General features: G+C 45.4%; 2 protein-coding genes and 1 long non-coding RNA gene across 11 annotated transcripts in view; 2 read left to right on the plus strand and 1 right to left on the minus strand.

Moving 5' to 3' along the window:
* LOC310690064 overlaps window positions 1–4695 on the plus strand; it is an 8011-nt gene extending 3316 nt beyond the window's left edge. For both annotated transcript variants that reach the window (XR_014517858.1, XR_014517859.1), the window contains one exon: window positions 4602–4695. This is a non-coding gene — a long non-coding RNA (uncharacterized lncRNA). The remainder of the gene's footprint in view (window positions 1–4601) is intronic.
* NOD1 (nucleotide binding oligomerization domain containing 1) overlaps window positions 1–25341 on the plus strand; it is a 54547-nt gene extending 29206 nt beyond the window's left edge. For all 6 annotated transcript variants that reach the window (XM_083467929.1, XM_083467928.1, XM_083467930.1 and 3 more), the window contains 6 exons: window positions 4722–4805; window positions 5637–5720; window positions 10631–10714; window positions 20493–20576; window positions 22460–22543; window positions 25098–25341. In XM_083467929.1, coding sequence (XP_083324055.1) covers window positions 4722–4805; window positions 5637–5720; window positions 10631–10714; window positions 20493–20576; window positions 22460–22543; window positions 25098–25170 — 493 coding nt within the window. In that variant the 3' untranslated portion in view covers window positions 25171–25341. The remainder of the gene's footprint in view (window positions 1–4721; window positions 4806–5636; window positions 5721–10630; window positions 10715–20492; window positions 20577–22459; window positions 22544–25097) is intronic.
* Window positions 25342–51278: 25937 nt separating this feature from the next.
* ZNRF2 (zinc and ring finger 2) lies at window positions 51279–104733 on the minus strand. Of its 3 annotated transcripts, none has more exons than XM_083468573.1 (5): window positions 103834–104711; window positions 73308–73403; window positions 56224–56329; window positions 55536–55618; window positions 51279–52691 (listed from the first exon to the last, which is right to left on the minus strand). In XM_083468573.1, the coding sequence occupies exons 1-4, from the start codon at window positions 104285–104287 to the stop codon at window positions 55561–55563; spliced, it is 714 nt and encodes a 237-aa protein (XP_083324699.1). In that variant the 5' UTR covers window positions 104288–104711; the 3' UTR covers window positions 51279–52691; window positions 55536–55560. The 3 variants fall into 3 exon arrangements, with proteins under 3 accessions (XP_083324699.1, XP_083324698.1, XP_083324700.1); XM_083468572.1 differs by having other exon boundaries at window positions 55540–55618; window positions 103834–104708; XM_083468574.1 differs by lacking the exons at window positions 51279–52691; window positions 55536–55618 and adding an exon at window positions 61029–61101 and having other exon boundaries at window positions 103834–104733.
* Window positions 104734–144179: the final 39446 nt, after the last annotated feature.

Here is a 144179-nt window from a genome sequence, read left to right on the forward strand (position 1 = left end):
AACCAGTGGTGAGGCTCACCGCATCTCTCCAGCTGCCCAATGGAATCACCACTGACGTGCCCATCACAGTTGACTCGGGCAGCAACGCGGACTTTATAGGGCAGGACTTTGTCGACAAGCACGCTATACAGTTGCTGCCGGCCACACTGCCCCTGCAGGTTGTCACGGTGGATGGCAGGGAGTTGCTAGGGGGGCAAGTGGTGAAGCAGACGCCGCCCATGGCGATGCGACTTGGAAATCACAAAGAAATCATCAGCTTCAATGTCACTCAACTATCGGATACGCCCATTGTATTGGGAATGAGTTGGCTAGACAAGCACAGCCCAACGCTGGCTTGGTACCAGAGGCAGCTGATCTTCGGCTCTTCCTTTTGTGCTGAACACTGCATCGTGCCCCGGCAGGAAGGAGAGGAAGAGGAGTCACAGCTGCTGCTAGGCACGCTGCAAGCGATTCCCCACAAGTACGCAGAATTTTTGGAAGTTTTCTGCGAGAAGGAGGCGGACAGGCTACCCCCTCACAGACCATATGACTGCAAGATTGACCTGCTGCCGGGGGTGGCGCTGCCTAAGGGGAAACTGTATTCCATGTCAGAGGACGAGCTGCAGGAACTCAAACAGTTCATAGATCATAATTTGGAGCGCGGTTTCATCCGAGAGTCCAAGGCAGCGGGGGGCAGTCCAGTATTCTTTGTTAAAAAGCGAGACACGCCCCAAAAAAGACTGGTCGTGGACTATCGCATTTTAAACAATGGGACCAAGCCGTCGGACTTCCCCATGCCCCGAATCGACGACCTCCTGGCGAAGGTGCGGAAGGGGAAAGTGTTCACCAAGTTAGACCTGCGAGGGGCGTACAACCTCATTCGTATGCGGGAGGGAGATGAGTGGAAGACGGCCATGTTCACGCCACTGGGTACCTACGAATACAGAGTTATGCCCTTTGGATTGCAAAATGGCTCCCACGTTTTTCAAGCTTTCATGCATCACGTGTTGGCGGGACTTCTCTACAAGACGTGCGTCTGTTTCTTAGATGACATCCTGATCTTTTCGGAATCGCAGCAGGAGCATGACAGACACGTCAAGGAAGTGCTGACCAGACTAAAGCAACATAGGCTCTACGCCAAGCTGGAGAAGTGCCAATTTGACGTGACGGAGGTGGATTTTCTGGGCTACAAGTTGTCTGACAAGGGGCTCGCCATGGACAGCGCCAAGGTTCGCGCGGTATTGGATTGGAAGAGTCCACGCAACCGGAAGGAGGTCCAGAGGTTTGTCGGCTTGGCGAACTTCTATCGCAAGTTTATCAAGGGCTTCGCTATGCAGACAGCGGCCATCACAGACACGCTTAGCTCCAAGAAAAAGAAGTTCGTTTGGACAGAGGAGGCGGAGCAGTCCTTTCAGGCACTCAAGCGTCTCTTCGCGTCGGAAGAGCAGCTGCTTCACGTCAACCCCAGCAGGCCGATGAGGGTGGAGACAGACGCCTCGGACAGAGCCGTGGGGGCGGTCCTGCTGCAAAAGGACCAGCAGGGGGTGTGGCGACCGGCAGCGTTTTACTCCAGGAAGCTCAGCAAGTCCGAGCAGAACTACACCATCTGGGACAGGGAGTTGCTGGCCATTCATGCAGCGTTCAAAGCGTGGAGGCACTTCCTGATCGGCGCCAAGCACACGGTGCAGGTTTGCACGGACCACAAGAATCTGGAGCACTGGCGCACGGCACAGTTCCTAAACCAGAGGCAGATACGTTGGGCTGAGTTTTTTGCGAACTTCGACTTCCGCATAGAGTATGTCCCGGGGGACACTAACATCATGGCGGACGCCCTCTCCCGTAAGCCACAGTATCTGGAGGACGCAACGCCAGCGGCCGCCATGCACATCTTCGCACCAACAGTATGGGCGTGCGCCGCGGCCACCGTGGACCTGGAGGCGGTGCGACGAGCGTTGCAGGATGACTCCTTCGCGCAAGCAAAGATGGCAGAGGTGCAAAGGGGCACGGCTGCGGCCGACGGTTTCCAGCTACGAGATGGATTGCTCATCCGTAAAGGGGCCATCTACGTGCCGGGAGACGACCTTCGCGCCAAGGTGCTGCAGCAGCTGCACGACGCGCCCACGGCCGGGCACTTTGGCAAGGAGAAGACGGTGGAATTAGTAGCCAGGGATTTCTGGTGGCCTGGAATGAGAGGGGAGGTCGCAGACTACGTGGCGAGGTGTGACACCTGCCAGAGGGCCAAACCAGTGCACAAACCGCCGGCCGGACTGTTGGAACCGCTGCAAACTCCGGTCGAACCTTGGGAAAGGGTGGCCCTGGACTTTGTCACGGATCTGCCCAGCTCGAGGGGCAAGACGGCAGTGCTGGTGGTGGTAGACCTGTTTTCCAAGATGGCGCATTTCATTCCGTGTGCTAAGGTGGCCACGGCGGAGCAAACCGCCAAACTGTTCATAGACCACGTGTTCAAGGTTCACGGTCTGCCACGGTCTATTCTGTCCGACCGGGGGTGGCAGTTCATCTCGAATTTCTGGCAGAAGCTGATGGGCTTCCTGAACGTCAAGATCAACCTGGCGTCGGCGAGACACCCGCAGACCAACGGGCAAGCGGAGCGGGTCAATGCCATCATGCAGCAGTACCTGAGATGTTATGCAAATCAACAGCCTGCGACGTGGGTGGATTACCTGCCGCTTGCCGAGTTCGCCTACAACAACACGAAGCACGTGTCCACGGGGGTCACGCCGTTCTTCGCCAACAACGGGAGGCACCCCAGAACCTTCCCGGGACTGGAAAGAATGGGAGAGGGGGAGCCGCAGACAGCAGATGCGTTCGCGTCGGAGCTGCAGGAAGTCCACGATCAGCTGAGGCGCCACCTGGAGCTGGCCAAGCACGCATACAAGGTACAAGCGGACAAGCACAGAAGGGTTGGCGAAGAGCTCCACGTGGGAGACTGGGTTTGGTTAGCAGCCCACGCAGTGCCGGCCAGGTCGTTGGCCAAGAAGAAACTAGGGCATAAACAACTGGGGCCCTACCAAGTCGAAGAGCAGGTCAACCCGGTAGCGTTCAGACTGGCACTTCCGGAGGGTTCCAGAATGCATCCGGTATTCCACAGATCGGTGCTCACTCCCTACAAGGCACCGCACAGGTTCCAGGAACCCGGAACGGCGCCGAGTCCGGTCAGAGACAGAACAGGGCACGCGGGAGTGGCACAGAAGGAGCGCATCAACGAAGTCACGGAGATTTTGGACTCCAGATGGGGGGAAGAGGGGGTAGAATACTTTCTCGCCAAGGAGGGCACCCCGGCCAGTGCGAACAGCTGGGTGCCGGGCTACGCCTTGGACGAACCTCTCCTCAAAGACGAGTTTCATGCCCTCTTCCCCCATAGACCTATGCCAGCAGACTTTTTCGACGACTGGCTTTTCACGCCCACGCTTTCGGCCAGCACTTTCCGGGGGTTCGACTCGGACGAGGACCCGACAGAAGACGTCCGTTCCCCGGAGGGGTCACCCTCGGGATCTGCATCAGAACCCTCGTATTGGTGGGACGATAGACCAGAGGAGCAGTTCCGCAGACGGTGGCTGGAAGGCCCAGGACGAGCAACACCGCCAGGAGGAAGTGAAGGAGAGACGGACATGGACGTTTTCGGGGACGACCCTGGTTTCGAGCACGGCGGCACAGAGATGGAAGCGGAGGTGACCGTTGTCGACGAGAGCAGGGAGGAAGACCCGCGAGACTTCAGATGGAGGCCCGCCACGGGAAGCGACCGATATCCGACGTTCGTCCCTTTGCAACAGCAGCCCCCAGCTCCAGCACCGGAAGGAGGGGAGGGGGGAATGGGGGGCTTCGAGGGGGGGATGGATGTCAGGGGTTTAGGAGCAGAGGCACGGGCAAGGGAGGAAACAGAGAGCGAAGGGGAGGAGGCAGAAGAAAAGATGAGTGATGACGACGACCCGAGATCTCCTAGTCTTTCCAGTGAATCAGAGGATTCACAGAAAGGAGCACCAGTGGCCAGGGCAAGGGGGGAGTCTAGGGGGGCACCCCAGGAAGATAGAGCCAGAGGGGACTCAGGGGGGAGCAGCTGGAAATCGGGACCAGCGTCACCGCCAGGAAGCAGGGAAGAGGAAGGGAGCCAGGGGGGGAGCGCTGGCAGCTCACCACAGGAGGGAGGGCATGAGTCAGGAGTAGCCACACCTCCATCGGGGAGCGAAGAAACGGTTAAGAGGAAAGTGGAAGGTTGGGCGCGCGCGCCAAGTTCAAATGCAGAGGAAGGCGGCGCAGTAAGCAGCCCCGAAAGGGAACCAGGTCCTAAAGCCCGGCGCAAGGAGGCAGGAGGGTCCGGGTCAGCGTCAGAAGAATCCCGGAAGGAAGAAGCCCCGGGGGGTAGAGGGACCCAGAGGAGGACAGTCAGGCGGAAAAGGTGGAGCAAGGCTAGGATATTAAGTTGGTGCACACGGGGCGGAGACTCAGACGGAGCTTCGCCGATCTAGCTACTAGACGTAGAGTTGCGCGCAGCAGCGTGAGAATGGAAACTGTAATTCAATAAAGACTTTTACTTAATGATCGCTGGCTAGCGTGATCCTCTGTGAGCTAGGATCTTCAAGCAGCTCTGACACACGTGAATCTAGTTTTCTTTCGAGAAGTGCAGAAAGAAACCACTAGCTAAAATGGCACTGAAGGAATTCCATTGCATCGTTGACTTGATTTCTGGCAAAACAAAAACCTACCCACATGGTATTTCTTTGCAGAATAGGAGCAAACAGAATAACCACAGAGGGAGGGAAATGTCTCGCTGATGCCATCCGGAAGAGTAAAACGATGTATGAAATTGGGTAAGTTGGATCACTTTTGTTCATGGTTTTTAATAATTGGGGTTCCTCCCCACACACAAAAGATCCTGGACACTGGGTGACAGTTTGACTATTCAGAGGGCATTCTTTTTTCTTTTTGTCCATTGCTAATGCAAGTTTTGATTTATTTATTTATTTATTTATTATTGAATTTATATACCACCCTATACCTGGGGATCTCAGGGCAGTTCACAGAATAAAATCAAGAGATAAAACCAAAAAATACATAATAAAAATAAAAACAACAACCCAATAGTTTCCCCCCCACACACACACACAAAAACCACATTTTAAAAGGGCAACTGAGCTAACCTGTCCTGAGACCTACTAGTGGACGATAGTAATAGTAATAATCAGTGCTTTTTTTCTGGGGGGACGCAGGGGTATACATACCCCTAAAGGTTTTGTGAATCTTTGTCCATTTACTGTACAGTGGTACCTCAGGTTAAGTACTTAATTCGTTCCGGAGGTCCATTCTTAACCTGAAACTGTTCTTAACCTGAAGCACCACTTTAGCTAATGGGGCCTCCTGCTGCCGCCGTGCCTCTGGACCCCGATTTCTGTTCTTATCCTGAAGCAAAGTTCTTAACCTGAAGCACTATTTCTGGGTTAGCGGAGTGTGCAACCTGAAGTGTATGTAACCTGGAGCGTATGAAACCTGAGGTACCACTGTATCTATTTTTCCCAGTTTGAACTATGAAATGGTGATTGGTTTCTTGAGTCAAAATGAGAGTAGCCCTAAAAAAAAAAATAAGAAAAAAGCACTGGTGGTAGTAATAATAATAATATGTCCCATCTCTTTCTTTTTGACAGGATGTGGGGTAACCAGGTTGGAGACGAAGGCGCCAAAGCCTTTGCAGAAGCACTGCAGAATCACCCCTCTATAACAAACGTCAGGTAAGACCATATCTGAGCAGGGAATGACGGCTTAGACCCTTCAGACGACCCATATCATGAAGGATTATCCTCATGTCAGAAGAGTAAGCACCCCACATTTCAGAACAGTGGGGCACCTTAGCATTGTTAAATGGGGCTGGTGAGGCTGGAGTCAACCATCCAGCATCCTGGGATAGGTGCCGGGGCCTCAGCCCCACAACTGATACCCGCCTCAGGTGATTGGACCCGGCCGTCCTTTTAATTTCCCACAATGCCTCACAGGGATGCTTGGAGAGAGGCACTGTGGGAAATTCAAAGGGTGGCCAGACTCTAGGCCATGGGTAGGCAAACTAAGGCCCGGGGGCCAGATCCGGCCCAGTCACCTTCTAAATCCGGCACGCAGACAGTCCAGCGTGTTTTTACATGCGTAGAATGTGCCCTTTTATTTAAAATGCATCTCTGGGTTATTTGTGGGGCATCGGAATGCGTTCATTTTTTCCCCTTCAAAATATAGTCCAGCCCCCCACAAGGTCTGAGGAACAGTGGACCGGCCCCCTGCTGAAAAAGTTTGCTGACCCCCATTCTAAGCCTAGGTAAATGGAGTCGGTTGTTGTCAGGCTCTGTCTTGGGCAGCAACTGAGTCATCCTCCGAGTCTGTTGTTGTTGAGCAATACCAATAGGTTGTTGGCAGAGAACCGGGGAGCCTAATTTAGAGCAAAGACCTTTTAAAAAATCAAAGATGATTGATGTCTTAAATGGTGGCGTTACAGTACCAAAACAGCATTGTCAGTCCATATTTGGCTGTAAAAAGCATTAAAAAATAAAATTGGCGTTGGCAGATGCTCAGAATTCGGAGAGACGCTTTTAAAACACAATTTTCCTTAAGGGAGAAAGCAAAAGCTTGTCAATCACTTTTCTTTCATCTAACAAACAAACCTCGACGATTTTCTGCTACGGAGAATGGCCGTTTTCCTTCTCCCACAAGATGGCAGACTTCATCAAGTGAAAATCTCAAAAGTCTGTTTAGTTGGGTGAGAAGAGAGGGCCGCTTCTTGCCGCGCAGTTTTTTTTGAGAGTGCTCCACCTGCACACAAACGTGTGAATACAAAACAACAACAACACACATTTATGCAAAAATAAAATATCATACAAGGAAGCCATAATTATTTCTAGTTCTTTCTGGATGTACAAACCACAGTAGACCCATGTCTGCCCATGCTGAATGTGTGAAACAGCTGAGAACCACAGAAAACGTTGAGTCTTTTGTGTTTGGAAATCTCTGTTGAACTCACCAGTGATCCTTGCTGGCTAGTTTTGGTCAAAAGTCCCTGTCTGCCTTGCCTTCTTTGCAATGGTGTTGGAAGGTTCTGATCTCTTTGAGAAGGCAGCTGCAGGGAATGAATGAATGATGATGATGGTGATAATAATGATAATAATAATAATAATAAATAAATACACAGCGAAAGCTTAAAATCCAAGGCATTGCACAGTTGAAGTGTCCAATGTTGAATTAGAAGCCAATTGGAAAAAAAATGTTTTCAAAAGTTTAAATCAAAGGCTTTGCACAGTCAAAACATCCAGCGTTGAATTAGAAGCCAGGTGGAATAAAAATGTTTTCAAAAGCTTAAAATCCAAGGCTTTGTGCATCTGAAATGTCCAACGCTGAATTAAAAGCCAGATGGGGAAAAAACATTTTCACTGTCTGCCTGAGAAAACTCAGGGATAATGGTGCTCATCTAAGCTCTTTTGGGAGGGAATCCATAACTAGGGGGCTGTCACCGAAAAGGCCCTTTCCAGTTGTCCACACTCCGCAGTAACACTTTACCTGATTGGCTCCTTGCTTGTCTGTACAGGCAGCAGCCATTGGAGGCTCAGTGAGGGCAGCCGACCTAGCCAGCACCCCAGTTCTGAGCTTGCTTTGTGAAACCTCCCCAGAAACTTCATTTGGTTGCACCTAAGGGACCTGATGGGAAGCACTGTCTTCTTCCAAGCCAGGCTTGAGCAGAGCAAGTGTAAGAGTGGCCTTGCGGGATTGGGCTCAGGGAATCCACCTGCATCGGACCCAGGGCCTTACATGAGTGGCCTCGGGTTCAAGAGTCGTAAAACAGCAGCACCCCTCTCCATGCCACCGCGCAAACTCCATTTTGAAACAGAGAAGCGTGAAAAGACATTTCTTGATATGGCGTTGCTCCCCAAAGACCAAAAATGCTTTCAGGTCTCACTAGGAGACGGTAACAGCACGGATTCTGCAAGCCTCAATTCCTTCCTCGCTTCCATTTAAGACACACATTTGAGGAGGAAACTCACAGGTGAATCTGTTCTCTTGTATATGTGGATTCTCCTGCTTCCAAGCTCGAGTTTTTGGTTGCCACTGCAAGCCCAACCTGCCTCCCACCCTTCCATTTTGCTGTCTCCATGGGGCATCATTTATCCCCCTGATGAGGTACAGTCGTACCTTGGTTTTCGGACAGAATGCGCTCTGGGAGCCTGTACGACTCCCGAAACGGTTCAAAAACCAAGGCGCGGCTTCCGATTGGCTGCAGGAGCTTTCTGGACTCAGCCAGAAGCTGCGCCGGATGTTCAGCTTCTGAAAACCGTTTGAAAACCGGAACACTCACTTCTGGTTTTCAATCGTTTGGGAGCCGAAACATAGTTCCAAGGCGTTCGGCAACCAAAGTACGTCTGTACTAGCTGTTCACATTGCGGGCTCTCAGCGAGAGAGACGAAGTTCCTTGTTTTGGGGCACTTCGAACACCCAAGACACCTTGAGCTACAGAAGAAGAAGAAGAATCGTGGACTACTGCAATGCGCTCTACGTGGGGCTACCTTTGAAGGTCACCTGGAAACTACAGCTAATCCAGAACGTGACAGCTAGACTGGTGACTGGGGGCGGCTGCCGAGACCACATAACACCGCTCTTGAAAGATCTACATTGGCTCCCAGTACGTTTCCGAGCACAATTCAAAGTGTTGGTGCTGACCTTTAAAGCCCTAAACGGCCTCGGCCCAGTATACCTGAAGGAGCGTCTCCACCCCCATCATTCAGCCCAGACACTGAGGTCCAGCGCTTAGGGCCTTCTGGCGGTTCCCTCATTGTGAGAAGCAAAGCTACAGGGAACCAGGCAGAGGGCCTTCTCGGTAGTGGCGCCCGCCCTGCGGAACGCCCTCCCATTAGATGTCAAAGCGATAAACAACTACCTGACATTCAGAAGACATCTTAAATCAGCCCTGTTCAGGGAAGTTTTTAATGTGTGACATTTTAGTGTGTTTTTGGTCTCTGTGGAAGCCGCCCAGTGTGGCTGGGGAAACCCAGCCAGATGGGTGGGGTACAAATAATAAATTATTATTATTATTATCATCATCAAAGTGGAAGTTTTGGGCCTGTTTTGAAGGATCTTAACAGTGTTGATACCTCTGGGAATAACGTCAACGGATCTACATTTGAAGAGGAGGGGCAGGAGAAGAGTGAGCCAGGGAGGCAGGCATGCAAAGAGCTCCCCAAGGCTTGCTTGAGCCCAAAATGATTTTCCCTCCCTCTCTGCACTTTGAACAGCAGCAGCCCTTCGTGCCATGGCAGAAATGGCTGTTGAAACACCCACTCACCATATACAGGTGGAAGGAAAAAAATTGTGAGAAATCTAAGAGTGGGGCGGGGGTGGGGGAACCGCTCTGAGACGTGTGGAAATAGCTGCTCTGCTTTTTGGATCCTGACCAAAACGAACAGCTTTTCTAATCGGCTTCATTATCTACGAGTTGTCACTCAAAAACGGTTCAAATTTTACTCGGAAGAATTTCCGGACCCAATTATCGCGGGGTGGGGCTTTCCTTGCCTGCAAACATTTCCTTCGTTGGCAGAGCAAGGCTGTCGGGCGGCACGAAAACGTTCTCTAGTTATGTGACCGTTAATGCTTAATTTCAGGAAGGAAGTCTTTGGGGCAGATATCTAGGCATTGCAAATGTGGTGTGTGTGTGTGTGTTTTTGTGTGTGTGTGTGTGTGTGTGTGTTCGTTCCCTTCTTCTTCTTCACCTTCTCTGCATTTTCCTTATTGCTAATCTCCAAGTGGTTTCTCGTTGATTTCAAAATGCATACCCTCCAACATTTCTCCAATGAAAATAGGGATGTCCTATTCAAATTAATAAATAATAATTATTATTATTATTTTACCTTTTATACCCCGCCCATCTGACTGGGTTGCCCCAGCAACTCTGGGCAGCTTCCAACATACACAAAAACATAATGAACATTAAAAGCATTTTTAAAAAAACCTTCCCTATACAGTGGCACCTCGGATTACATACGCTTCAGGTTACATACGCTTCAGGTTACAGACTCCGCTAACCCAGAAATAGTACCTCAGGTTAAGAACTTTACCTCAGGATGAGAACAGAAATTGCGCGGAGGCGGTTGGAGGCCCCATTAGCTAAAGTAGTGCTTCAGGTTAAGAACAGTTTCAGGTTAAGAACGGACCTCCGGAACGAATTAAGTACTTAACCTGAGGTACCACTGTACAGGGCTGCCTTCAGATGGCTCGGGGGGGGCGGATAACTCCATACCCTTCAACATTTCTCCAATGAAAATAGAGACGTCCTAAGGAAAAGCGGGACATTCCAGGACCAAATCAGAAACTGGGGCGACTGTCCCTGGAAAATAAGGGCACCTGGTGGGTCTGACATAGGCTGTGGTTGGGGGGAGTGCTCAGAGGGTCCTTGCCCCCAATGTCGTCCCCTTATGACACTGTATGAAACAGAAGGAAGAAGGGTCCTATGCGCTCTATCTGTGGCACGTCCATGTGTATCATTGTTTGTATACTGTCCGGTCCCATAAAGCCTCGTCCCGATACGAGGTTGTCAAAAGGAAACATTTGCCCCTGTTTTGTGTGCGCACGCATGTTCATCTTTTAAATATTTCCCCTCCTGTCTTTTGCTTTGCAGTCTTGCGTTTAACGGCATCACCACCGAAGGGGGGAAAAGCATCGCAGAAGCCATGAAGCACAACAGCACTGTGAATATATTTTGGTAAGGATCCGCTTGTTGGCAGATTCTGGGGAGGGGGGCAGCTTCGCGGGGCTCGCCTCTCCTTACAAGGAGAGGGACATGGATTTTACATGGCGGGTGCACCTCTCACAGTCCATACCAGATTGCAGAGTAGGCCTAGGTTGGAGTGGCAGATTTCTATACGAGCTACATGAGGGAACTGGAAGGCTCACTTCGAGCACAGAAGAGGCCAAGGGACGCAGTGAGGAGAACAAATAAACCACAGCAGGAAACTCTTCAGATTTTGTTTAGGGCATTTTTACCCTATCGCATGAGACCAGTAGCGGCCCCTCCCCTCCAGGCTGACAATCGAAAAGACGACACAAAAGGAAAGAGGTTTGAGGAGGGAAGAGGAAAACAAGCAAACCCTTAGAAAGTTACATCCAGGCTGAAGCACAAGGTGGCGCTCTAGCCATGGTCAGGGGCAACTCCTCTTTATCACTGGCCACGCCGACAGGGGGCTGTTGGGTGTCGGAGTCGAACGACACCCAGAGGACCACATGTTCTCCACCCCCGAGTTATGACGTAGCTCTTACGATGACCAGCTGGGACGGAAACAGCTGTTTCCCCTATCTCCCTCTGCTGCAGCCGGATAGGTTGAGTTTTGCATTCGGAGATCACCTCCCTTTTCCTTGTAGCGTGAGCCATGGGTCCTGTTGGAAGGGATGTGTTTTTTCACAGCAAGACATCCAAGCTAATGTGCCCAGCCAGGAAGTGGCGGTGATCCAATAGCTTCGTATTTGTGAAATAGAAAAGCCAGTATCTCCTCCCAATGCCATGTTGCTGAGCTCTGAAGGGTCTGAGAATCTGACCAAATACCGTATTTTTCGCCCTATAGGACGCACTTTTCCCCCTCCAAAAATGAAGGGGAAATCTGGGTGCGTCCTATGGGGCGAATGCAGGCTTTTGCTGAAGCTTGGAGAGCGAGAGGGGTCGGTGCGCACCGACCCCTCTTGCTCTCCAGGTTTCAGGAACACATCCGCAGCCTAGGCAGCCCTGCGGGAGGTCCCGCACGGATGTCTAGGCTGCGGATAGCAGCCTGCCGCCCAGCGCGAGGGGCGCCCTGAAGCAGAGCGCCCCTCGCGCCGGGCAGACATCCGCAGCGTGGGGAGCCTTGCAGGAGTTCCCCGCAAAGCTCCCCACGCTGCGGATAGCAGCCTGCCGCCCGGCGGGCGGGGTGCCCTGAAGCAGAGCGCCCCTCACGCCGGGCAGACATGGGCCAGCCCCACAAGCTCGGGGGACAGCAGGGAGCGCAGCGCCGCCATCCCGCTGTTCCTCGACCTGGTTCAGTTTCCCCGACCTGCTTTTGGGGGGGGAAATAAAGGGGGGGAAAATTCCTTTATTTCCCCCCAAAAAAACTAGATGCGTCCTATGGGACGGAGCGTCCTATGGGACGAAAAATACGGTATGATTGATTGTTTGATTGATTGATTGACTGACTGATTGATTGATTGAATTTATATACCGCCCTATACCCGGAGGTCTCGGGGCGACTCACAGAATAAAATCAAGATATAAAACCACAAAATACAGTGGAACCTTGGTTGTCGAACATAATCCGTTCCAGAAGACCATTCAACTTCCAAAATGTTCAACAACTGAGGTGCAATTGCTGGTCGGCAAAATCCATTGAAAAAATGGAGAAACGCGCCTCAGAAGCTGTTTGACTTCTGAAGCGCGTTCAGAAACGGAAGCATTCACTTCCAGGTTATGGTGTTCGAAAGCCAAAACGTTTGACGTCTGAAGCGTTTGACAACCGAGGTTCCACTGTACATAATGAAAATGAAAACAACAACCCAATAACCCCCCCCCCCCCACAAAACCTCCACATTTTAAAAGGGCATAGGATGTCAATCAGATCAACCAAAGGCCTGGTTAAAAAGGAACGTTTTTGCCTGGCGCCTAAAGGTGTATAATGAAGGCGCCAGGCGAACTTCCCTGGGGAGAGCATTCCACAGACGGGGGGCCACTGCAGAGAAGGCCCTGTTCTCGTGTTGCCACCCTCCGGACCTCTCGAGGAGGAGGCACACGAAGGAGGGCCTCAGAAGGTGATCTCAGGGTCCGGGTAGGTTCATATGGAAAGAGGCAGTCCTTGAGGTACTGTGGTCCTGAGCCGTGGTGTGTGTGGTTTGTAACCCACCATGGTTTTCCTAGCATTTCAGTGTGTTCCGAGTAGTTTTGGGAGAGTAATTCACCACCCAAGCTCCACATTCACATGGTTTCAATTCTTGGTTCCATGTCCTCCTTAAGAGCACTTCCTCAGCGGCAGCCATTGGTTTCTGAACGTCTTTGCCATCGCTTCTGCCTTCTGCTGATAAGGCCCTGCGGGCTTGTTCTAGCAGCCCAAGGATGTCTGAGCTAGCAAAAACCAGCGTCAGAGCTGAGACCACATCCAACCCCAGGGAGCAGCAGCGAGTTTTTAAAAAGTAAACACTTTTAAGTATCCCCGGTATTAAAAGCAGCTGATTAAGTTGACCAAATCTGATGATTAAATGAATCCAAAATGAACTCAGGAGCGTACGGTGAGAGATTTACCGTATTTTTCGCTCTATAAGATGCACTTTTTCCCCTCCAAAAATTAAGGGGGAATGCGTGTGCGTCTTATGGAACGAATGCAGGCTCCATGGCTTCAGCGATAGCAACGCGAAGCCTCCGAAGCGCAGTGGGAGCGCTCCTGCTGCGCTCCGGAGGCTTCGCATTGCTTTCACTGAAGCCAGAAGAGCGAGAGGAATCGGTGTGCACCGATCCCTCTTGCTCTCCTGGCTTTGGTTCGCTGGAGAGGTGCTGCGCAGAGAGGGAGAGAATTTTTTTTACTTGTTCTCCCCCTCTAAAACTAGGTGCGTCCTATGGTCGGGTGCGTCCTATAGAGCGAAAAATACGGTGAATGTGGAAAGGGATGGAAGGCTAGAGAGAAACAGTGCTGGAGGGGTGTATAGCTAGATTTTTAAACCCTAAATTACAGATCCCTGGAGGAAAGAGGGATCTTCAGTGGAGAGCAAGAGACATTTCCTCCTCCCAAACAGAGTTATCCAGGTAGATGAGTCTTTATCCCATTGTGTTAACATACAGGGAAGACCAATGGAGCTTTTGTAGCACTTCTTTTTTATTTGTTATTCCACTCTTCATTTAAAAGAAATCCCAGCACAGATGACAGCAAACATCAGCAAGCAGCGAACGATCTAGCATTAGCCAGGTGCGTTCGCACGGCCTTTTGTGGCACACCTGTAAGACACCCTGTAATTATCGTAAGGAATATCTTGCGACTCATTTGTGCCCCAGACATTCTCCCTCCTGCGCCTTTGAACCGGTTTTGAAGCAGGGACATTAAACACTCCACCTGACGCACTGGAAAGCCTAGCCCTCTTTTGTTCCACCATCGTTCTCACAATGCCTGGCTGATCACAACCACTGCGTTTCTGGGGACAATAAATTATTGTGCTTTTGGAACAGCCAGTCCCGGCGTTGACGGTAAAAGGGAGGCAACTTTGGATCGTGTCCCAAGTGGTGCCCGGGATCTGATGCAAGACAGCAGCAGCAGCAGAAGAAGAAGAAGAAGAAGAAGAAGAAGAAGAAGAAGAAGAGTTTGGATTTGATATCCCGCCTTTCACTCCCCTTCAGGAGTCTCAAAGCGGCTCACACTCTCCTCTCCCTTCCTCCCCCACAACAAACACTCTGTGAGGTGAGTGGGGCTGAGAGACTTCAGAGAAGTGTGACTGGCCCAAGGTCACCCAGCAGCTGCATGTGGAGGAGCAGGGAAGCAAACCTGGTTCACCAGATTACGAATCCACCGCTCTTAACCACTACACCACACTGGCAGGCCGCGACTCTGTCGATGGCTTGAACCGTGAAGAGCGTGGGTTGAAGGAACAGCACCAGAGCGTCCTTTGTCCTAGGCTGCAATGCCCTGAAGAGAGAGCCTGGGGAACCAATGGGCAGCTATGATCCTAGCTCCACAAACAAAGAAGAGAGGCAGACTCTTGGAAGTGCAGCTGCTCAGAGATAGCATCCTTTGGGGAACATGGATTGGAAGGGCAAGAAACAGGACCTGCTAGAACGTACCCTCCGAGCAGACTTGACTAGATGACTCTTGGGGTCCCTTCGGACTCTACAATTCTACTTGTGTTGATAATTCATCAAGGGATCAATATAATGGGTGAACCGAGCAATACATATAGGACATAATATAGATTTTAATCTCGGGGGGGGGGGGACCTTGGAAGAGCTCTGTAAACTCTGAAGTTTACAGCTTCAAGGAATGAGAACTACCTGAAAATGATTTACAGGTGGTATTTAACTCCAAGATGGGACGCGGGTGGCGCTGTGGGTTAAACCACAGAGCCTAGGACTTGCCGATCAGAAGGTCGGCGGTTCGAATCCCCGCGACGGGGTGAGCTCCCGTTGCTCAGTCCCTGCTCCTGCCTACCTAGCAGTTCGAAAGCACGTCAAAGTTCAAGTAGATAAATAGGTACCGCTCCGGCGGGAAGGTAAACGGCGTTTCCATGCTCTGCTCTGGTTGGCCAGAAGCGGCTTAGTCATGCTGGCCACATGACCCGGAAGCTGTACGCTGGCTCCCTCGGCCAATAAAGCGAGATGAGCGCCGCAATCCCAAAGTCGGCCACAAGTGGACCTAATGGTCAGGGGTCCCTTTACCTTTACCTAGACTTGCTAAGATGTATAAGACTGAATTGGATAAGTGCTGGAGATGCAGTGAGACTGAGGGTACGTGGTGGACTTGTAAAAGGGTAAAAGAGTATTGGGAAATAATTTATAATGAATTGAAAAAAAATGTTTAAAAGTACTTTTCCAAAAAAAAACCCAGAATCCTTTTCGTTGGGGATAATTCAGATGGAAATTCCCAGGTGTCAAAAAAGGTTATTTATGTATGCCACTACAGCGGTCCGTGTTTTGTTAGCCCAAAAATGGAAAACAAGCAAAATCCCAACTAAAGAAGAATGGCAACTTAAACTGATGGAATATGTGCAGCTTGTGGACCTAACATATAGAATAAGAGAACAAGAAGAACATACGTTCAAAGAAGATTGGAAAACGTTTATTGAATATATGGGGGGGGGAATTGTATATATTTGAAAAAGTGGGCAGCATTCAGATAAATTCAACAGTGTCAATAAGTTTTGATGGATGTAATAATGGAATACTCAATGGTTTAGTTTATCTAAAATATGCAGGGATTTATGTTATGCAAAATGAACCATGGAAAGAGAGGAAGGGAAGTCACTGATATTTTACAGTGGCTTATGAATGAATATTCTAAAATGTAAAATAGAAAATTTGATTAAAATTATTGGAAAAGAAACAGGACCTGCAACAAAGTGTTGCAGTTTATTCCCACATCCCAAGGGGAGTGCTTCTGTTGTGCCAGCCAGCCCTCTTGCAGGCTGTGTCATTCCATCTCCCCTCAGGTTTTTTCCATTTCTAGCTAAAGTTCAACATTCTGTCGCTTCTGGGCATGCGTGACCCTCAGAGTTGCACTTTGTTGTTGTCATTCCCTTGGGTTGGTTGGTTCATTTTTAGGGCTCTCCCAAAATATTGGGACCTAGAAGAACTGCTCCCAGAAGTGCAAGCTGGATTTAGAAGAGGCAGAGGAACCAGAGACCAAATTGCAAACATGCCCTGGATTATGGAGAAAGCTAGAGAGTTCCAGAAAGACATCTACTTCTGCTTCATTGAATAGTTATGGTTTTCCCAGTAGTGATTTATGGAAGTGAGAGCTGGACCATAAAGAAGGCTGATCACCAAAGAATTGATGCTTTTGAATTATGGTGCTGGAGGAGACTCTTGAGAGTCCCATGGATTGCAAAAAGATCAAACCTCTCCATTCTGAAGGAAATCAGCCCTGAGTGCTCACTGGAAGGACAGATCGTGAAGCTGAGGCTCCAATACTTTGGCCACCTCATGAGAAGAGAAGACTCCCTGGAAAAGACCCTGATGTTGAGAAAGATGGAGGGCACAAGGAGAAGGGGACGACAGAGGACGAGGTGGTTGGACAGTGTTCTCGAAGCTACCAGCATGAGTTTGACCAAACTGCGGGAGGCAGTGGAAGACAGAAGTGCCTGGCGTGCTCTGGTCCATGGGGTCACGAGGAGTCGGACACGACTAAACAACTAATAAACAACAACAAAGAAGAACTGCCTTGTGCTGAATCAAAACTATTGGTCCATCCAGTTCAGTATTACCTACACTGACTGACAGCATCTCTGCAGGGTTTCAGGCAGGGACTTCTCCCAGCCCAACTGGAGATGCTGGGATTTGAACCCAGGACCTTTTGCATGCAAATCAAGTGCTTCATCCACCCCTATACCACATAATACATCACAACCGCTCTTGTTTCTCAGCGGCTCCTCTGTCTTCATTTCTGTCAGCACTCACTGCCTGTTGTTAGAGAGCTCGTTTCTTCATTTCCCAGGGAGATTCGATTGGTGCCTTCATTATACGCCTTTAGGCGCCAGGCAAAAAACGTTTCTCTTTAACCAGGCCTTTAGGGCTGATTGACATACAATGCCCTTTAAAAATGTGTCAGGGAGGAGATTTTGGGGTTATTCTTGTTTTTATTTTTATTATGTACCATATTTTTTGCTCTATAAGACTCACTTTTTCCCTCCTAAAAAGTAAGGGGAAATGTGTGTGCATCTTATGGAGCGAATGCAGGCTGCGCAGCTATCCCAGAAGCCAGAACAGCAAGAGGGATTGCTGCTTTCGCTGTGCAGCAATTCCTCTTGCTGTTCTGGCTTCTGGGATTCAGAATATATTTTTGTTGTTGTTTTCCTCCTCCAAAAACTAGGTGCGTCTTGTGGAGCGAAAAATACACTATTTTGCATTTTTAATATTGTTATTTTTATCCGTGAACTACCCTGAGACATGTGGATAAATTATTTTTATTTAAATAATTTTTATTTGGCTTTACAAGTATAAGAGTATAACAATACAAAGTACATACCGTATTTTTCACCCTATAGGACGCACTTTTCCCCCTCCAAAAATGAAGGGGAAATGTGTGTGCGTCCTATGGGGCGAATGTAGGCTTTCGCTCTCCAGGCTTTCACCGACCCCTCTCACTCTCCAGGCTTCAGGAAGCTATCCGCAAGCCTTGCAAGCCCGGTGGGAGGTCCCGCGGGCTCGCAAGGCTTGCGGGCAGCAGCCTGCAGCCCACAAGCTCGGGGGACAGCAGGGAGGCGCAGCGCTGCCACCCCACTATTCCCCAACCTGGTCTGGAGGCTGGCGGGGGGAGAAGCAAGCTTGCTTCTCCCCGCCAGCCCCATAAGCTCGGGGGATAGCGGGGAGGCGGAGCGCCGCCACCCCGCTATTCCCCGACCTGGTCTGGAGGCTGGCGGGGGGTTTGCTTCTCCCCATCGCCAGCCCCATAAGCTGGGGGACAGCGGGGCAAGCCGCTGCCCCACGGAGGCTAGAGAGGCTGTCCCTGAAGGCAGAAGAGGGAGACGGAGCACTCGTCTCCCTCTTCTAGCTTGGGGATGGCTGTGAAAACCTGGGGGGGGGGAATAATTTTTTTCCCCTTGATTTCCCCCCCCCAAAAAAAAAACTAGGTGCGTCCTATAGGTGCGTCTTATAGGGCGAAAAATGCGGTATCTATATTTAGAGATTCCTCTGAATCTCTGGACTTCCCACCTTCCTCCTCCCTGGGTCCTATTGTCAATGTTTTCAACTGCATATTATTCAGTAATCCATATTTTATGTCACTCCATTGTCTCCTTAGTACTTGTTACATTACAAGTTCTCTTGCAATCTTGCTAATGTTTTCATCTGCTTACAGTGGTCTCCCAGATAAGTTATAAATGTTTCCCATTCTTTAGTAAAAGTTTTGGTCTTCTTGGTTCCTGAGCTTTCCAGTCAGTTTTGCCATTTCAGCTTAGTTCAACAGCTTAGTTTGCCATTCTTCTCTGATAGAGACTTTGTCTTCTTTCCATCTTTGGGCTAGTAGCGTACGTGCGACTGTCATCGCATACATGAAAAGTCTTTTGCTCCTTTGGAATATCGGTACCTACAATTCTTAATAGAAAAGCTTCTAGGCTGGTTTGTGTGTTTTTTAAAAAAAGTTATTTTAAACATTTTTTCCAATCCATTATACTGTATAAGGGCAGCATAAAATTTTAATTAATTGATTGATTAACTAACTAATAATTTGCAGCTAGCAACAAGCCTCCTGAGCTTGTTAAAATGCTTTGTGGACAACCTATTTGTAGCTTCTGTATATTCTCCACTTTCCCCATTCTAACCCCAAAAGAAGGGGAGAGCCGTACATAGCAGCTTACAAAAGAAAATAAAAGACTAACTTAAAAAAGGCAATTATTCTCCATTAATCCAGCCTGGGGCTGCTTGGTCAAGCGTTGAGCTATAAATGCCTTTAATCTCTATGGGGAGAAGGTGGAAGACCAGTTTTGGTGTGGTCCTAATGGCTAAACCTATTTTCCTGTCCTCGCTAGGAGTTTTCCAAGCTGCCCTCCTCTCCACCAGCCATTCCCATGAATGCTTTCCATGGCAGCATTTTTATTTTTATTTCAAAAAAGCAAAACCAGAAACCCTTCCTTGATCACATGGAAATGCCTTAGGCATGTGGGGGTGAGTGGGTCTCCATCTCACTTGCATTAAAAAAAAACAACCCTTCCTTTTTCAAACGAATGCTGAAATCTTAGCAAAGTGTAAGTTTGCTTGAACGCAATGACGCCCACAATGGCTGTACTGTCAATCACTTGGCAGACCTTTTAGACATGTGCATCTAGCCGAAGAGTTTCCATTTCATTCCTGGCTAGCCAGGATCTTTAATAAAATTGCACCTAAGCTGGCAGAGAAGAAATTCATTTTTTCCCCCAAACCATAGGACGGCCATACACTCTCAGGACTGAAAAAAGGAGGTTCTTTTTACCATATGTAGTGGTCTTGTAGTAAGGTTAAAGCTTACTGGGAAATGATATATACCGAAATGAAAAGGATGTTTAAAATAACCTTTGTAAAAAAAATACCCCAGAAGCTTTTCTTTTGGGAATTATAGGGACAGAACTACCTAAACTACAGTGGTACCTCAGGTTAAGTACTTAATTCGTTCCGGAGGTCCGTTCTTAACCTGAAACTGTTCTTAACCTGAAGCACCACTTTAGCTAATGGGGCCTCCAGCTGCCGCTGCGCTGCCGGAGCATGATTTCTGTTCTCATCCTGAAGCAAAATTCTTAACCTGAGGCACTATTTCTGGGTTAGCGGAGTCTGTAACCTGAAGCGTATGCAACCTGAAGCGTATGTATCCCAAAGTACCACTGTATATAGAAACGTAGTCCTGTATGCGACTACAGTGGCCAGAATGTTACTTGCCCCAAAATGGAAAGAAGCAGAAGTACTATCAAAGGAGGACTTGATACAAAAACTTATGGAATATGCAGAAATGGCAAAACCCTACCAGAAGAATAAGAAATCAAGATAAAAAACTTTTTATAAAAGAATGGCAATGGTTTATGGAAAATTTACAGATAAATTTCAAAGAGATAAAGACACTGGCAGGATAATTCTAATAACTTGCAGTTTCATAAGAGTATATATTTAAAGAAGATGAATAAATGAGCACATTAAGTTAATTTGGACATGCAGAAGATATTAAAAAATAAATTGAAGGAACCGCAGAAAGAGGGGGAAGGAAGTCAACTTTTGAAATGTCAAAATGATTGTAAAATTAGTTAAATATATACACTTGAAAAGTAGATAAAAAAAAAAGAAAAATCCTGTTTGCTTCTCTCACCAGGCTAACAAAGAATGAGCTGGATGACGAAGCAGCCGAATGCTTTGCTGAAATGGTAAAGGTCAACAAGCGATTGGGTCATCTATGGTGAGTTGTCCTGGCTCGCGGAGAAGGCACTCTTGAGTCACTGCCTCAGGCTACGAGTCACATTTCAGTCACTGTACATTTTCTATACAAGGACCCAACCCTGAGCTTTGGGCTCCTTTTGACAGAAAGGTCACCGGAAGCCCTTAATTTGCATCGAGGCATCAGATTCATGCTGCTCTCAAGTTGGAGTGCCTCATTCTTCACAATTCCTGGGAGGAGTTGCTGAACCAATGACTAGGAGAGGAAGCAGTCGAACTTTTGAAGGATTCCTATGCAGATGGCACGTATAAAAATGTGGCAAACCATCAAATGTTAAAAACCTCCCATTAGAGGGCTGCCTTCAGATGTCTTCTAAAAGTTGTGTCGTTCTTTATCTCCTTGACATCTGATGGGAGGGCGTTCCACCGGGTGGCTGCCACTGCTGAGAAGGCCCTCTGCCTGGTTCCCTGTAACCTCACTTCTTGCAGGGAAGAAACTGCCAGAAGGCCCTCGGCGCTGGACCTCAGTGTCCGGGCAGAACCATGGGGGTGGAGACGCTCCTTCAGGTATACAGGACCGAGGCCATTTAGGGCTTTAAAGGCCAGCACCAACACTTTGAATTGTGCTCGGAAATGTACTGGGAGCCAATGTAGGTCTTTTAGGTCCAGTGTTTCTGTGGTCTCGGCGGCCGCTCCCAGTCACCAGTCTAGCTGCTGCATTCTGGATTAGTTGCGGTTTCCGGGTCACCTTCAAAGGTAGCCCCATGTAGAGCGCATTGCAGTAATCCAAGCGGGAGATAACCAGAGCATGCACCACTCTGGCGAGACAGTCTGCGGGCAGGTAGGGACTCAGCCTGCGTACCAGATGGAGCTGATAAACAGCTGCCCTGGACACAGATGTCCCATGTACACAGTGTTTAGTTTAATCACCACCATCAAAGCACCAGCAAAATGTAAGGCTTGGCTTTCGTTTGTTTAGGGATCTACCCCATTGTCAGTAATGCTGACATTTCCTTTTGTCTGTGTGTTGTGTTTTTCCATATTACAGTGGTGCCTCGGGTTAAGTACTTAATTCGTTCCGGAGGTCCGTACTTAACCTGAAACTGTTCTTAACCTGAAGCACCACTTTAGTTAATGGGGCCTCCTGCTCCTGCCATGCCACCGGATCAGGATTTCTGTTCTCAGCCTGAAGCAAAGTTCTTAACCCGAGGTACTATTTCTGGGTTAGCGGAGTCTGTAACCTGAAGCGTATGTAACCTGAAGCATATGTAACCTGAGGTACCACTGTATAAACAAATTACCCTTGAGTGACTAATGCTAAAGAAATAAACGTCTTGAAGCTTTTTTTAAAAAAAAATGAAAAAATAAATTGCAGTGTTCTGGGCAAAGGAAAACAGGAGAGATTGAACTCCAAGGTGACTTTACATATTTTTGATGGTTGGCCCCTGTGAGCCAGTCTCTTCCTGCCTCCTCTCTTGCGGTGCCAGCCCAAAGTGACCAGTGAATTGCCTTCCCCGGCCGTCGCTTTGGATCCATCATGAATAATCCCCCAGACAGCTGCTCTCCTGTGATCAGAGAGCAGCTGTGTGGTCAATTATACAATTAAGCTCAGTAACCCTGAAAGACGCCCGTGCACTTTAGACTGAAGAGGCTTGGAGTCTCTTGGCTGCGCTTCTATGAGGGGATTGTCTGATGCCAAGCAGGCCAGCCATGCAGATGGAAATCAGAAACCACCAGTTCCTGGCAAGACCCCAGCCTTGTTCAGCAAAAAGGAGTGTTGATTTTCCGCTTCAGACGCACCGTGCCCAAGCCAAGTGCGTGACAGGCAGGACGCTGTGGACCGGGCGCAAACAGAGAGTGTTTTCTCCGGCGCTGAGGGTTTTCCTTTCTTTCTCTCTCTTCTAGGCTTATCCAGAATCAGATTACCATCAGAGGTGCCAAGTGCCTGGCGGATGCTCTCAAGCACAATACGGCCATTAAAGAGATCTGGTAAGAGTGACGGCTGTGCGGCTTTCCAAAGTGTGGCAGTCACACTCCAACTGTCTGCTTGGACACATGTGCAGGATCTTGCCTAGTTAGACGGGGAGCCTGTGACCCTTGAACTTCATTGGGTCTCATCCGCATGGCCGATGATGATGAGAGCTGGGACCTAACATCCAGAGAGCCACATGCTGTCCGTTTCTGATGTACAACAAAACGTGCGTGGGATGTTCTCACACTAGACACAGTGGCAAACGCCTTGCGTCTTGGCCATTTTTGTGCTTTGGCAATAGAATGCGCGCCCAAATCCATTTCACCTGTTTCTGGTGCCAAGAGGGCAAATGTGCCAAGAGAGATTGTGGAGCTGAGTTGGGCCGCTGTTCCCGCCACAATCACCTTGGCTTCTGAACATGGGGATCCTTCAAACGCAAATCAGGAGTCTGTATCATTCGGATAGTTGGGAGCAAGTAATCCTGCCCTGTGGGGGACATGGGTGGCACTGGGTTAACCACAGAGCCTAGGACTTGCTGATCAGAAGGTCAGCGGTTCGAATCCCCATGACGGGGTGATCTCCCATTGCTCGGTCCCTGCTCCTGCCAACCTAGCAGTTCGAAAACACGTCAAAGTAGATAAATAGGTACCGCTCTGGCGGGAAGGTAAACAGCGTTTCCGTGTGCTGCTCTGGTTCACAAGAAGCAGCTTAGTCATGCTGGCCACATGACCCGGAAGCTGTACGCCGGCTCCCTTGGCCAGTAAAGCGAGATGAAACGCCGCAACCCCAGAGTCGATCACGACTGGACCTAATGGTCAGGGGTTCCTTTACCTTTAATCCTGCCCTGTGTGCGCAGTCTAACTAAGGGAGGAATAGCAGAGATCAGGAAGAATCATGTTGGGAGCCCTGCATGCAGTCATGGGCCACCAGCTGGCTAGACCTTAGCTGCCTAGCCGTATCTTTAATTGGCATTTAAATCACAAGTCTCTCAATGTGGCTAGCAGTAGTTGTAACCAAGTCCCATAGAAACCTGTGGGCCAGGTTATTCAGGCCCAACGCCCAGCGACACTTAACATTTTAGCTGGCTCAGAATCAGCGTTTGTCAATTTTGCCTCTTGGTTTATGAGCTGGTGCCGTAGAACTTACACAGCCCCGTTCATTTCAGTGCAGGAGATGCTCCTCTCTTAACCTCAGGGTTGTGGGTTCGAATCCCACATTGGGGAAAAAGATTCCTGCACTTGCAGGGGTTGGACTTGATGATCCTCACGGTCCTTTTCAACTGTACAATTCTGTGATTGTCTCCATAGCCGTTTCAGAAATAAAGTACATTTAGTTTAATATACAGTTGTACCTCGGAAGTTGAACGCCTTGCGAGTCGAACGTTTTGGCTCCCGAACACTGCAAACCCGGAAGTGAGTGTTCCGGTTTGCGAACGTTCTTTGGAACCCAAACGTCCGACATGGGTTCCGCAGCTTCCGATTGGCTGCAGGAGCTTCTTGCAGCCAATCGAAAGCCGTGCCTTGGTTTCTGAAAGTTTTGGAAGTCAAACGGACGTCCAGAACGGATTCCATTCGGCTTCTGAGATATGACTGTACTGCCTTTACACAAGCCCCAGGGCCATCTAAAACAGGTAAATCCATAAAAATCACACAATATTTGAAGGGTTAGGGTTAGGTGGCAGATCACTAAAGAGCAATTACTAGTTGCCGCATCAGTCAAGTCTCTCCAGATGCGTCATAACCAGTGTTAGAAACCGAGATATGAAAGCTGGGAGATAAATGGTACCTTAAACCGAGGTTATGGGCACAACAACAGAATGTCTAGGCATGCTATTTTATAACAAGAATATGAAAATGAATGAACTGCAGCTAAAATATTATGTTCGTTTTTCACATGTTCTAGTCCCTGCCCACTCCCCTAATATTCTTAAGAGGGTCTCTTCTCCAGTCTCCTCGCGCTGATGAAATTCCCTGTTGCAAAATACGCCTAGGACAATGGGAGTTTCAAACACTGGTCTTAACAAGCCACTTAAAATTGTACAGAGATGGGGCCAGGGGCATTTTAGTAGGGAGGGAGTTCTATGTCTTAAAGGAGCCACCACTGAAGAGGCCATTTCCCAGGCCTCATCCTGAGAAAGGACCACCAGGAGGGTCTCGCCTCCTGACCTCAGAGCACAAGCAGTTAGATGTGGAGGAAGGCATTCTTGCAGATAGTTGCGCTTCGATATCTGCCCTGTTCTGCTGAGCCCAGAGCACATCAACTAGGTGAAATTTTTGCACCAGAAAGAAGAGAGCCTTAGCTTATATCTTGTGATCTAAAGGGATGTGCGTGACTTTCAGTATGTTTTAGTATTGCCTACTACAGGCTAAGCATTCCCAAGAGATGAAAAGCTCTTGGATTTCTCTAGGTGGAAATTTCACGTCCTCGTCAGAAACCAGGACTACCTTGTGCTGTTCGTCCCAAAACAAACAGGCAAAAGGAAGAGCGCCAAAGGAAAGAGAGCGAGAGAAACTGCAGAAACAGCTGCTTTATTTTAATTTCTCTTTCCCTCCCTCTTTCCACCTCCAACAGCTTAAATGGAAACCTAATAAGCCAAGAGGACGCAAAAACGTTTGAAGATGAAAGGAGGCTCGTTTTCTTTTGAGATGGGGGGGAGAGATCAGGTTGGACGGCTGTCAAGATGCCAGGCCTTTGGAACAGTGGTGGCTGAAGCCCGAATGCAATGCCCAGTTGACTCGAGGGTGGAAGACGTGTGCCTTACGTTGTGTTTCAAAAAAATAAAATATCTCCTTGGTGCTGTTTTTACATCTTGTAACAGAGGCTTGACGGTAGTTGTTGCCTTAAAAACTAACCATTTGCACCCTACTTCAAAGAGGGAATCGTGCATCAACCGACACAACCTTTTGTTGTTACTTTATTATGCACATAGTAAAAAAAGGGATGCGGGTGGCGCTGTGGGTTAAACCACAGAGCCTAGGACTTGCCAATCAGAAGGTTTTTTAACCAAAAAATTAGGTTTAAAATTGGTGCTCGTCTTACACATGGATAGTGCTGAGGGGTGTTTTCTTAATTAGGAGTCCCCAAAAATAGGGGGTGTCTTATACATGGGGGACATCTTATACACAGAAAAATACGGTATATTTGCAAGAGCACGAAGGAGGTTCTACCTCTATCCCTTATTTTATGTATATACAAGACTCACATTCTTTGTTGTCCTGGTTACAGAAGAAAGCATTCCTTTTCAATTCAGTGTCAGCAAATCTGAGAGGTTAAAGGTGAGGGGGGGAGTCATTTGACACCCCCCCCCCAGCTATTGCTGGGTTGCTCCTGCCATCATCACAAACTTTGGCCATGCATCATATATTTTCTCTGTTTTCGTAAAATAAACAATTTCCTCCTTAGTTTTTAATGCATTAAAAGCGTTACTCAAATCCTGCCAAAGTTTTTAGTTGTTTACAGTGTTCTCTTAAGTAAATTGTAAATTTCCCCCAGTCCTTATTAAAGTTTCTATCTTCCTGGTTTCTGATTTTCCCGGTCGTTTTCGCCATTTCGGCGTAGTCCATCATCTTCATCAGTCATTCGTTTCTGGGCCATTAGTATCCGTGTTGCTGTCATCACATACATAGACAATCGTTTCTGCTCTTTTGGTATCTCTGCATCTAAAATGCCCCCAAAAGCTGATTTTTTCACAAAAGTTATTTTAAACATTTTTTTCCAACTCATTATATATCATTTCCCAGAATGCTTTTGTTATCTTGCATGTCCACCACATGTTCTGTGCGCTTGATGATTTCAGCCAGAGCCCAACTATGTCAAAACCTGGTCTAGATAAGAGCTAAATCAATCTGGAGTTAAAATAACGCTTTAGCTTTTTAAAGAGGAACACCAAGCTCTCCCAGGTCATTGGGGAGTGGAGAGCTTGAGTGATCTATTTAAAAATTCTGTGGTAATTTCACCAGCTCCGTCTAAACTGTGCTTCTTGGAAAATACAGCTGGACCCCTTTAATCGTCTCAAAGAGCCTGGCATCTTGGCACAACAACACGGGGGGAATAGGCCTTTCCCAATGAATGGAGCTTGGCAGCCTACAATGGGACCTTGTTCGCCAGAATTCAGGTCTCTGGAAATAAAAATAGGTTTACGTTCCAAGCTAAAATAGACCGGTACGTCACAGGGATCGGTAATTTGCTGAAAAGCACTTTCCACGGAGGTAAGCGACTCTGTTAATAAATTCACCTTTAAGGACTTTAAGGTGAAGCTGACCGGTTTGGCTTCGGTTTCTAGCCGTGCCAGACAATGCGTCGGATCAAACCCAAGCTTGATGGCGTCGTTCAAAGGAACTTGCTGGCGGGTTTAGCTGCTGCTGTTTGGTTCCAGATTGTGTGGGCAGCAAATGCACAACAGCATAAGGCAGCTCTCAAAATGCTTGTCCAAAGCAGCGGAGCTTTGAAGCAACGTCGTCAAAATGGGAGACATCTTTGGAGTTTACCACTAAACTAGGGATGGCGAGTAAGGAATCTGGACACAAATATCACTACTAGCAGTTATGTTTCTATCTCACTCTTCGTCCCCAAATAGCCCAGGGAGGCAAGCAACAAAGACGCGCTACAATTAAAAATACAGTCGTACCTTGGAAGCCGAACAGAATCCGTTCCGGAAGTCCGTTTGACTTTCAAAACGTTCGGCAACCAAGGCGAGGCTTCCGATTGGCTGCAGGAGCTTCCTGCAGCCAATCGGATGCCACGGAAGCCGCGCCAGATGTTTGGCTTCCAATGAACGTTTGCAAACTGGAACAATCACTTCTGGGTTTGTGGCGTTCGGGAGCCAAAACGTTTGACTCACAAAGCGTTCGGCTTCCAAGGTACGACACTAAAAGCATTCACCGCCAGGGCCCGGCCAAGATATTTTGCCACCTGAGGCAGATCCCTAAATGGCTTTCCCCTCCCTGCCAGGTAAGAAGGGGTGAAAGAAAATGTACGTTGGGAACAAGCAGGGGAAGAAGGATCTACATTGGGATCTGCTGCCACAGTGGACCTTGCTGCCTGAGGCAGTTACCTTATCTTGCCTCATGGGTGGGGCGGCCCTGTTCACTACATAGAATGAATCCTACACTGAAGAGTCAGAAATATCCATATTACTAGAACAGGGTTGGGGAAGCTCTGGCTCATGGGCCAAAAGCAGAGACATCACCTTGCCAACAAAGGTCCATATAGTTAGAGCTAGGATTTTCCCAGTAGTGATGTATAGAAGTGAGAGCTGGACCATAAAGAAGCCTGATCGCTGAAGAATTGATGCTTTTGAATTATGGTGCTGGAGGAGACTCTTGTGAGTCCCATGGACTGCAAGAAGATCAAACCTCTCCATTCTTAAGGAAATCAGCCCTGAGTGCTCACTGGAAGGGCAGATCCTGAAGCTGAGACTCCAATACTTTGGCCACCTCATGAGAAGAGAAAACTCCCAGGAAAAGACCCTGATGTTGGGAAAGATGGAGGGCACAAGGAGAAGGGGGCGGCAGAGGACGAGATGGTTGGATAGTGTTCTTGAAGCTACCAGCATGAGTTTGACCAAACTGCGGGAGGCAGTGGAAGACAGGAGTGCCTGGGGTCACGAGGTGTCGGACACGACTAAACGACTAAACAACAACAACAACAAGGTCCCAGTTTGGCCCAAGCGGCTGTTTCCCCCCACACCTGATGTTGTTTCTGATGTCAGGTGTCAGGCAGGTGGAGACTGTTAAAACCAGGAATGGGGGACACTTAAATGACTCCCCAAAAATCCCAAGTCCCCACCACAGCCTCTAACTAAGGCCAGGCACCATACATACTCAACAGCAAAGAGGCTCAGAAAAACAGACTATAAAATTGTAGCAATAAGTGGATACCCTACATCGTACTGTTTCCTCAGACTATCCAGTATAGAATCAAATAATTCAATGGTTTGACCGATTTCCTTGGTTTCAACGGCTAATAACTCCTCTGGAAGGGCTCCCCCTGCCTCCATAATCCCTTAAGCATAAGGTCACATACTCCTTGCCCCTCCACAAGGTATGAACTTAGCCTCCCAATAGGAGGCAGGAGGCGATCAAGGGCAGCACATACCTCAGGCAGAAATCCATCTGGATGGTGGATTGAATCCTGATACTTTCAGAGGAGAAGCGCAGGAAAGCCTTGCAGCTAGGGGGATGTGTTAAAAGGTGTCAGTAGGGTTATTGACAGGGGTCGGTGATGGGCTCATGTTTCTACATGGCAAGCACTCCTGCTTTGTGACATACCTGCGATGTATTGATGATGCTGTTGAAAAATGTATTATGGGAAATGGGGAGAGGTCTTAAAGGTTCATGCAACCCCATGCTAAGGGTTCCCACTCTTTGTGTGTTTGAACCTTGTTGCAACTGTGATAGGGATTTTATGGTCTTAGATACATGGTAATGTTCATAAGTGTACCAACCAAGCACCTACATAGATCAGCACAGGAAGACCGACCGGGAACCATTTTGATTCCTAAACTGAGCAAATGTTTTCTCTGCAAGGTCAAAGTGGGAAACCTCCCCATTGTCTCTTTCCTCACAAATCCTGTCTTAAGGACACATTTAAGATATGAATAGGGTGTGAGCCTGTGACCTGGCCCAGGAACTATGGTAAGTATTTATCATTACAAAAGACTGGCCAGGCTCCCCAGGCAATTCAATCAAGTAACCTGCCAGACAGGAGATAAACAAGGACAGGAGAAAACAACATTCAAATTTCTGTTTAGACCATCTTTTCTGTGATGTAGGTGTGATGTTTCTGGGGTTGGTCTTGATCTACAGGGTGGCAATTTCAAAAGTCTTTATCAGGCCTTGCACGCCATTTTTCTGGCTTCCTCCTCTCCTGCGGGTGAGGGGAGCACCCTGTTGCAACAGATCAGTAAAGATCAAGCTTACTAGCTGCTTTGCTTCTCAATATTCTCTGGTTGGCCTCTGTTATTCTCTCCTACCAATAGGGAACCTATGTAAGGACTCTATATGGGCTCTTGGATACCCAATAAGGGAAAAGGGCAATTTTTGTTTACGACACAACTAATAAAGATCAGGTCTACAGACTGCTGTTTGCTTCTTTAACTTGGCTGGAGTCTCTTTCTTTTGCTGACCGCAGAGACCCGCGGAGAGTCGAGCTGGGCAGCGGAGTAAATCCACACCTCAGGATTTTTCCTTATCAAGACAAACCTGGACCGGCTGCGCTGACAGGCAGTAACATAAAGGCTGCTAGGTCGCCTGCATGACGACTGAGTTCCTCGTGGCAACAAGAACAATGAATACTTTCCCATGTGTGCTTATGTGAAACAAAGGACTCAAATGACACACATTAAACTCAGTGTACATATCCAAATCCACACTAGCTTCTTATCCACTGCAAAACAAGTTGGGGGCGATTTGCACTAGACCTTTAAATGGCATTCAGAGCATACGGTTTCCCTCAATGAATTATGGGCACTATTGTTTGTTAAGGGTTACTTTGAAGTGCATGGAAGATGACCCAAGGACTGTGAAATATACTCAGAGTCGAGAGTGGATTTCATTCTCTTTATTCAGCTCATAGTGGTGAGGAGGGATGATAGTCCTCTCAAAGTATCTGCTTTATATACATTATTTACACAATGGGCTGCGCGTGATTGGCTAATTCTGGAATTCTCCTGTAGGCCAATCAGGTTGTGGATTCACTTCCATCTGGAGCCAGATTGGGTGGCTCCTGCAGACCAATCATATTGCTGCATTGTTCTAGGACCAATCAGACTGCTGTATTCTGAATCCTATTGTTCTAGGACCACTCAGACTGCTGCATTTTGGATCCTATTCAACTCAGTACATAACAGACTGCTACTGAGTTAGTCTCTCCGATAGTCAGTAAAAGCTGAGGAGGAGGGGCTGTTTGGAGAGATTCCCCAAGCAAGACCCAACCCCACCCCCCACGACTGCAAGTAGCCTCCTTCCTTAGAAACAAAGACACGTGAGATGAATGCTCTGAAAGAGGCTTGCAGGGGATTTGAAGAAAAACTATCACATGCTGCAACATAGCCCTGTTCTCTGCAAATAAACACTGCGGTTGGGGTTTTAAACAAGGCAGATAATTCTGTAATCACGTCGTAACCAAAGAACTATCTGTACTATTGTCATGCAAAGTTAATGTACTTGTTCCCAGTCCCGTCAAGAAATTTCTTTAGTTGAATTGCAGCTCCGATCTAAATACCAACCCACCAGTGGACCGCGACACCATTAAAGAAAAGCCATTAGTACAGCAGAGCATTAAATCTAAACAAGACACCGAAACAAACCAGCATGAAATATTTATTCATTGGAAGCGTTTTTTTTTAAAAAAAAATAACCCTGCTTCTTAACTGGGGGGGGGGGGGGGAGAGAGAATTTCCAGAGCAGCTTACAAGACAAGTCCCTGCTTATAGTCAGCGGTACAGTGTAAAAAAGCAACTCAAAAGGAAAGAGGATTGCGGGGGGAGGAGGAAAGACGTGAACCCGGGCACTAGTTCTTAAAAATCAGGATTCTTGTAAAGATTGGCTGGAATGGAAAGAGTGCAAGGGGAGGAAGAGCTCAAAGTTGCTGGCCTCTCCACTGAGCTGATGAAAAGACTCAGCCACATTCCTCTCTCTCTTTCTCTCTCTCTCTCTCCCCATCCTTCTGCTGATGGAATTGTTGATGCTAGATGACCACGTTCAAAATACGAAAAACCCAAAAGAAGCCTCACCGAAACAGGAACTTCCAAAGGCCTGGGCAAATAAAAATAAGTGCTGGTGGGGCATCCCTTTTAAGCAACGGTGGGGAACCTGAAGCTTTTCTGACATAAAGGTAAAGTAAAAGGACCCCTGACCGTTAGGTCCAGTCGCGGATAACTCTGGGGTTGCAGCACTCATCTCGCTTTATTGGCTGAGGGAGCCGGTGTACAGCTTCCGGGTCATGTGGCCAGCATGACTAAGCCGCTTCTGGCGAACCAGAGCAGGGCACGGAAATGCCGTTTACCTTCCCACCAGAGCGGTACCTATTTATCTACTTGCACTTTGTGCTTTCGAACTGCTAGGTGGGCAGGAGCAGGGACCGAGCAACGGGAGCTCACCCCGTCATGGGGATTCAAACCGCCAACCTTCTGATCGGCAAGTCCTAGGCTCTGTGGTTTAACCCACAGCGCCACCTGCACCCTGGGTTACCTTAGGGAAGTCTTGAAAGCCTTGTTTGCAGAGCTCCCAGAGAACGAAAGTCACTCATCTCCCTGCTTTTCACCTCCTGCATGATGTCCTGGCAGTGATGTCTAGTACAGCTTGCCACTGACACCTTCCCCCACGTGTGGAGCTTCGACACCAACAGCAGCGTCGGCGCGAGACAGGAAGCTTTCCATGCAACTCGGGAAGATCAACGTCGCAAATGGCATCAAACGTTACAGGTGGAGGACAGGAACAGGGCATCCTCTGGGGATACAAAGGCGCATCCCTGTTACAAAGGAAAGCTTTATCCTGCCTTCTTTCTCATATACCCGAATGCGTTTGGCTACCTGAATGCAATTTACACACAGTAAATAATTTAAGCCAGCAAAGAGCTACATGCTTTATAGCTTAGGGCAAGTGAGAATTGCTTGTAAGCAAGGGAAGCTTTTTCCCAATGATAAGAGAGCTGGTTATTTCAGTTTCCTTGCTCGTTAAAGTGCTGGTAGTGCAGTTTGTGCCCTCATTTGTACTGGGGCAAAGGAACAGCCTAATACGATCTGTATCTTCACAGGCAAAAAACGTATTAATGCCTGGACTCTGCACATCCAAGGTCTATTAATTAAATGCAACATTCTGCTGTGTGCCAGATTCCTCAAGCGTACCAGGAACTCATCTTGCAGTATCCCCGTAGAGAGGGAAAAAAGTCCATCTTCTCCTGCATTACTCATTTAAGAGGCAATGATGAAGTACTGCTTTGAGAACCTATTGCTAGAGGGCTCCATCTACTAGCTGTCAGAGGATAGCTGCCTGCCCAGGGAGATTTCTGTGCTTTGCCCCGGCAATATTTACACTTTAGCTTCTTCCAGCCTTGAACCTGGCAGCCAAAGCTGCAGGCTAGGTGACAAGTTCCGGACCTCGCTGATAGCTTGGCGCAAGGTCCTTAGACGCAGACAGCAAGATCTATTGAACCGTTGCTGTTTGAAGGTCCAACCCCAAACGGAAAGAAACACAAAGAAGCGATAAGGTGCGGCGCAGAAGTCCAAATTGGTGGATGAGTCATTCGAAGCATGTCTGCAGCACAGACTAAGCAAGAAAGCTGTGTGGTGAAAGGTTAAGGAATACTGCCCGGTGGGATGTGCCTTTTAAACTATTTGTCAGCCTAGTCCGCAGTAGAGCATCATTATTCTGAGGTTGGAACACACCGGGTTCAAAACACTTTCCGCAATCAGGCAGGCAGGTTCGATTATAGTCTCTCACAAACCCTCCCAATATCTTCCCCAACAAACATAAAATTCCTTCCATGTGAGAAGACCCTGCATTACGCAGCAACCTCATTTCAAAACAAATGTGAAGAGCAATTTAATAAAATGCCCTTGGAACTCCTACGCCCAAATAGCATAATAACTAAGCGGAAGTATTTGGTCTCTGCATTGATTCCATCACAAGGCTATGACAAAATTATCTGTAGTTTACCCCTCACAGAGCTACAATTCCCAGCACCCTTAGTAAGCTATAGTTCCCAGGAATCATTGAGGGAAGCCATGTTGCCTTCAATGTAGGGTGTGGATTTTTACATCCAGCAGTACCTCATTTTCCCCATGTAGGATTTAAGAAAAAAGGTTGAGAAAGAGAGTGTTTTACCATACAATGGATTACACACTCACCCCAATACCTTTTCTCTTTCAGAGTTGGAATATAGAGCTGGGTGTACAGGCTACAGTTGTAAACTGCATACATGTCACAGAAACATGTCATAGAATCATAGAATCTTAGAGTCTTAAGGGCACATTTAAGATATGAATAGGGTGTGAGCCTGACCTGGCTCAGGAACTACCGTATTTTTCGCCCTATAGGACGCACTTTTTCCCCTCCAAAAATGAAGGGGAAATCTGGGTGCGTCCTATGGGGCGAATGCAGGCTTTTGCTGAAGCTTGGAGAGTGAGAGGGGTCGGTGCCCACCGACCCCTCTCGCCCTCCAGGCTTCAGGAAGACATCCGCAGCGTGGGGAGCCTTGCAGGAGTTCCCCGCAGGGCTCCCCACGCTGCGGATAGCAGCCTGCCGCCCGGCGGGCAGAGCACCCTGAAGCAGAGCGCCCCCCGTGCCGGGCAGACATCCGCAGCGTGGGGAGCCTTGCAGGAGTTCCTTGCAGGGCTCCCCACGCTGCGGATAGCAGCCTGCCGCCCGGCGGGCAGAGCACCCTGAAGCAGAGCGCCCCCCGTGCCAGGCAGACATCCGCAGCGTGGGGAGCCTTGCAGGAGTTCCTCACAGGGCTCCCCATGCTGCGGATAGCAGCCTGCCGCCCGGCGGGCAGAGCACCCTGAAGCAGCGCGCCCCCCGTGCCGGGCAGACATCCGCAGCGTGGGGAGCCTTGCAGGAGTTCCTTGCAGGGCTCCCCACGCTGCGGATAGCAGCCTGCCGCCCGGCGGGCAGAGCACCCTGAAGCAGAGCGCCCCCCGTGCCAGGCAGACATCCGCAGCGTGGGGAGCCTTGCAGGAGTTCCTCACAGGGCTCCCCATGCTGCGGATAGCAGCCTGCCGCCCTGTGGGCAGGGCGCCCTGAAGCAGCGCGCCCCTCGCGCCAGGCAGACATGGGCCAGCCCCACAAGCTCAGGGGACAGCAGGGAGGCGCAGCGCCGCCATCCCGCTGTTCCTCGACCTGGTTCGGTTTCCCCGACCTGCTTTTGGGGGGGAAATAAAGGGGAAATTTTTTTCCTTTATTTCCCCCCCAAAAAACTAGGTGCGTCCTATGGGACGGAGCGTCCTATGGGATGAAAAATACGGTAAGTATTTATCATTACAAAAGACTGGCCAGGCTCCCCAGGGAATCCATTCAAGTGACCATTAAACAGGTAATCTGGCAGACAGGAGGTAAACAGATTTCTCCTGTAGACCGCCCTTTCTGTGATGTAGGTATGATGTATCTGGGGGGGGGTCCTGAGCTACACCCCTTCCGTGATGTATGTATGATGTTTCTGGGGGTGGTCTTGATCTACAGGGTGGCAGTTTCCATAGTCTTTATAAGGCCTTGCACACCATTAGGACAATGGTGTGTAGTTCCTCCTCTCTCCTGCGTGTGGTGAGTGAGGACCCTGTTGCAACAGATCAATAAAGATCAGGCTTACTAGCTGCTTTGCTTCTCAATATTCTCTGGTTGGCCTCTGTTATTTTCTCCTACCAATAGGGAACCTACGTATGGGCTCTTGGATACCCCATAAGGGAAAAGGGCAGGTTTTTGTTTACAACAGAGGTCTACTACCACACTGTAAAGGTAAAGGTACCCCTGCCCATACGGCCCAGTCTTGCCAGACTCTAGGTTTGTGCGCCCATCTTACTCAAGAGGCCGGGGGCCAGCGCTGTCCGCAGACACTTCCGGGTCACGTGGCCAGCGTGCGAAGCAGCTCTGGCGAGCCAGAGCCGCACACGGAAACGCTGTTTACCTTCCCGCTATAAAGCGGTCCCTATTTATCTCCATGCACTTTGACGTGCTTTCGAACTGCTAGGTTGGCAGGCGGTGGGACCGAGCAACGGGAGCGCACCCCGTCGCGGGGATTCGAACCGCCGACCTTTCGATCGGCAAGCCCTAGGCGCTGAGGCTTTTACCCACAGCGCCACCTGCGTCCTACTACCACACTGTAGGATTCTGCAAAAATCTGATTTACCAGGTATGGATGGATTTGAAAGTTCAATATGAAGCGTTTAAGGACATTCTTTCCTCTTGCTGCCACTTTTCCTTGGCATCTACAGTCGCTCGGGCTACTCTGCGTTGATTCAGATTCATAAATCTGTTCTGTCACACATGGATCCATAATAGGCCAGGCCAAAAAACACAACAACCCTAGCTCCCTCAGAAGAAACAGGCCAAGATCCAAACATTGATCCGTGTGCAGATGAGTGGTGGGCTGCAATCCAAGAAGAGGATGTTGTACTTTGCAAATGGATTTTGACTTCGGCACAAAGCAGAAGAGCAGACAGGGTAGATAACATATCATCCTTGAGAGAGAATACCTAATCTGCCCAGCAAGGCTATTCTCAAACTGCACTGCAGTGGAGCGCATGATTATGACCTTTCTATTTTATTTTATTTTTTGAAGAGCGAGCCCCTTCTATATAGGAAAGCCTCTGTAAACAAAAAGGCCAGAATATCCTGAGCCAAGGGAATATGATCTGAAAGAGAACTGAGCAAAGAATGCAATCATGCAATAGTCTCCTGCTGGAAATGGGTCGTCTTTTCATTGGCACGTGAATATACAAACCTTTATCTTGAGCCAGGCATTGATGCTGGGCCCAGCAAGATCTTTTTTCTTTTTTTTAAAAAAAGAAAAAGTTAAAGTGAAGCTGCTTTTGTTATTTTAAACCCCAGGGATAGGCAGTTGGTATTTAATCAATTAAATCTGTAGCATAAAGAAAACAGGAATTGAAAAGCATGCTTATTTCAGACATCAGAATATTTGTTTTAATAAGAGACACAGAGAGCAATTCCATATTGAAAGACCAAATGTCTCTTTGTTCTGCATCTGTCAGAGAATGCCCACTATCTGTCCACAGAAATGGAATTACAGACGAACCCCATTCTGGAAGTCTGTTCGACTTTCAAAACGTTCCAAAACCAAAGTGGAGCTTCCTGCAGCCAGTCAGAAGTTGCGGAAGCCCCGTCGGACTTTCAGCTTCCAAAAGAATGTTCAAAAACCGGAACACTCCCGGGTTTCGATCATTCGGGAGTCAATTTGTTCAGGAGCCAAGGCGTTCAAGATCCAAGGTACAACTGTAAAAGCAAAAGCATCTGAATTATGTTTGTTATTTAAAAAAGGGTTTCTTGGAACAAGGCGTACTAAGTTTGCAAAGGACCCTTTCCACTTTGGCAATGACACATAATCAGCCTGCTCCAGAAATCTGTTGTTGTTGATGTTTAGTCGTGTCTGACTCTTCGTGACCCCATGCACCAGAGTATGCCAGGCACTCCTGTCTTCCACTGCCTCCCACAGTTTGGTCAGACTCATGCTGGTAGCTTCAAGAACACTGTCCAACCATCTCATCCTCTGTCGTCCCCTTTTCCTCCTTGTGCTCTCCATCTTTCCCAACATCAGGGTCTTTTCCAGGGAGTCTTCTCTTCTCATGAGGTGGCCAAAGTATTGGAGTCTCAGCTTCACGATCTGTCCTTCCAGTGAGCACTCAGGGCTGATTTCCTTCAGAATGGATAGGTTTGATCTTCTTGCAGTCCATGGGACTCTCAAGAGTCTCCTCCAGCACCATAATTCAAAAGCATCAATTCTTCGGCGATCAGCCTTCTTTATGGTCCAGCTCTCACTTCCATACACCACTACTGGGAAAACCATAGCTTTAACTATACGGACCTTTGTTGGCAAGGTGATGTCTCTGCTCCCCCCCCCCCTGCTTTTTTAAAATGCACACATTTTAGAACTGGGTAAAAAAAAATCAGTGCAATAAAGCATGCAGGGAACCTCCACCAATGCTCCCCTCTTCAGATCTCTGCCATTCATAAAGTGACAGGCAAGGGGGAGGGGGCTAACCTACTCATCCCCACCCACGTGCTTGCTTTAATCTAATTGTGACTCCTGCCAAGGGCTTAAGGAGGGGTTTAAACCAGAATTTATGACATATTTATCCAGAGAGATTTGATACCGAGCTTGTAAACTATCCTGGACCTGAAATAAATGTCTAAAAATGTGTTATATTTTTTAAAAAAGCAAGCAAATATCTGTAAAATGTCTGGTTACTCCTACAGTTTACTCAGGTGTAAGCCAGGCTTGGAAGATCAATAGTATAACTGAAGAAGGCAACATACTCTTGTCAGTCTTCTGTGTTAAGAGCGTAGGTCGTCCAAAATACCGTTAAAGTTTACACTTCTGTTATATCTATTTATCTACTGTTGCAGGTTGTAGAAGAAAAACATTTTGCTGGCTTTTTAAAGAGTTTTCTATCAACTGAAATGGCATGCGCCATTTTTGGTCTGTTTGCTTTTTTCATACTGTTTGGGTGAGGGAAGTTGCCACATTTGTAGGAACGCGGGTGGCGCTGTGGGTTAAACCACAGAGCCTAGAACTTGCTGATCAGAAGGTCGGTGGTTCGAATCCCCACGACGGGGTGAGCTCCCGTTTCTCGGTCCCTGCTCCTGCCAACCTAGCAGTTTGGAAGCACATCAAAGTGCAGGTAGATAAATAGGTACCGCTCCTGCGGGAAGGTAAACGGCGTTTCTGTGCGCTGCTCTCAGGGGCGCCGACTTATAAAAAATATTGGGGGAGCCCGCGAAAGCTCATGAATAATAAATAAGCTCATGAATATGCAGATAAAGTGGCGCCGCTTCCTCGTGAGCGAATATGGGAGAGCGTGCTGCGCCTATTAATCAGCTCCGAAGGAAATTGGGTGGAGCTTTTGCTCGGGAGGGAGGGCAGGAGGCATGCAGCCCGACCCTGTGCATTTTGGGCTGGGGGAGGGGCGGCGGTGGCGCTCTGCTGGAGGGGTGCCCGAGATTATTGGGGGAGCGGAGCCCCCCAAACGAATTTTTGAGGGGGCTCGGGCCCCCTCAAGCCCCATGGAGTCGGCGCCTATGGCTGCTCTGGTTCGCCAGAAGCGGCTTAGTCATGCTGGCCACATGACCCAGAAGCTGTACGCCGGCTCCCTCGGCCAATAAAGCGCCGCAACCCCAGAGTCGGCCACGACTGGACCTAACGGTTGTAGAAGAAATACATTTTGCTGGCTTTTTAAAGGGTTTTCTATCAACTGAAATGGCATGCGCCATTTTTGGTCTGCTTGCTTTTTTCATACAGTTTGGGTGAGGGAAGGTGCCACATTTGTACTAGCGTTTGTTGTTCCAAGTGAATGTATTAAGCAAATCGCTCTTGACTGTATTAAAGGTACCCCTGCCCGTATGGGCCAGTCGTGTCCGACTCTAGGGTTGTGCGCCCATCTCACTTAAGAGGCCGGGGGCCAGCGCTGTCTGGAGACATTTTCGGGTCACGTGGCCAGCGTGACAAACTGCATCTGGCGAGCCAGCGCAGCACACGGAAATGCCGTTTACCTTCCCGCCAGTAAGCGGTCCCTATTTATCTACTTGCACCCGGGGGTTCTTTCGAACTGCTAGGTTGGCAGGCACTGGGACCGAACAACGGGAGCGCACCCCGCCGCGGGGATTCAAACCACCGACCTTTCGATCGGCAAGTCCTAGGCAATGAGGCTTTTACCCACAGCGTCACCCGCGTCCCCTTGACTGTATTACAGACATCCAAACATATGCATTGTCGTTCTAACCTTATCTTGGTCTTTAGTGATGGCTAAAACTGGGAACTGAAACAAGCCACCAAAACAAATGTTCTTCAACCTTGGGTTCCTGGGTGTTGCTGAACTACAACTTCCATCATCCCTGACCTTTGGGCTAAACCGGATAGGGATGATGGGAGTTGGAGTCCAACAACATTCGCCCAAGGTTAAAGGTAAAGGGACCCCTGACCATTAGGTTCAGTCGTGGCCGACTCTGGGGTTGCGGCGCTCATCTCGCTTTATTGGCCGAGGGAGCCGGCGTACAGCTTCCGGGTCATGTGGCCAGCATGACTAAACCGCTTCTGGCGAACCAGAGGAGCACACGGAAACGCCGTTTACCTTCCTGCCGGAGTGGTACCTATTTATCTACTTGCACTTTGACGTGCTTTCGAACTGCTAGGTTGGCAGGAGCAGGGACCGAGCAACGGGAGCTCACCCCATCGCGGGGATTTGAACCACTGACCTTCTGATCGGCAAGTCCTAGGCTCTGTGGTTTAACCCACAGCGCCACTCTGATTCCCAGACCCAAGGTTGGCAAGCAGTAAAATACAGGGAGTTTCTAAGGGTCAAGTTTTGCATTTGGCTAGATTCCCTGGACATGGTCTCCAAACATGGTACAAAGCCAGCATGTAGCAATAGTTAATGTTAGACTCTGACCAGGAGATCAAAGTTCAAATTCTGATCTCAGACATGAAGCTCACAGAGGGACTGACCTTGGGCCAGTCATACTTTCTCAGCCTAATGTATCACAGAGGGTTGTTGTGAGGAACCAGGGAACGGGAGGGCTATTATTATTATTATTATTATTATTATTAAGTTTATATACCGCCCTATACCCAGAGGTCTCAGCGTGGTTCACAGAAAAGATCACAACATATATAACCAGAATAAAAACAACAACCCAATAACACCCCTCCCCTCCAGCACAGAGCCACAATTTTAAAGGGCATAGGACGTCAAACAGATCAACCAAAGGCCTAGTTAAAAAGGAATATTTTTTGCCTGGCGCCTAAAGATGTATAATGAAGGCGCCAGGCGAACTTCTCTGAGGAGAGCATTCCACAGATGGGGAGCCACTGCAGAGAAGGCCCCGTTCTCGTGTTGCCACCCTCCAGACCTCTAGAGGAGGAGGCACATGAAGAAGCACCTCAGAAGGTGATCTCAGAGTTCGGGTAGGTTCATATGGAAAGAGGCGGTCCTTGAGGTATTGCAGTCCTGAGCCATTTAAGACTTTATAGGTCAAAATCGCACGACACCTTGAGCTCCTTGGAGCAAACGTACAATAAATGTCCCACATTTCCTCTGATTTGATGTCCTTTGCCGAAGAATTGATGCTTTTGAATTATGGTGCTGGAGGAGACTCTTGAAAGTCCCATGGACTGCAAGAAGATCAAACCTCTCCATTCTGAAGGAAATCAGCCCTGAGTGCTCACTGGAAGGACAGATCGTGAAGCTGAGGCTCCAATACTTTGGCCACCTCATGAGAAGAGAAGACTCCCTGGAAAAGACCCTGATGTTTGGAAAGATGGAGGGCACAAGGAGAAGGGGAAGACAGAGGATGAGATGGTTGGATAGTGTTCTCGAAGCTACCAGCATGAGTTTGACCAAACTGCGGGAGGCAGTGGAAGACAGGAGTGCCTGGCGTGCTCTGGTCCATGGGGTCACGAAGAGTCAGACATGACTAAACAACAACAACAACAATCCTTTTAAGAACTTGCACTACTAGCTCCTCCTTCACCCCAATCCAGTATGCCGCACAAGTCCATAGAGCAGTTTTCTGAAGAAAGCATTCAACAACAAAATAAAGCTACCAAGTTAATGCAGAGCTACCCAAGTCAGCAGATTCCATATTCCGTTTGCTGGTGAGGAGAGCCCTCTGCAAACCTCACCATCAAACCACAGATCATTGCCTGCTACAGATCCTCAAAGTGCTGATAACTGTGTGATAGAACTATCACACAGGCAGGGAGGCAATGTGGCTTCTGAAATTCTGCCTTGGCAGGAAATGTCAAGACCCACATAACAATCATTTCTCACACTTGTAAGTTGCGTGCTCTTGCTGGGAAACGGAGCAATGACGACAGGCATGATGCGTTTGTGTTTCACCCGGGTGATGGAGGGAGGGAGAGGAGTCATTCTGAAACATCGTGTTAAAGAAATTCAGCTAGCATAGCCTAAAACGGGAGCATTTTGCTCCTGGGTGGGCAGGAAGGCAAAGTGATACAGCTGTCATTGGGATCGGCTAGGGGAGGGAGAAAAGGGCTTCAAAAAGAACCAGTCACATACAGTGGTACCTTGGTTCTCAAACTTAATCCGTTTCGGAAGTCCGTTCCAAAACCAAAGCATTCAAAAACCCAGGCACACTTTCCCATAGAAAGTAACGCAAAATGGATTAATCCGTTCCAGACTTTTAAAGACAACCCCTAAAACAGCAATTTAACATGAAATTTACTAACAAGACCATTGTTCCATAAAATGAAAGCACAATCAATCAATCAATCAATCAATTAATCAATCAGTAGCTGAACTGGGTTCCACACAGTCACACAAACAAAACAAAAGAGCGGCAAAAGCAAAAACGAAAAATAAATAGCAAAAACAGACAGAAGTGTGGCACTCAAAACAGAAGTGTGGCACTCAAAACGCAGCATGTTCGGCTTCCGAAAAAAGTTCGCAAACCGGAAAAGTTACTTCCGGGTTTGCAGTGTTTGGGTTCCAAGTTGTTTTGAGTACCAAGACGTTTGGGAACCAAGGTACCACTGTACACACACATAGGTCACGGGAAGAAAGACACTGTGCTTTGATCCAAAGTCTGAAATGGATCAAAACATGTTGTCAGATGCGGGTGGTGGTTGCTCGTGAGTAACCAGCCAGGACCCCGACCTGTCTTTTGCAGGTTTTATTGTGCAAACTATTTACAGGGCAGAACCACAAAGTTCATGTCCGTCTTAGTCACTTGCAGAATCCGGGAGTGGCCCCTTCCAGTTTCTCCCCCAACATAAGAACTTCGGCACCCCAAGCCTCCTCCTCCCCTCGTTATGTTTCACCTCTCTGCGCAAGCTGGGCGACGGAAGGGGCGTGCGTCCCTCCTGGCCAGGTGAGGCACTGGGGCTCTCCTCAGCATCCTCGAGCCCTTTCCCCGCTCGGCTGGCCCCTTCCCTCTCTCCTTCACTGGAGGTGTGGCTTTCCCCACCGCTGGAGGAACTGCTCCTCAGGAGTTTTGGAGGCACTCTGTGTCCCCCCCTGCCTCCCTCCCCTGTTCCGATGGCAGTCCCCTGACACATGTACAGTGGTACCTCGGGTTAAGTACTTAATTCATTCCAGAGGTCCGTTCTTAACCTGAAACTGTTCTTAACCTGAAGCACTACTTTAGCTAATGGGGGCCTCCCACTGCCACTGCGCTGCCGGAGCACGATTTCTGTTCTCATCCTGAAGCAAAGTTCTTAACCCGGGGTACTATTTCTGGGTTAGCGGAGTCTGTAACCTGAAGCGTATGTAACCCGAGGTACCACTGTACTACATCAAGGCATCTCCTGCAAATCAACAGTTCTAGCTTGTTTAAAGCTCCACTCTCCTAGAGAGGCACAGGAAGTGGTGTGGCCAAGACAAATGATAGGGCACCCCTAACCCTCACCTCTACCCCAAATGCTTTGCGCAGCCTTGTGGAGAAAAAGCATTGAGCCACTTTGCTCCACACTGAAACACAGCTACACTTTTACCCATTACTTAGTAACCAACAGAGGGATTAGGACAGATTCAAAACCACTTGCTCAAAGCTAATCATTCTTCAACAAGCTCCTCACCACCCAACCTTTGTAAGTAGCTGGGCAATTAAGGAGCAGCAGAACTGTGGGTTGGGTCTAATCTCCCTATGGGGGCCAAGCAGTAAAAACCAGTCTAGCCCAGGTGGATTGTGAAAACAAAGATTTTAAAGGGTCCTTACCAGTTTTAGTACATGAAAATGATACGTTTACACCTTGCCTTATAGGCAATGATCTCGCTTTTAGACAGCATTTAGCTCAGCAGCAAAAAGAGCTGTCACCTAAAGGGTTAACTTTTGGTGAATGTCTAGCCAATGTGTTGAGGAAATGTGTTCCTGTCATTGGAAATGTAAATCAGTTTGATGAAGTTTGTGAGTTAGTAGAAATTTCCTTGGCGAAGTCTGGTGAGAATACCATGACTTCTTCATGGTAGAAATTCTACCTTGAGGGAGTTTGTTCCTGGAGATAAAGTGTTGATTTTGCGTGGAGTTAAACCGCACAACAGGTTGGTCAGGATAGTTAAGCTGCACAGCCAAAGCTGATATGATATCCTTCAAACAGTTCACACGGTTCTTCTTTGGCACGCACTCATAGCCGAGTAAGATTGTCTTCCATAAACACGGTTTTAAAAGTGAGTCTGGAAGTGACTGTGGAGGCCAATTCTAGATTCACAGGTCCTTCCACAGTGGGGACATTGGTTTCTGGGCAGGAGTTGATCACGGTGTGCATTTGCCAAGCATGCCTTCCTCTTAGCACATTTCTCCCTTTCATCCTGAGTTTGAGTGTCTTCAAAGTCCACGACACTTGTGGTAAAGGCTGTTCCCCAACTGGAGTGCTTGCAGGCCAGTGTTTCCCAGCTGTTGGTATTTATACTACTTTTTTTTTAGATTTGCCTTGAAAGTCTTCAAACCTCTTTTGTTGACCACCAGCATTACGCTTTCCATTTTAAAGTTCGGAATAGAGTAGTTGCTTTGGAAGACGATCATCAGGCATCCGCACAACATGACGAGTCCAACGAAGTTGATACTGAAGAATCATGGCTTTGACACTGGTGATCTTTGCTTCTTCCAGTGAAAAAAGGTAAAGGGACCCCCTGACCATTAGGTCCAGTCTTGACTGACTCTGGGGTTGCGGCGTTCATCTCGCTTTATTGTCCGAGGGAGCCAGCGTACAACTTCCGGGTCATGTGGCCAGCATGACTATGGCGAACCAGAGCAGCGCACGGAAACGCCATTCACCTTCCCGCTGGAGCGGTACCTATTTATCTACTTGCACTTTGATGTGCTTTTGAACTGCTAGGTGGGCAGGAACTGGGATGGAGCAACGGGAGCTCACCCCGTTGCGGGGATTCGAACCGCCGACCTTCTGATCGGCAAGTCCTAGGCTCTGTGGTTTAACCCACAGCGCCACCCGCGTACACTGGCATTAGTTTGCCTGTCTTCCCAGGTGATGTGTAAAGCACCTGACCACCTCTCCAGCTCCCACCCAATTCACAAAAAGCGGGCAGCGCAATTCAGAGGGTGCAACCCAGATTGGTTGCCGCTCCAAAGTGCCACGCGCAGACAGCAAAGGGTAGAAAGCCTTTGTGGCTTTGACACATCTGTGCTTGTTCAGGAGCACTTTTGCTGAACAGCAGGTTGCAAGCCCTTTGAAGTTCTTTGGTTCTGCACACCATAGTTTGCTTGAGGGCAGGCAGGAAGGGTGGGCACGTTGCACCGAAAAAAGGTATGATGTTGACACAAGATTCTCCCATACTCCATCAGGCCTAGGATAGCTTGTTGATCTTCCCCTCCCAGTGCTTGATAGAGGAGACAGGAAACTCTCCGGCCGACTGTACCCCGAGAGATATTATTCATCTGTCCCTGGTTTCCCGTTATATGCAGATTAAGTCCAGCCAACAGGCCCCGTTCCATCCCTAGGATAAGGAATGTAATATCTAAGCAAGTCTACAGGCACGTACGCTACATTAGACCAATGAAGCACAACCCTCGTAATTTGAAGGCAGAGCCAATACATAGAGGAGAGAGAGATGGTGCAGAGACCACAGGTGCTCATTTAAATTCCACACATGAACTTCTGCACCTACTAGACCGGAATAATTTCCTTTTGCAAAGTCGGAACAAGGCTACTCCCGACTATCAAGGGTGCCCACAGTTGATTTTCACGGGGAACCATAGCCAGTGGCAATAGAAGACACTGTGATAGGAATTTTATGGTCTTAGATATATGGTAATGTTCATAAGTGTACCAACCAAGCACCTACATAGATCAGCACAGGAAGACCGACCTGGAACTATTTTGATTCCTAAACTGAGTAAATGTTTTCTCTACAAGGTCAAAGTGGGAAACCTCCCCATTGTCTCTTTCCTCACAAATCCTGTCTTAAGGGCACATTTAAGATATGAATAGGGTGTGAACCTGTGACATGGCCCAGGAACTAAATATTTATCATTACAAAAGACTGGCCAGGCTCCCCAGGGTATCCAATCAAGTAACCTGCCAGACAGGAGATAAACAAGGACAGGAGAAAAACAACATTCAAATTTCTGTTGTAGACCGCCTTTTCTGTGATGTAGGTGTGATGTATCTGGGGGGTGGTCTTAGGTTACACCCCTTCTGTGATGTATGTATGATGTTTCTGGGGGTGGTCTTGATCTACAGGGTGGCAATTTCAAAAGTCTTTATAAGGCCTTGTGCGCCATCTTTCTGGGTTCCTCCTCTCTCCTGCGGGTGAGGGGTGCACCCTGTTGCAACAAGCTTACTAGCTGCTTTGCTTCTCAATATTCTCTGGTTGGCCTCTGTTATTCTCTCCTACCAACAGGGAACCTATGTAAGGACTCTATATGGGCTCTTGGATACCCCATAAGGGAAAAGGGCAATTTTTGTTTACAACAACACCCACTTATGCCCTATAGAAATTCAATACATAAATAATAAAAAAATGTTGGCTGCCAGCGGAAGCTAGTAGCTTCAAAAGGTTTCACAGTAACCATAGGCTAAGAGGTAAGTTTTCTTTTGGGGATATAAGGGTGAATTCAATGCATGTGGAATGCAACTGTGGAAGTTAAGAGTGTGGTGCCGACAAGGCATGTTCCATCTTTGTGTGAGACAAATGCACCCCTTCCAACTCTACAATTTTATGGTTCTCTGTTGTTGCAATAGGTTCCTTCCCTGCTTCTGCATTGTCTCAAGAACTGTGGTGGGGTTGTGGCATTTTTAGCAAGGAGGGGAATTTAAAGATCAGAAGATCAGCCGGTCGAGCAAACGAAAGGGTTTGTTTTATCCAAATGCAATTAAAAAAATTAATTTCTAATTATGCTAAGTTGCCTTGCAACAGTTTTCATATTACCTTTCTTCAAGCGGTGCAGAGACTGAACATTTGCAGCCTTGCATTTAACAAACGGACAAGGAGTGAATCTTAACGAGTTGGCCCCCGTTCACACAGAACGCTCCTCAACGAATTATTTTCTGCTAGGACTCTGTTTGGACAGACAACAGGGGAGAGATCAGAGGCACAGATGAGGCAGATGAACTGGAGATTGTGTAACATTCCTCACTAATCCCCAGCCAGCTCCTAGCTCCACCCATCCAGCTCCAATCGGATTCGGTTCTTGTGTGATCACATTGCCTCCTTGACAACAGAGCCTAGTGCAGCAAGTTATGGTCATTAAACTTGGAAGGTGTCTAGCAAAACTGCTGAGCAAGGTTTGCAGAGCCTTTAATTTATTAGAACAGATTCAAAATTATAGAACAGAGAGAGTTGGAAGGGACCTCATAGGTCTTCTGTTCCAAACTGCCTTCTACCAAGTTGGACCAGGTTGCTAAGCACCTGTTCTAACTCCTCTTCATGTTCTTTCCCAGCACACTCTCTTTCTCTCTCTCTCTCATATATTTAACTCTGACACTAGGAAGTGAATCTGGGGCCTTAATCCAGGATTAGGCTGCGATCCTAAAAACACAATGCTTACTGATTTAATAAACATGCATAGGATTACACTGCTAAAAACATGTGCTCTACTACTGTGATGATGATAATAAATTATTATTATTATTATTATTATTATTATTATTATTATTATTATTATTATCATCATTTATACCCTGCCTATCTGGCTGGGTTTCCACAGCCACTCTGAGCAGCTCCCAACAGAATCTTAAAAACACAATAAAACATCAGACATTAAAAACTTCCCTAAACAGGGCTGTCCCCTGAAGTTACTAGACCAGGGGTCTATAGACCAGGCCCATGGGCCAGAACTAGCCCACGAGCTGCCCCTGAACTAAGCCGCCCTCTCGGCAAGTCCCCATGCACTGCACTAAACCGGCACAGTGTGGCGACTCTCTTCCGCAGCTCCAGAAATCGCTTCTGCGCAAGCCCAGACACCGGAAATAGCGTCTGCGCATGTCCACGTTGCCAGAAATCGCTTCTGCGCACTGGCCTGCCCCACGGAGGATCTCTGTAGGAGTGATCGGGCCCATGCCCAATAAGCCTTGCCGACCACTGTACTAGACAGTGTGGGCTCCTGGCATGGGGTGAAGGCAGGATTTGAACACCTGGAACCGACGGCAGAAATGGAGGATAGTTACAGGGACCAAATCTCTCCATATGAACCTACCCGAACCCTGAGATCATCTTCTGAGGTCCTTCTGCATGTTCCTCCTCCACAAGAGATCCCGAGGGTGGCAACACAAGAATGAGCCTTTTCTACAGTGGCTCCGTTTGTGAAATGCTCTCCCCCGGGAGGTCTGTCTGCCGCCTTCATTATGCACCTCTAGGTGCCAGGCAAAAATGTTCCTCTTTAACCTTGGCTTTGGCTGACTGACATCCAACACCCTTTAAAAATGTTTTGGGGAGGGGAGGGATTATTTTTATTAAGCATTTTGTGTTTTTATATTGTGCTTTTATGTTGTGAGGTGCTCTGAGACCTGTCGGTATAGGGAGGTATAGAAATATAATAAATAATAATAGTAATTACAACTAAGCTATTGCCCCATAGCAGCTGGTGAATAGGGACCAGAATGAATTAGGGTGCAGTTGAAGATACACCCCACTTTTCCTTCATTACATGTTTTTCTAACAGCGAAAATCCAAAAACACAACAGAAAATCAGAGAGTTCAGTTTCCTGTTTTAAAAAGCCCAGAAGACACCCAGTCATAATGGAAAGTGTGCTTCAATTTTTTTATTATTAACTTCTTGTTGTACATTATTTTACACAAATGGAATGTTAAAACATACAACCTAGATCAGTTAAAAAAAAGGGGGGGGGTGGAATCAATGATCATTTACCGGCAGACCAAGTACATGATGAACCTTTTAAAAAATCCTCATTTCCCCAACCATACAAGCTCAATTAAAAAAGTTACAAACGTGTTACATTAGACGTCGCTAATTGCATTCTGGTTTATTAGCAGGGTAAGGAAGGAAGACTTCTTGCCCACTGCTACTACCAACGTTAAGCTGCGTCCTGCTCACAGTTCCATCTAACGTGTTGTGGAAATGAGTTTGTCCAAACAGCTGATTCATAGCATGAATCTAATGGTTTGAAGAGCACACACTCTTGGTCAGTACAGATAGTCCTGAATCGTTGCTTGGTAAAAAGATAGCCTTCCAAATTAACTATGCTCAAATGCGCCTTCTAACTGCTTAGTTCCCCCCCTTGCCATTCTTCAAATTATTCTTCCATCTTCTCAAAGCTGGGGAGATGGTGGGAGGTGCAATCTTGCTTCATACATGAAAATAAAATATTTCAGTCCCTGTTTAATGAGTGCATCACTTATCCTGGTGGTTTGCATGCTATGCTTCAGAAAATACTGGGAAGTCTGTTAGATGTTCTATAATGAGAAGATATGGGCAGAGAAGTTTTCTATTCAGACACTGTTACCACCCTCTATAAATCCTGGCCTACCATGAAGTTCTGGGTGTGTTAGAGGACATTCCCTCACTTCATCAGAAGGTGTGGTGAGGCCCAACAAGACTGGCCAGTACCTCATGTGAACTGTATTAGCACACTCTTTCAGAATTCTTTCCAAGGCACAGTGGCTCCTTGGTGGCAAAGAAAAGGAAGGGAGAAAAAGACAACAGAAAAAGGATTCCCTGAAGGTTTTTAGTTTGAAACCGCAGACCATACAATTTGTGAAGGAGCCACTTTTTGCAGCTTGCATGAACAATAGTTTGCCACTGACAACACTTAAAAGAGAAAAAGTGCAAATGTTTTGCCTAACAAAAAGGGGTTTAGAGATTCAATGAGGATTCACTCTGTATCTCGCCGTGTGTAGGAAACAAGGGCAAGCAGTTTGCTACTTGTTTGATGCCTTCTGAATGATAAATCCACAGAATCTGGATACATGAAAAATTCAGTATTGGGTATCTTTTGAGATGTTTAAGCGAAGTGAAAAGTAACCAACTAGTTCATTTAAAAACCCTTGACTTATTAGAAGGCCATCTTTAAAATATTTCCCTTTCCCCCCTATCACACTCCAGAACCAAAAATAGCCTCAAAAATGAGCAACAGTACCCTTAACCCTCTGCATCTCTGCTTAACGTTTGTTCCAGTAGATCTAACATTTACCTCCATCAATCAGTCAACTAATATTGTAGCCAACTAATCTGGCAATTCATGTTTGCAGGCTGGAATGCAAAGCAAAATCTTTGCTGAAGCAACTTCTGAAACATTTAAACAGATGCCACATATATAAAGAACTAGACGGACAGCAAGCAAAGTCTGCACATCATTGATGCCATTTCTTTCAAACAGATAGGGATTCTTGCCTATTGGCAACTCAGAGACACAAAAAAGTAGTACCAAAAGCAAGTCAATTTTCCAAATAAATGCTGGCAGCTTTGAGTCTTCAGCACTGCTTTGCATTACTTTTGCAGTTTCCACCACTGTGGCACGAAACATACCAATGTACTCTAGAGAATGCCTTCCAGCAGCCTGAGAATTTTCCAACAGCAGCAACTTACATTGTTCTGCTTCTGAACTGCAACCACAAATTTGGCCTCCTGACTGAGTTAATTTAGAACAATGCACTTCTGTCTTTTCAATATATCCAGCAGAGCACAAAGCAGACACCGTACTTAGGAACCAAACCTGGCTTGCTGCACTTTGGAGCTTTTCAGTTTCATTGCACAGGGCTGGATCAGAAGCCAGAGCCATCTAAAGAAAGCTACTCCTACTGGACACAAGGAAGTGGTTGGGCCAAAATGATGGAAAAAGCTCCTCCTCTGGCGAGATCTGTATAATGGAGTGCTAATTGAGGTCAACAAAAGAGTTTGCTCAAATAAAAGAGGCAGGGCAGAATAAGGCTCAAGACTGCAGTGTGCAATGACTTAGAAGGAGGAAGTAAGGAGGAAAGAGATTTGAAGCTTAAAGTCTAAGACAAGGAAGTATAAATAGCAAGTTATGCTATCAAGAAGATCAGCACTGAGATTAGCTCATTGGCAATGCAGAGTGGGGACTTTCCATACCAGCATGTCTGCTTGACAAAGCAATATCATTTGGAAAATCCCACTCTGGCTCAAAACCAGCCAAGGGAATAAATGACAGTAAAAGACAGGTTTCTTTCTTTTCTTTTCTTTTTTTAAGTGTACTGGAGTAAAGCAAGCAATATAAACATACATTTCTGGACTCACCTGCTTTTTTGTGTGTAAGGAGACTGAATAGAATAAAAGCTTTTGAGGCCTCAAAGGAAAAAGGTACTTCAATTAATAAATGAAGAAACCTGACTGAAAAGTGCCCAGTCTGAAATATTCACATTCCAGGGCCATTTACAAATTACATGGAATCAAACTCCGGGTTGCTCAAGAGTCACAGCCAATCCTGGCTCCCTGATATATGAGCAGGTATATTGATTAACTCTTCCTCCTAAGAGCTCCTGTATACCAGTGTTACATGTACATCTAAAAATGTAAAGTACCAACAGGACACTGGGAAAGGTGGAGAATGATAAGTTAGTGCAGAAAATCGCAAGTACATTTACATTTAAATTACTGCCTTGCTTATATTGTCCCAACCTCAAGTGTCTGGTACCAGCAGTAATGATCCCTGAAAAAAAAAATCATTGAATCCCAGCAGCTGCAGCAGAAGATCTGATTTAAGTTCAAGGGAGGGAAAAGTCCCTGAACGGTACGACACAGTGCTGTTACATGAGATGGAGATATAATTTAAAGCCAATGAATGCAAGTCTTTACTGTCAGAAGGTAAAAAGAACTTGAGATACCAGGAAGGAGTAACAGGCTGCCTACAGGCTAATAAAACTCTTTTCTCTCTATCCAATATCCTAAAGCTACAAGAAACCACCATATTGCTTCCTTTCATTTGACAGAAGTAGGTATTGGGTGGCCAAGACAGGTTGCCTTGCAAGGTGAGGCGAGGGAGACATTTGCAGGGCAGACATAGAAGTGGGCTACTTAACCCTTCTCCATTTGCCACTTTTTTTGAGAGGAGGGGGGTCTTAACAGAAGCATAATTTAATTCTTAAGAACAAAATAATGTGAAATACATCTTATTTTTCGCTATATAAACATGTGAAAAGTTTCAATCACCTTTATTCAACGCTTTTGTTACAAACTTTACAAGGTACTTTTAACAGCTTCCAAAACGGGTCCCTTTTTTGTGTGGAAACAGATATATTCTTAACAGCTCACAATTTTACTTAGTGAGCAAGATTCTTCCCTACCCTATCCCATACCCCTCATTTTTCAATTTATGGTAAGCCACGGTAGTGTAAAGTTTTATTGGTTCAAGAAATATAGGTGGTTCCTTCAAAGGTATGCTCACAGTTATGTATGTTTAAACCCATTTATATCAATGGGGTGAAGGATGAGCAATTGGGTACAGAATTATAGCTACTGTCAAAAGCCTGGCTAACATGAACTACTATGATCTGCCACTGAGACAACCTTGAATAATAATAATTTAAAAAACCCACACAAAAGTCAATCCAGGTCCCATCCCCATGAAATGTATCACTTTGCCCACCTTTGTGACTACTCAGCTAGAGAGAAACAGCCTGGAGATTAAAGTAGTACAAGAAAATTAACTACCTGAAACATGTTTAAAAAATACCCGTTAAATTACCTTAACTGCCAGCACTTGAGATGGTAATTCTTATTTCCCTATAATTTATTTTTAAAAATATTGCATAGCTGCTAAATTATGCTCTCTCTCTCTCTTTTCTTTTTTAAGTTTTGCTACTGCATTGATATCCACAAGAAGTAAAGGTGAATTTTAGTAAATGAACACAGTATGCGGATTTCAATTAACTCTGTAGCCTGATCAACGACGTCAATTAATGATCTGCCTTGATTACATTTTGCTCTTTGGGCTGCACTCTGGCAAAGCTTTACTTAAAAAATAAAAATAAAAAATCCTAAGTCAAGGAATGTTGCATTCTTTCACAGAAAAAATGTGAACGGCATAAAGGGTGCAAAATTTCATGAGGAAGTTCACACCGCTTAACTGTATGTACTTCATAGATTGCCTTTACCCCCAATCCCAAGCTCATGGTACACAGTGGGAGTGGGGGGGATTCCAACTCCAAAATGGCATTTTCTTTGTACAATGTCCCAGAATCTTGATCCGGAGCACACAGCTTCCATTCAAGAAAGAACGTGAGAACAAACTGCTTCTGTAGACAGTTTTCTTTAAAAAAAAAAAAAATATTAAAATGAAAGTTAGTAACTTTGGCCTGTAGATACAAAATGTTGTCCGTAAAGTCTGTGGGAAGAGGACTTTTCCAGGATGTGCAGCATTTTCAAGAATCCCTGTGTCTCCTTTAAGCTGAGTGTCGGTACACTGAGCTTCCGGCTTCGCATCACTTGTCCCGTGTCATGTTCCATCTCCCTCTTACTTTCCAGTACAAAGTGAACAGAAGTCCAGTCTCACATCGGCATCTGAAGATGGAACGCCAAATCCTTTACACGTGATGATCAGTGTGAGAGACTAGAAAGAAATTCACAGAGAAGGAAGTTAACTTTCTTGGAAATGGAGTGTGTTCTATAAACAGCAGTTTTGGGTTTTTGGGGGGGAGGAGAGAAAGTATAAGTCTCTCTGGACAACACTTAAAAATAAACTGCCCTTGTGTGTATAAACAGCCATAAGAACCAGCTGATACTGAGAAAACGATTCACTTGTATTTATCCTGTAATAGTGGTGGATTGGGGATTTTGAGAAGGAATACTTTTCTCCTTGGCATTTCCCATAATTTACCCCCGTCCCACATATAGAGCAGCAGGAAGCCAAACCCTTCTGTGTTTCACATGATGGCAGGAGGAAGGAGAAATAAGACGGAAGCAGCCATGCAAATTCTCCCCACTATTGCCCACCATTTTCTCAGAGCCCATATGATGTCTCTGGCCTTGGCCAAAAAGTAGTGAGCTCCATAACTCACTTGGGCATGAAAACTTCTCCTTTTATTCTTGGACTACCTAAGCAGGAGAGAAACCTGCTCTGCAAGCAATGCCAAGCCAAACTATGCCCAAATGAGCTGGTGCAAATTTAGAAATTTTGTCCCTCCTGCTGGTCCAGCCGTTGCCATGTTAGTGGTATATGTGAGCCCAGGCTTGCGGTTTGTCTTGGTCCAAGAAAACCACAAGCTGTAATCAGAGTTAGTTCTTGGCTTACCGTTCATGGTTTGTTTGGAGCAACACCAACTACAAGCCTGGGCCTGCACATATAGCTAAGCCAAACCATGGTTCGGCTTCTGGATGTACAGCAGCAGCAGGACTGGCTGAAGAGCAAAGAGGCTGTGGTTTTCTAAACATGCACCTGCATGCTTGCTTGTTCATGCCAAGCCATAGTTTGTGTGTGAATTATGTGTGAATTGAGCCACCTTTTGCCACAATGCTAGTATTTCAATACTGTATTAACATGTTAACAACAGAAATGGCTTGAGGTGCAGGGAGTATTTTAAAATGGTGGTACCCATCATTCAGCGCCATAACTCCTCCCCACTCCCACCACATCTGTATTGTGGTTTCTAAGATGACTGAAGAATGAAGAAATAGTAGATGAAACCTAGTAAATAGTAAAAAGGGGGCAGGGAAGGAAAAAGAAAGGGCCTTCTTTGATCAAGGCTATGATGATTAACAATCAAGAGACCACATGACTAACACTATGGGCACAGTGAAACTTTTCACTATACATTTCCATTAAACAGACATTCATTGTGGGTCACAAAAAACATTTCTGAAAAATTAATCATGCTTCAAGAGCAATTTTTGATACAGCATGTGAGGGCTGCTGTTCAGGGTGCGCATAGAGAGGAAAGTCTTCCTGGTACCTGCGAGCCTCAAGGAGTTATTTATATTGTGCACCAACTCAAATAACTTGACACAAATGCCAGCAGGCATTTAAAAATAGGAAGTTTAGAAAGTATTGCTGCCCCCTCCACCCTGCTCTAACACAGTTGTGGTTTTCAAGTTAAAAAAAAAATGCCTGAAATATGACACACAATATTTTTTCCTTGTGGGGATAAAGTCATGAAAAAGATGTTACTGAATAGTAACATGTCTAGTTCCAGCAAGTCAGAACTGAATATGCTAAGAGACAACTCTTTAAAGAGCATCTCAAATGGCACCGATTGCTGGTCTACAAAGGGCAAGCCAGACTGTCCTGTTCCACATTGCTTAATGCCTAGTGAAAACAGCCTACCACTGCCATTACTAAGCATTAGGCACCAAGATGCTAAGTGCTACATCTGGGAACACACAGGGTAAGAACTCCTGTCTGAATCGTGCAGATAATGCCTTTATAAAGTGTTTGCCATAACAGGGCCACCATTTGTTTACATGCCACTTCAGGCAGAAAATGTCTTGAGCCAGCCCAGAATGGTAAGATGGCTCCAGTAGAATTAGATAAATAATAATAGTAATTTTTTATTTATACCCCGCCCTTCCCGGTTCAGAAAACTGGGCTCAGGGCGGCTAACAACAAATTTAAAACACTTAATTATAATACGACATAGAAGCAGCATAAAATACAGTATAAAAGCATGAATGGCAATAAAATTCAAAGTTCAAAAATCAATTTGGGGAAAATCCATCCAATAAACATTAGATAGTCACCAGGGCTAGCTGGCTGAATTAGTCCTACTTGGGCCAGCGAGGAGGCCAGGGGAGAATTAGCTGTGGGGTCCCAGAGTGGGTAATCTTCATAAAAGAGGAGGGGGAGGGAAGAGAAGGAAAAGATCAGGCTGAATTCAAATTAACGGCCAGGCGGAATAGCTCTGTCTTACAGGCCAAGCGAAAGAAGGTTAAATCCTGTAGGGCCCTGGTCTCATGGGACAGAGCATTCTGATAAGGCCCTGGCCCTGGTAGAGGATAGTCTGACTTCCTTAGGGCCCGGGACCTCTAACCTATGGTTATTCATGGACCTTAGGGTCCTCTGTGGGGCATACCAGGAGATGCGGTCCTGTAAATACAAGGGCCTTAAACCTAAAGTAGTAGCAAAGGTGGTTTATCGGTTAAGGCAGGAATTTCTTGACACAAAAATCCCCATGGCAAGAGTAAGGAGCAGATGGTTCAGGCTGCAAAGATTCAGCATTCATCCCCATCATCAGTGACAGGATCGATGGTCTGAAGTCTCTAGCATGTGCAAGAATCAAATACATTTAACAACTGCGTCCAATCCCAGAAGTTATTGTGCCAACGTACCATTAAGAAAAGTAGCTGGAGCAAAAGGTTATTGGAGCACTAGAACTCACGTTGTGCTACAGCCAGATTATTGAAAGCTACTCAGCTTTATAGATTGGTCTTTGGGGACAGCAACCTATATGACAATAGTTACCTACACAAAACAGGAAACTCTGACGTTAATCTGAGGGATGCTCAGGACAAGATCTGTTTACTTCAAACCATTCGTCTATGCATCTACGAGAGAATGAGAGAGAGGAGAATTATTTCTTTACTGCAGCTGAAACACAAAGAGAAGTTTGCTTATCAGTCAGCTCCACGAAAACAGAAAAAAAATTATTTTCAAGTAAATGCTTTCTTTATAATAAAAGTATCATGTTAACTAGGGCAATCATTCAGAAATGGTTAACAGACTTGCAATTGATTAATCAATCAAAAAGCTATATATTGGAAAACCTCAGTAAAGGCGTCTTTTTGAGGGTCCTTGCATACTATGTAGTAAGATTTCAAAAGAAAAACAATTAACAGAAGAAGTAAATATGCTGAGGGGATAAGCTCTAGAAATCCCACCTTGTCAAATCTCATTTTTAAAGGCAAATCTATTAAAATTATTTCAGTGAATTATTAGAATGGTTAAGTGGAAGAGATTCCTCTAACAGGTTGTGGAGTCTCCTTCCTTGGAGATTTCTAAGCAAAGGTTGGATGGCCACCTGTCATGGATACTTTAGCTGAGTTTCCTTCCTTGCAGGGGGTTGAACTAAATGACCCTTTGGGTCCCTGCCAACTCCACAATTCTATGATTCCAAGTCCCAGCTGCTGAATTCTGTTTCGCATGCACTTACCCTTTATGATATATGCATAGACAAGGCAATCGTGCTATTGTATCCCCTTGCTGCAGCTCTTCCAGGCATATTGCACACTCCCCAGCGTCTTTACTCAGCACATCCTCTACAGGCACAGGCAAAACACAACAGAGACAAAAAATATATATATTTCATTCCCAGTATTGACAATATCCTTTAAAGAAATGGCAAGGAAGATGAGATCTATCACGTTTAACATTCAATGAAGTTAACAGTCACGAAATCAAATCATACTGTGGTTTGATTTAGTCTAATGGAATACTGTTGTGAAACAAGCTACTGGAATGTAGGGCTAAAGATTACAATACCTCACATGCTTGTGCAGATAGAAAACAACAAGGAAGACCTGCATCAAATCTTTCCAGCCAGTCAGCCAGCCATGCCCTCTTCCAGTAAACTCCAATGCATCCCACGCTCTCCCAGTTTTCCACCCTTGAACAGTTAGACAGCATTCTGTGACCACTAAGCATGCTTGGTCCTCACATGCTCTTTTGGGGTTTTCCACCTCTTAGGCATTTCTTCCAAAGCCTTTTTGTGTGTGTGTGGGGGGTGTTGCTTGGGGGTTTCTCCCCAAGCCTACCAACCTTCGTGTTCTAAATTGATGGTACCCACTTGGCTACTAAGGATCCACACTTGGAAAATGAGTTATTTATGATGGTATAAAATATGTTTCAGCTCAGATATAGACAGAAAATAATATAAACGCTCTCTCAGCCTTCCCCATAATTCAAAGATCAATATTTATAGTATATACCTCCTTACGGAACAGAGACCTTCATCACCTGAAGCCTGAACATGGAAAAGAAGCACCTCTGACATACTAGATTCTGTACATCCCTACTGCTGAAGTGGTGATCATAAAAAGTAATTAAACATCAACACTAGATACACCCATTCGCTTCCAGATTGCAAGTTGTGCAATATGGTTTCCAGATGACATAGGGTTGGACAAAACCTGAGGCAGAATTTCTGCAAAATAAGCCCATGCGATTGATTCCTGTAGCTTTACCTCACCAGATTTCACTCAAACTGGCAGAGGTTTGCCAGAGCCAACCACTACTCTTGCGCTGAACCTGGAAAGCAGTGATCCACGGGCACCACCTGCCAGGCTTTCGAAGCAGCTGATGAATGTGAAAGAGGTTTAAATTCTGCACAGCATTGCCAATTTTGGATTAAATTGTGCTGAGTGCCTATCCGGGTGTGCTGCACCGAGAAACTGTCGCTTACAAGAAGTGGATTGGCCTTGCCTTCTGCCTTTGCAAGCTAGGGATGGCTAAATCTATGCCTGCCATATCTAAATAACAAGGATATTCCAGAACCAGTGAGACCCTCCCTTTCCCCTTGCAATCCATGTCTATTTCCACTTGATTAGAAGTTCAAAATCAGCTCCAGAATTTGGAGGCATCTCTTTTTGTGGAGTGAAAATGAGTTCTGATGGTGTAAAAACAAAGGCATGTGACAACACGCCATAATTTAATTTCAAAGTAGGTTATGAATGATGGTGCATAGATACCTTAAATGGTTTTCTTCCACTGAAGAAGCAGAAACTGGAAGTTTACAACTTCTTAACTAATGAAAGAGTAAAAAGTTTGTAAGTTATTCATACAACTGAATAACTTTTCAAGCATGCTCTCTATTTGACCAGACAAAAACAGCCAAGAAGGGGTTCCTCCCACCCAAATTGAGCATTTTCTTAGTAATTTACTACTAGTAGTGGATACAATGATCCCCCAAACGGGGATATTTTTGTAGGTGACAAAGCTGTAATACCAATGCGACAACAATTCTGTGATGAATCCTTTGAATTAATGTCAAGATTTACTATAAACTGATCTCTCTGTGTTGAGATACAAATCAGTAAGGAAAAATCAGAATTGCCAATTCTCTCCACAGAACTAGGGCTTGAAACAAATTCTTATTTGTTCCTGTGAAATCTTTATGAAATACTTTTCAGGCAATTTCAGTATACTACATGAAAGGTAACAGATCTTCCTATTTCCACAGTATGAAGAATTCGCAGAAGCTGGTCAAATTAAAATGTCCGCAGTTTATAAGAAGCAATTTCTCCCTCTACTGGCATGGTTTTATGAACCTCCTGTTTCTAGTCAATAATTAAAACATGGATTGCATTCACATGTAACACTAAACCACAATTTAGCACTATGTCAACATGCCTGAATGGGCCCGAGCCAAGCACTGGGCTTACATGCTCCATTCTGCACTCCTCTTCCCAAATGGCTAAGATAATGATTTTGGCAATGTTTAGTTTTAGTTGGTAGGATCCTGGTTTAAACATACACTTTGGTAAGTTTCATACTATGCCAACCTGAAACCAAGTTAGCTTATTAGAATATAGTATCTTGGTTTTCGAAAAGCTTAGTACTCGAACGTTTTGGCTCCCAAACATCGCAAACACCGAAGTGACTGTTCCGGTTTGTAACTATTTTTGGAAGCCAAACGTCCAACGGGGCTTCTGAGGCTTCCGATTGGCTGCAGGAGCTTCCTGCAGCCAATCAGAAGCTGTGCTTTGGTTTCCGAACGTTTTGGAAGTCGAACGGACTTCCGGAACGGATTCTGTTCGACTTCCAAGGTACAATTGTAATTAGATTCTTTGTTTGAATACACAGTAAGGCTGGGGTTAATTAAAGCATAACTAAACTCTGCCAAAGTAACCCTGGCCCTATAGGAGAAGGAACACACAACCCTGGCAGTTCACTTGTGCTTGCCCAAACTCATCTAACACTAAAGCAGGGGTGAGGAACCTCCAGACCGCAGGCCAAATGTGGCCTACATCCCAAATTGGCCAACTAAGCTGTTTTCCTAAAACCACGCCCATCATGCTCATGGGTACAGATGTGGCTGGAATGGCTGCGCAATCTAACTTCCCATGGGGAAACTTGATTGTGCAGCTGATCCCTGCAGAAAGCAGCTTTTCTGGCCCTTTGCTCAACTCTTGGGAAACACAGAGCTTGCAATGTGCTTTGCACAGCATTTTCCAAGCACCCAACAGCCAGTTGTTTGGCTATTGGCCTGGCAAAGTTGGACTGTGGTGATGGAGAAAGATAAAAATCTGGTCCACCAGGTCAAAAAGGTTCCCCACCCCCCTGCACTCAGCCATGATCTAAAATTATCGCAATCCAGCCAGTTGGCAGGGTATGACCTCCAAGCTTTTGTGGGATACTTAAAAACCAAGGGAAACCTGATTGGCTTGGACAGCGAGGCCTAAGTGTCTTATGCCTACACTATGAAGAAGCTCACTTTGTTTTAACGATTGATTCACTTGGCACTTTAAAGGCATCTTCTCTAAATATTTATTTATCTGATTTACCGTATTTTTCGCTCTATAAGAGGCCCCAGACCACAAGACGGACCTAGTTTTTGGAGGAGGAAAACAAGAAAAAATATATTCTGAATCTCAGAAGCCAGAACAGCAAGAGGGATCACTGCACAGTGGAAACAGCAATCCCTCTTGCTGTTCTGGCTTCTGGGATAGCTGCGCAGCCTGCATTCGCTCCATAAGACGCACACACATTTCCCCTTACTTTTTAGGAGGGAAAAAGTGAGTCTTATAGAGCAAAAAATACCGTATATGTCACCCTACATCACAAGATCCCAGGGATGTTCACAAGATAAAAGATGCTGAATTTTCTGTCCAATCCCCAATCACCTCTGAGGCTCATCCTGGCAGGCTCTGAGCTTGCACAATCCACTGTTATGAAGGCATAATTTTTAGAAGCAACTTTAAAATTCAAGTCTCGTTTCAGATCAAATTGATGTAAGCACCTAATGCATTTACAGATTTTCCCACAAAGAGCCATTTCCACAAGTCTACTCTACCGTCTCCACGGCGGCCAGATAAACTAAGACTCACATACCACAAGGCTCTCCTCAGTCTCCTCTTCTGCATAGCAAATGCTGTCACCGTAACATTGACGTACAGAGAAACTATACCCTAAGCAACTGCTTGGAGTGAATCAATGCCAGATTCTGAGCACAACCCAATCATCCCTGGTTTATCACCAGTGTGGCATGATAAATGCAAAGAGAACATGACACACAGAGAGAACAAAGTCGTACATGAACCTTGGAGCAAACCAATTTGTACTGCTGTGGAGGTTTCCATAACTGCCATGATATCACTACCTGCTGCCACAAGGCAACCCAGACTGTGCAGACAGCACTTAGTCACACCCTTGCTTAGCAAGATCTATGATAAAGAAATAGAAGCCCCAGAGTTCTCTCCTACATCTGACCTGGCCTTGCTTAAACCAACTTCAGGTTCAGCTGCTTACAGTGGAGGCTAGTTAGACATAACTTATTATATGCTTTGATATTTAGTAGTTGGGTATGTAAAGATTTTACCACTGGAGAAAAGGAGATAGCTACTTAAAGGCCAATCAATTAAATGCTGCTTGTGCGTCAGTGAACTCAATATACTAGGTGCTTCTGTAGACATTTATATCAAGTCTGGAATCAGTAGCTTTCATGCACCCAAAATGCAAAATAAAAAGCTCTTCTTAGTAAACGTCTATACTAATGTAGGTCAAGGCAGCATGAGTAAAGCAGACAGCAAAACAAAAGCCTGTTATCTGCAATATATATTGGTTTTAATGAAAGCATCCAACAGGATTCCATGCTCTGCTCCATAACAGAAATATTTGCCATTCAGACGAAGCATCCAAAACAATTCATCTGTTTCAGTGGAAATGGGGGCGGAAAGGGGGAGGGAAGGAGAGAGACAGACAAGCACTACAACTTGACTGATGAAAGATCAGGCATGTTACCTGAATACTTTTTTGTTCTTGAACCCTCAATGATAGCAGACCATCACAAAAGCAGCACACAATGTGCACTCCCCTAGAAAAATCAAGAGTGATAATAGATTTTATTTTAGTAATAGTACAGAAGCCGCCGAGAATAAAATGCTATTCCTTGGCCAGTGACAGTTGCCCTAAGTTGCAGAGATACTTCTTATTTCCATAACATGTACCGTATTTTTCACTCTATAAGACGCACCAGACCACAAGACGCACCTAGTTTTTGGAGGAGGAAAACAAGAAAAAAATATTCTGAATCTCAGAAGCCAGAACAGCAAGAGGGATCACTGCGCAGTGAAAGCAGCAATCCCTCTTGCTGTTCTGTCTTCGGGGATAGCTGTGCAGCCTGCATTCGCTCCATAAGACGCATACACATTTCCCCTTACTTTTTAGGAGGGAAAAAGTGAGTCTTATAGAGCAAAAAATACGGTAGATGTTTTTTAAGTGCCTGACACCCCCCCCCAAAAAAAACTTCATCTCCTTTGTGCTTATTTTACATGCCAGGGCAAGCAACAATGGACTCAAGTGCTTAAGTCCTCAAAGCAGAACTCTATTGCATGCAAAGAAAAGAGAGAAACTTAATAAAGTGTGTGTAAAATTAGTGAGAAAGCTTGTTGGTATTGTTTTTAATTATGTACTGCAGTCACTGATACTGGCAAATTAAGCAAACATCTTGTATGTCAAGTCGATTTCATACAAATATAATTTGACAATGATCAAATCAATCTTAAAATCTGATACATTAGTAAATTGTAAAACAATGCAAGTGGCATAGCCTAATGAAAGTTATAACATACGGAAGAATCTAAGAAGCAGTGGCGTAGCGTGGGTTGTCAGCACCCGGGGCAAGGCAAGTAATTTGCGTCCCCTAACCCGTGGATTTGCGCACCCTAACCCCCAGGTGTTGCACCCGGTGCGGCCGCCCCCCCTGCACCCCCCACGCTACGCTACTGCTAAGAAGAGCCTGCTGCAACAGGCAAATGGCACTTCCAGTCCGGCAGCCAGTTCTCAGAGTGCCAAAGTAATACCTATCGGAAGCCCACAAGCAGGACCCAAGCCAAAGAACACTCTCTCCTCCTGAAATTTCCAACAACTGGGATTCAGCAGCATTCTGTCCCCAACCAAGCTATGGCAAGAAGCTCTGGATGTTTTGGTTTTACTCTTAACGAAGGACAAGCTTCAAACCTGTCTGTAGTTTTATTTTTACACATTTAGCAAGACTTCAATATGGCTGTTAAGAATACATTTTCTTCCTGGTAAGTCAAGGGATTGTGATGAGTTAATACGGTCATGCTTGCCTCCACCTCTCTTTGTTGGCATGTGTACCTGTAGAACCGTACCTCCCAAAATAGGGTGTTATTTATTCTTGCCTTTCAATCAAATGACCCAAGTTAGGATCTTACGTTTTCATTTGAGGGGCTCTATAAGCACACATCCAAAGTAGACATTTACAGCAAACACATGGAGGGCAGAGTAGGGTGGACTCCAGGAGGTGGCCAATGCTGCATGTAATCATTGTTCTGAGGATGTTTACCCATTCAGAGTGCTTACACAGAGCAAGAGGCACCATGAAGATGGGAATACCAATAGAAAAGACATATGACTGCCCTGAAAGTTTTAGACCTCAAAAAATAAAGCACTAAATCACTTCACAAAAGAAAAATGGTTTGCGTACATGAAGACCAAAATTCAACCCTTAGCATCGCCAATTAAGGGTCCAGACAGGTCTGAATAATGTCTCTACCTTAGACCTTGGAGGGCCAGCCAGGTTAGACAGTACTGAGCTACATACATCATTGGGCTGATTCAGGGCAAAACAGTTCTAGCACCTTATAGACAAACCAGTGTACTTGCAGAACAAGTTTTTGTAGTTTGAAATAACCCCTCTTCACTGTCACTTGGTAGGCACTGTTAAGTCCTCAGGTATCATAGCTGTCTTCACTGTGAGAGTTACACCAAAGTTTGGCTTAGCATGTCATCTGAGCCCAGGCTAGTGATTTGTCATGAGCTGTAGCCAAGATTTGTTCTTGGTTTACAACTTGTGGCTTGCCTGGAGCAAGACAAATCACGTGCCTGGGTTCAGACAATGCACTAAACCAAATTGTGGCTTGGTTCAGAGAAGTGAGACCGGAGGAAGAGCAAAGCAGCTGCGAGCCGCAATCTCCTCTCTGGGAGCCTGCACCAAGTCATGGTTGATTTAGCGTTGCACGGAAACCGAGTCAATATACATCTGTGAGGGGAAGTAGCTACGAAGGCAGAAGCTAAGGCAGCACCCACGTTCAGAGTCCTAACCACTAAGATACTGACACCTCCTAGAGAGACTACTTTTGGGGTGTTTACAGGAAACCAAAAGCACTGAAAAATGCACAAGGGAACCATGCTAGCTAGTTCAGTCCCACCCCCAATGACCATGACAGCCATGTCCCTCACAGCCAGGTGTGGGGCTCCTCAATATAAGGGAGAATACTGAGTAATTGCAGTAGTGGAAGATAGTAGCGTGTGTGTGTGTGTGTGTGTGTGTGTAGTAATCAGGAGGTTTCCAACAAATGAGGATAGATGGGGGGCTCCCCTTGGTCTGGACTCTGCTTCATCTGTTGCAGAATATGGTGGCTTGTGGGGGCAAACTGCTGCCAGGAATTAAACCTGGTTTGTAGGATTTTCACCGACTGCCATTCTGTTACTGGATCAAATTCAAGGCATTGCCACTGTAAGATCCTTTACAACTCAGGACCAGGTTACTTGAGAGACAACCTCATGCCATATACTAAGTGGGACTTCAGAAGAGCTTCTCCTTCAAGTTCCAAAGATATCAGAAGCCCATTCCACAGTAACTTGGAGCAGGCTACACCAGTTTTGTAGAGCAGTATTCCTGTCACGTTATATGACAAACACACACTGTACTTTCTGGAAGCTATTGAATATATTTTTGTTCAAGGAAGCTTTGCAGCAGGATGGATAACTCTCTGCCTGCTTAGGATTTGCTTGTGTTGTTTTTATTGTATTTTGTATATCACCTTAAGGTATGTGTGCTGAAGGTGATTAATAAAATGAAAGCAGTAGCACCAGAGTGTCCCATTGAATGAACTGGTCCAGGGTCGGATTGACTAATGGAAAGGGAACACTTGGGAAATTCTACTAGGAATTCAATTCACCATCATTGTGAGCCTGGACCAGTTTATCAACAAGTAATTTTCTAGACACTACGGTGGAAAAACATTAAGGACATAAGCACCCTCTGTTGGAAACCTACTGAAAACTATATATATCTACATGTTTTTGTGTAGAAGTGCCTCTGTTCTGACTCACAACTAAAGGATTTACACCAGGTATTTCAGTCTACAATACCCATCCAGTGAAATAAAAGTTCCACAGAGTTGTAGCCAGAAATAAATCTACTACAGGGCAGACCTAGAAGAGGAAAATGAATGCCACTTGTCACCCAAGTAAAATATAAGGTGCCACAAAAAAGTTGTTAATGCATTATACAGTGGTACCTCGAGTTACAAACACCTCAGGTTACAAACGCTTCAGGTTACAAACTCCGCTAACCTGGAAGAGCTACCTCGAGTTGAGAACTTTGCCCCAGGATGAGAACAGAAATTGTGTGCTGGTGGCGCAGCGGCAAGAGGCCCCGTTAGCGAAAGCACGCCTCTAGTTAAGAACAGTTTCGAGTTAAGAATGGACCTCCGAAATGAATTAAGTTCATAACTAGAGGTACCACTGTAGTTTAAAAATTTCACAATGGAGCCTCCCTTTGAAGTTGTTTTGTTGAAAATGGGGACCAATAGGAATAGATGTAATCCTGCAAGTTCTGAAGTATTTGTATGTAGACTTGCTATGGTAAAAACCTGCATAGTCACATCCATTAGGAGACCACTCCAGTTGAGTTGCATGTGCCTCTGTTCAGGCACCTCTTCCATTGTTATTGTGGATGTTAGGTTCTGTATTCCACCATATCTCTCAGCCTGACATTTTGTACATAATTCCTCAACAGGATGCAACCAGGGCCCTTAGATAAGCATTTTCAAAGGTAAGATTAACACATTAGCTTAAACCCCTGTAAGTAAAATGACACTGTTATACAAATTATGGAAACACTGGGTGTTTCCAGTGTTCAAAATGTAAATAGTCAACACTGTGTGAAATAAGCTACAATGTTAAACAATGTCACAATTCTCCGTCTTGGCGCAGCAAGCATTTTTCAATCAAAAATCCTTCTCAATAGTTCAGAAATTCCTACTTGGATTTTATCATAATCAAACCAGCAACACATACACACCACTTCCTGCAATAAAAATTGATTTAAAAAATAAAAACAAAAACAGGTATAATTAACAGTACTATATTTTCATCTGAAATAGAAAAGATCATTCCAGTATGCGTAACTCTGTCACAGAGTCGCAAACCTGGAAAAGACTGAGGCAGGCATAAATCGCAACCCTATCTGGTGTCTAAGCTGTTGCAGAAAATGCTGAAGTCAAGAATTTCCTTTGCTACTGACTCATACCACATCACATTTCAAACAAAATCCACATTGTGAGAGATCAATTACAGCTTTAAGATTTATTTATTTTTTAAAAAAACACCAAAACACTTTAGCTAGCAGTATACCAAAAACTCACACTCAGCTTAGACCCTTTGAAAGCAACAGACTTAAACCTATTGCTTTCAATAGGTCTGCTCCAATTATGACTAATGTTGATTAAAGCTGCAATCTGATACACACTTAACTGGGAGTAAGCCCCATTAAGCAGATTTCTGAGCAGACATACATAGGGCTGCAATGTAAGGTACAAGAACTGCAAACCTACAAAATACAGTCGTAAGGACAGAGAAACCCTGAAAAAGAAAACTGCTTTTATTGATTCAAAGAGCTACATCAACAAAATAATTGTGGTCTCTTGTGAGATGCTTATATGGTCAATCAAATAAAATCGCTCCATAAACATAGTGAAAGATAAGGCTCAGGGTTTGCCCTCAGGTACAGTTCCTAACAGTCATAAGACTGCAGCAGTTGCAGACACAATTTATGACATCCTCGGAATGACCTTTAAAGTTAGAAACTGATTAAGTGTAGGACATTCCAGGTAGTTCTTATCCAGCAGAATCACGAGGTACAGAAAACAATCCCTGTGCATTTCTCATAAGAAAATGTACGCATACTGTATTGTAAATCTACACGTGCAAAAGCTCCACACCCTTTTTTCTCTGAACTGTTTTTAGTGACTTTTTGCATACCTTTCCTAGCAACTCATTCGTATTTGTGAGATTATCAATTCCAATGGCAGAAGCATTTCAGTTAATGGCAAAAGTAAAACATTTGCTCAAGGGCTTATTATTTGCTTAATGTGTGGGATTCTACCTAGGGTTAGTAAATCAAAAGCTTTACTGGTACCAACCAAAACCACAATGTAATTGTGCAAGCTTGTGGTTTTTCAGTTAATTCTAATAACAACTGTTTTACTATTCCTGCGTGGAATAGTCTTAACAGACCAGACCAGCTACTCTCGCTTTTATTGTGTAGATGTAGAAATATCTCCAAATAAAACATAGTTGAATATCACCCTATAAAGGTGCAATTTTAAAAACTTGTTACATGATTATGGTGAAACCAAATCTAAGAGTTATTATAGAAGACACTGCAAGACAAGAAACTAGGGTTAGCAAACAGTGGAAGAAGCAAGTGTCATTGGAAAGCAGGGCAGCAAGGTCAGGGTGACTCACCCAAATAATGAATATGCAATATCAACCAATTACATATTTGTAATACAGTACTTTAGTCTACATGATGGCTGAAGTCTGCCTTAGAGTCTAGAGATTAGATAATGTTATATGAAAACAGAAACAGGAAAATTTCAAAGAATGGATCTTGTGAGGGGCAAGAACTACAACAAGACAATCAACTGGAGAATGAGGAGAAAGGAAAACCAAACTAAGCCTAATGGCTCTGATAAGAACCTCAAGAACAGTCAAAGCAGAAAATAATGGGTCAGAGTCTGCAGCTAACTTAAATCAGTTGCATTTACCCATGTGACAGCTTTAAAAGAAATAGAAGTAGCGACATTCAAACCTTGTTAAATTAATCTTGTATTTGGGTCCACTTCTTTCTCTCAGCATATTTTAAGAGCATGTGGAATGCACGACTGCATGTGTACATTTTAGACCATCCTAACCTAAGGTTTGCATCTGGCATGAAAACAAAGCACCCCAAAGCTCCCAATTGCAGCAGAACCCAACCATGCTCCATCTTACAAAATATAAATTTATAAAATGCAAAATGCAGAGTTTCATTCAGGTTGTTTATAGCATGTGTAATGCCTTTCCAAGAACTCAACTAATTGCAAGACAGCAGATGCAGCACCCGAGGAAAACTCCTAGGCGCCTAGTTGCTCAGATTCCTAAAAATGTTGTCCTAGTGCCAGTAAGTTCAGAACGTTTGTTCTGTCTTCAGAGAGCTTGCCTCTAAATGTATGATATTGGCTCCAATATATGGATGCTGCTGCCTAAGTATTTAAAACATTTCTCCAGCACCAATGATCCAGAATTGCAACTGTTATTTTGCTTGATTTGTGTGTGCATGAGCTGCTGCCTATAATAGGCCCTGTTGTTCACAATGCCCATCAAAATAGGTTCCAACTGGGACAACCGATCTCAGTGATCATGGGTAGGAGGAGGAGTTACGCTAAGACCAGACCATGTCATTACCGAGGAGGCAGGTTTAGTCGTTATTTGAGGACTATCCCTTACTCCGGGTCTGGTCTTGTCCGGATGGATACTGGAATCAGCAAGGGATACCCACATGACCTGAAGGTGCTGCTGTGCAATGCCAGGTCAATGATTCATAAGACTACTGCCATCCATGACTTGATCATGGATGGAGGACTTGACCTGACATGCGTAACAGAGACTTGGTTGGATGAAGCAGATGGGCCTGTCCTTGCTGCTGCTTGTCTACCAGGTTTCTCTTACGCACAGCAACCCAGGCCTTGGGGGAGGGGGGGTTTGCAATGATTTTTAGGAAGTCATTAGTTTGCACCAGGCGTTCTGTTGGGAAGACCTAGTTCTCTGAGTGCATGTTCTGGAAGCTGGGCAATTGGGGCAGTACAGGATTCCTTTTGGTGTACTGACCTCCCTGCTGCACCAAGGATTCCCTGCCTGAGCTGCTTCAGGTCATGGTGGATGTTCTCCTGGAGACACCTAGTTTGGTTGTCCTAGGGGATTTTAACATCCATGCCGACACGACCTTACAAGGGGCCGCTTGAGATTTCGTGGAAAGCATGGCCTCCATGCGGCTGTCCCAGAATAAGTCTGGCCCAACTCATAGCCACGGACATGCCTTAGACCTGGTGTTCACCTCTATGGATGTTGGTGATCTGACACTAAGTAAAAGCGAAACTAAAGAAGTGCCATGGTCTGATCATTTCCTGGTGCAACTGGACTTCTCCACAACCCTTCCCCTCTGCAGGGAGGTGGGACCGATTTGGATGGTCCGCCCCCACCACTTAATGGATCCAAATGGTTTCCAAAGAGTGGTAGGGAATGCTTTATCCCATGTTGATGGCCTTTCAGCTGATTTCCTGGTGGCCCGCTGGAATGTGGAGTTAACCAGGGCTACTGACTGTTTAGCTCCAAAGCGCCCTCTTCGATTGCATGGAGCCCTGACAGCCCCGTGGTTTTCCACGGATCTGAGGGCAATGAAACAATCGTTGAGGTAGCTAGAGTGCCGGTGGCAGATAACTCATTCTGAAGCTGACCGGACACGCGTTAGAGCTCAATGTTGTCAAAGAGAAGAACAACTACCAGACTTTTAGAAGACATCTTAAGGCAGCCCTGTTTAGGGAAGCTTTTAATGTTTAACAGATCACTGTATTTTAATATTTTGTTGGAAGCCGCCCAGCGTGGCTGGGGAAACCCAGCCAGATGGGCAGGGTATAAATAAAATAAAATAAAATAATAATAACAAACAACAACAACAACAACAACAACAACAACAACAACAACAACAACAACAACAAAATTATTATTCCAAGAGTCAAAGGATAAAGTACAACATGATTCCTGGACTGCCAACATTTGGTGTATGCACGCTGGACCTTCACTGTACAAAGCACAGTGCTCAGGTTTTTATAACCTCAAATCCTTGCCTGTGAGTGAATTAACATTCCAAATTGAACAAGACAGCAAGCTGCCCTAGAGCTTTCTCTTTTGAGTTTTGTGCTGTTTTCTGTCATGCTGTATAGCATATCATGCTCAAGAACATTTACTACACTAAGGCAAGAGACCACCACGACAGAGCTGCTTGAGATATCACTTAGACAGAGACTGAAACAGCTTTCAATAAGGCACAAAAAGGTAACTATCCACTCCAGAATTCAGAAGGCAGTTTCTCCTCTGAATAATCCATTTCAAAATCCTAGATAATGGAAATCCTCCAGCCAATTCTCTACTTTTTAGGGCACTCATTAGTTAGTAGGATCTAGGTTCTACGTGGAAAATATCATCCAAACTAGCACAATATGATGTGCATTATGCAAACCTTCCCAGGAGCCTATGTAGTCTTCTGGGGGCTCTAACCCTTTGTGGGTCATCACTGCACGGCACAACATTAGCATGTCATCTACTATGGATTTTGGAAAGTGGTTTGTCTGTCTGTTCATTCTCTTTTCAATTCGGACACATCTTTAGAGAGCATCACTAACTAAGTACAAGGGTTCCCAAGGTGGGGACAGCAGCTTTTAAAAATACTTGGATGCTGGTCCCCAATATTTTTTGCTTTCCAAAAATTCCTGGGCAGCACTGGGCACTCCCCACTATCAGGAAATAAAATTAAATATAGGCCTGAAGAAGGAAGGAATGCCTCCAACTGAATTACTACTACATGTGTGTCGCACCTTCCTCAGGACTCCATATGGTGCAATTCTACAATGTGGTAGAGAGTGCAGAAAGCAGCCTCCTGCAAATCTCAGCTTTTTCTTTAAAAAAAAATAAAAATAAAAGTTTCTAGAACTTTAGAAAATGTTGCAAATTGTGCCAGCTAAAATCTCAGAATGAAGAAAACTGGCTGAGAAGGACTCAGTGTGCTGGGCTGCAGTGTTGTTAGCCCCTCCTTTGATTTGCAACAGTAGAAACAATTATGTAAATCAAGAAAAACTATGCACACTTGCTCAATTTCTATTATTTATGAGGGTCATGGAGCTCAGCATTTCTGAGTACTGACTTTAAAAAAAAAATTGCAGAGAGTATAACCACCATGTCATTTAAAGAAAATGAAATTCAGCACAACTATACACCAGTGTCTCGAACAGAGTAGAAATGAAAAGCTATTCCTGCCCTCTATTCCATCTCTTCAGTACCGAGTGTATCACTAATAGTTTTAACTCCTCAGCACCAGGCTGTAGTTAAAAGGCCATTACCTCAGAAGCCAGAAATAGCACAAGGTAGGCATATCAGAAGGGTAATATGCAAGTAGAAAACTCTTGAGAATTGCACAAGCTATACAGATTATAGCTACACACAGTATAATAAGCAAGCAACCTTGTTACTGGTATCATTACTTGACATCTGAATCGCCACTTTAAGGGGCAGCGATCAGCTGCCTGTTCATAGAACACAGTGGCTCGTGAAGCCATTGTTTTTGATGTTGAGTGGAAGCTGGGCTACAGTCTTTCTGTATTGCTAAGTAAGGGTCATTTTCAGGGTCATTTTTTTGTGAGGAGCAAGGAAAAGAAAGAAGAGAAGCAGTCTGAAACCAAAGTTTCAGCACAATATACCTTGTAGCAAGTGTCATGCTTCAGGCTCTGAGACTGGGGGAATATGGAGGACCAGGTAGAAACTTTCCATGATGTGCAGCTACTTAGTAGCCCAGTTGTTCAAATCATCCTCCAGGGTGGTGAAGATACAGGAAGCACCCTCCTACTTTCTCAGATTTCTTATCAGGTATGTTAGTGCAATAATGAGGTGGTTACATGCAACAATTGACCAAGATAGTCTTGGCTTATGAGCCAGCCTGGGTGTGTGGTTGCCCACAAATCTTTCCCCATCCCAGCTCCTCCAGGATGCGCAGAGAGTTTGGGGAAGAGACAGGATTCCTCTCATTTGCAGTGTGGCACAAAAAAAGGAAATAAAAGAGCCTTATGGATTTGTGCCATTTTTTAACCTTCTCCAACCCTCAGTGCTAATGAGATTTGATAGCACTGCTTCTCTGCTTGAAGCATTCGACATTGGAAAGATGTATTACATGTATTTGTAGATGCCTGGCTATATGCACAAAAAGCTAAGTCGCAATCTTCCTTAGAAAAGGCTGCTTTGTCCATCTTCCCTTGCAATCAACAGCAGCAGAGGTGGATAACTTCTTTCCAGTGTGGCTTTATACTTCACATGGGGCAACAATGAGGCTAAATAGATACGGCTGGTGTTCTGCATGAACTGCTAGCACCAACAGGTTTGTTCTGTCTTCTAAGAATATCATACTAAACACTATTGTGGTTGTACAGTAGCTTTACAAACTTCCTTGCTGTAATAGCTTTACATTTCTAATCTGTTTTAAAATCCACGTTACACAATGGCTTATTTAATATCTAACCATCTAAAAAGATCACAACAGTTCTCAAAGAGTCAAATAGGACAAGGCTCTCTCTAGACTAAATACCTTCACCAATGGAATAATAATTTTAAAACCCTGTAAAATAGCATGATTTACATACTGGGCAAGACAGCAAGAGACCCGAAACATTATCTTGGAAAACGTGGAAATTTAATAGTTGTGGGAGAGACTGAATTGAACCGATTGAGCAGCATGTTAGAAAACTATCAAATATAAGTAAAAACCTTTATATACACTACAACAGAAAGTATCCCAAAATTATGCTGCAATAAGCTGTTCCAGATTTATACTTTGTAATCTTTCAAGAGATCCAAATAAAATAAAAACAAACATATAATACTTAACTAAAACACAACATTTTGTGTGGTCTGAGAACTTCAGATGTTATAAAAAGGAACCACTTGTCACATGTTCTAACCCATGTTCTATGCAACAGAAATATTCCTGTATCTATAGTATACCCCTCGAGCCTACACACTTCTCCACATTGTAGTGTTAAGGAAAAGATAGGGACCTAATGTCTGACCACAGAAAGTAAAAAGTACATACAATAGGACTGACTGGATCACACAAAATGCTAAACCATAGTTTGACATTATATGGATGAGACACACTGAACCCAAGCAAGCATTGGGCTCACATAGCCCCCCTTATTCCTTCCACGCAGCCACAAGAAAGACTTCTGTAGTGCTTACTTTTATTTCCAAATATTCTCAACTTGGCGTTATGTGAACAAGGAATCCCAGTTTAAAGCAATGATTAATTCCTAAACAAACCAAATTCAAACCATGGGTGATGCAAGTTATATTGTTTGGCAACTACTGTTTGTATTAAACCAGGATTCCTGGTTTCCAAATAACATTACGAAGAGATCCTTTTAAATTGAAAGTAAACTCAGTAGAAGTTGTTCTTCTGGCCACACAGGAGAAAGAGGGCAAAAGGAGAGGGGGTGTATCTGAACCCAATGTTTTGCTCAGGATTGCTCAGTGCTAAAATATTATTTGTTAATTATATTATTTCTGTACTCTTACGAGAAGTTAAGTTAGTGTGCATCTGGATAAAAGAATCTGGGAACAAAACAGACAGAACCACCAACTCCTGGTTTACTAGCTTAAATCTGCTGTTTGTGACCCACAAATGTATCTGCTCTTCAATGACCTGCTATATTGACACAACTTTTTGTTTTAGCCTTGATGGTCAATTATTGCCAGGATTTCTGATATAACCAATTTTCATTTTCAGTACTCTACTCCAGAGGAAGGAGATATTTTTGTGCCCCATTCAGACAACACCAAAAAGTCAGGAAACTTAGAAAAGACTGACTTGCACGACTGAAATACCAAGATTTTATGTCCATACAATAATTGTATCCCAACTATTTTCCCAACTAGAATGATTATGGCTCTTGAAGAATGAAATGAAAACAAAAACATTTAAGAGAGGCATCAAGGGCAGACTAGAAATGAAATGGATGAAATAATTAACAGAATGGGTCAGCAGAAATGTGAGGTTTTTATCAGTGTCAAGTAAGCATTAGTAAATAGTTCTTTGTATTTGCTGGTTTAAATAATTGTATCAACTTAGTTCACAGCTGATCTTAATTCAGTTACGTACTACAAGCAGTAATTAGCTTACTTTCTTACCATTGTAGGTTATCCTTGGTTTTGTCAAACACATCACAAGATGTAAATCCATTTCATCTGAAGAGACAAACTTGGAACAAACAGGGCACTTGAATCCTAAAGCAAAAAAGAAAAAAGGAGAGAAAAATATTGAGAAGTGTGACAACTTTTGTATAGCTCATCTTTTCATGATATGTAAATCAAAATATTTCTTTGGTTTATGGAAGTGTCATTATACACAGGTATTAAAGGACAACACTGCTTTAGAGGACAGGTGCTTTGCGCTTAACACAAGTTAATGATGCAGGCATACTTTATTCTTTGCAAATTCATTTTGATACAAACTGGGAAAAGAGAGTGTGTGGAAGCAGTTCAGTTCTGGGCTAGACTAAGTTGGCTGTCAGTTCAAAATAAGCACTGACAATGAGAAACACTGAGAGTCAACAAGGACATTCTCAGTTCAGAGGAAATGACATAAATATGGACAAGAGAAGAGAACTGTATACGACACTGATATTTCTTATCTCAATAGGGAGAATTAAATTAAAACTTCACCTTGTGAAATCTGGTAGTGGCCTACGACAAGAGATGGCAACCTAGCCAATATTCACTTCCAACGTGAGAGAGAATGAGTCAAGATTCATGTAAAGCTGGACTATATAACTGCAGATTCACATTGCCCAAGGCAGGGACAAAACTAGGCTTTATTTCACATGGGTCAAAAACCCAGTTTGGTACCCCCCCCCCATGCACATTTGCGCGCACGCGCACACACAGGCTGGGAGCATCAATGGCCCTCCTCTGGCGGCTTCACCAGGGGTAAAAAGCCCAGCTAGACGCCCCATAGCTACGACTCTGCCCAAGGAACCAGTTCATCACAATGTAGTCTCTGAAAATCCTTGTTGTGACCTTACCCTACATATGTAGGAATCTCTCTATCCCTGTCACATACTAGCAACCCCATAATTAGGACTAGGAAGGATTAAATCAGTTTTGCATGAAACTAGGTCAGAGAGGCTAGACATCTGCATGACCACAATTGCACAGTGAATTGTGGTGTCTGATTTCCAGTACAGCATCTGTTGTATACTTCACTTCTGATAATCTTAGCTTTGTTTAAGAACAATATCAGCAAGTAATAACCTCTTCTGGCTTTATAAAATGAATGAGACAGACAGCTCCACTTTTACATTAAAAATGCACAAATTAAAACTTGTGAGATGTCCAATAAATGCTAACTATTTTTATGAAGATGTAAATATTTCTATATGCTTAAGACTTTCTGTCCACCAGATTAGGCTGTTTTGAATGTTACACAAAAGTTCAAGAAAAGTCTGACAACCCCAATATTGGAATAGATGAAATTCACCATTGCTCCTCCTCTCCTGTTAAATCAGAAATACTAACTTGGAGATCCACAGAAAACACGTTTGCCATAGAAACAGAAAAGAAGTTAAATATTATGATCCTGCATTATTGATATGGCAATGTTACTGTAAGTCTAGATACCATGGCAAACCCCATTATCAAACAAAATAATGGAATAAACCGTATTTAAAAAACCAACCAACCAACCAACCAACAATTGTGATTTCACACATACATCTTGTTAGCATTAAAAGGACCAGGGAATATTTTAGATGAGTACAAGCTTCTGCTGGAAGTCAGCATGTTTGCATGGTCATGGTAAGCTTACAGTTTGAGATAAATCAGGCAATCAAGGCAAAACTTCCGTTTTTAGTCGCTGCATGAGGTCAAGGAAACTACAAAGTACAAACCAGGATGAGAGACAGTAAAATACTACTCCGGAATTAATTTTGTTTCAGGCAACATGCTATTGAACTCTAAACCAATCCACTTTTCATGAAGGAAAAAGAAGAAACAAGCATTTTATTTTACACAAAAAAGTGCAAGATGACAGGGCAACCTGGGGCCCTTTAGATGTTGCCAGACTACAACTCCCATCATCTCTGACCTTTGGTCCTGCTGGCTGGGGCTCATTGGGGTTTGACAACCTCTGAAGGGCCACATGTTCCCCCATCCCTGGCTGAAGGGAACATTCATGGACGTTCTTGCAATAGCTTTTTGATCTACTTGTGTTGTAGTTCAGATATGATGATACAATGATATAAGTTCTGTATTGTGGGGCGGGGGGGATATGATGTGTGAAAAATGGCAGAGAATGACCCCTGAGTATATCCTGAACCCAGCTCCTTGATGTTTTGAATTGACGTCTAGTTTTGTTCTAGTTTAGCTTATGAAAATAACTCCCACAATTTTGTCCAATGTAATAAAGAGGGAAGTGTCTTTTTCATTTGAAAAAACCAAGTAGGCACATAAGATACATAGGGCAGGAAGGTGTACATTGGCAAAGTCTTCTGAATGCCTAATTTGAAAACTGGTAGAATAAGGCAACATTTCCTTGCCTAACCAACAAATCCAGAAAGCCTTCTTGTCAAAAGAGGAACATCACTTGACCAGTATACTTATTCTATACTAGTAACAGGAACAGAACCAGAATGAGAACAAAGCAATATACAAACAAAACTCAAAGTGGGAAGTAGTATTTATTACATGCTGACAACTGTAGGCTTACTGAAAATGTGCTAAACCCAGAGAGGAACTTGCTACTCCCTGGTCCTATCATCATCAACATCATCAGTTGAATTTCTATACAACCCATCATCCAAGGATCACATGGTAGCTTACAATATAAAACCACAATAACACATAATAATAATAAACAAAAACAATAACTTGCGAACACACAGTTTAAAAGGCCATAGATAGTCAAAGGCCTAGAAGAGGAGGAATGTTTTTGCCTGGCACCTAAAGATATATAATGAAGGCACCAGGCAAGCCTCCCTGGAGAGAGCATTCCAAAACAGGGAGCCACCACAGAAAAGGCCCATGCTTATGCTGCCACCATCCGGACCTCTCTCAGAGGAGACATACGAAGAAGGGCCTCAGGTGATGATTGCAGGGTCTGAGTCAGTTCATTTGGGGAGAGGCAGTGCATCTTGGCAGCGAACCCAAAAACAAACCCCGAGTACAGATTGTGGTTAGGGAGAGAGTTCAAGCACAACCCTGGGTTTGGATAACACACTGAGCCAAAGGGGCCCGGGAGGAAGAAAGTGGGCACATTCTTCCTCCTGGAGCCAGTAGTATGGCTTAGCATTACGTGTGAATATGGCCATCCTGTACCTTCAATAAAACAAAACCCTTCTAGATAAAGTTACACAGGCGATTTAGAGAATTTAGTTTTCATTTAAAAAGAGAAGGTTTAAACCCTTATAGAGAAAAGAAGAAGAAGAGGGGTATATAGAGCAGTGTATCCTGCTCACCCAAAAACCAGAAGATGGTTAAAGTGAGATCAGGCATGTGCGCGCACACACAAACAGACCCATTAGCTGCTTCAAAAACTCAGCTTCAAATTTCACTCCTTGGTTTTCAAAGGTTCATTTGGTTCAGAACACACCTGATGAGAGCAGAGTGTCACAGCTGGTTTTGAGGAACATATTGCAGCATTTTATTTTAATTTAACAAAATCTGTATACTGCTTAACTGTGAATAAAACTTCCAAGTGGTTTATAAAGGTGGTTCTTCCTACTTACACAACTAAAAACTTGCAAGAATGGCCTGGTTTTCACAAAAACACTAAGCCACTAAACCATACTGTGGCTTAGCATTATATGCAAGCCGAGCACAGCAGCTTAACTAAAGTTTGCTTATTGCCAACAAACCATTTTCTGGAGCCACCTTTTGCTGTTTTACAAGCCAAGTTAACACAGCATTCTTCCTTAACCACTGTTAATTGCTGTCAGGGAACTGCCATCGGCTCAGAGGCAAGAAATAGAAGGGCAGTTGTGTTACAGGGAGTCTCCGAAAATCTTGCAAAGCAGTTCCTCTTCCGGGGAGGAGGAAAGCCCCACCTCCAGTGGGGAAGAGGAGCAAGGACCAGAGGATGCTGGTGAGAGCCTTAACACCGCTCCTGGGCAAGCCGGACAGGAGGGAAACGCGCCCTTGTCATAGCCCATCCTGCGCAGTAGTCTAAGTCGCAAAGAGGGAAGGAGAAGGTTGGCGGTAATGAAACTCTTATGTTGGGGGAGGTCCAAAAGATTACCACTCCCGGATTCTGCTAGCGATTGAGTCAGACATGAGCTTTGGGGCTCTTCACTGTAAATAGTTTGCACCAAAATAAAGCCTGTAAAAGACAGGTTGGAGTCCTGCCTGATTACTCTCGAGCAACTGCAACAGCCATCTGACAGTTGCCTATCCCAGCCCAAATGTTCATCAAGCCATAACGGCATCTGGCAAGAGCAGCTATAAAGCAAATGGAGGGAAAAGTCATTGTTTGACTCATGGTTAACTTGTGGTTTGTTCAACTATGGCTTGAACAAACCATGGTTTTGCATTATATAAGTGCAGGCCTTCTCAACAGATGGGCTACATCTTGTTTCCAGATCGTCCTAATAACCTCCATTTGCTCTCTTTACCCAGAAGCTTATTAAGTGGCTGGCAATACAACAAAGAATGTAATAAGTTTAATGGCGATGATCAGGCACTCAGTAGGTTTATGTTAGTATTCTTATTTCATTCTTATTTATTAAATTTATATACCACCCTTCGTCACAAGATCTCAGGGTGGTTCACAGAATAAAATACAAGATGTTGAGTTTAATTGAGAAAGTAAAGCCATTTGTGCAATTTCAAACACAAGTAACTGCAGCCTTCACCACATAACATGCCACCAGTATTCACCAAAGTGCCACAGGGATTAAAAATCCACAATAAATCACTTCCTTCGGATGCTAAAGGAGAAAAGCATACACACTATACACATGGAGATGCTTGAGACTTCAGGGATTAATTACTATTTTTATCTCTCTTTGCTTGCCAAGAATTTTCTATCAATAGCCTAGACTGGCTTCTTTTGCACTGCATATGGGGTAAAGAAAGATCAGTTAGGATGCACTGTTACTGGCTTTGCTATCCCACAGGGACAACACGCTGGTTGTGAACACTGCTTGGGAACTCTCAGCACCCTACAAATAGTTTAAAAAGTACTTTGAAAACTGTTACTGAGAATCAAGCAGGACATCCCCTTTCACTGTGAAAAGCTTGACACAAATAGCACAGCCTTCCATTTCTGCCACGGCTTCAGCTACAGTTTGCATAATTTAAGCTGCTCACAATACTGTTTGTACTGTTTCCCTATATATAGACTAAACTGAAGTTACCGTATTTTTCGCCCCATAAGACGCACCGGCCCATAAGACGCACCTAGATTTTAGGGGGGGAAATAAAGGGGAAAAAATTTATTTCCCCCCCAGGTGCGCTGCGCTAATCCAGAAGCTTGGGGCAAGCTGAGGTCAGCGCGCCCCAAGCTTCTGCGTGCCGGCAAGCAGTCCGCTGCCGCCCCAAGCCTCCCGCACCCGGCAGGAGGTCCCGCTGGGTGCGCAAGGCTTGGGGCGGCAGCGGACTGCTTGCGCGCACCTAGAAGCTTGGGGCGTGCTGAGCTCAGCACGCCCCAAGCTTCTGCATGCCGGCAAGCAGTCCGCTGCCGCCCCAAGCCTCCCGCACCCGGCAGGAGGTCCCGCTGGGTGCGCAAGGCTTGGGGCGGCAGCGGACTGCTTGCGCGCACCTAGAAGCTTGGGACGTGCTGAGCTCAGCACGCCCCAAGCTTCTGCATGCCGGCAAGCAGTCCGCTGCCGCCCCAAGCCTCCCGCACCCGGCAGGAGGTCCCGCTGGGTGCGCAAGGCTTGGGGCGGCAGCGGACTGCTTGCGCGCACCTAGAAGCTTGGGGCGTGCTGAGCTCAGCACGCCCCAAGCTTCTGCATGCCGGCAAGCAGTCCGCTGCCGCCCCAAGCCTCCCGCACCCGGCAGGAGGTCCCGCCGGGTGCGCGAGGCTTGGGGCGGCAGCGGACTGCTTGCGCGCACCTAGAAGCTTGGGGCCAGCTGAGCTCAGCCCGCCCCAAGCTTCTAGGTGCGCGCAAGCAGTCCGCTGCCGCCCCAAGCCTCGCGCACCCGGTGGGACCTCCTGCCGGGTGCGCGAGGCTTGCAGACACTCGCCCATAAGTGCGTCTTATGGGGCGAAAAATACGGTAATCAAAAATGGAAGCAAAAGCTTCCAATCTCTTCTCCTAATGGACACCAAGAGGAACTGAAGGAGGAGAGGGGCTGGGGGAGCATGCAAGCCCAAAGCTCAGTGTTGCTTGTTCCCTTAACAATAAACCATGGTCTACTATGAAGTCCAAACACAGACTTAGGTGTCCTGATTATTCTTACTTCCAACAATTTCTTCAACTGGGTAATAGCAACTATCTGAGAAAGCACTCAAGGTAACAGACGTGTCCATCGGATACAAAGTTTTCACTGAAGTCAGCGAGGGTCTAATGTCCTCACTAGGCAAAACTTTGTAAAATCTGATTTAATTGAAATACTTACCAGTAGCTAATGGTTCCTGGAGGAACACAGCAGCAATAAAGAAAGAAAGGAAAACCTTATCAATGACAAAAAGTCAGAATGTAATACATACATATGTGATGGAAATTTCCGTTAGATAAATGCGAAGGACAGGTTCTGATGTAACTTTTTGCTTCAGGCCTAGGGCAGAAATAGTGCTAGCTCCTGCAGACTTGGGTTTGTGAGTTAGAAATCATGCTCAGGAACATGCAATTCCTCCCCTTGTCCAATTCAACCATAGTTTAATCTTACACCTGCACCAATGCTAAAAATTGTTAATAGCATCCAGACTCACTTCTTAACAAAAATGTGAAACTACTGTTTAGTGGGTTTGCAAATTCTGGTTTAGAAGGGAACGTGCTGAATTTTGACTATGACTACTCATAAAATATATGAAGGCAGCTTACAACATAAAATACAAGAAATAACAATCAATGAACACATTAAAAACATCAATGAAAATTCAACAGATACTGTTGGTTAAAAAGAAAAAAATCATATTGTGAAAACCTGTTGAAAAAGGATCTGCCACATTAGGATTGGTTCCTAATGAAGGCCAACTAAACTTCCAGGTCATGGAAAAGCCCCAGAAGATCTCCGTGACTGAGGTGGAGTACAAGAGATCAGGTGGTGCTTTATGCCTAAGTTGTTCAGGGCTTTGCGAATTCACAAAGGAGCCTTGGAATTGGTTTGATAGCAAATTGGCAACCAGTGCAGTTCTCTCAGCAGTAGAGTAACATGTTGTCTGTAATTTGCTCCTGTGAGGAGCCTGGCTAATGCATTCTGTACTAGTTGGAGTCTATGGACCAGATACAAGGGAAATCCCACAAAAAGTGTGTTACAGAAATCCAGCCTCTCCTGATTCAGATGAAATGGATAAGCAGAGTTGGGTATCATCAGCATACTGCTGATACCTGGCTCCAAAGCTCCTCATGGCTGCTCCCAATGACTTCATACAGATGTTGAATAGCATTGGGGACAAAATAGTGCCCTGCGACACCTCAGAGCGCAAACATCAAGGGGCCGAAGAGCTGTATCCCAATGCTACACTTTGTTCATGATCCTTCGGCTAGCAATGGAACCAACGTAGCACCGTGAGACCAATATCCACCCCACAGAGTCAGTCCAAAAGGATACCGTTTTCAACCATGGTATCAAAGACAGTTGAGAGATTGAGCAGAAGGAGCAGGATTGCACTCCCACTGTCCTTCTCTCTATAAAGGTCATCCATCAGAGTGACTGAAGCAGATTTGATCCCAAACCCAGGCCTGAACCCAAACTGGCATGGATCCAGACAGGCAGTCTCATGCAGGTATGTCTGCAGTTGTTCTGCCACAACTCTTTCAATCCCTTCCTCAGGAAGGATGTATTTGCAACTGGTGATAGTTGTTACAACCCACTGGTTCCAGGGTTGGCCTTTTCAATAGTTGCCAAGCTGGTGCCAAATGTATTGCTCTGCTTTCTTTTGTACATTAGCAAGGCTGGGGGGGGGGGACGGACGCGTCCTGTCTTCTGGGCAGCCCCAGACCTCCATACACACTGTCAAGGCTTGCGGCCCAAAGGGGTCACTTCAGTGCTGCTAATACAGCAAAAATAATATGAGACACATCAGTTACGAGTCTCTGCAGTCACAACAGCCGCTGTGATTCTCCAGAGTTTTGACTTCCCACCCCAGAGGAGTGAGCCATAGTCTCTCGAGACAGATGCCAACAACAACAACAACAACAACAACAACAATAGGGTAGGTTAAACAAGAACTTTAACCTTAATTTTAAAGTCGAATCAAAACACAATATTTCATAGCTGATCACATAGGTGAGACAGGTGATAATGCAATTCTTTCCCACTCCTTCTTGCCAATTATTTGTAATTCAAATCAATATTCTTTAATTACCCAAAGGTCCATATTGGTATCTAAAATAGATGTGTTATCTACTTTAATGTGAGGTATCTAAAAGCCAGTCTAACCATAAAGCCACAGCTGTCATAAAAGGGGGGGGTGGGAGAATAGTTCTCAAACAAAAAACAGATGGTCCATCAGCATGCTGCCTAGAAACAAGAGCAGAAACAGAGGATCAGGGCAATGCTGATGTCTCTAAAGAAAGAACCTTGAGGAAGAAAAGGGGGGCAAAAGGGGGGGGAGATGGGGTTACCCGAGAAAAAGCCATCTACACAAGGTAAGATGCACATCCATCCATTTGCACTGCATAGTCAACAGAGTGCCAACTTCCACTCTCTATCTGGTGAGTAAAGGAAGAACAGCTGGTATCATGCATTACCAGGATGGCATGGAAGCTTCTTCTCCATTGTCTGGTCCCACACCAAATGGCTCCTCTTACAGATAATCAGATCTCACATTACTCGAGCCTATTAGGAAACAGCTCCCTAACTAATGAACAAATTGGCCTAACGGTGCTTTTCCACCAGTTTCCTCCCATTCCACCCAGAAAGCAGCCCCTTTGCAGTATTTTCCTTTTCTTTTTTTGGCCCTTGCTTAAATCGAAGACATTTATAAGCTTCATGTTTTTTATTTCTTTTCAGTTACTATTGATTTTAATCATCTTTTGAATGTCTATTGATAATTTTAATGTTTCATTTTGTATTTTGTGTAAACCACTTTAAGGTTCCCTTACAACCAAGCACTACATAGATTATTTTTAAGTAAGTTGTAACAAACAACAGTAAAACTGACAGTTAAGAATCAAGCATATCCACTGATAGCAGTTGTTTTTGTACCAAGTTTGATCGCTAAGGGGGAAAGAGGAAATGGAACTGTCAGAGCCCGCAGCAAGTTTTAGCTAACACAACAAAGAAAAAACATACGCTAGTGAAAGTTGGTAAAGTACTGTATTTATTTACCAGAGGGGCTGCTCTATTTGTCTGCAGCAGCAAACAAAATATTTGTCTGCTGAACAAATACCCAAGGGAAGCAGGCTAGCTTAGAGAGTGCATGACAAGCTCGTGGCACACATAGTTCTGATCTTTAACAGAAGCGAATAGCCAAGGAGTTCAGGTGATTGGCCCTGTATTTTTGTGCACACTGGTAATTGCCTCACTATGACTAATGGTAAGGCTGGCCCTTAGGCTAGCACGTTTCATTTTATATCAGCAAAGGTACGAAGTAGCTACAAAATGCAGCACTTGACCTCTTTACAGTCACTATTTTGTTACTTGCGTTGGTGCAGAATATGTAAAGCACAACACAGAGTAAAGGAGTTTTGAATGAAGCAGGGCCAAAATGCAAATAAGGCCTACTCCATATTGTGGTTGTTGCTGAGCTAAAGGCATATGCTAAGCAGGAAAACAGCATCAGGTACCCGATGCAAATGCAATCTTCAATAACAATCGTTTGAGACTAAATTTATTGGGGGGGGGAGGAAGCAGACAACGTGTACTATATAAGGATCAATTTATTTTCTCATACAAGTGCTTAAGGAGTGTCAACACAACTACTTTAAAAATGTTGAAGAACTGGCTCCTGGGGGAAATCAGAATTTTAATCCATTTCAGGTCAAAAGAAGAAATAGATAACATAAATTATTTTGTGGTATTTTAACCTGCTCAACTTCTCAACCATTTGTGAGGGTTTTCCTGCTTAATTTATAATGTGTCCGTTTCTTATTTGCTTATTTAACTAATTTATGCATCTGATTTCATAACTCAAAGAAGCATGAGAAAAAAATTAACAGATAAAAGTTTAACACTGCTTTTGCAATATTATAGCTGTCCTTATACAGTTTCTGCATTTTTGGAATATAGATGGCCCAAAGGATGACCTCTGATGTTTGGTAATTATTATTTTTTAACTCTGTAGTCACTTAAGATTCTATTGGACTTCTTTGTATAGCTATACCCCTGTATTGCGAGGAATTAACTCTTATTAAAGTATATATTAAAAGTATGTATACATTAAACTGACTTTAGCATCAAATGCATCTGACTGGGTTTTCAAGAGGTCTATCTTACCAACACTTCATTAATAATGTGCTTTCCCCAAGCACAGAAGAATTAGCCATGAGAAAAAGTAACATCAGTAGTTATCCCAATCAGCTGAAAAGTATACTAGGAAATAACTTGGTTCAGAACCCATTAAATGCATTTCAGAAAACTTTCTAGTGCTTGGAAGCTCACTACAGAGAAGCAAAGGGCAGACCTCTGAGGAAAACACCCAGAGTCTGGCTTTCACCAAAGGCCCATTTTGAACAATACATTTTGTACCTTGTTGACGCACAAACTTACTGCAGCTTGTTATGAAGGACAAGCACACGTAATCCTCAGTGATAAAATCTTATGCTTGGCATCCAAGGGGTTTCAGAATCAGTCCTTAACATTACCAACTAAAAGATCTTAAACAGAAGTCATAGGAAACCTCTGTCAGAGATCCTATACATGAAACTATTCTGTTCAGAATAGAGTGACAACTGAGACATTCCAGCTCGCACCTGCAAATGTTTTGAAGAGAAAAAGCTACAAATCACATAACTGTCCCATTCATAACAGAGCCTATATTGCCTGTATTTTGTTCCCTGGTTGTTGTTGTTGTTTAGTCGTTTAGTCGTGTCCGACTCTTCGTGACCCCATGGACCAGAGCATGCCAGGCACTCCTGTCTTCCACTGCCTCCCGCAGTTTGGTCAGACTCATGTTTGTAGCTCGATAACAGGGTCCAACCATCTCAACCTCTATCGTCCCCTTCTCCTTGTGCCCTCCATCTTTCCCAACATCAGGGTCTTTTCCAGGGAGTCTTCTCTTCTCATGAGGTGGCCAAAGTATTGGAGCCTCAGCTTCACGATCTGTCCTTCCAGTGAGCACTCAGGGCTGATTTCCTTCAGAATGGATGCGTTTGATCTTCTTGCAGTCCATGGGACTCGCAAGAGTCTCCTCCAGCACCATAATTCAAAAGCATCAATTCTTCGGCGATCAGCCTTCTTTATGGTCCAGCTCTCACTTCCATACATTACTACTGGGAAAACCATGGCTTTTACTATACGGACCTTTGTTGGCAAGGTGATGTCTCTGCTTTTTAAGATGTTGTCTAGGTTTGCCATTGCCCTTCTCCCAAGGAGCAGGTGTCTTTTAATTTCGTGACTGCTGTCACCATCTGCAGTGATCATGGAGCCCAAGAAAGTAAAATCTCTCACTGCCTCCATTTCCTCCCCTTCTATTTGCCAGGAGGTGATGGGCCCAGAGGCCATGATCTTCGTTTTTTTGATGTTGAGCTTCAGACCATATTTTGCGCTCTCCTCTTTCACCCTCATTAAAAGGTTCTTTAATTCCTCCTCACTTTCTGCCATCAAGGTTCTGTCATCTGCATATCCAAGGTTGTTGATATTTCTTCCGGCAATCTTAATTCCGGCTTGGGATTCATCCAGCCCAGCCTTTCGCATGATGAATTCTGCATATAAGTTAAATAAGCAGGGAGACAATATACAGCCTTGCAGTACTCCTTTCCCAATTTTGAACCAATCAGTTGTTCCATATCCAGTTCTAACTGTAGCTTCTTGTCCCACATAGAGATTTCTCAGGAGACAGATGAGGTGATCAGGCACTCCCATTTCTTTAAGAACTTGCCATAGTTTGCTATGGTTGACATAGTCAAAGGCTTTTGCATAGTCAATGAAGCAGAAGTAGATGTCTTTCTGGAACTCTCTAGCTTTCTCCATAATCCAGCGCATGTTTGCAATTTGGTCTCTGGTTCCTCTGCCCCTTCGAAATCCAGCTTGCACTTCTGGGAGTTCTCGGTCCACATACTGCTTAAGCCTGCCTTGTAGAATTTTAAGCATAACCTTGCTAGTGTGTGAAATGAGTGCAATTGTGCGGTAGTTTGAGCATTCTTTGGCACTGCCCTTCTTGGGGATTGGGATGTAGACTGATCTTCTCCAATCCTCTGGACACTGCTGAGTTTTCCAAATTTGCTGGCATATTGAGTGTAGCACCTTAACAGCATCATCTTTTAAAATTTTAAATAGTTCAGCTGGAATATCATCACTTCCACTGGCCTTGTTATTAGCAGTGCTTTCTAAGGCCCATTTGACTTCACTCTCCAGGATGTCTGGCTCAAGGTCAGCAACCTTGAGCCAGACATCCTGGAGAGTGAAGTCAAATGGGCCTTAGAAAGCACTGCTAATAACAAGGCCAGTGGAAGTGATGATACCTTGTTCCCTGGTTCCTGGTTGCAAAAAGCAGCGAACATATTTCACTGAAACTGAAAAGAAGAAATCTGTGTTGGTGAAGCATATAGTATAGCAATTGCTCTAGGTGCAGTGACAATATGTTTTCTTGGCTTTGATTTCAGTGCCAAGTAGGCTATATGGGGGGGGGGGCAGCAGAACAAACACACAAAAAACACCTTGTAAGCCAATGTAGACTCAAAGTGCAGATTTTAAAAATTCATCTCAAAATATATATTGATATATTCCCTCTGTGTGTGTGTGTGTGTGTGTGTGTGTGTGTGTGTTCTGCATATATATTCCAGTATTTTCCTATTAAAGTGTAAGACAACCAGGAAAGTTCCATGTCACAACTTTTTAGGGGGGAGAAGGGACATTAAGTGGGGCACCTCTCCACCTCTTAAAGTATTCCACTAGATATTGTTGAATGTTCTGTCTGCCTAGTAAAGTGACCAGTTTAACTAATGTAAGCAAGTGGAACATAGAATTAGCAAGATTTTGTGCTTTCAGGAGCTAGCAATCCAACCATGAAATAACCAGACTCCTTTGGAGTCTTTCCAATGGGAAATTATCTCTCTTCTGTGAACTGGCCCTAAGACCTCCGGGTATAGGGTGGTATATTAATTCTAACAACAACACTGCCAAAAAACCCCCACAAACCTTGCTAGTTCACCTGCTTCCAAGCAGCTAAAAGCATCTTGCAGCCAATCAGAAGCTTTGGTTTCCAAATGTTTTGGAAGTCAAATGGACTTCCAGAATGGATTCCGTTTGACTTCCAAGGTACGATTTGGTCATGAAGTCTCAAAACCACCTCTCATCACATACAATGAAACAATCAGCTTCTGGAACACACATCCCATGCCAGTCTCCATCAGTGCCTGCAGCTACAGACTTTCTGGCCAATAACTAGCATACATATTTCAATCAACCACAAGTATCTGAAATGCAGGAACAGAACACCTGCTTTATCTAGTCATTCCCTACAGTAACTATTTATAAACATAGGTGGAACCGGCACAGCAGTATTATTGGAAAAGCATCAATGCAAATACGTACTGAGGCCAGAAGTATAAAAAACTGATGCACTCCTTGCGAAACAAAGTTAAAGACTTACAGGTTAAGGATGTGCTTTACTGACTGCTTTCCACCTTCTGTTTATGCTCTACGGATCAGTAAACCCCACTGGACTTTGAACGCATGAACTTCAGTGGTGAGAGAGAGAGAGAGAGAAAAGAAAGAGTGAGTCAGCACTTGTCCATTGAGTTGTGTCAGGGTTCACTTTTTCTTCCAGTGCTGCATTTTGCATGAGAAATATTTTGTGCTGCAAAATTTTTGCCTAAAAGAAATCTTAGCCAAATGTAATTTCAGTGGTATAAACTATTTGTTACTCCCTTGTCAACATGCGGAGGCATGAAATGAAAAGGGCAGGGCACTTGTAGGATTAGAAGAGGGCTTCTGCAGGAAAAAGATTTTGAAAAACAATGCCCCTCAATCAAAAAAATGACAGGCCAGAACGTTGCATATGTGCAATTTCTCCATACCACTCGGGTATATATGTTTTAACAACAAGATGATTCCCCCCCCCCGCCCCCCAGAGTACACAATAAGAAAATGTATTCAGTACAAGACCTACAAAAATGAACAAACTAATGAAGAGCAAAACTGTTAAGGGGCAGCTATATAAATGCAGCATGATAATTTTATTTTTTAAATTACGTCTGCATTTTTCCCTGTAAGGTTTTGTATAGATAAGATTGAGAGTGCTTTAAAGAGGCAGGGATTGCACAGGGACAAACCTCACCATTCTGAATCATGCCAAGTCAGCCTTCAAAAGCAGTAATTTTAATTAGGGAGGATTTTACTCATGAAGCTTGAAAAACAGAACATGAATGGAAATCATCTCCAGGTTTATAAAGTGTAGAATAAAAAATTCAGCAAGGTTACACAGCTTCCTCCATAAAGAGAAGCAAACCGAGGTTAGCATTATTTACGCTTCAGCTTTATTGTAGTCTCTGTAGGTGTAAACACAAGGAACTTCCACGTACTGTAGTCAACTATTCTGCTTTGCTATTCCGCCTAATGCCAAAAAAAGTGGTGACTTTTTTTAGATTGCATCTGACCATCTGCGCCAATTGCCATGCTTTCAAATGCATTTAGGATGCTTTCTAGGGCAATCCGAATAAGCGATTCACTCCTAGCTTCCATAAGATGTAAACAGCAGTCCAGCACCATTGTTTCATGGCTGGGATTCTATGCCATCTGGAGATACAGTTCCTGTATGTCAGGCATGTCCAAAGTCCGTTTTGGAGGCCTAATATGGCCTGCCAGTCAGTTTAATCCAGCCCCTGTTGCAGTTTTTTTCCTGGGGTAAAATCCTTTAAAAACCCTCAACAACTTCAATCCTAAAAAAAGGTTGGCCCCTTGGTTGGCCCTCACGGCCCTTCACTTCATCAAATCTGGCCCTCTTTGAAAAATTTTTGGACACCACTGCTGTATGTGATACCACTCTATTTGACAGCTTTCATTCTTCGTGCCGTGAGAGATAGAAATATATGTCAATAGCTTGCATGCACCAACTTCCAATGCTTCAGCTTCCTCCCTTACTTTCCTAGCTGCACAAATTAAAAGTTTCAGTTTTCTTTTGATTTGGCTCTATGGACTTAAGTATTCTGGAAAATTACAATGCACCCTTCTACTGTTGACTGGAACTGGACTCAGATGTTTCACAGCATTTTCTTGAAATAAGGCAGTTTTGTTATACAGCTCCCTTAGTTTCGATGTGATGAGAAGAAGAAGAAGAAGAAGAAGAAGAAGAAGAGGAGGAGGAGGAGGAGTTTGGATTTGATATCCCGCCTTTCACTTCCTTTAAGGAGTCTCAAAGCGGCTAACATTCTCCTTTCCCTTTCTCCCCCACAACAAACACTCTGTGAGGTGAGTGGGGCTGAGAGACTTCAGAGAAGTGTGACTGGCCCAAGGTCACCCAGCAGCTGCATGTGGAGGAGCGGGACGCGAACCCGGTTCCCCAGATTACGAGACTACCGCTCTTAACCACTACACCACACTGGCCCCCACAGCACCAGTTGAACAATTCAAAAGAAAAGGCTAATGATATTGGTAATCAGAACTTTTAATAATCTAGCTGGTATTGTGGTTGTCATGAAATAGATAGCACAGAAGCCCTAACACAAATCTTGGGTGTTCAGGACCTTGACTGACACAACCAAAGCAAATGGTAGAAGAATGAAATGCTTCGTGGCACTGGAGGGAAGGGTGGGCTGAAGGTTGCAAAGAAGTTATGTCTGCTCTTGTTCACAGTAGGAAAAATATTTAACTCTCCCACAAAATGAAACATCCTAAAGGAAGAAATTTATTCTCCTTTTCATTTTCGTCATTAGCAGAAGCAATTACTTCAGTACTTCTGTGGTACTGCCCTTGAGCAGATTTTAATAAGCAGTTCTTCTCTTAATGCTGACAAACCCTTGTATCAGAGCACACATCTTAATCCTTTACTCTCTTGCACATGACACATTCTTATTTTGTTGTGTTTGGCTTTTAAAAAAAATTGTCTTATAATGGATCATTTTACACATTATCCAGGCATAAAGGGAACTAATCAGAAACCACACTGACAATGTCATAGAGCCAAATCCTTATTATTTCATTTTTTTTACTCATTTCCCATGAGGCATTCAGCAGCAATTTGCAGGGCAGTGTAACATATTCAAAACAGATTGAACTAGAAATAGCATATACATAAAATCAATTCAAATCCAAGAGAGATGCCAACTGGGGTGTTTTTTAAGCTTTCTTGAAAGAGGGATGTATTTAGCAGGCACCAAAGAGACATATCACCTGTCTGATATAGAATGGGAAGGTAGGTGTGCCCAAACAAAAAGCCTGATTCAGACATTGTGCAGAATGGACCTCTTGATAAGGATGATATCTGAAGGATGCCCTCTCCTGCAGAACACAATGATAGGTTGAGTATGTAGGGGATGAAATAATCTCTTAGATATTCTGGTACCAGGCTGTACAGCCAATGTTGCCACCTTGAATAGCCTGGTAGCTAAATGACAGCCAGTGCAATTCTTTCAGCAGTAGCGTAATATGATGGTGATATTCCACTCCAGTGAGCAGTCGAGCCATCACATTTTGCAATAACTGCAGCTTCTGGGTCAGCCTCAAGGGCAGTCCTCAAATTGTCTTGCAAACAAATAACAGCAGGATCCCACAGGATCTAGAATTCCACTGCCTGGATCAGAAGTAAGCAGACCCCAAAGAATACAAAACAAAAAAAACAAAACAAAATTCCACTGGATGGATGCAAAGGAGGCAGAAAAGTGGGTGTTCTTCACCATCTTCACTGTTATGCAGTAGGCATGGCTCTGTGTTCTCACTCATGTTCAGTCAGTTTTGCAGCACATCTTCTACGTCCTGAACTCTACTTGTCATCCAGTTTGTTTCATTACCATTAGGTCTCTGGTAACCCAAGATGCAGAATGCTTTCCACAATCCTTATCCTCTGCCACATTCCATGCATAAACATACAGCCAGGAAGTGCCCACAGTGACTTCCTCATAATATAGCTGCAAGGGTGCTTAGAACCACCCCATCATGGGGGGACCCAGATGTTGTTGGACTATGTATCTCCCACCATCCTTAACCACTGGACCATGCTGGATGGAGCTGACAGGAGCTTCAGTCCAACAACACCTGGAGTGCACTGGGGCTATGTCCAGGAGTCCACAAAGGCAAAAGCATGCAAAGTCAGAATGAACCCAGGAACCGCCCCGGCCATTTGAGATCTCACAACATCTTGGACAACCCCACAAGGGCCTTGTACAACCACTTTAGAGCCCCATAGGACAGGCGCATGGCTTAAAAAGCTGTTTCCGTGAATGAAAACCCTTCAGATGGCCCCGCAATACAGTGGTGCCTCGCAAGACGAAAAGAATCCGTTCTGTGATTCTCTTCGTCTAGCGGTTTTTTCGTCTTGCGAAGCAAGCCCATTGACGGATTAGCAGATTAGCGCTATTAGCGGCTTATCTGCTGATCGGATCAGCTGATAAGCGGCTTAGAAAAAGGGGGGGGGAGGAAAAAAACCCCGCAGGAACTCACAAGGCATTGTCGTCTTGCGAAGCAAGCCCATAGGAAATTCGTTTTGCGAGGCACCTCCAAAACGGAAAAGCCTTTCGTCTAGCGGGTTTTCCGTCTTGCGAGGCATTCGTCTTGCAGGGCACCACTGTATCTTGCGAGAGCCTCCAGAGCCCGAGAAGCTAAGGTTTCCCTCCCCTTTACTATGTATTTATTTGTGATTCATCTAAAGATGTGATTATGTAAGAAAAAGAAGCATAAGTTGCGGACCTACTGTACTGTGAAGAATCAGTTAAAGAGATTGTAACCGGAAAGTATGCATGTGATGTTCTGCCTTATCCACATGGAGGAAGTCAAACAGTTTGAAATATAGCACTATAACACACCATTTATAATATTTACTTCAGTTCCCGATGAAGGTAGATACCAGAATGGGAGAGGAGGATCTGTGTACAGGATTCCCTTCTGCCAGGACATAGCAAAAATGTTGGGTTCTGAAATTAGAAACTTATCCTTCTCACTACAGAGTGACAGCAAGCAACACTGCTGATAGTAAGAGACCAAAGCCAACTCTCTCACCCTGTCTCCAACATCCATGGAGTTTTGCTACAACCCAATAGGATAGATAGTCTGCCTTATTGCCCTTTTCCAGCATGGGGATCAGTATGTATGGAGAAAGTAGATATGAAAGAAGCAGAAACACAAAATGGGCATTGGCAGTCTATCAGCCACAGCAGCAGACAAAGAAAGATGGGTACATTAGTTCTTGGCTCCTAAACTACACCTATCCTTTCTTACTAGTCTAAGAAGAGTGCACACCAGGACAGAAAGTTGCATGAGAACAGTGCTTTTAATTGATACTTCTTTACCGGTGTGAGAACAAAAGCCCAGAAGGATCAATATTAAAACACAAGAGTTTAACAACTCAGTGAAGGATAAAAGTGGTCCCCGCAAAAGCATCTTAAAGCTTAGAGAAATTGATGGAAACTTCAGAGAGACTGATGTTAACGACAGTTATAATCATAATAACTACTGTTTTGAGGACCCTATAAAACATGTGCATAAGGCCTTAAGGAAGTTCGGCTCCTACCCCTCCAAAGCCTATTTACACTGAACTACTCAAGACTTAATAGGTATCTGGGCTGCATATGGAAGAAAGAAGAGAACCACTCCCAAGCAAGTCCATTTCTAAGATGACAGGAGAGATGAAGCACTCAAATATGGTGCAATAGTTTCTATCTGACACAAGAGGAACCCAGGATCAAAGCTCCCACACCCCAGAGTATTTTCCAGTACATTTCCTGTCTTTTCCAGAAATACTGGTTTCAGCAACAGTGTTTCAATTTAGGTTACAAATCAGGTTTACTTTAGCTTTTCTCAAACATACAAAGATGTGCTTAAGTAAATGGCACAAACGTTTACTAATTTAAGGAAAGCTTCTGACAAACCAGTGTGAGGTCTTACAGGTTCTAGGAGCCCATAGAAACCTAAGCATGCCCATATTAATATTTTCATTACATCATTTTTTACTAGAAACAGATTTTCTTGTGCAAAGACAATAATCTACTATTTGATGGTTTGGGAATACAGTCCCCCAAAGCAACTCAATTAATTGTCTCCAACAGAAGCTTCCATAGAAGGAAAAAAATAACTTTAAATACAGTATTGTAAAAATAGTGACTCAGAACTGCACAGCATATTGAGCATAAGCTGAAAGCAGCGACAGGCAAAACATGAAGCTCTTTGGACATAAATTAGGATAAATGATCTTCCATGAACTACAATTTTGTGGGAATTATTCTAATTTATGTCAAGTGAGATAAAAAAATGTATTTGAAAGGAATGTAGCTTGGGTCTTCAACTATGTCTTAAGGAGTAACATTAAATAGGGGAAAAACCTAATATTTTTAAAGAATTTATCAAGAATTCCAGATGTCAGAAATGAACAATGGTTTCATGGCCTTCATGTTTCCAGTCCCACTCCACCCTATAAACAATGTTTTTTAAAGCATAAAATATTCACAAAATATAAATTCACTTATTAGGATTTATGTAATTGTGCCTTTAAACAGCCAGTTCAATTGCCAAAATAACATTCTTACATAGTTAAAAACCAAGGTCCTGTCTCTTTCCTTCCTACCACACATTGTTTTATCTATTTGAATTCCTAACACATCTGCTTATCTATTTAAATAATTTAATTTCAGCTCCACTCCTTTTCTTCATTGGTCTGTCTTGAGTTCTCAGAACAATATCCTGGAACATTTCAACTTTTAAAAATTGCAGGATTTTTCTTGAACGTCTAATTGAGAATTAGTGTCTCCTACATAGGCAAGTACTGTACACTGGTGTGAAAACTCGCAAGGAGGCGCACAAAACCTCTTCCTCACACAACTTATTTCTAAACTTAAGACTGTGTATGCACATGGAAAGTTCTTATTTGTTGAAGGATATTTCTTGTTTTGCAAATGGGGGCCGATTGAGATAATGGTCAGGCAGAGAGAAGACACAAGATAGCCAGTCCAGCCACAGCCCACTAGGATGACTTTCATTCAAACACTTAATTTGCAAGATGGGTGAGGTGAAAAGCAGGCAGAAAATTCTGAGATAAACTAGCTGCTAATCACAAGGTCTCCACTTCCCCTCTCCGTTGGCATGACTTGACCAAACGAGTAGAAAGGAAACCTAAAATTTGAGTATAAAGAAGTGGCACTCCTAGCTCCAACAAGGACCTTCGTTCATCGCTCACAGGGAACAAACAGGCACACATAAAGACAGTTATTTGCTTCCTCCCTGCATCTCCATTTCTTAAATTAGTGTGAGTCCTGCTGGCAAAATTGTTACACTCACTTCTGTAGGCTTTTGAGAGTAGGTAGGGATTCTTCCATTCTTTAGATCAAGGTATGTATGATAGCATTTGCTGCCATCTTAAATTGTAATTTTACTGTCTGAGACAGCATTTATGTATTCTGTTATTTTCATTTCATATAATAAACCAAGCTTTCTTTGTTAATGTGTCTGAAGAGTCTTAATGTAAAGCTATTTCTTTTCCTCTAAAAATTACTGGGTTGCCCATCTGACATTTAAGAGGTCTTCAGGATTGCCAGCACAGCATAAAGCATAGGGTGTCAGGAATTTTACTTAGGCAGGAATAGAGACAAACACATAGTGTCAACATCCGTTTGTGTCCGTGTATTCTATATACAACCTTTCATTTGAAATCACAAGGCAGTGTACAGTTAAAAAAAAATACCAAAAAAGCAGCCAATTGGCCAGGGCAGACATGACATTAATAAACTGGTATTAAATGGCCAGCAAAGGCTTGAAAAAATAAGTGAGTTTTTGGCAAGGACAGAAGTGATTTCAGTGTTATTGCTTGCCTTAATACAAGGGCTGAGCAGGGTTGATTCCACAGAGAGGACACCAGAACTGAAAATGTGCTTTTTATGCTCTAGGGCAAGCTTATGAGGTTTTTGCATTCCCCCAAAGCTGCCACACTATTAGAACTCTTCTCTAATTTAGACTCTAGGCCAACACAGAAGGTAATACCTACACATACATGAACCCAACCACCTGTATAGCAACCACTGGGGAAGAATCTAACATCTCCATGACTTTTTCCACACTCATAGATAGGCACCTGTATTTCTTCTGATTGGGATGAAAGTAGTTCACTTCTAACTTCTCGAAATATCTGCACTGCCAAGTAACTCAAATCCCATTAGATAAAATTTAAAAATATTTTAGGAGTGCTTCTGTCTCCACCTCCTAGGATTTTTAGTTTTTGAAATAAGCAGTTTTAGCATCCATGGATATTTTTTTAAGGGGGAAGAGAAGAACAGGAAATTTGGTGAAAGGATAAAAGTGTTACCTTAACAGATCCTTTAACACATAATAGTCTGCCAAAGCCACTTAGAATGAGAGCCAGTACAGTCAATATGACAAAATCCATCTGGAGCTCTTTCTACAGTAGCACTCTCAATGTATGAAATCAAGACTCTATTTTAATAAAAGAAAAACATTAACTCATTTTGTTTAAAAAAAAACTTATTAAATTTATATCCTTCCTTTCCTCCAAGGAGCTCTGGGCAGCATATATATTGCCCCCTATTTTATCCAACAGCTCTGCAAGGTATATTAAGCTGAAAGATAGTGGACTAGTTCAGCATTATCCAGGGGAATTCAGCAAGTTTTAGGACTGAGAGGAAATCTAGCCATTGTTGCCATGCTGCCCTTTATATGAACAAGGAGGTGAAGAAGACATCACTCTCCCCCAAGTCAACAAGAATAACTCCTCCCTTAGTGCAAGCATGTCTATTTTGCCTTTTAAAATTCATTTTAAAAAAGGGGGGGGGCGCACCACACTTCCCGCAATGCTTTAGATCACTGCTATAATTTGAATACTATCTTGCTTGATTCCTCCAGGTCTTCCATCCTCTCATAAACTTAAAACTCAAATCATCTGGAGACTTGAAATAGTCACATTTTAAAATGGTGCTGTAGTTATCCTCCTAAAGTCTTAGAACATGACAAGGCAGAAATAAAATAAAATTACAAGAATAATTGTACAGTTTATATTTTTTTAAAAACCTATATATCATGAAAATAATTGTAGATTAACTCTCATGACAGAAGTAGCTACTCATATCATAGTTTCAAATACATATAGGCTTAAATATTGTTTTTTAAATCTTTTTCTTATACAGTAATTACAGAAAGTAAACCACAAATTAACTGCAGTCAAACTCAACATTAACTGCAGGAACAATTAATTCAGCACCAACCCCTATAAGCAACTTAAGTTAACTGTCTAATTAGCAAACCTTTTACTTAATGCTGCAATGCAAATCAAAGTCCAAGTGGCATAATGCCTTTTTTAAAAAATAAGAACACTTAATTTAAGACTCCAGCTTGCAAAAACAGTATGTACCAGAAGTATGTTCACAGTATGCAAGGCAAATGCTGGGAGCCCCACCTAGTCAAGCTTGGGAGAGTTAAAAGCAGCCCTCCAACTCACTCACCACCAAGACAAATTTTATTACCATATGAATTACTGCAAGCTCATGTGTAAAAAACAAGCAGTACAATAAAATCATGTGATTAAAATTACAACACTGCTTATTTGCATTGTAGTGCAAAGGTAATGTAGGGAATGACACAAAAATAAGAAAAACTCAAGTCTGAATTGTCAAGTGCCATTTCCATTTTAAAGGAAATGAAATTTCTAAAGCTACAGTCCTCTGCTGAATAGCACATTACTGTTTGGTACCCTGTAGCACAAACCCAAAGCAATTATTAAAGCAAAAGATGCAGGGTAGAATCCAACGTACAATGTTGTGACATCTGCTTGCTCAGCAAGACTTCTACCTCACAAAAATCTGGGGGGTCATAGAGACAAGTCGAGAGAAAGGTGAAGCTCTTCTGAACAGCATAGGATATACAGGCCCTAATGTCATTCAAAAATATGTCAGATTAAACCCAGAGTTAAGTGTATCTGATACTGGCCAAGCCCCAAAAAGCTGGTAAATCAGAAGCTAAAGCCAATGCTTTAACAGACTTGCTCCATCATCATCAATGATGATGGGCAATGTCAAGAACTGTGCTTGCTTGCTTACAACTTAGTCTCCATGCACAAACCACTTCTTGGTCTTTTTGGCCGAAATCCAAAGGGGGAAGGTACAAGTGCCTGAGACCAGCAAAGATGCTCCACATTGTCCTCGTCCTGTATCACCTTATGGAGCACCAGAGCTTGACAGGGTAAGGCCCAAGTGTAGGACCTTCACATGTTTTCCCCACCACAGTGGAAGGAAACAGTGAACAGGGCCCACTTACTGCATTTATGCCTTCAGAAAGGCAGCATGAAGCCCCCAGTCCATACTTTCTTGTCCTACCCCAACATAAACATAGAGTGGGAATGAGAGCCCTTACATTGCAAAAAGGCAGTGTGAGGCAACAATCCCTCCACTTCCTTCTCCCACCACCTGGAAAGCAAACCTGAAGACCTGAAACTTTGTGCTGCCCTTTCTGCCTTCATTCTGCTCTAAAGGTAAAGAGACCCCTGACCATTAGGTCCAGTCGCGGACGCCTCTAGGGTTGCGGCGCTCATCTCGCTTTACTGGCCAAGGGAGCTGGCGTACAGCTTCCAGGTCATGTGGCCAGCATGACTAAGCCGCTTCTGGCAAACCAGAGCAGCGCACGGAAACACCATTTACCTTCCCGCCGGAGCGGTACCTATTTATCTACTTGCGCTTTGATGTGCTTTCGAACTGCTAGGCGGGCAGGAGCAGGGACCGAGCAACAGGAGCTCACCCCGTCATGGGGATTTGAACCACCTACCTTCCGATCGGCAAGCCCTAGGCTCTGTGGTTTAACCCACAATGAATGGCATGGCATGCATCTCAGAGAGATACAGTGCCATAGTCACCATCCCTGCAGTTACAATGGTACCTCAGGTTACATACGCTTCAGGTTACAGACGCTTCAGGTTACAGACTCCGCTAACCCAGAAATAGTACCTCGGGTTAAGAAATTTGCTTCAGGATGAGAACAGAAATTGTGCTCTGGCGGCGCGGCAGCAGCAGGAGGCCCCATTCGCTAAAGTGGTGCTTCAGGTTAAGAACAGTTTCAAGTTAAGAACGGACTTCTGGAACGAATTAAGTACTTAACCCGAGGTACCACTGTATATGCCAAAAATCGGGAAAGAATCATGAGCATGTCCAGCAAGCCAGGAAGTCTCTCCCTTGTGTACTACAGTCTAACCACTGCACCACATTGCCACACTCCACAAATAAAAGAATAGGCATTGCACATAGCATCCACTAGACGACTCCGTTTGCAAACACTGAAGTCTGGTGGGGGGGAATCACTTCAGAATTAATCTCAGCATGCACTGTAACTTTGCCAGCAGTTGCTGCCATAGGTTTAATGGAGCAGGAAAAGCTTAATAACCTGACCAAACCAATGAAATACAGTAGTGTGCTTCCCTCAGTGCTCTGAATGTCAGCAGTTTTCACCAAAATTGGAAAGAAATGATATGCCTGTTTGAAAATTGGAGTAAACAGTAAGTTGTCAGTTTGCAGCACCTTTAAACTTGCTGTACCTCTGGAAATTTTTATTGGATCTGTTTTAACCTTGACACATTTGTACACTTCACCAGGTATTCCCTATATGTCAAGTTTCAAGTTATTACATCAAGATGTCATTTTTATGAGCAATAGAATTTTGAGGCTTATGATGACAGAACCTTAACTAAAAGAGCACTCTTGTGCCCTCTGACTTACTGAAAGTACAAACTGTTTTTATCATATTGGTCCCAAAGAATTAGAGATATAAGGTGCTGATTTATTTTACAAACTGATGAAAATTATTCCATAGGTTAATACTCCCATTCAGAACAAGTGTTAAATGCATTATTCCCATTAGGATTCTTTCACATCTCCTTTACACAAGGGTACAAAAGTTTAATAAAGGTACTGTTTATTTAGAATAAAAAGTTAAAATCCTACTATTTTTTAGAATGAGAAGAACTCAATTAAAACTTTTTGGGAAAACTTGCAGTTTTATCCTATCTTGAATACATTTTTTCTGTGACGGGGAGTGGGGTGGAGTGAAAACTTTTTCCAGTCCTTTACTTTTCTGTGGAAAATTTTTTGATTCTTATATTCAATAGCAACAATGAATAGATGCCAACTGCAAATAAATTTTAGGAAAGCTTAGCAGTTTCAAACTTTGTAGCTTTTGTTGATAAAATACAAGTAAAATAAGCATGCTAAATTAGATCATTCTTTGGGGCGTTAGAAAATTTTCCAGTTCTATTTCTTCCAAAAGCCCTGCATAACTTCAAGTATTTGCCCTCTTTAAGGAAGGCTTAAAGGCCTATTTCATTCTTACTCCCTTGCAGGGAATAGGCACTGCTATGCTATTGTACAAATGTTAGTACTAGGGCACCAGTTTCATTAAAACGCTACTGTTTCTACAAAAAGGAAGTGCTTTTCAGACTGCTCACATTGGTGCAGTAACATCTAAATTGCAAGATGTGAAGTTCCATAAAACGCATGAGCATATGCTTGTGGTACTTGCACAATTATACTCATACAGTAATCACAATACCTGTGAATATGTAGGAAAGCACTACAACTTCCCTTGATACAAGATACTGCTGATTCTAAGTAGCTGGAAGTAGTGCCCCCTGCCCCTTCCATTCCCAGCTCAAATTTAAAAACAAACATCCATACACTCATCCCTTGAAATGGGGAATCCTCCATGTCAAAGCTGCTCCACACACATTGAGGAAAATTATAGAACTTTTACTCAATGCAGAAAATAATAATCTGATAGAAACACTCTAATACGAGTTACACACTTATCAATTTATTATAGAAGGGTTTGTATAAAACTGCTCCTTTCAACATAGGCTTACAGTAAGATCCTAAACACATTGTTTCAGAAGCCCCATTGAGTTCAATGAGACTTCTACTTTGAATTCTATTCCTAAGTATCAGATTGGAGCCTTCATGTACCACCACAGTCGCAAGTGGAATTCTAAATTGCTTGTCTTCATACAGCCAGGCAGCCAACGTTAGAATCTATCTATTGAATAACTATGTCACATGTATGTGGTCAGCAGATGTTGAAAAGGCTTTTCATCCAATCTACTTTTGAACAATCCTATTCCACTTATCAAAAGCTTTAAAATAAGGATATCTCCAGTAACAAGATATCCTAAGAAGCAGTTATTTACACATCATTAAAGCAGTTCAATTCACCAGAAAACTACAAGAAAACAGTTATATTATAGCTAAGAAGCATAAAAGCTGCTGACTGAAACTCTTACATTTTGATCGTTTATTTTATGCATACAGAGAAAGCACAGGATATATATACTACATTAAAATAAGCAACCCTTGGTCTGCAGTCCTATACCTCTTACCTGAGAGTAAGTCCTATTGAATTAAATGGTACCTCTGCATATACATGTACAGAATTACATTCCAAAGTTTTATTAGAAGGGAAACCTTGAAACTCAAAGCATTACAATACGAAGCAGCTCACTGCACACAGCAAGACTGCCTACCTATACAGATTGCCCAATTTTGGTGGGTTAAGTATTATATTATATTATTAATTTTCTGGTTATATATTTTCTCTTTCTAAAAAAAGAGAAAGCATTCTGGACATTAGGATGTTGATCAGGGGTATTTCCTAAAACATAGCTGCAACACTGACCCAGCCAGTTGCACCTACCATCATTTATCGTAGGAACCCCACAGTTTTGAAAAGGATGTCTCATGAATTTTACATCATCCTATTTGCTCACAAGATGAAACAAGCACCTTGCTGCTTCTCCTATGCAAGCCTACAGAAGACTGCTATCATACAGGCTTCTCACAGAATCCTCAACACACAATTATGGTTTTAGAGACCTCACACAGGTCAGCACCATTAAAAGCGAGAGACACAACCAAATAGAGATTCACTGGTTCACCATGTTACCCATCCCCAGGCTAGGTCAGGGGTCTGCAACCTTTAAGACAAAAAGAGCCACTTGGACCCGTTTCCGAAGAAAAAAAACCTGGGAGCCGCAAAACTCGTCATTATAAAAATAACTTTTTTGTCACTTTTTTATTATTTCTTTGTTTGACCCCTCAGAATTACTCCTCCTCATAGAAATAAACGTTAAATTAACAAGTTACCTTTTTGTGTGTGTGTGTTTTTCACTCCCCTTCAAAACAGTGACCAGCGTACATGCCCCCTTTCAATGCAGTGACCAGAGTACATGCCCCTTACAATGTAGCGGGCGGGCGGGAAGGTGACATCGGGACAGTGCGTGACTAACGCACGCACCGCCCCCATGCGACGTCACAGCCAGTACAGCACCCGCCACAGTGGGGAGTGTCAGGGCACACAATGCGCCTCCTCCCCTCGCTAGTATCTGCCCCGGAGCCGCGACAAAGGTGTAAAAGAGCCACATGCGGCTCCGGAGCCGCGGGTTGCAGACCCCTGGGCTAGGTGAACTGTTATAAAAACAGGGCTGCAAGAAAATGTAGTATTTCTGCATGAATTCGGAACCAAAATTTGCCCTATTCTTATTAATGTCATATTAATTACAACAAGCTACCTTGTAGATTTTAAAAACCAATATTCTTTTTAAGCTGAATTCCTATTGAACTCAATTGGATTTCATTCCAAGTATATATGCACATAAGATTTTGTTGTAAAATGGCACAATTAGTTTTTATCTTTCACTATCTTCAATTTTACCCTCTTTTCAATAGTTTACACTTCCATATAATTACACTACAGAATTAGATCCGTGTACAACTTTTGTTACTAGAACTGCTCTTACCCTATCTGAATGTTTTTGCCTATGAACAGAAACTTTGTTTCAAATCTGCTGCAACTCCAATAAAACCTTTTAAAATAAAAAATTGTAAACACCATAAAATTAGAAACAAACTGCTTCTATTCTTGCATCAGCATCTAAATAGAGACTTTGGTCAGATTTAAATACACTGCATGGATGTGCAAATGCATTATCCAATTAAGTCCTAATTATATAAATGGTTGGCAGGAAAATTTATAGAACTACTAACAGCTATTGAAGTTGTGGGCCAAATAAATACTTGCGGTATTGTATAGTGCTGAAAGTTAGTTTTTCCAGTTCCTGTTTCAAGGGCATTTTAAAATCCAAACCAACAAAGCAGAAGAACACACTGATCAGAGAGCAAAAGAATTTTCCTAATCTGCTGAATTTAAGAGAAAACTTCTCAGTAGTTACTTCAAAGAAGCGGGAAGCAGCAAAAATCTGTGAGATGCACCCCTGCCCACCTTGTAACGTTGTGTTATATGTGAAGCACAAAAAGGAGAACATCAGTCGATGAAACAGTGAAACTTTGCAGCATTCTTCAGATGAAGTTAGCAAGCAAAATCCATGCAAAGCACCTTGCCATTAGGTGAGAACACAAACAACCCTCCACACATCTGCTGAGAAGTAAATTCCATGGACCTTGCTCCCTACTATGTATGCGTAGGATTACTGTCTTAAACTGCAATCCTAGGCACACCTACTTGGGGGGGGGGGGAGTCTCTCTCAACTCAGTGAAACTTCAAAGCAGACATGCATAGAGCTGTGCTGCTGTTAAGTCTGCAAACCTGGCCAAACTTAACAGGAAGCAAGCCGTACTGACTTCTGTGGGTTTTATTCCAAACCATATATGGAACCAGCAGCAGCCTTATCCCCCACAATAGAAACCTTGCTACTGCTTGTCAAGTGGACTTACAACTCCTCTGTATACACTTACATGATAAAGAGGAGACAGAGGAGACCACCTTCCAGTATCTAAAGGGCTGTCACATGGAAGATGGGAGTTAGCTTGTTTTATTCTGCTTAGGAGGCTGGGAACTCCAACCAACGGATTCACTTTAGAAGAAAGGAAGATCTTTCTGACAGTAAGAGCTGTTCAACAGTGGGACAGACTCACTCAGGAGGTGGGGAACTCTACTTCCTTGGAAGTTTCTAAGCAGAGGCTGGGTGACCATCTGTGATGGATGCTTCGGTTGAGATTCCGGCATTGCAGGTGGTTGGACTAGATCAGTGTTTCCCAACCTTGGGCCTCCAGCTGTTTTTGGACTACAACTCCCATCATCCCTAGCTAGCAAGACCAGTGGTCAGGGATGATGGGAATTGTAGTTCAAAAACAGCTGGAGGCCCAAGGTTGGGAAACACTGGACTAGATGACCCTTCCAACTCTACAGTCCTATGACAGTTACATTTATATCCCACCTTTCCTCCCAAGAGCTCAAGGTGGTTCTCCCCCCTCTCCATTTCCTCCTCACAACAACCCTGCGTGGCAGGTCAGGTGGTGAGTCAGTGGCTAGCCCAAGGTCACCCAGCGAGCTTCATGGCTGAGCAAGGATTTCAACTTGGGTGTCCATGGTTCAGCACTTTATCCACTACAACACACATGTGGGTAGCGTGGCTCTACCACCAGTAGCGTTTAGAGAGAAGATGTACAGTCAAAACAGCAAGCACAAAGTCACAGGAAGCCCTAACTAATAGTCACCAAACTAGCAGTCCCCCACTCTCAAAAATCAAGCACATTTCGGCATGGGTGGGTGAGAAATGTCACTCTAGAATCTTGGTTCCCAACATGGGGCACACGCCCCACAGGCAATTTGATTTTTAAGGGGGGCAATTTGAGAATGAGTTATTAATAGTGAATGGCCTTTTAGGCTTCCTCCACGTGAATAGGAGTTCACTTTTTGAATAATAAGAATTATATGGGGGGGCATCGGGATTTTAGAGATGCTTAGGTGGGGCATGGCCAAAAAAAAGGTTGGGAACCACTGGTCTAGACTCAGTTGGTTAGAGCATGGTGCTGAGAAGCCAAGGTTGCAGCTACTCCCCCAAACCAAGAAAAAAATCCTTAACTAACTGAGGTTCTGGCACTCCTAACAAAGGTCGCCCCCCCCCAAATAATCCTGGCTACATCCATGGTTGCAGGTTCGATCCGGTAAGGGGCAACTGCATATTCCTGCACTGGACTAGTTGATCCTTAGGGTCCAGTCCAACTCTACGATCCTGTGAACTCTCATTTTGTAAGAGTCGTAGGAGTCGGAAGGGACCTCGGGGGTCATCCAGCCCAACCCCCTTTGCAATGCAAACATCTATGTGCCCGGCGTGGGGCTCGAACCCACGACCCTGGTCTCCTTCAGAGCCTCGCGCTCTACCGACCCCCGGCCGCCGCGGCTCCCCTTTTCGCTCCTCTCTTTCACGCATCCACCCATCCACACGTGTGCCGTTCCTCCGCGTTCTCTTTACCTCCGAACAGGTGAGGCGAGAGGTGGGCGGGAAGCGAGCCGATGACGAGCCGGGGCCCGCCGCTGCCGTGTCCACCTCCAGCACCGCCGCCTCCACCTCCTCCGGCCGCGGCCCGTTCCCTGCCCCCTTCCTCGGGGGTGCTGCTGACCGAGTCCTGCGAGCCGTAGAGGCCGCTGCTGTTGGGGATGTTGAAGGCAGAATGAGCCGCGCGAGCCCCGGACGCGCCCGGCCCGCCTAGAGACCTGCTCCGGGGCGCCGCCGCCGCTCCGCTGGCCGAGCCGCCGGGCCCCGCGTGGTGCTGCCCTCCCGGGGCCAGGTGCGTGTACCTCGCCGCGCCGCCTGCCGGCCGCCCGTTCGCGCCGCCGCCGCCGCCGCTACTGGAAGGCAAGTCCCCCCCGGAGTAAGCCCGGGTCCGGCCATTGGCGGCGGCCGGGCCGCTCTGCTTGGCGCCCATGGCCCGCCTTTCCTCGCCGTCGCCGTCTGGCTGGGGTTCCTCTCAGGCTCGGCTGCTTCCCTGCGCGGGGCGGGGTAGGCGAAAGCGCGCCGCCCTCGCTCCTTTCCCCGGACCCGGCAGCTGAGGGAGAAGAGCCGCCGCGGCTTTCAGCGGGCGGGCCCGGCGCTGAGGCGGCGCTGCCTCCGCCGCGGCGAGTCCCTCAGAAGAACGACGGGCGAGGGAGAGGACGACGGGGAAGCCAGTACCGCTCTGCCAGGGAACGCAGCCGCTGCCCAAGTCCTCGGCCCCGCCGCTCCGGCCATCGTCGCTGCCGCGGTGGTCGTCGTGTGAGGAAAGAGGCGGCAGCGGCGGCCCGTCGCTCCCCTCAGAGGCCGCTCGCGCGCTCGCTCAAGTGTGAGGCGAGGGGGGCGGCACCTCTGCGCAGCCGCGCCTCCCTCGCTCGCTGGCCCGGCCGCCGCCGCCGCGCCGCCATCATGGGAAGGGGGCGGGAGGGAGGCTCGAGGGCCGCCACCTCCCGCTCCGCCTCCTGCCTCCGTTCAGCGCCGGGAGGTGACAGGCGCCGCCCGCTTCTGAGGGGCCGCCCGGGCGGCTGGGCCCGCTGGTTGGCCTGTCGGAGCTGAGGAGGACGTCCTCTTCCCGACGTGGGTTTTCCCGCCACAGACGCGTGCTCAAATTCATTATTATTATTATTATTTATTATTATACTGCCTTACACCCGCTGGTTCACAGGATAAAATCTGGACACAAACACACAAAACGCACAATCGAAATAAAAACAAAAACCACTCAGTAACTCCCAATAAAATGGGGGGGGGGAGATGCTTAGCATATCTACCTAGGAGCCAATTCCTAGGGGATCCTTTGCTCCCCCGCTCCCAATTTGAGGGGGCTGCCCCACCAAGTTGATGGACATTGTCATTCAAATTGTGGGTGTGTTCCCTGTCATGTGATCAATTATGCAGGGCGGGGCTTACCTGCCCCCCCCCCAATATTTGGTTCAAGTTGGCACCCCTGGAATATACAGTGGTACCTCAGGTTACATACGCTTTAGGTTACATACGCTTCAGTTTACAGACTCCGCTAACCCAGAAATAGTGCTTCAGGTTAAGTACTTTGCTTCAGGATGAGAACAGAAATCGGGCTCCGGCGGCACGGCAGCAGCAGGAGGCCCCATTAGCTAAAGTGGTGCTTCAGGTTGAGAACAGTTTCAGGTTAAGTATGGACCTCCGGAACGAATTAAGTACTTAACCTGAGGTACCACTGTATACATAAAATCCAGCTCCTAGGGGTCTGAGGTCCCTTTGCTCCCCTCCCAATAAAATATGTGAGGGCCCTCCTCCAGGTTGATGGACATTGTCGTTCAAATTGTGGGTGTGTTCCCTGTCATGTGATCAATTATGCAGCACGGGCAGGGCTTATTTGTCTCCCCCCCCCCCATATTTGATTAGAGTTGGCACCCCTGGCTTACATACATTTTATTTGTATGCATCATTTTATTTGTATTCAACCCATGCTCAAGAAGACTTGCAGCGGGGGGTGGGAATCACATAAATACAAACATAACCAAAGGTAAAGTAAAGGTAAAGGGACCCCTGGCCATTAGGTCCAGTCACGGACAACTCTGGGGTTGTGGCGCTCATCTCCATAGCTGTCAACTTTCAGATTTGAAAATAAGGGATCAGCAGCCTCGAAAATAAGGGATCAGCAGCCTCACCAGTCCCGGGGACAATCTACGGGATATCTAACAATCCGGGATAGCAGCGGGAAACGGTGCTGGAATATGGGAATTTCCCGCAAACAAAGGGAAGGTTGACAGCTATGCTCATCTCACAGCAATAAAAGAAACATCAAATTGAAACATACATCAAATTGTTCAGCCAAACTGAACAATTTCCACATAATTTATAAGAAGAGCTGAAATAAAGTTACAAAAGATCAATATCAATAGTAGCCATAACAACAGGCCAAGAGTCTGTTCAGCAGCCTTCTTTTTTGGAGTCAGTCAGGGCCCTGCCCTCCCAAGCCAGGTGGGAAAAAAGCCCCTAAGGCAGGGAGCAGATCTTCCAGGGCTCTCAGCCAAAGTATCTGTCTTTCAGGCAACTGTTAAAGGTAGAGAAAGTGGGGTGGGGTGGGGGAGAAGGCGACAACTCTTAAACAGCAGGTTTACATAGTGGTAATTAAGTATTTACTGGTATGAGGGAGGGGAGGGGTTGTGGTTACATTGCAGAGCTTGGGTTGGCCCGCGGGGTGACCTTGGGCTAGTTTGCTGTATCTTCGCCAAAACCACTGAACAGGTTTGAGCTGTTGGGTGAAGGGTGGGCTGAGCATGTGACAAACCGTTGCCAGGTGTGATAGGTACACACCGCTGCTGCATTTCTCAAAGTGCTGCAGTTCAAGCCTGCTTGGAGTCTCGCTCTGGAAACCCTAATTACGTTTCTGAACACAGAAACATAAGAATTGCCCTGTTGGATCAGACTGTGTCTATCAGGTCTGTGTCTATCAGGTCTATGTCTCGTCTCACAGTGGAGAACCAGGAGCCTATGAGGAAGTCCACAAGCAGGGCATGAGTACAATAGCAGTAGCCCACTCACGATTCCCAGCCGCTTCCTCAAAGGCATCGTGGGACACGCATTTCTTTTTGGCCAGCAATGGATGTTCTGGAATCGTCAAACATATTTGGTCAGGCAAGTGCACTCTGTGTATGCTCATGCCATTTATTTCTGACGCTCCTAATTCCTTAATCCGTTCTGGGAGTCCATTCGACTCCCAGAATGGTTCGAAAACTAAGGCGCGATTTCTAATTGGCTGTAGGAGCCTCCTGCACTCAATCAGAAGCCGCGTCGGACATTTGGCTTCCAAAAAACATTTGCAAACTGGAACACTCACATACGGGTTTGCGGTGTTCAGGAGCCAAAACGTCCGAGTACCAAGGTGTTCGACAACCAAGGTACGACGTATAAGCAATTCTGAACTAAGATGCTTCTCAGTTTTGATGGGTGCTAAGTATCTGTGCAGGGACGCGGGTGGCGCTGTGGGTTAAACCACAGAGCCTAGGACTTAATCATAGAATCATAGAGTTGGAAGAGACCACAAGGGCCATCGAGTCCAACCCCCTGCCAAGCAGGAAACACCATCAGAGCACTCCTGACATATGGTTGTCAAGCCTCTGCTTAAAGACCTCCAAAGAAGGAGACTCCACCACACTCCTTGGCTGCAAATTCCACTGTCGAACAGCTCTTACTGTCAGGAAGTTCTGTCTTTCAGGCAACTGTTAAAGGTAGAAAAAGTGGGGTGGGGTGGGGGGGATCAGAAGGTTGCCGATCAGAAGGTTGGCAGTTTGAATCCCTGTGACTGGGTGAGCTCCCGTTGCTCTGCCCCTGCTCCTGCCAGCCTAGCAGTTCGAAAGTGTGTCAAAGTGCAAGTAGATAAATAGGTACCACTCCGACGGGAAGGTAAATGGCGTTTCTGTGCGCTGCTCTGGTTCGCCAGAAGCGGCTTAGTCATGCTGGCCACATGACCCGGAAGCTGTACGCCGGCTCCCTTGGCCAATAAAGTGAGATGAGCGCCGCAACCCCAGAGTCGTCCGCGACTGGACCTAACGGTCAGGGGTCCCTTTACCTTTACCTTTTAAGTATCTGTGCAACTGTAATGCTTAAGTGTCCACAATGCCTTTGCAAGGGAAGAGGCTGAGAAGGAAACCATAACAACGTGGCCATGTCTCCCTAAGATCACTAGGCGTGGTCACTTCCCAACAGCCTCACCAGGTCTGCTGGGGGCTGTAAAAGACCAAGCACACTGAATATCTGTACAGCATGCAGCAAAAATTGTGCACCATTAGCACAAACTGGCCTTACTTGCAATGGGATGGCGGTGTTAATTTAAGAGAATTAATTTAAGAGAAACTGAAAGACTTTCCAGTGTACTGAATCCCCAAAACCAATCTAGGATCTATCCCTGGGGTATAAGCAAGAAGTTTTGCGCTAGCAAGACTCCCATCCTATGTGTGCTTACCTGGAAACAGGAAACCCAGTGAACCTAAGCTAATATCTATAGGATTGCACTGTTTGTGGGTTCAGATTTTGTTCATTCACTAGGAAATCCTAGCTTCAGCTGTTGCAACTCTTTTGTAGCTTCTTATGCTTACATTTTTGTACAGTACTGTATATATGCCGAACGACACTGTACAAAATTTGTCTTCGAGCGAGACGTCTCAAAAGCATGGCAAAGAAATGATCTGCAAAGTTATCCTATTGGGAGAATGACATTTCAGTTTTAAAGCTTGATAATGGGTGTTTGAGTCATGGTGGAAGTTATTGCATAAGTTAATTAAAAATTAAAGGCTGCACTTTCATATTAGCTAGCTGTATAGCAAAACCCAAATTACATCCCCTGAAATGGAAAATTCAGCAAGATGAAGGGAGTAGAGCTGCCTTTTTACACAAGTCTGGTTCTCAAAGAAATTGAGCATCTTTCATGCTTTATCCTGCAGCGTTTAGACGAATATAAAAACTTTATTGGAGACCTCTGAGACACAGTAATTGAGTAAGTTATTATCTATGTTCCTATGGCAATGTGAACAAACTGTATTTGCGAAAATATGTCCCATCGCAAAAGAATGAACAGCCATTGCATTCTGCATATATGGTCCTTGGTTATAGTAATGCCCCTGGTTTTGGTTTCCATTTCATGAAAGTGCTACCAACTTGCCTGCCATGTTCCTTTGAGTTTGCCATCTGCAACACTAAATCCATTACTTGCCACGCCCCAAGGACCTTAATTGCCAGCAATTGGAAAAAAAGAATTTGTGCCAACAAAAAAGGAATGGCAGGATAAATTATTAGATTATACTGAACTGGCCAGATTAACAGAGGCAATTAGGGGACAACCCAGACAAGAATTTCAAAAAGAATGGGGGAAATGCAGAGAATATTTTACCATAGGTAAAGGTAAAGGTACCCCTGCCCATACGGGCCAGTCTTGACAGACTCTAGGGTTGTGCGCTCATCTCACTCTATAGGCCGGGAGCCAGCGCTGTACGCAGACACTTCCGGGTCACGTGGCCAGCGTGACGAAGCTGCTCCGGTGAACCGGCACCAGAGCAGCACACGGAATGCTGTTTACCTTCCCGCTATAAAGCGGTACCTGTTTATCTACTTGCACGTAGGGGTGCTTTCGAACTGCTAGGTGGGCAGGAGCTGGGACCGAACGACGGGAGCTCACCCCGCCGCGGGGTTTCAAACCGCCGACCATGCGATCGGCAAGTCCTAGGTGCTGAGGTTTTACCCACAGCGCCACCCGCGTCCCATTTTACCATACAGTGCCCCAAAATATACACCTGGACTTGTTTCAATTAATTTCTACAGGAGACTTTGCGGTTTTTTAAATCATAACTAGGAAAAATTGTAATAATCACATATAAAAGAGACAGTATACAAGAAGTAAATGAGGAGGCCATTTACAGGATAAAGGAAGTCTTTTATTTTTGTGTTGTGTTTTCTTTGTGTGAGGGGATAGGAGTTTAATTTTGATGATTGTATTTTCAGTGGTGGTGGGTTTCTTTGTGTGTATGAGTGTTGTGAACTATGTTGTAAATAAATTATTAAAAATAAAAAATTACTTGCTGTGCCCTTTAGTATCTTCTGGTACAAAGTAGAAGGCGCAAGCTGTGAGCCAGGTTACTGCTTTGTCACAATTGGAACTATTTTTATTAAGCTAAAGTCACAAATTCTTCTAAAATGTAGGTGTCAGGGAACTGACATCGGAGCAGAGTGGAGAGGCGAGGCTCCCAGATTCTGCAGGAGAGGGAACTAGTAAGGGAAGAGAGAGAACGTCCTCTGGGGAAAGAAGTCCAGGTGACACCAGGAAGAAGGGAGAGGCAGAGAGCATCTCGGAGGTGAGGCTCCGAGACTCTTCCAGTGAAGTCAGTGAGGAGGGTGGAGGACCACCACTTGGCATGCCCACTCTGCGCAGAAGGCTTCCGCGCAGAGAGGCGAGGCGAAGGTTGTCCGTTAAGGAATTCTTATGTTGGAGGAAATTTAGGAGACGCCCACTGACGGATTCTGCCAGCGACTGAGCAGCAGCACAAAAAGGGCTGCTCAGCCAGGGAAAGACGCAACCACCCCAAGCAGTTTGGAACGGCTGGAGGTTTACACACAAGCAACCCCAATTCCCATGATAGTAGGTGTAAGCCATTTTCCACTCAATACTTCTTTCTTCTTCCTTGAGCATTTATTCATGATATACTTGTAAAATTAACAGTTCTTTGGAAAATCTTTTTCTGTTATTTGACTCTCCTGATTTCCTGGGGAAGGAGGCAATTATATTCTGTCAAAACAAAAGGCAACAGCACATGATGCTTTATCTTGAATCCTCAGAATAACCCAAGACACTCTGTGTGTTCTTAAAGCGCTTCATTCTCAATAAAATGGGTAGGACTAAGCTGCTTCAACTCCAATTGAATTTATCACATGCTGGAAAAGAAGAGGTTTACTTGATCATTAAGGCCCGGTCCTATACTAAGGATCCACCAGCTGGGGTGCCGTGGGAATCAGTGGAAGCCTCACCACACCTCAGATGTGACTGCAGAATTAGTCCGCTGGCAGAGTGGTTTAACTGGCAAAGATACTGTGATGGAAAGGGGGAGACATGGCAGAGTCATGGGCAGGACATGGGTGGCAAAGAGCAGAGACACACATGACAGATCCAATTCCTTTTCAACCGCGGGTGGCGCTGTGGGTTAAACCACAGAGCCTAGGACTTGCTGATCAGAAGGTCAGAGGTTTGAATCCCTGTGACGGGGTGAGCTCCCGTTGCTCGGTCCCTGCTCCTGCCAACCTAGCAGTTCAAAAGCACATCAAAGTGCAAGTAGATAAATAGGTACTGCTCTGGCGGGAAGGTAAACGGTGTTTCCGTGCGCTGCTCTGGTTTGCCAGAAGCGGCTTAGTCATGCTGGCCACATGCTATACGCCAGCTCCCTCGGCCAATAAAGCGAGATGAGTGCCACAACCCCAGAGTCGGTCACGACTGGACCTAATGGTCAGGGGTCCCTTTACCTTTACCTTTTTACTGTACAATACTAGTTACCCATATACCTTATCCATTCTAAACACTTTTCTCTCCTAGGGCATCAGAACCCACTTCCCCAGTCACTCTGGGCGGCTTCCAAAAAAAATATTAAAATACTGTAATACAGCAAACATTAAAAGCTTCCCTAAACATGGCTGCCTTCAGATGTCTTCTAAAAGTCTGGTAGGTGTTGTTCTCTTTGACATCTGGTGGGAGGGCGTTCCACAGGGCGGGTGCCACTACCGAGAAGGCCCTCTGCCTCGTTTCCTGTAACTTGGCTTCTCACAGTGAGGGAACTGCCAGAAGGCCCTCAGCGCTGGACCTCAGTGTCCGGGTAGAACGATGGGGGTGGAGACGCTCCTTCAGATATAATAAATATAATTAGTTGCTTATTGAAAAATACAAAGCATTATTGTCAAATGTTATTCTACCCTGTATCAGAATCCAAAGGAAGGATCCTTGTTCCAAGAGTTTTGAACACATGTTTAGCCAATTTGTTCATGTCCCTGCCATTGACAAGCTTTTCTGCAACCATATCGTTAAGAGCTGTAGAATGCTGTCCATGTGGCTCTCTGAGCATAGCAGCTTGTGGAATATTACATTTTTGTGTAAAAAAACAGCAATGCAATTATTGGGTAATAGCAGTCTGACAAGTAAAATAATGGATCAAAACTGCAAGACGAACTCTTAATACATTCAGCATTAAGTGTTGTGCCCTGAAAACTGACAAGGCCACACTCCCGACTTTTCCTACTCCATCTGTTGTTGTTGTTTGATTACATTTATACCCCATCTTTTTCTCCAAAGAGAGCAAGGTGGTGTTCACAATTCTCGCACTCCATGACTGAGTGGGGTTTTGAACCCTGGTCTCTCGGGTCCTTGTTCAGCATTACAGCGATACCTCGGGTTACATACACTTCAGGTTACAGACGCTTCAGGTTACACACTCGGCTAACCCAGAAATAGTGCTTCAGGTTAAGAACTTTGCTTCAGGATGAGAACAGAAATTGTGCTCCGGCGGCGCGGCGGCGGCAGCAGGAGGCCCCATTAGCTAAAGTGGTGCTTCAGGTGAAGAACAGTTTCAGGTTAAGAATGGACCTCCGGAACGAATTAAGTACTTAACCCGAGGTACCACTGTACAACCACTGCACCTTTGCTGGCTCTCTGACAACTACTAAGGTCATGCTTGAGACCAAGCGCAAAGTGCTATACCCATTTCATAGAGAAGGAGATGCAATTGATAAATGCTCTTTGATTCAGTGCAGAAAATGAATGTGGTTGAGAGTAGTCAAATTCACATAAACCAATGCAGGTAACTCCTGGCTGCAGTATATCAAAGGGCTACTTTGCAGCACGGGCCAAAATATTGTTGCTAATAATAATAATAATAACAACAACAACAACAACAACAACAACAACAACAACAACAACAACATTACATTGGTACCTCGGGTTACATACGCTTCAGGTTACAGACTCTGCTAACCCAGAAATAGTACCTCGGGTTAAGAACTTTGCTTCAGGATGAGAACAGAAATCGTGCTCCTCAGGTTAAGTATTTAATTCTTTCTGGAGGTCCTTTCTTAACCTGAAGCACCACTTTAGCTAATGGGGCCTCCCGCTGCTGCCGCCCCACCGGAGCACGATTTCTGTTCTCATCCTGAAGCAACGTTCTTAACCCGAGGTACTATTTCTGGATTAGCGGAGTCTGTAACCTGAAGCGTATGTAACCTGAAGCATATGTAACCCGAGGTACCACTGTAACGTTATTATTTATACCCCGCCCAGCATATGAAAACATCATATACCATCAAATATTAAAAACTGCCTTCAGATGTCTTCTAAAAGTTGTAGAGTCCTTGACACCTGATGGGAGGGCGTTCCACAGGGTGGGCGCCACTACCAAGAAGACCCTCTGCCTGGTTCCCTGTAACTTTGCTTCTCGCAGCGAGGGAACCGCCAGAAGGCCCTCAGAGGTGGACCTCAGTGTCTGGGCTGATTGATGGACGTGGAGACGCTCTTCAGGTATACTGGGCCGAAGCCGTTCAAGGCTTTAAAGGTCGGCGCCAACACTTTGAATTGTCCTCGGAAACGTACTGGGAGCCAATGTAGGTCTTTCAGGACCAGTGTTATGTGGTCCTGGCGGCCACTCCCAGTCACCAGTCTAACTGGCGCACTCTGGATTAGTTCCCCTTCTATAAAAAGTGCAGTGACCTCAGACAGACCTTTTCGGGCAGGTTCCAGGAAAAGAGAAATAAAAGAGGAGGGGGGACTATGACGATTAATTCAGCACAGGGCACAGCAATTTGCCTTCCTGAGAATCTCAGCTTTGGTTGTGTAAAATGCCTAACCTTCACCATGCTGAGTAAGGTTTCAGAAATGTGTATGGAGTTCTCCGACTCCCGAGCCGTCTGAAGGCAATCCTGTACAGTGAAGGGTTTTGTTTAAAACGTCTAGTGTTTTATTATGTTTTTATACATGTTAGATGCCGCCCAGAGTGGCTGGGGCAACCCAGTCCGTTGTGTGGGGCATAAAGAATAAAATTATCATTATGGAATGGGGCGTCCCTCTGTGTGTGTGTGTGTGTGTGTGTGTGTGTAATGCACTTGGAGGGAAGAGCTGGCTGGAACTCTAAACAGAAGCGGCAGAACACACTGCAACATTTGGTTGCAGGTCCCATTTGTGACATACCACAGATGAAGTCCCTACTTTGAAGCATTTACCATATAGAAACCCTCCTCCTCCTTTCGGGCTGACAAGTGTAAAAGCATGAGACAATAGGAGCTGGAAGGAAAGAAGAAACTTTGCACAATCTGGAAGAGAGTGAAAGAAGGAAAGAGTGGTAAAGGAATTAAAGAAAACAAAAAACATGAGAATAGGGAGGGGGGGAGGGAGAAGAAGAAAAGCCAAATCAAGAGGGAAAAAAGAGAGAGAAATTGGGCGGCCTGAGCGCAGGCCAATGGCCTGGCTGTTTTATACCTGCTGCTGGGATTGACAAAGCTGCCTCTGGTTGGTTGACAAGGCATTCTTTGATTGACAAGGCATCTGACAAGGCATCTGACACCTTCCTTAGGGTGTCCCTATTTTCAATCAGAAATGTGCTGTTTGATAAAGGGAACATTGAGGGCTATTTCCAGTATCCAGGGACAAAACGGTTGTGCCTTTTCTATTCACTTCCTACAACACCCCCCCCTCCAAAAACGGAGAACGAAAGAGTAAAAGCAAGACAGGAATGTGAGCAAAACATGTACCCTCCCTTCCCTGCTCCCATGCCCAAGGGATCAAGGTGGGTTTACAATGCAAGCTTATCTTATTTGTTTTTACAGCAATCCGGTGAGGTGGGTTGTGTTAATAATTTGCCCCAGGCCATCTGGTGAGCTTTCTAGTTGTCAGCACTGAAATAGCCAAAACTTTCAGGCAAGCTATGAGACCAAATATCACCCTTAAGACCATAGCTGTCAACTTTTCCGTTTTTTAAAGGGAAATTCCCTTATTCCGAATAGGATTCCTCGCAGGAAAAGTTGACCGCTATGCTTAAGACACTGCTTGAGAGACAAAAAAATAAGGGAAGTGAGATATTTGACTACACTGCTTTTTGCTGTTTACAGTGGTACCTCAAGTTAAGTACTTAATTCGTTCCGGAGGTCCATTCTTAACCTGAAACTGTTTTTAACCTGAGGTACCACTTTAGCTAATGGAGCCTCCCGCTGCCGCTGGAGCATGTTTCTGTTCTCATCCTGAAGCAAAGTTCTTAACCTGAGGTAATATTTCTGGGTCAGCGGAGTTTGTAACCTGAAGCGAATGTAACCTGAAGCGTCTGTAACCCGAGGTACCACTGTACTTATGTATTATACAATATTACACTTCTTAGTCACTTTTTTCAAAAAATGAAACTGAAATCAGCACCCAAACAACAGAGAAACTGAACCAGTGGATGAGCTTTATGGTTAAACTGAATTCTCTGCAAAGCAGCATCTCAGGATAGTTCATTCACAATCTGAGCATATTGACTTCTTATAGCAGAACCTTTAAGGCTCAATGCAGACCCCTGATCTGCCCCACAGGGCAGTGGCGTAGCGTGGGGGGTGCAGGGGGGGCCGGCCGCACCGGGCGCAACATCTGGGGGTTAGGGTTAGGGGGCGCAAATCCACGGGTTAGGGGGCGCAAATCCACAGGTTAGGGGGTGCAAATCCACGGGTTAGGGGGGCGCAAATTACTTGCCTTGCCCCAGGTGCTGACAACCCACGCTATGCCACTGCCACAGGGGCAGATGTATTGCCAGTGAGAGTCAAAGAATCATAGAATCGTAGAGTTGAAACGGACCAACCCTAATCCAACCCTCTCCAGTGCAGGAATCTTTTGCCATGGGAAGCTACAAAATGGGGCAAGGAGGGGCAAAACCTGCCTGATATCCACTGGAACCAGCGCCAGCCCCAGTGCTGTTACTTGACAGGATCAGGCCTGATCACTGCCCCAGCTCAATACTGGCGCAGCACAGACTGGGGTTTGCTTGCCTTCCATCCTGGCCAGAGCTGTGTATCCGGCAGTGGCTATGCCAGTTCATTGCGCCCCACCAGGGTTAGGATTGCTCTGCAAGTCATGATCCTAAGGCTAATCACACTTGTCTGAATATTAATTCCTTTTAAATCAATGTAGCAATGTAAGAGCCAGTGTGGTGTAGTGGTTAAGAGCGGTAGTCTCGTAATCTGGTGAACCGGGTTCGTGTCTCCGCTCCTCCACATGCAGCTGCTGGGTGACCTTGGGCCAGTCACACTTCTCTGAAGTCTCTCAGCCCCACTCACCTCACAGAGTGTTTGTTGTGGGGGAGGAAGGGAAAGGAGAATGTTAGCCACTTTGAGACTCCTTAAAGGGAGTGGAAGGCGGGATATCAAATCCAAACTCTTCTTCTTCAAACTCTTCTTTCCCATAACATCTTTATGCAGACACCAGTCATTTTAGGGACTATGGAGGTTCACAGAATGGGGCTTTCCTGCATCCCCTTTCCTATTAAAGTCCCTCCCTCCCAATCTCTTCCTAGAGGTTGGGGGTCCTTGGGAATGATGTGAGGTATATTGCAGAGGGCTGCAGATGAATTGGGGGGGGGGGGCAGCAGAAATCTAATCCCCCCTTAAGGTATATGAAAAGGGGATCCATTTAGGATTTATATTATTTTTATTTCCAATTGTGAAAGTCTGTAATGTGTGTTTGAAGAAATTTTCATTAATACATGTATATTATTCCCTCCAACGTGGGTTGTGATGTCCTAGGAGAGAAAAGTGTTTAGAATGTGTTATGTACCAAGTTGAATGGGATCCAAATGCAGCAGTCTGATTGGTCCTAGAACAATGCAGCGGTATGATTGGTCTGCAGGAGCCACCCAATCCAGCTCAAGGTGGAAGTGAATCCGCGACCTGATTGGCCTACAGGAGAATCCCGGAATTAGCCAATCATGTGGGGCCCATTGTGTAAATAATGTATATAAAGCAGACATTCTGGGGAAACTTCCTTTCCCCCTCACCACTATGAGCTGAATAAAGAGCATGAAATCCACTCTCGACTCCGAGTATATTTCAATTTCCAATTGTGAAAGTCTGTAATGTGTGTTTGAGGAGACTCAATACATGCATATTATTCTCTCCAACGTGGGTTGTGATGTCCTAGGAGAGAAAAGTGTTTAGAATGGATTAGGTATGTGGGTAACTAGTATAGTAAACAGAGGGTAAACAGACGGTGCTTGTTGGAAGAGAGAGAGAGAGAGAGAGAGAGAGAGAGAGAGAGAGAGAGAGAGATTTCTGCAGCAGATCATCTAGACCAGTCTAGTGTTCTAGCAAATACAGAACATGTTTTTTTCCCCTTGAGAAAGGGGAGCAATAAATTACTCCACACTGACACCTAGTGATAATAGTTTTGGCGACTTAGACATTCGGATTTGAGAAAGAATAGCTGGTAAATTACCTTCCCAGGCACCACTGGCAAGAAAGGCAATAGCTGGGTTAATTCAGTAGTGTTCTCATTTACTCATTGACATAGAGGGAAGGTGGGAAAAGCAGAGCCACTGAGTTATTGTCCCTATATCCCTTCTTTTTAAAATTGGATTTTTTATTATATATAGTACTGTACTCGCATATACAAGATTTAATATTACAATATTTGTGACCGTATGCAGAATTACAAAATAAATCATAGTACATTGACTTACTGTGTAACATCTACTGAAATTTGTCCTGTGGTTCTCTAACAATTAATTAAGAGGTAACCAGTTTTCTACATTTGCCTCCTCTCTGTCCCTCCTTTCTGTCGCACATAGCTTTTCAATTTAGACATAATAGCATAATCCAATAGTTTGTTTCCCATTATTTTATGGTAGGAACCTTGTTTATGAGCCGATTCTTTGAATATGTTTTTCTGGCCACAATAACCATATATTCTACACATTTTTGTACCAGCAACTTTCGTGTTTTGTGCAAATAAATAAGAGCATTAAAAGAAAAAAAAATTTAGATTGCTGCTGAAGAACCTCTAAGTACTGGTTCCTCCTCCCCTCCAAACCTGTGGTGTGGAAGCAAAAAAAGGAAGCGAATGCTACAGCAGCATCTTTCTGTTTAACTGTATGCTGTGCTGTTCAGAAATACAACCAGAATTCAGTGAGCTGGAGCTCAAGTTCAACCATACGAGAAAGAGAAAGTCAACCTGCCATTTTAGTCCCAGTTTCATATAACATAGGTTAAGCTCACCAAGACAGAGTCACTCACAGGTAAAGTGCATAAAAATGTAGCTTGGGGAGGATAATACACTGGGCTAGATCCAGACCCTCCCAGTGCCTCTATTTTCCAGGGACAGTCCCGGATTTACAGAAGCCGTCCCGGTTTCTGATTTGACCCCAGAATGTCCCGCTTTCCCTTAGGATGTCCCTTTTTTCATTAGAGAAATGTCGGATGGTATGGAGTTATACGACCACCAAGCCATCTGAAGGTGGTCCTTTATGTTGTCGTTTAGTCGTGTCCAACTCATCATGACCCCATGGACCAGAGCACGCCAGGCACTCCCGTCTTCCACTGCCTCCCGCAGTTTGGTCAAACTCATGTTAGTAGCTTCGAGAACACTATCCAACCACCTCGTCCTCTGTCGTCCCCTTCTCCTTGTGCCCTCCATCTTTCCCAACATCAGGGGCTTTTCCAGGGAGTCTTCTCTTGAGGTGGCCAAAGTATTGGAGCCTCAGCTTCACGATCTGTCCTTCCAGTGAGCACTCAAGGCTGATTTCCTTCAGAATGGATGTGTTTGATCTTCTTGCAGTCCATGGGACTCTCAAGAGTCTCCTCCAGCACCATAATTCAAAAGCATCAATTCTTCGGCGATCAGCCTTCTTTATGGTCCAGCTCTCACTTCCATACATCACTACTGGGAAAACCATGGCTTTAACTATACGGACCTTTGTTGGCAAGGTGATGTCTCTGCTTTTTAAGATGCTGTCTAGGTTCCTTCATGGATCACTGCCTTGCCGTGGCGAAGGGGCTTGAATAACTCGAAGAGGCTATGAGCTATGCCGTGCAGGGCCACCCGGGATGGACAGGTCATAGTGGAGAGTTTTGACCAAACGTGATCCACCTGGAGCAGGAACCGGCAAGCCACTCCAGTATCCCTGCCAAGAAAACTCCATGGACAAAGACAAAAGGCAGAAGCACCTCCTTCCATTTTAAACTAACTCCAGTTTCTTCTTCATTTTCTGCACAGGGAACAGTGGTTTGTGTAGATGTTACAGCACGGTTTGTTCAAACAAGCTATGATTTTAAACCGTGGCTTGTTCTTGGCTTGTTTGAACAAGGTAAAGGGTAAAGGGTAAAGGGACCCCTGACCATTAGGTCCAGTCATAGCTGACTCTGGGCTTGCGGCGCTCATCTCTCTTTACTGGCTGAAGGAGCCGGCGTACAGCTTCCTGGTAATGTGGCCAGCATGACTAAGCAGCTTCTGGCGAACCAGAGCAGTGCACGGAAACGCTGTTTACCTTCCCGGCGGAGCGGTACCTATTTATCTACTTGCACTTTGACATGCTTTCGAACTGCTAGGTTGGCAGGAGCAGGGACCAAGCAACGGGAGCTCACCCCATCGCCGGGATTCGAACCACCGACCTTCTGATCGGCAAGTTCTAGGCTTTGTGGTTTAACCCACAGCGCCACCCGCGTCCCTTGTTTGAACAAACCATACTTTAAATTAGCCACCATTTGTCCTGCTGCGGACAATGCTGGGCAAAGCAATCTCCTTGGAGCTGCACCAGAAGAAAAGAGAGGAGAGGAAGCACATAAACCTAAGGCTCCTCTGGACTAGCTTTCAGACAGGCTGTGAGTCCAAGTGGAAAATTAGTCACCTCACACTCAGTTGTGTGAACGGGTTCAGTTCCATTAATTCCAGTGCTGATTCTGTTGTGTACTGAAGTTTTCACCCTGGGACAGCAGGGGGATACTGTAGATAGTTTTCACTCAGGTCCACATATGCAAATAAGGGATTGAAAGTGACGTTCAGTGATTGGATAGTTACAGAAGGTGGTTACTGTTGCAATGTAGTGGAGCTCTATATAAGCAGGCTGGCTGAACCCTTCAGTTCAGTTTTGTTCTGGCCTGAGAATAACCAAGGGCTGTTTGAAGAATCGCTGTGTCATCTGATATGTTCACCCACAACTTAACAGATTCCATCTAAGAGTACGCAATTGACTGTAGCCCCAGAGGTTAAAATGGTGGGTGTCTGTTTCTAAAAGTAGAGTATCCCCCTTGCCCTTTTTCAAACTCTGTGAAATAACGCGTTTGCAGAACAGAAGCCCTGGTGCTATGTATAGGCTTTGCTTCACAAGCTGAGATCGTCCAGGATTTTAGAATGACACTACTTGACAGGCTCCAAGAGAGCAGTTTGGAAGCCTCTGAATGAAAGCCAAGTCGCATTTCCTTTGTTTGCAGCCCTGCAAATGCCTTGTGCAGATGACTGAAATCCATGTGCAGTTCATGCATGAAAGGAGAACTGGGCTTGCGGTGGGCTCAGACCTCCATACATTGATTAGTTCTTCTACATAGGCTAAAGCCTCCATGAGTACGAATTGCAAATATATGAAAGGCTCTTTCCCTGTGATTTTCTCCTCTATGCAGATGCACAAACACATATATGGAAGCTGGAGAGAGGACCAGCAGGCGCAATCCCTGAAATATATTCGCAGTCCTGTCGTTGAGTCCCGTCTGATTGGCTGATTCCGCTTCCCTCCTGATTGGTCTTTTCCTGCAGGCCAATCAGTTGTTGCATTCTACGATCCTACCAGCCTAATAGGCTGCTTAACTTCCTCCTGGAGCCTGATTGGTCTTTTCCTGCAAGCCAATCAGTTGTTGCATTCTAGGACATAGCTGTCAACTTTCAGATTTGAAAATAAGGGATCAGCAGCCTCACCTGTCCCGGGAACTATCTGCAGGATATCTAACAATCCAGGATAGCAGCAGGAAGCAGCGGGAAATGGCGCTGGAATAAGGGAATTTCCCGCCAAAAAAGGAAAGGTTGACAACTATGTTCTAGGATCCTATTTGCCTATTGTTCTAGGATCCAAGCTTAGTACATAACAATCCCCTTTCTCCATATGCACTTGTTTTACACAGATTGTCTGTACAGTATAAGGATAGCTTGTAATTCCTCTTTGTATTATTTTTTTTTAAAGTCCTAGAAGCAGCAAGTCTGTAAATGAATGTAGCCTGGCGCTGTAACGTGATTACTGCTTTCCTGGATTTGCAAATGGAGCCAGAACTATTATGGATCAGCAGGAGTACCAGCTTGGGCGCAGGTGGCGCTGTGGGTAAAACCTCAGTGTCTAGGACTTGCTGATCGTAAGGTCGGCGGTTCGAATCCCCGCGGCGGGGTGAGCTCCCGTCTTTCGGTCCCAGCTCTTGCCCACCTAGCAGTTCGAAAGCACCCTTAAGTGCAAGGAGATAAATAGGTACCGCTTTCTAGTGGGAAGGTAAACAGCATTTCGGTGCTGCACTGGTGCAGGCTCGCCGGAGCAGCCTTGTCACGCTGGCCACATGACCCGGAAGTGTCTTCGGACGGCGCCGGCTCCCAGCCTCTTGAGCGAGATGAGCGCGCAACCCTAGAGTCGGTCACGACTGGCCCGTACGGGCAGGGGTACCTTTACCTTTAGGAGTACCAGCTTGGCCCCACAACCATGTATGCCAGGGCTGTGGGTGCCATGCAGCGTGCATGGCCCTGGCACCAAAATTTGTGGGTGCACAGCCCATTCATGGGGAGTTTTGTGGGTGCTCAGGCACCCAGGGCCCCAGGGAGTTAGTACCTGTGTGGATCAGTCAGGTCACATTTGCTAACTTGCTTGCCCGCCTGTGCAGTAAAGCAAGATTGCATATTGTAGCATTCTTTAAAAGTAACTTTACAGTCTATGCTTTTGCTGTATCTCAACCATACCCTACTATAGCACAAGAATTTAAGCCTGTTTTCAAGACTTGACAGTGTGAAACTGGTTCAGCTGGGGTGGGTACATGTAGTATCTTGTCCCGTCATAGTTAATATCGCATTCCATGCTTCAGTGGTGTTGAACCACAAAGCTCTCCCCCAGGTGTAAACCGGCAAACCTAATTAGAACAGGGATTAGTTGCTCCAGGTTTTCTGCAAATCAGCAATACCATCAAAACACACTATAAATCATTAGCTGCTATCTTTTACCAAATCAACCCGAAGCTCATATTACAGGGAAATCAGAGAGCTGACAAGCCGGGAGTTATTCTTGATCTGAAACTGAAGCCGTGTATCTACTTGGGCCTAGATGAAGGACCGCTTCCCCATCCTTGAACACTTAATGTTCTCCCACTCCAGCAGGTTGTTTGAGAATGATGCAAGCTGATAGTGGGACAATCCAACTTCTTAGAATTCGCTTTCACTTTCCAACCAGAAGCAACTCTGTCCTTTCTTCTTGGGTCCATTCCGCATGAGGTAGGGCCCAGTGAGACAACGAATAATTCCTGCAAAGTTTACACGCCCTGTGTTTGCTCCTAGTTTCCCTGAGCAATGAGAAGTTCCGGGACAGCAGTATAAAGTTTAGTTTCTTTGGATGAAAGAGCACTAGGGACTTAGAATGCCTGTATCATATCTGCTTCATTTACAGATACACCAAGAGAAACCCCTTTTCTACACAACTATTAAAGGAGCCCTGCCCTCTTTTCCAAATGGCCACCCTGCTGGGGAAAGCTTGCTGACCCCTGCCCTAATCCACTGACCACACGCCACTGGAGTGGACCATGCCTAACAACTGTTATTGCTGTTTTTATTTGTTGTATTTCTTGCCCACCTTTCTACATAAGGTTGCAGGGTGGGTTACAGCGTACAAAAACATAATACAATAAAGTCAATAGAGCACAACCAACCTGCTTATAATTGGCACCCTGAATGGTGGCGAAAGGGAAAATGGCACTGAGGGCTTTGTCTTGTTCACAGTTACAGGTTGTTGTTTTTTTAAAAAGTGTGTTACAACGTAATGGTTTAAAATGATATCTCCCTTCGTTTATGTGAGACAGATATCCCCAAGAAGGGTTTTGTCTCCTCATGAAGGTGTCGTTTGGCAGTTCTCCAGAAGATAAGTCAATCGGAAGAGCTTTTCAGAAAGTTGCATGGAGCTTCTTTCCCCACCTGACTTGTCTTTTGAGATCCGGGAGCCTTGCCAACCTCTCGAAGATCTAATTGCTAACATGGATGGGGAAAGCGATGCTATTATTAGGAACCCTATGTATTGACTAGTTGTCAACAAATAGATGTGGCCAGACATAAATGCAGCTGTGGCTGAAATTCTCAGTGGAAATGAACTGCAGAGAGTTTGAGAGATGGTGCTGTGGTGAAGGAGACCCCCAAAGGCTGATTTCCCCCCTGAGAATCAACTTCCCATCTAAAGAGCTATTTCTGCAACAGTCTTGTGAAAGCCTGAAGGAATCCTTTCCTAGTTTGCTGCCAGGAGCTGTAGAAATGAGAGACCCCGTGTGGTGGTGTGGTTAGAGTACAGTGGTACCTCGGGTTAAGAACTTAATTTGATCTGGAAGTCTGTTCTTAACCTGAAACTGTTCTTAACCTGAGGTACCACTTTAGCTGATGTATGGAAGTGAGAGCTGGACCATAAAGAAGGCTGATCGCTGAAGAATTGATGCTTTTGAATTATGGTGCTGGAGGAGACTCTTGAGAGTCCCATGGACTGCAAGAAGATCAAACCTCTCCATTCTGAAGGAAATCAGCCCTGAGTGCTCACTGGAAGGACAGATCCTGAAGCTGAAGCTCCAATACTTTGGCCACCTCATGAGAAGAGAAGACTCCCTAGAAAAGACCCTGGTGTTGGGAAAGATGGAGGGCACAAGGAGAAGAATGAATGCTCAGCCTAACCTACCTCTGATAGTTGTTGTGAGGAAAAAGGGGGGGGGCTCAATTCCCTTGAGTTCCTTGAAGAAAAGGCAATAGATTGAGAATTAAATTGGATGCAATCCCAGTTATTGAACCTTTCAAAGTGCATCATTCCAGCACGGCTTTCAATTTGGACAAATGGCCATTTGGAAGGTGGCTGCATTAGTAGCAAGTTTGCTTGGTGGGTACGACATTACTGCAAGGTATTAACACAAGTCTCTCTCCCATCTGTCAAAAACAATCTTAAATCTCCTGCCATCATAAACTTCATCTTCACTACAGTGGTACTTCGGGTTAAGTACTTAATTCGTTCTGGAGGTCCGCTCTCTCTCTCTCTATATATATATATAAATTTTACAATACAAAATTATAAAAACACATAACAAACTTTTTCACAAATACCGGTACATTATTTTGGACTTCCCTCAGCTCTTCTGCGAATCCTCCGTTTTAATTCTTTTCTTACGCATTTCCTAATTTAATATTGCCCTTTAGAAAACCTTCCCCCTCCCTACTCCCTTTTTTACAATATTTCTAATGTTATCCTTCACAGAGCTTCTTGCAAACCCACAAATGTTGTTTGTTCATTGCATATACCGGTACTTTTCAAATAATCTACAAATTTGCTCCAGTCCTCGGTGAACCTATGATCCCATAGATTTCAGATCTTTTATCAAGTTCTGCATAGTCCATTAATTTCATTCTCCGTTCTTCCATCGTCGGTCTGGAGGTCCGTTCTTAACCTGAAACTGTTCTTAACCTGAAGCACCACTTTAGCTAATGGGGCCTCCTGCTGCTGCCACGCCGCCGCCGCATGATTTCTGTTCTCATCCTGAAGCAAAGTTCTTAACCCGAGGTATTATTTCTGGGTTAGCAGAGACTGTAACGTGAAGCTTATGTAACCCGAGGTACCACTGTATTTAAAATTATTTTCTCCCCTTCAGAGGGTGTTACTCCACCTTCCCCCACAACAAAATCACTGATGGATAGACAGCGATGGAGAAACACGATGTCTGAAGCGTTCCTGCCAGCAAAGCTCAGCCGTGGGACTGTCACCTCCCCCGTTTTGCGGCATCTCAGGGCCGTGTGCTTTTTTGTTCAGGCTCATCCTCCCTCGTTAATCTGAAGAGGGAAAGAGTGATGGATGTGGGAACAGAGCACATATTCCCCAGAGCACGCCTAGACATTCTGTTGTTGCACCCATAACCTAGGCTTAAAGGTAAAGGGACCCCTGACCATTAGGTCCAGTCGTGGCCGACTCTGGGGTTGCGGCGCTCATCTTGCTTTATTGGCCGAGGGAGCCGGCGTACAGCTTCCGGGTCATGTGGCCAGCATGTCTAAGCCACTTCTGCTGAACCAGAGCAGCGCACGGAAACACCGTTTACCTTCCCGCCAGAGCGGTACCTATTTATCTACTTGCACTTTGACGTGCTTTCGAACTGCTAGGTTGGCAGGAGCAGGGACCGAGCAACGGGAGCTCACCCCGTCGCGGGGATTCGAACCGCCGACCTTCTGATCGGCAAGTCCTAGGCTCTGTGGTTTAATCCACAGCGCCACCCATGTCCCTAACCTAGGCTTAAGGTACCATTTATCTCCTAGCTTTCATATCTCAGCTTCTAACACTGCATTTGGAAGCATGGCTACCTTGCCTAGGGAGGTAGTCTGGCAGCCGAAGGGCAGCACAGATGGGTATTTTTCAAGTCTTGCTGCCATTTAAAAATTCACAGTGCACCTTGTATATATGCTTTGGGGTTGATTATTCAGTTCTTTCCAAGCGAAGCCCTGGATAGGTTAGCTTGCTGAATAAAAGGGCTCTCTCCTGCGCCAAAAAGTTTCTATTTTGTAAATAACATTCCGTCCCCTTGCCTGTACATGCCCTTTCATGCTGAGGGAGGGAACTAGTTACTCTGTGGCTGGTTCTGGGCAGTATTTCATCTTTCTCCTCAGCTAGAAACACGGCCCCTGCTCTCCTCCCATGTGAGGAATGACAGCCACATTCTGGATTGTGAAGAAGTACAGCGCGGAGACAGCAAGTTGAGTTACTCATACGCCACCCAAGTATTCATGCATGCAGAGCTGCCATCACGATTTATTTGCATATTTATTCCTGCCTTTATTCTGCCCGTTTAATTCTCAGGATGGTATTAAACATTAGCTGTCGCTTGGCGCTCTTTGGAACTGCAGCCATAAAGCAATCATCCTGACCGACTAAGAAGGCCAACTACTAATTCTTGCGACAGAAAAGCTCACCTGTGAACTGTCTGGCATACCAGTCGGAGAACCATCTGTTGAATTTGCACGTGCCCATTTTGAAATTAAACGTGTCCTGCATTCCAGGGTCTCTCTGGCCATCTCCCTAATAACTATTGTTCGGTGGAAGGGAGCAGTGTTGCCCATGAGAGCCAGTGTGGTGTAGTGGTTAAGAGCGGTAGACTCGTAATCTGGTGAACCGGGTTCGCGTCCCCGCTCCTCCACATGCAGCTGCTGGGTGACCTTGGGCCAGTCACACTTCTCTGAAGTCTCTCAGCCCCACTCACCTCACAGAGTGTTTGTTGTGGGGGAGGAAGGGAAAGGAGAATGTTAGCCGCTTGGAGACTCCTTCGGGTAGTGATAAAGTGGGATGTCAAATCCAAACTCTTCCTCTTCTTCTCATTGGCTGCAGAGGCTGTGGTCCACCATCATGTGCCTCTGCACCCAGCTCTGTTAAAACAACAGTTGTTTTAAAACAGGCATCCCCAAACTAATGCCCGCGGGCTGGATAAGGCCCAAGGGACTCATTTATCCAGCCCGCAGCAATGCCCGCCGCCCGCTCTTACTGGCGCAGTGCGGCTGCCCACTACTGGGTTGGAGGAGCACCGGAAATAGCTTGTGCGCATGCGCAGGCATTATTTCCAGTGCACATCCGGGTCGGAGGAGACCCGTGCACATGTGCACAAGCTATTCCGGTGCTCCTCCGACCCGGAAGTGCGCCGGGAATAGCGTGTGTGCATGTGTATGGGCGTGTGCTCCCCCAGCCTCCGGCCCGCCACACAAATGGCGCTGGAGACACCAGCCTGAGGCGCAGTAAGTTTGCTGATCCCTGTTTTAAAACCTAGAGCCCTCTGTTTTGAATTCAGCACTTAAAGGTACCAGATTTCTCTCTCTCTCTCTCTCTCTTTCTCTTTCTCTCTCTCTCACACACATATAATTTTCAAGTTGCATTTTCTACAGATCGGTTTCATTTCTTGTGAGACATTAGTGTTACGTACAGTGTTAGTGTTATGTACTGAGTTGAATAGGATTCAGAGTGCAGCAGTCTGATTGGTCCTAGAACAATAGGGTCCAGAATGCAGCAGTCTGATTGGTCCTAGAACAATAGGGTCCAGAATGCAGCAGTCTGATTGGTCCTAGAACAATAGGGTCCAGAATACAGCAGTCTGATTGGTCCTAGAACAATAGGGTCCAGAATGCAGCGGTCTGATTGGTCCTAGAACAATAGGGTCCAGAATGCAGCAGTCTGATTGGTCCTAGAACAATAGGGTCCAGAATGCAGCAGTCTGATTGGTCCTAGAACAATAGGGTCCAGAATGCAGCAGTCTGATTGGTCCTAGAACAATGCAGCAGTCTGTTTGGTCCGCAGGAGCCACCGAATCCAGCTCCAGGTGGAAGCGAATCCGCAACCTGATTGGCCTACAGGAGAATCCCAGAATTACCCAATCACGTGCGGCCCATTGTGTAAATAATGTATATAAAGCAGATATTTTAGGGGAACTTTCATACCTCACTACTATGAGCTGAATAAACAGCATGAAATCCACACTCGACTCTGAGTATATTTCAGTTAGGTTAGGAAGAAAAGAGGGGGAAAGGGGAATGGTGAGTGGGGTAGGGTCACAATGCTTCTATTCTTCTTCTTCTTAGTGTATGCGTGGGGTTTTGTGTCAGCGTCCCCTGTGTGGGTTCTCTTACTATTTGCTTGCTATCTTTCCTTGGTGGTGAGAGAGGTTGGGGGTAGCCTAAGGCAGTGTTTCCCAACCTTTTTTGGGCAAAGGCACACTTGTTTGATGAAAAAAATCTCAAGGCACACCACCATTACAGCCCTGTGACGTCAGCGCGCAGCGTCGCGCCGGGAGGGACGCACGAAAGTGTAAGTTTCAATTATTTTCCCTCCCCTCCTGTGTAAAGGGGAATGCACTCTGCTAAGTAAAGGCACTTGCCACAGCAGCGTCAACGTCACAGCACCCACCGGCACCCAAGAGAGAAGGGGTCTCAGCAGCCCTTTTGCCAGGAAGAGGAGCAAGAACGAGAGGAGGAGGAGGAAGAGGAAGAGGAAGAGAGTCCCCCCCCCAAAAAACATTCTCCTTTTGATCTTCCTTATTTGCAATTCCTCATTGCAAAACAGCGGTTGATATACAGCTGATTTTTTTGTTATTACAGTCCCCACCCCCTCACCTAGAAAAACACCACCTGTCAATTTTATTATTATTATTATTATTATTATTATTATTATTATTATTATTATTATTATTCCCCGCCACTCTGGGAGGCTGAAGCCCTTTAAGGCTTCCTTCTGTCCACTCTCTGTGAATTACCTGCCCGGAGCGGGTTTCGGGGGGGGGGCGCTGCTGCCGGTGTCCTCCCGGTGTCCTCCCCGTCGACACCGGCAGCATTTAACAACTTTAAAGATGTGCCCCCCCCCTGTAATTTCCATAACAGTTGGAAGGTCAAAAATATAACCTCCTATGACAACTCCTGCAACCCATGAGCTTTCAGACAAAGATCATGCATGGAGAAATGTAAAGATCTTTGGAAAGTATTGATCGAAACCACAGTAACAAACGAATCAATGTATCTTCAAGGGAAAGAATAAGTAGATCCATTTGCATATATAGCTCTGTAGGCTTAATTATATTCCATTGCTATTTTGTTATTGCTCTTTTCCTCTGCTTCTATTTATTTTTAATGCATGTAACCTTTTTATTCTCCCCCCCCCCCGCCAATTTAACTCCTTGTAATACTCTCACTAAAATATAAAGAAACAAGAAAGGAGATTCCCACAAAACATTAGGAAGGCCTTTCTGGTGGTGAGAGCAGTCAGACAGGGGAAGGGGCTTTTAGGGAGAGGTCGGGGGGGGCATCTGCCAGGGATGCTTTAGCTGTGAGTCCTGAATTGCTGGGGGTTGGACTGGATGACCTTTGGGTTCCTTCCACCTCTATGATTCCATGACCTTTAAGGGAAGTCACCTCCATCTTCCTCTCAGAGCAGATGCCCACAAGCCCTGAGCGGGAAGAGCCAGAGAGAGAGAGAGAGAGAGAGAGAGAGAGAGAGAGAGAGGAGGACATTCCTAAGAACAGGCAGCTCAGCTCTCGCCTCCCTCCAGGAACCAGAAAAGCCAGTTTAGGGCTCAGATCTTTCCCACAGGCCTTTCTGAGTTCTTCTCCGGGGACACCCCAGGATGGCCAGAGCGTCACAAGAACCGCACCAGACATTCACCTGACCCCAAATCTTTCCCCCTTCCTGGCCTGAGAGGCTGCAAATTCTACCTGCCTTCCCCCCTCCAATTGATCAACACACAGAGATGCAGGTGGCCAGGGACCCACCTGTGCACACCTGAGCCTGCAAGGGGCAGCCAAGCCCCCTTCACCGCCTGCCCCCCCCGCCAGCCCCCTCTCCCCTCCTCCCTAGGCGGCAGCTCCGCCATGACCACAAACGGCGGCGGCGGCAGCAGCCGCGCGCGGCCCGGGCTCCCCTCGCCGGCCGCGGGAGCCAAGGCGCGCGACGAGGGAGCCAAGGCGCGCGATAATTTTCTTAAATTGTCAGCGGCGCCCGGCAGAGCAGCCCTCTCGGCCACGGCAGCCCGGCTCTCCCAGCCCCCGGGGGCCGCCCTCCTCCCTCGCGCACCCGCAGTGTTCCCGCCCGGAGAGGCGGCGGCGGCAGCAGCAGCCGCGCGCGGCCCGGGCTCCCCTCGCCGGCCGCGGGAGCCAAGGCGCGCGACGAGGGAGAGCCGCGAGGCGGGCGCTGTGGACGGAAGCGCTGCCCGCCGAGCTCGCAGGCAGCCAGGCAGGCAGACGGCAAGAGCCCCGCGCTGGGCGGCCTCTCCTCGCCGCCGCCGCCCCGCCTCTCACCGCCCGACTCGCCCGCCTCCACGGAACACAAGGCAAAGTTCCACGGCACACTAGTGTGCCGCGGAACACCGGTTGGGAAACACTGGCCTAAGGTGTGGCTGGTTGTCTTTGGTTGGCCATAGTGAGATTTGTTTTGGGGTGTGAGTGGGGTGTGAGTGTGTTTGGATGATTCTTGTCGTTGTCTTATGGGGCTGTGTATGTGACAAAGGGGAACCACACCGGGGTGAAGGCATCTTCTTCTATTTGTCCCTGTGTCCGTTTCAGTTTATTGGTTGTTTTTTTTCTAGTAGGGCTGTTTCCCATACTATTTGGTGCCAGAGAGCATTTGAGAGATTTCCCCAGGCAATTGTTAAGCGGGACAGAGGCGAACCGACTTTCCCCGGGAATACATTAACGTTCATGCCTTCTTTGTGTAACATTCATAGCACATTCTTGGATCCTCCCATTGCCGTTTCTATGACAACAGGGCATAATTTCTCCGTGGGAAGGAGGCCTCTGATATCCAAGCATGCTTGCGCATATTACTTGCTCCAGGCTGGATGAGAAACTGTTAGGAAAAAAGAAGATCTGTGGTATTTAGTTACCTGGCACTGTGCAAGTATTACATTTGAACAGATTGCTTATTTCCATCATGTGGCTGTTCTTGGGGGGCCTCACCCCTCCACTGTGCAAGTTAAGCATGGGGGAGCATGCAGGCATGCAGAAAAACAACAGTTTCAGTCCCCTCCCCTTGCAAGCTGCTCCATTTCTCCTGTTAATAATTCCTGGATGCGCAGAAAAGGCACTGTGCCCAGGGAAGTAGCGAGGCTGTGGAATAGCACACTCCTCGCCAAAGATGAGTTGCTGAGTTTGGCAGACAGATAATAGCAAAGAGAGCAACACAACAGTTTTAGTCCAGCATCAGAGCACCGGACAGCACTATGTTGGAGCTGATGGCAGATAAAAGGCTACCCAGCTAGACCTAAAACACAGAAAACCTGGAATATTGTTTCAGCAACAGTCAGAGAACTATGGTGGAACAGCTGGGGAACCATAAGGAAAATCATCTATCAGTATCAGGTTGAAATAAAAAAATTCCTTCCAGTAGCACCTTAAAGACCAACTAAGTTAGTTCTTGGTATGAGCTTTCGTGTGCATGCACACTTCTTCAGATACACTGAAACAGAAGTTGCCAGATCCTTCTATATAGTGAGAAGGTGGGGAGGGGTATTACTCAGAAGGGTGGTGGGAATGGGTGATTGGCAGATAGCTGAGATGAGCCTGTTGACGACTCTTAACGACTGCAATAGGTCTTACAGGAAAAGGCAAGGGGTGAGAAGGTGAAAAATGGCTTAGTCATGTATAATGAGATAAGAATCCAATGTCTCTGTTCAGACCAGGTCTCTCCATGGTTTTAAAACCATGCCTTTTAAAACCTCACCCCTTGCCTTTTCCTGTAAGACCTATTGCAGTCGTTAAGAGTCGTCAACAGGCTCATCTCAGCTATCTGCCAATCACCCATTCCCACCACCCTTCTGAGTAATACCCCTCCCCACCTTCTCACTATATAGAAGGATCTGGCAACTTCTGTTTCAGTGTATCTGAAGAAGTGTGCATGCACACGAAAGCTCATACCAAGAACTAACTTAGTTGGTCTTTAAGGTGCTACTGGAAGGAATTTTTTTATTTTGACTATGGCAGACCAACACGGCTACCTATCTGTATCAGGTTGAAGTTATGGAAGTAATCTTACAGCCCTGGAACATTATAATCACAAATAAGAAGACTAGGAAACATTACTTTTACTGTATCTTCATTCATTGGAATTGTTCCCTACAAATTAGTGCAAGGACCAATTTCTTACTTTCGCAAGCTGTGTGCTCTGCAAACCTGGCTTCCTGCTTCAAGCACAAAGGTATCCCATGGATAAAGTTATTTGTCTTTCAATGGATTATCACCATGCCACGCGGAGATACGGCAATGCTACTAAGAGTGGTTTTAAGGGACGCGGGTGGCGCTGTGGGTTAAACCACAGAGCCTAGGACTTGCCGATCAGAAGGTTGGCAGTTCGAATCCCCATGACAGGGTGAGCTCCCGTTGCTCGGTCCCTGCTCCTGCCAACCTAGCAGTTCGAAAGCACGTCAAAGTGCAAGTAGATAAATAGGTGCTGCTCAAGCGGGAAGGTAAACGGCGTTTCCGTGCACTGCTCTGGATCGCCAGAGGTGGCTTAGTCATGCTGGCCACATGACCAATAAAGTGAGATGAGCACCGCAACCCCAGAGTCGGTCAAGACTGGACCTAATGCTCAGGGATCCCTTTACCTTTACCTAAGAGTGGTTTTCAGACCCCCTTCCATATTGTATGCTAAGGAAGCCCTGTGCATCTCCCACTTGCAAAAGCTTGGGTAGGCATAAGCAGACGCAGCCCTTCAGATGTTTTGGGACTACAACGCCCATCATCCCTCACCACTGGTCCTGTTAGCTAGGGATGATGGGCGTTGTAGTCCCAAAAACATCTGGAGGGCTGAGTTTGCCTATGCCTGGCTTGGGGGCATGCTGTAGGGCGCATACACCATTTCTATGGCACATTAGTTAGATCATGGTCAGTGGACTGGTTTGCACATCACGCCAAGGCAAACCATGGCTTAGCATGAATGTGTGAGCATGTGGGCTCCTGGAGAGGAGATTACAGCTGTTTTCCTCTTTCCCCATCATTCTCCTATGACCAGGAAGATAAGTCATGGTTTGGTGTAGTGTGTCATCTGTTTTGCCTATCCTGGAGAAACCATGAGCTATAAACCATAGGGCAAACCTTGGTTGCAGCTCATGGTTAGTATGGAGAAAGCTAACCTATGAGCCCAGGTTATGGTGACATGCTGACAGTCAAACCTTAGCTGAACTGACTGCAGAGCAGCAGAAAAAAATACCAAAAGGAGCAAAGCAGCTGAAATCTCCTCCCAGAATCTGCTTATTTGCACGAAGCCATGGTTTGGCTAAACATGATGTACAAACCAAATTAGTATAAAAAGCAAGTGAAATTAAGCACGGCCTGTTGAAGGGAAAGATCAGTAGTGATGATTAACTGTCATTAAGGCAGGACTTGTGCTATAAGTGTACAGTGGTACCTCGGGTTACATACGCTTCAGGTTACATACGCTTCAGGTTACAGACTCCGCTAACCCAGATATAGTACCTCAGGTTAAGAACTTTGTTTCAGGATGAGAACAGAAATTGTGCAGCGGCGGTGCAGCGCCAGCAGGAGGCCCCATTAGCTAAAGTGGTGCTTCAGGTTAAGAACAGTTTCAGGTTAAGAACGGACCTTCAGAACGAATTAAGTACTTAACCTGAGGTACCACTGTACTTTTATTTTCCCAGGCCTTTCTCTAATTTAGTTTCTAACAACCTAATCCTAGACATATCTAATCACAAGTAAAGGTAAAAAGGTAAAGGACCCCTGGATGGTTAAGTCCAGTCAAAGGCAACTTTGGGGTGTGACGCTCATCTCGCTTTCAGGCCGAGGGAGCCAGCGTTTGTCTGCAAACAGCTTCCCGGGTCATGTGGCCAGCATGACTAAACTGTTTATGGTGCAACGGGACACCATGACGGAAGCCAGAGCACACAGAAACGCTGTTTACTTTCCCGCCACAGTGGTACCTGTTTATCTACTTGCACTGGCGTGCTTTCAAACTGCTAGGTTGGCAGGAGCTGGGACAGAGCAACAGGAACTCACCCCATCATGCGGATTTGAACTGCTGACCTTCCGATTGGCAAGCCCAAGAGGTTCAGTGGTTTAGACCACAGCGCCACCAGCGTCCCTTGTCACAAGTAAACCCCAAGGAGGTCAATAGGGTTTCAGCCTACATCAGCTTTCATCTCTGCCAATTGATTTCATGCTGTTTTTGTGCATCTATAACGGTTACTGCTTTCATTCTATGTTGTATTTTTAAACTTGTTTTTATAATCTATTAACGCAAGTTGCCCTTTATTGAAGAATGGACTATTAATGTGTCCATCAAACACACAAACAAAGGGAAGCTTCTCCTCCATTACTGTCCTTTTGATTAAAGAAGCCCTAATAAGCTTTCAAGAAACTTTGTTCTCATGTAAACACTTACAATCTTAGTTGGCTATAGGTGCGTTCATGCAATTTTCCATTTGTACATTGTGTGAAGGAGGAAGCATGATGTTCTTTGGCAGCATGCATAAACCTTTCCGAAAGCTTTGTCTAAAACCTGATTAGAATCAGCAGGAATGTCGCAGGTAATTCTCATTTCCTTCCATAACAGGGACTATTACATTAATGAAAGCTTCAGTCTGCGTACCATAGACTGTTTGTTGACTTCAGTGTATTGATTGCTACTGATCAAACCATTTAAGCTTTGCTCAATAAATTATTGCCCATAGTCCATTCATCCTGTTGAAATCTCCAGTGCATTATTCTAATCCTGGCAGCAAAGCCAGCTTTCTTCAATTCTTTTGGCAATAATAAACATCTTGATTGATGATTATGAGCTGTCATCATTTAGTACTCCTGTTCCACCCTGCTGCATGGTCAGATTGTCAATGCTGAACAATTAATTCCAATGTGGTATATTAAAAAAAACAACAAACAAGGTCAATGTATGATAGATCAGTACTTCCTAAATCCAAATCATTTGAACGCAAACTTTGTACCAAAAAACAAAACCTGTTTGGAAGAAAGCAGACATACCTATCACGATGAGCGCAATTATAAATAGAATTTGTCCTTCCCCAAGAGAAATAACCTGATTAGGAGAATGTGTTCTGCTACAGGAGCCATTCTACACATGGCATGCTAATGTAGCGAGATGGAGCAAACGATCACATTAATAGATTTGTCTCTGCAGTAATGTAATGAGGCAAAAGGAGAAGACAACCAATGAGATCAGGTGGGGGGAGGGATTTCCAGGCTTCATGTCATCGGCCACATTGATCACAATGGAGCATAGTGTTCTGAGCGCTTTGAGTCTGCCTGCCCATTTAGCCAAGCTGTTTACTAACTGGACACCAGCCCAAAGCTATGACTGGGAAGCAGTGACGAGGTCAGATCATTTACATTTTGGCCCTTTCACTTCAGCTCTTTTTTCATTTGCGGATGGATGCTAATGTTTTTAACGGGTTGTTACATTCTGTTGAGGGATGTGGGTGGAGCTGTGGGTTAAACCACGGAGCCTAGGACTTGCTGATCAGAAGGTCGGTGGTTCGAATCCCCGTGATGGGGTGAGCTCCCGTTGCTCGGTCCCTGCTCCTGCCAACCTAGCAGTTCTAAAGCACGTCAAAGTGCAAGTAGATAAATAGGTACCGCTGCAGCGGGAAGGTAAACGCGTTTCCGTGCACTGCTCTGGTTCTCCAGAAGTGGCTTAGTCATGCTGGCCACATGACCCGGAAGCTCTACGCCGGCTCCCTTGGCCAGGAAAGTGAGATGAGTGCTGCAACCCCTGAGTCGGTCACGACTGGACCTAATGGTCAGGGGTCCCTTTACCTTTACCTCTACCTTGACATTCTGTTGGCTCAAACCAACAGTCCGTGTCAGGGACCAGGCTGAGGAGGACTGCACTGAGGAGGAACGGTGGGAGCCACCCCCTCCGCCTGCTCCTACTCCTGAATTTTCCCAGGATCAGGAGGACAGTATAGATTTGGAATAGTGGTTTGCAGAGGGGCACAGTTCAGAAGGCAGAAGCTGGGAAATACCGGATGGGGAACAACTAAGAGAATAAACACTGGAAGAGAGAGAGTTAACAGATTCACAGTCATTGGACAGAATTCCTCCGCTCTCCCCAAGATCGAGAAGTGTTCAGAAAGTCTCAGAACAGAAAGCGCAGAGGGTACAAGCTCAGATTAGAAGACGTAGGAGTAACGGAGATTAATAGGGACGGAGGGGTGGGGGAGGGTCCTTAATTGGGAACATCACCATTCTAGGAGATGAGTCTTTTGTTCTCTCACTGTGATTATTAAAGAATCTAACAAATGCAAGACGTTCGTTTCGTTTGATCCTTTGTTTACTGCCATGGAGGAGAAAGCAGATCCCCCAAAGCCTGATAATCCATCTAGTTCAGCATTTTGTTCCATGCCATGGGAGGTTTGGCCCTCATCAGGGGAGGCACACTGGCTCTGAATCTGGTGGCTGCATACAGCCAGAGAGTAACCATCGAAAGACTCCATCCCAAGGGTAGTTAATGAGCAAATCACATTGGCCATCTCCAAGGTGGACCAAAGGTGTGTTGGGCACAAATGTGCGAATGAAGAAGAAGAAGAAGAAGGAGAAGAGGAGGAAGAGGAGGAAGAGGAGGAGTTTGGATTTGATATCCCGCTTTATCACTACCCTAAAGAGTCTCAAAGCAGCTAACAATCTTCTTTCCCTTCCTACCCCACAACAAACACTCTGTGAGGTGCGTGAGGCTGAGACACTTCAGAGAAGTGTGACTGGCCCAAGATCACCCAGCAGCTGTATGTGGAGGAGTGGGGAAGCGAACCCGGTTCACCAGATTACGAGTCCACCGTTCTTAACCACTACACCACACTGGCTCTCCCAAACATGTGTAGTAACAATCACATCTTTATTCCCAACATTCTCATAGCTTCTTCCCCCCACCCTCTCCTCCCCCATTGCTATCGTTCCCTATCAGTCAAGCATTCTGGAAAATAGAATGTGCAGAATCGGACTACAGAAGCTTATAGTAGATCAATTTCCAGGTACAGAGAGGGAAGGAAATCTGCCACTATTTGGATGAACAACTTCTCGCTGGAAATGATGGGAGTTCCTTTCAATTTATTGGGATGGAATCTCTGAGACGGAATGCTGATTCCCTATTCGTATACATTTCTGGTTTATTTCACTGGCAATTTGGCCCCCACCCTCCCTGTCCATCTCTGCGAAAAATCACTGTCAGTCTGAAAGCTCAGCTTTCCTCAGACTGATGACATTCACTTTCACAGGTCACTAACCACACCGACTGTATTTCCTTTGCTGTTAAATGCCAATAGATTGAGAGACAACAATATACTCTGAAAACTATACATGGCTGGCAGAGTCATTTCTACAGGGTAGTAGTAATCGGTTGTAAAATCACCAAGAAAGTGATGCATTTGGAAGCAGCCGCTGGGCTCTGTATATTAATATACACAGAAGGGTTATTCAAACTGGCAGTATTTGTAGAGTCAATACTAGCAGACAGCTTTGTTTCTTTGCTCCAGTAGCAGTTTGCTGCTATTCGTCTCTCGTTGCCGTGGAGTGACTGGTTATTTTAAATCTACCTGAGAGCCGGAATAAGTCTCGACATTAAACAACTTTTAAAAGTTTAAAATTCAGATTTTGATGTCAATGTTTGGCCTTTTAATCCAGCATTTGAAATTTTAGAATAAGGATTTGACATACAGTGGTACTTCTGGATGTGAACGGGATCCGTTCTGGAGCCCCATTCACATCCTGAAGTGAATGCAACTCGCGTCTGCACGTCTGCGCGGATCGCGATTCGCCGCTTCTGCACATGCGTGTGATGTCATTTTGAGCATCTGCACATGTGCAAGCGGCGAAACCTGGAAGTAACGCGTTCTGTAACCTGAAAGCGCTCAACCGGAAGCTACTTCAACCCGAGGTATGAAGAAATGGAGGCAGTGAGAGATTTTACTTTCTTGGGCTCCTTGATCACTGCAGATGGTGACAGCAGCCATGAAATTCAAAGATGCCTGCTTCTTGGGAGAAAAGCAATGACAAACCTAGACAGCATCTTAAAAAGCAGAGACATCACCTTGTCAACAAAGGTCTGTATAGTTAAACCTATTGTTTTCCCAGTAGTGATGTATGGAAGTAAGAGCTGGACCATAAAGAAGGCTGATCGCCAAAGAATTGATGCTTTTGAATTATGGTCAGCACCCATGGACTGCAAGAAGATCAAACCTCTCCATTCTGAAGGAAATCAGCCCTGAGTGCTCACTGGAAGGACAGATCGTGAAGCTGAGGCTCCAATATTTTGGCCACCACATGAGAAGAGAAGTCTCCCTGGAAAAGACCCTGATGTTGGGAAAGATTGAGGGCACAAGGAGAAGGGGACGGCAGAGGACGAGATGGTTGGACAGTGTTCTCGAAGCTACCAACACGAGTTTGACCAAACTGCGGGAGGCAGTGGAAGACAGGAGTGCCTGGCGTGCTCTGGTCCATGGGGTCACGAAGAATTGGACACGACTAAATGACTAAACAACAACAGCAATGACTGTACCAGTTTGAAATTAAGCTGTTGGGGTTGGTTAAATGCATAAATAAATTTAATAGACAATGTTCTAAGTTTCATGTGAAGACCTCTAATAGGTACTGTTATTTTATTACATGTTGGAGCAGTGGCGTAGCGTGGGGCTGCAGGGGGGGCCGGCCGCACCGGGCGCAACATCTGGGGGTTAGGGTTAGGGGGCGCAAATCCACGGGTTAGGGGGTGCAAATTACTTGCCTTGCCCCGGGTGCTGACAACCCACGCTACGCCACTGTGTTGGAGCTCAGATACTGTCATGTTTGGGCTGCTGCATGTTAAGGTGTCAGTTAGTGACTCCTACTGCATATCAGGTGTCAAATACTCACTACATATCACTGTTTGCCAGAGGGTGGTGCTGATAATGCCAAGGTTGCAGGTTCGATCCCCGCAAGGGACAGCTGCATATTCCTGCATTGCAGAGGGTTGGACTAGATTATCCTCAGGTTACCTTCCAACTCCACCTATGATTCTATATGCAACATGTGAGATATCAAAAGGGTCTGCTGTGAAGTATTTCAAGGTTGGCAATGACTTTTGTTAAATACACCACCATTGGCACTTTGCCCCATAATCGTTAGCAGGAGCATACTTGCTCAACAATGTGTTATATAGAAAGAAACCTTTGCAAAATTAAAGCTAAAATTGCACACACTTTTGGATAATCTGCTGACACATGAGCAAAGAATGTCTTTCAGTCAATGGGTAAATTTGCCCAAACACACAATATGCTATTGAGCTAGGATGCTGTTGTCAGATTCTTCCAGGTAGTGAATTGCTACGGCATGCCAGCTGTTAAGATATTGTCAAAAAGTTCCAGATCTTTGCAAGTCAAATGTGGATGCTGAATCGCATCTTCAATGAATATTATCAGTTCATCTTTGGGTACCCAGAGAACATTTCCCATCAACATTCATCAGCGTACGCGGAGTAGTGGTTTGAGGAGAATACTTTTGGCAAATGAGTTTCAGCTCTAATCTGCACACGGATGGGTCAGTCTGTTGCCCTCACAACTTGTGACATCTATATCATCACTCCCAGACGAGATGTGTTCTGACAACCGACTCACATAGCAACATCAGTTACAGATCTAGCTATGTTACTGGAAGGCCAGCTAATCTTAAAGGAGAGCTCAGACCTGGCCGCTTTGTCGCTAGGAGGACTATTCTGCTTTGTAAATAACTCAAAATTGAGAGACACTTTTTCATATGGAACATCGTAGAATTGTAGCATTGGAAGGGACACCAAAGGTCATCTAGTCCAACTCCCTGCAGTACTGGAACTTCAACCAGATCATACATAGCAGATGGCCACCCAACCTCTGCTTAAAAACTTCCAAGGAACGGAAATCCACCACCTCCCAAGGGAGTCTGTTCCCCTGCTGATCAGCTCTTGCTGTCAGAAAATTCTTCCTTGATGTTTAGTCAGTGAAATATACTCGGAGTCAAGAGTGGATTTTATGCTCTTTATTCAGCTCATAGTGGTGAGGAGGAATGGAAGTTCCCCCAAGATGTCTGCTTTATATACATTATTTACACAATGGGCCCCACGTGATGGGCTAATTCAGGGATTCTCCTGTAGGCCAATCAGGTTGTGGAGTCACTTCTACCTGGAGCTCCTGTGGACCAATCATACTGCTGCGTTGTTCTAGGACCAATCAGACTGCTGCATCTTGGATCCTATTGTTCTAGGACCAATCAGACTGCTGCATTTTGGATCCTATTCAACTCAGTATGTAACAGTCAGACTCTCCTTTCTTCTAACTTGAATCCATTGCTTCAGGTCCTAGCCTCCGGAGCAGGAGAAATCAAGTCAGCAGTTTTAAGAAAATGATCATTTAAGGAAATGATCAAAAATAGCCTCCTTAACATTTTGTGGACATTTTGGTTGGTCCTTATGACATAAAGGTGTTGCTGAATTGCGTGTTTTGGAATGTGGGTTTTAAAATGGGTTTCTGCCGTTGTATTCTGCACTTTTGTCGCGTTCCCTGTCTGATTGCTTTCATCCCCCGATGTGTCTCTCTTGCTTTCAGTCAACGAAAGCGTGGATGTCAACTTGAGTCAATCTCCACTTGAGTTAAAGATGGTGCATTGGAACCAAGAGGCATGGAGATGAATGTCATCAAGCATAACACATCGCTGTGTTGACAAGGGTTTGTCAAGGGGGGGAATGAAGGAAATTAATTCTCTTGCAACATATGGGTTTCACTAACAGGGTGTGTGCTGTGACAGCCATTTGGGGCTGAGCTACGCTTTCTTTTCTATACCCCACATTCACAAGCTTATGCTTAAGACCCAATCTAAAAGTATTTAACATTTATAAAATAAATGTAAATAGCAGCAGCAGCAGCAACAACAACACATTTCTGCAGTTTTGAAAAGGTTTCTAATTTCATGTTGAATCCAACAACTAATTGTGGGGATCTATTCCTTTCTTAGGGACACGGGTGGCGCTGTGGGTAAAAGCCTCAGTGCCTAGGACTTGCCGATCGAAAGGTCGGTGGTTTGAATCCCCGCGGCGGGGTGCGCTCCCGTTGCTCGGTCCCAGTGCCTGCCAACCTAGCAGTTTGAAAGCACCCCTGGGTGCAAGTAGATAAATAGGGACCGCTTACTGGCGGGAAGGTAAACGGCGTTTCCGTGTGCTGCGCTGGATCGCCAGATGCAGCTTTGTCACGCTGGCCACGTGACCCGGAAGTGTCTCCGGACAGCACTGGCCCCCGGCCTCTTAAGTGAGATGGGCGCACAACCCTAGAGTCAGACACGGCTGGCCCGTACGGCAGGGGTACCTTTACCTTTATTCCTTTCTTGGGGACACGGGTGGTGCTGTGGGCTAAACCACAGAGCCTAGGACTTGCCGATCAGAAGGTCGGCGATTCGAATCCCCGTCACAGGGTGAGCTCCCGTTGCTCAGTCCCTGCTCCTGCCAATCTAGCAGTTCGAAAACACGTCAAAGTGCAAGTAGATAAATAGGTACCGCTCTGGTGGGAAGGTAAACAGCATTTCTGGTTCGCCAGAAGCGGCTTAGTCATGCTGGCCTCATGACCCGGAAGTTATACGCCGGCTCCCTCGGCCAATAAAGCAAGATGAGTGCCGTAACCCCAGAGTTGGTCACGACTGGACCTAATGGTCAGGGGTCCCTTTACCTTTATTCCTTTCTCAATGTTCATGTTATGAGCAAATTACAAAGTAATTCTGCCTGATTTCATCCCTGCACAATGCAATGGCATGGCCGGAGCATGACACTACCAATATCCACAAATACTTACAATCCAGCCTATTTTGTTGGAGCAGTTACTAACTCCTGCTGCATATCAGCTCTCAGATATTCACAACATATTAACTGCATATACTACAAGTGATATATTAAGAGGGACTGCTGCCATATATTCCGGGGGGGGGGGGGAGCTTTGACTTTTGTTACATGCACCCCAATGAATGGTCTATACCAGTTTGTTCTTTAGAAATCTTTTAACTGATGAATCTTAAATATCTTCATCCTGTGTATTTCCATCTCATGAGTGAAATTATGCTCCTAGCTTGAGATCTAAAATGTAGGATTAATAGGACCGACTATGAAGCTGAGGCTCCAATACTTTGGCCACCTCATGAGAAGAGAAGACTCCCTGGGAAAGACCCTGATGTTGGGAAAGATGGAGGGCACAAGGAGAAGGGGACGACAGAGGACGAGATGGTTGGATAGTGTCTTTGAAGCTACCAGCATGAGTCTGACCAAACTGCGGGAGGCAGTGGAAGACAGAAGAGCCTGGCATGCTCTGGTCCATGGGGTCACGAAGAGTCGGACACAACTAAACGACTAAACAACAACAACAACAACATTTATAGATAAGTCGCAGAATGGAAAAGTGGGGGAAATATGTTGTGCGCACCCCAATCTCTGCACAGCACAATATTCCTGGGATTCCAGGTGCTTACCCGGGGTTCATGTTTCCTTTTGGGAACGAGGCACAGTGAAGACTGTAGTGTCCTTATGATATATGGTTTATTCATATACATATATACAACCTGAACCTACGATGGAGGGTTTCACAGCATTAACACCCCCAAAGGGTCTTAATTCTCCCACAACCTTGAATTCAAACATTGTGCTCTGCCTCTCCAGCTTTCTAGCTTGCTGCTTTCCTTCTGGGTCTCATACCTGCAAACTCTGCTCTAAAAACTCTGCCTTTCAAACTATCTAGGAGTTGAAGAAGGGGCTCCACACATTTCACATCTGGCACACAGACCCCTTTCCTTTGTTCTCTTAATGGCCCACTCCCCAGACCTCAACAGGAACCTTGCTGGCTTATATTTTAACACTTGCTGCATCCAGGGATTCAGAAAGCTAGCCTGACTTGATTAGCTTTTAACACTTGCTGGATTTGGGGGTTAAAGGGGGTCCGGCACCCACAAACTCATAACAACATTTTCCATACTCTGTTTCCTTTTATGTAAACTCAGATGTTGTACAAAATAATAGTAAGAGCAACATAAGCCCTTTCAATAAATAAATTTGTAACGCCAATAAGTAACTTCATAAAGTAAAAAGAAGGGAAAAAAACTATGTTGTATATGAAACCCAGCAGTAATTCCATCAAACCCTCATTATTCCAACTCCCCACTGCCAGCTTTTATCCTCCTTTAGGGACTTTTGAGAGCAATCTTGGCTTTTTGATATTTTTTTTTAATTGGCTCTTTTTTTCAGATGTCCAAATTGCCCAAGGGTCTTCTGATTGATATTAGCTAGCGAATACATGCCAACCCCTCTTCCATTCTTCTTAATTCCCAATTACGATCAGATCATATTAAAAGCGTTTTGCTCATTGAGCCAGTCGGAGGTCAAGCATCAAAGCGGAATGGCTCTGGCGTTTGAAGTGTCTTCAATTACACTCGCAGGACGACTTAGCATAAGGAAGCAGCAGAGGCTGTGCCAAAGACGTCTCGCTTCAGCAAAAGCAACGCAGCAGTACATTTGTCCAAGGTGTGTGCCGCTGTGGTTTGAATGATGGTGTGTGCCACAATCGAGGTGTGTGTGGCAGTCCTTAGAGGATACTTTGTTGTTGTTGTTGTTTAGTTGTTTAGTCGTGTCTGACTCTTCGTGACCCCATGGACCAGAGCACGCCAGGCACTCCTGTCTTCCACTGCCTCCCGCAGTTTGGTCAAACTCATGCTGGTAGCTTCTGTCCAACCACCTCGTCCTCTGTCCTCCCCTTCTCTTTGTGCCCTCCATCTTTCCCAACATCAGGGTCTTTTCCAGGGAGTCTTCTCTTCTCATCAGGTGGCCAAAGTATTGGAGTCTCAGCTTCAGGATCTGTCCTTCCAGTGAGCACTCAGGGCTGATTTCCTTCAGAATGGATAGGTTTAATCTTCTTGCAGTCCATGGGACTCTCAAGAGTCTCCTCCAGCACCATAATGCAAAAGCATCAATTCTTCGGCGATCAGCCTTTTTTATGGTCCAGCTCTCACTTCCATACATCACTACTGGGAAAACCATAGCTTTTACTATACGGACCTTTGTTGGCAAGGTGATGTCTCTGCTTTGTAAGATGCTGTCTAGGTTTCTCTAGCAGGATACTAGTTTGGGGCAAATGAGGTACTGCTCCCTGAACCTAGTGGTGCGGCAATAAAACGGCTAGCCTTTGCAAACTTCCACTCTCTGCAGCACTAATGGGTAGGGATGGGCGATGTATCGATACATCGTCCAGGACTGGTTTCAGAGCCAGATTGCGATGGTCATTAGAGATTTTTGACCAGGTGAGATATATTCGCACAGGGCTGAGAGACACCCCCACTGAAACCCTGAGGAGCTGTGGCCGGTTAGTGTAGACATTTTTTAAAAAATGAAATCATTTTTATTTGATTTTACGAATATAAATTTATAACCACACCAAATATACATCCATATAATAATAATAATAATAATTTATTATTTGTACCCCGCCCATCTGGCTGGGCTTCCCCAGCCACTCTGGGCGGCTTCCACAGAAACTAAAAAAACACTAAAATATCATACATTAAAAACTTCCCTGAACAGGGCTGCCTTAAGATGTCTTCTGAATGTCAGGTAGTTGTT

The sequence above is a fragment of the Podarcis liolepis genome, assembly GCF_965112155.1.
Source record: "Podarcis liolepis genome assembly, chromosome: 12".
In the NCBI taxonomy this organism is placed as follows: Eukaryota; Metazoa; Chordata; class Lepidosauria; order Squamata; family Lacertidae; genus Podarcis; species Podarcis liolepis.

Coding starts and splice junctions, on each gene's coding strand:
- ZNRF2 (XM_083468573.1), bottom strand. CDS start 104,287: ATGGGCGCCAAGCAGAGCGGCCCGGCCGCCGCCAATGGCCGGACCCGG. Junction 73,404..103,833: donor CTCGCCTCACCTGTTCGGAG/GTAAAGAGAACG, acceptor TTTTTGCTTTAG/GATTCAAGTGCCCTGTTTGT. Junction 55,619..56,223: donor CTATGCATATATCATAAAGG/GTAAGTGCATGC, acceptor ATTCTCTCGTAG/ATGCATAGACGAATGGTTTG.